We start from the raw sequence: 116,948 nt of genomic DNA, 5'->3' as shown, positions 1-116,948 counted from the left end.
ATGTATCAATTTAAATATTCAAAGTTAAACCAGCATGTATAAGCAATGTAATTGGTACACTAGACAACCGACTAGTTAATAAGTAATCATCCATGATTTTGTGCATGATGCCCATAGACCCGCTTGAACCTTATTAGTGTAGTATATTGTTAAATAATATAAAATAGAACTAAATGTATTTTTATTATTAAGAGTTTTTCTGAAAGTGTAAATTAAATTGAATAGAATGCTTCCTGCATGTTTAGATTAGGAATATTTGTATGAGTATACATGATAGATGGTCTATGCATTAAAAAGGCAACTCTAGTGACCTTGGACTCTACAACTGAGAAATGAAGTAAGTGTGCATGGTGGTTGTATGTGTTACTTTTTGATATCTCTGGTATACAGTGTCATGTAACACAGAGAATAGTAGTAGTTAAAATGCTTATATAATAGATAAAATAAAATAATAATTCAATTACTATTAATAAGTGATATTGATGCATTTCTTTTCAGGTTAATATGGGTAGGATGATGTGGTTCATTTATATTTGTGTATCTTTTTCTGTAGAGTTTAGAGAAGATTTCTGTACATTTCATTTACTAATGGTTTATCTAATTAGTTTTCATGATTCGATTTGTGTGTTTATTTCGTGATTATAGGTCATGCCACTGTTGGATGTTACTGAGGTTGAAAGTGAAGAGATGGATCTTGGTTACGAAATTTGAATTCTAGTTTTATCCTGTATTCTGATGTTTGGGACAATAACCATCCTCCCGTGTATATTGAATTATCCGAGAAGTCAAAATACTCCATACTTCTAAAATTAAAGCAACTAGTTTAAATTGTTTTATGATCAAAGGATAAAAGAGAAGTTGTTTATAATTTACTAAATTGGGGTGAATAGGTGGCGTGACTTCATGAGCATGTGTACATGTACTGTACTTCCTGGAATCTTAAATAGGACTTAGATAATGTGTTTCATTGCTGAACAACAATAAAAAAAGGAAACAGGCCCGAGGAATTAAAAATTATATTTGTCTTGCCTTTTTGTGATGTTTAGTAAGGGTCTATTTACATGATATTTACTAAGGGTTTCTCCAATTAGGTTTTCTGTTAGGAAAAAAATAATGCTGTGATTTTTTCACGGTCCAATTGGATGTTCATTTATGTATGAATTTAGATGTTCACTTTTCTCATATAATTGAATGTTCACAATCACAGTACAAGAGATTGTTAGGTTTCAGATTCATCCCCAAGTTCACTGTTGCATCTGTTCAAAACGAATCACATTAACTTGGCACAAGGTCAAATTTCAAGAGGGCAATGCTTAACCAATTCAAGTCATTCATCCTTGGAAAACAAAAAATATATATCCTTGAATAAAGACATAATTAAACAAATGTTTGTAGTAGTGAACTGGATGTTCATTTCTATATGACTTTTGATGTTCACTTTTCACATATAATTGGATGTTCATAATCACAGTACAAGACATTGTTAGGTTGCAGATTTATCCCCAAGTTCACTGATGCATCTGTTCAAAAAGAATCTCATTAACTTGGCACAAGGTCAAATTTCATGAGGGCAATGCTTGACGAATTCAAGTCATTCATCCTTGGAAAACAAAAAATACATATCCTTGAATAAAGACATAATTAAAAATTGGTTGTTTCTAACTCAGATCAGAATCAAGGTTGCGCCTCATACAAGAGTGTGTTGACTTAACAAAATCAACCAAAAAAAAAAAAGATCAAACATCAACCGATTCAATGAAGCCTTCAACCTAATAACATCAAACTGTCATTCACGTTCATCAAAACCAATCCTCCAATTGTCCCTATAGTAAGCACATTTAATTAGGAGGAAAACTATATTCAAACAACAGCGACACGAATAGATATTAAACTAGCTACCAATTTCAGTTAAAATCGGTTCTTAGTAACTCGGATCAGAACCCAATTTTCCCATCATACATGCATTTGTTTACCAAACAAAAAAGAAAACATATGGAAATAAAAAAAAACCAACAGACATCAACCGATTCAATCCTCCATTTGCCCATACAGTACGCATCTTTAATTAAAAGAAAAACTATCGTTGAGTTAAGAAATTAACTAAATTAATTAGTGATGACAAACATTCTTTTTGAGCAAAATAAATAATTAGTGTTGATTAATTATAATTTACTTATTAACTAATTGTTTATTGTTGCAGGCCAAATGTTAATAGCCCAAATGGAATAAAAGGCATTCAGCAAAGAATATTGGGCTGAAAGCAAAATAAAGAGCCCAAGCAAAAGCAAAGAAAGAAACCAAAGAAATTAAATCGGGCCAAGCATACCAATACCCGATCCAAGCCCGATCTGATTTCAGAAATGCAAATCCCTCTCTTTTGCTTAACCAAAAGCAATGTCCTTTTCCTCTCTAATCAAGTCACATCAAGACTTCAGTAAAGTAAGAAAGAGAAAGAGAAGAAAAGCTTCCTCCATAAGCCAGTAACCAAAGAAGCAAGAAAGAGAAAATTGAAGCTTGAGGCACAGAAGCAAAGAACAGAAAATCCAAACCAAATCAAGCTTAAGAAAGGTAATCCATCTCATCTTGCATGAATCAGATCTTCATCCCTTCTTCCCAACTCTCTGCTATATCCGAAAATGGCATTCAAGGGAAAGTGGTTCTCTGCCCTATTCTGCTCCACATATACGGTCACAAGTGATACTTGGAGACCAAGTTGGTTTTCAAGGGCTCAGATCAAGTTGACCTTGGAAGATTTCTATTGTTACTGCTTTGAGGCTTTCGGTCAAGTTGGAGAAGTCAGAAGCAAAGGTTCTACTTTGATGCTTGAGAAGAAAAAGTAAGCTTGCGGGTTGGTGAAGCTCAAGGCTCAATGTGTTGACCTTGGAAGAAGAACCAAGCAACATGCAAGGAGATAAAAGAAGCTTGCTGTTAATTCAGAAAGCAAGGAGAGAAAACCAGTGAATAGAAGTTTTGTTCTGAGAGAGCTCTTTGAAGAAGTTCAACTAACTGGACAGTGTAACCTAATCAAAGGTGCATTCCGCCAGTATGAAGAACTGAATCAGAGGCTTGCTAATCTGGTTTTTCGCATAGCACAGAGGCTGTTGATGAAGTCAATCTCCTTCATGTTTTACAGATTGTAATATACTTTTCTATGTTTATCTTTCTGTAATTTCTTGTGAGAAAAGGCATTGTGAGAAAGCTCAAGTAAAAGCCATGAGTGGAAAAAGGCTGAGTGATACACTTGAGAGAAAAGCCTAGAGTTATTTTCAGATTTCTTTAGGTGTGTTTATGTCTTGTATCTTGTACCTGTGAGGTATCCCTTTCTTAGTTGGGTTAGCACTAAGAGTGGATAGTTAGGTATTAGCATAGTCAATGTCAAGTTAGGTTAGAACTTGAGTGAGAAAGGATTGGGTCAATCCTGAGTTATTGGTGTATGTAATACTGTTAACTATAGTGAAATTCTTCCATAGTTGTGGAGGAGACTGGATGTAGGTTGCATAGCACAAGGCAACCGAACCAGGATATATGCTGGTGTTAGCTTTTCTCTTCTCTGCTGTGTTCTGTTTTCTGATATTCATGAGACAAAAATAAATTGTCTCATAATTTTCCGCTGCTAAGATAAAACAGAATCAGAATTGCAAATCTGTTTTAAAAAGGGTAACAACAGCAACTAAAAGGAAGGCATAAATTCAACCCCTCTTCTCTAAGCCTACCACAACCTTCAACTATAATTAAGAAAGCACTCATTCGACTGTGAAAACCAACCATCCGAATACTTACTCAAGTAATCCACCAATTAAACTGGCAAAAATATCTATCATGAAGACCAACCATCCAATAAGTGTATAACACCCATAAACAAAAAGGATTCCATCAGCATTAGTTTAATTGGTCCAATATACCGGGTCAATCAGTTACAAACAAAGCAATCATCAAGTTAAAATATTCTCATACGATGCAACAACATGGCAACCTCATAAATCAATGTTTACAGCCAGAAACAGTGACGCAAATAGATATTAAATTAGCCACCAATTTCAGTTAAAATCGGTATTTGGTATCTCATATCAGAAGCTAGTTTTCGTATCATACATGCATTTGTTTACTTAATAAAAACAAACCATGTAAGAAAAAAAAAAAAAACAACAACCGATTCAATCATTCACTTGACCATATAGTAAGCATCTTTAAATAAAAGAAAAACTATAATCAAGCAAGGATCATGCGACTATGAAAACCAACAATCTGATTACCTACTGAAGTGTCCATCCAATTAAAGCAGCAAAAAGATCTATCATGAACACCAACCATCCAATACCCTACTAAAGTAACCATCCAATGATGATCAACAATAAGAAGCCAGTGGTCAGCTGGTTTATGTTACATTGCATCCAAAGGTCCACACGGGACAGGAAAAAAACTGCTATTTAAACTAGATTAACAAACTTATTTAACCCTTTTCGCGTAAAAGTTATATCAATTGGAACGATCTCAAACAACAACTAATTTCTCATGCTCCAATATACTAAAATTCTATCTATTGTATTTTCACCATGTAAAATTAAGCAAATAAGCAATATATACTCTCTACGGAACAATAAGCAAGTTGAATGATGTATCATGAAAGGAAGAAACTAACCCACTTAACGTGGATGCTCGATGTTGGTTCCGGTAAATAGTTCACGTCATGCGTCGAAACTGTTAAATCAATTGCAACAATCTCAAGCAACATCTAATTTCTCATACTCCAAAATAACAAAAATTCATTTATTGCATTTTCACCATGTAGAATAAAAAAACTAAACATCATAAACACTCTATAAAACAATAAGCAACTGCAATGAGGAACCATGAAAAGAAGAAACTAACGCACTCACTGTGGATGGTCGACGAGGTTCTGAAACACGTCAGCCAGCGAATCAAGGATCAGATCTGCAGCCGCAAACCGTGCGCCGGCGATGCTTCCAGCAACGGCGAACAAGCTCGGCGCTTGGGCGCAGCTACTCGGGTTGGAAGTGAGGACCGTCGGTGCGATCTTGACGCTGCCAGCGACAGAGTTTGCTCGCAAACAGGGGCTCTCCAAAGCAGATGTTCGCGGAGTTGCTGCAGGTTGCAATTTAGACAGCTACGCGGCGGGGTGGGGTTGGTGAACAGCGAGGAGGAGGTGTTTTGGTGGTAGGGTAACACGGTCAAAATGGGTCAATTGGGGATAATTTCATTTAGGGATTGTAATTATGTTAATTGAGGGTTTATTATTATTTTTAAATAAAATTGGACTAGATAAAAAGTCCATTGTACATATTGTATACAAATATCATTGTCTCCCTAGCGGGACTCAGTTTTTTTTAACAATGTAATTAACTAAGACCACTACTACCACTATTTTTTTTTATCTTTATTATTATTACTTCTACTTTTATTATTTTTATTGTGTAATCATATTTTATCATTATCGTTATCTCTTCTACTGTTATCATCACCAATATCATTAATATTAATATTCTCTTCTTTTATTTTTTATTCAATGTTATGTTTTTCTTTAAAAGATACTCGTACTGCAATTATTTTTTTTGGGGTATTATTTTCATTATGGTCTTTCTTTAATTAACCACCTGAAAGAATTTTTAAAAAACAAATTTATTAATAATTTGTGAAAGTTTAAAATTCCACAAAATACAAATAAAATATCTACAAAATTAATTTTTAATATTATTTAACGGATTTTTTAATAGAAAAATCATATTATCTCAAAATAAAAAAGTTGAGGGTCAAAATGTCTTTTTTTTAGACAAAGATAACTTTTATCCTTTATAAAAATAGACAAAGATCAAATTAAATATTTACTCACCGTTAATAAATAACAATTCTCTCTCTAACCAAACTAATATGATATCAACTTGGAAATATGAGGGCTAAACAAATACTTCTGCGTTAAAATAAGCGTCTAATTTAAAATGTTAATTTTTTATAATTTAGTAACTAGCTAAGGAATTAATATAATATTACATTTTTCTGCCACACCTATTATTAGAGAAAAAATTGGATAAAAAAATTTATTTTTAATTTTTTGTAACTAACACATTCCAATAATTCTTTCCTTAATACAAGTGAACATTTAAAAGTAGATATTTAAAAACAGAGAGAATATTATAACTACAACAAATAAATAATAAAAAAAATAATATACACAAAAAATTAATTATCAAATCAGTTATTTATATAAAATATATATTAAAATATAAAATATATATTAAAAATAAATTAAATATTATGTATTTATACATAAATACACAATGAGTAATTTGATAGTTGATTTTTAGTGTGTACATAATAATTTTTAAAAAATTAGGTAATTAATAATATTTTAATCAATAGGTATAAGTAATTTTATTTTCACTCTTTCTTATTCATAAAAAGAAAAAGAGTAAAGTATCGTTTTTGTCTCTAACGTTTGAGGTAAGTTCTGTTTGTGTCCCTAACGTTTAAATCGTTTTATTTGTATCCTTAACGTTTATAAAAGTGATTCAATGTTATCCTACTATCAATTATACTAACAAATCAGATTATATTTTTCAATTATTTTCATTTGGATGTATTCATTCTCAATTAGGTCTCACTTGGATGTGTTCGATTTTAATATTATACCCACTATTTGTGTTTAAATTCAATTTTGTCCCTAGAAAAGTGAATTATGTAAATGTTGTAGGAATTAATTTCAACATTTGATGAGCTATTTTTCAGAGTAGATTATCGATTCTATCCCAGACATTTGTATTCTAATTTCAAGAAAAAAATTTTAAAACTCAAACTAAAGCGCTCATGATGTGTAATTGACAGCAGGATAACATTGAATCACTTTTACAAACGTTAGGGATACAAATAGGACGATTTAAACGTTAGGGACATAAATAGAATTTACCCAAAACATTGAGACACAAACGATACTTTACTCGAAGATAAAAGAAAAAGAGAGAAGACATATTTGATTAGTTAAATTTCTTATATTGACTTATATATTATCATATGACATGACTAATGAAACAATCCTTTGATAAATTCCACTTTAAGAAAGGAAGAAGATTGAAGAATTGCTACATTGGTAGCTAAGTTGTAAAAGTGTTCCACCTAATAATAATCTGGAGTTTTCGTCAAAACAAACGCTGTTAAGTGGTGAGTCCAGAAGTGCAGATCCCACCCACCACATGCCACATGCCTCTTAACCATCGCTATACTCCAATCTTCTTTTGCTTTATTTTTTTTACATTTTCTTTTTGTTCGTTTCTTATTTTGAAAAAGATTAAAACACCACTCTCCACTGTTAGGTTATCTGCAATTTAGAGTTTACTATACTGATGGGTGATGGTTGGTGAAAAATATTATTATGATTGAAGGAGGAGAAGAAGCTAAGTAAACTAGGATAGTGTTATGAGAAAAATATTACTATATCCAAGTATTACCATAAGCTAAGTGCCAAAAGCAGGTAAGAGAATACTACCTATATTCTTGACTAAAATTAATTCAAAATGTTCATAAAACAAGAGTTATTTATTTTTTATGCTTTAATTATTTTAAAATAATTAATTTCATACAATATCAATACTATGATTTAATTGTATAGTTTTGTTTTTAGATTTTTAAGATGCAATTGAAAAATTGGATAGTTTATTAATACGATAATACATAAATTATTGTTATATGTTGAAACTATATTGAGTAAATTAAATATTTTTTGGTAGAAATTAAATATTTGATCGGAAAATTGATTAAAAAAAGAACAATATATCATAAATGATGAACTTTAAGAGACTGTGAATTTAAATAGGAGGACAAAACATTTATGATTTTTTTCAATTGATAAGGAATGCGATGCGTTTGAATCTGTCCCTAAATTAAGAAGTGATATAATTTGGGACTATATTTAAACAAAATAGATAGACTTGAATTTAAGAATTTCAAATTCAACTTCTTAATCAATGAATATTTTGAATCTAATCTAATTATATAAAAGGATAAAGTACGTATGCGTTGATTCGTACGGTTGAGCTAAATTTTAATTTAGTTTTTAATATTTTTAAATATTTTATTTTTGTTTCAAACAATTTTAAATGAATTTAAATTTAATTTGGTAAAGTTTTTTAGAGAGGTGTTTACGCTTTTAAAAAATATAAGCATTTCGTTTTTGTATTTGGTAAATAAAAAACTCATGTTTATGTTTATAGTTTTTAAAAATTATGAGTACTTTTAAAAGTATCTAAGAAAGAGTTGTTTAAAGTTGGCTTATACTTATCAAAATTAAAAAGTCTAATATAACCTCGTACATTAATTAATATTCAAATTTAATTCTTATATTAATATCTATTATAGTATTTTTAAAATTTAAAAGTTATTTTACCAAATGTACTTGCCTTGTTATTGCTTATGTTTATTAAAAGTCATTTTTAATTTAATTTATCAAACACAGATGTTACAACTTTTAAAAAGTAAAAATTTTACCAAACTAAAACTTAATATTATCGTACCATTATATTTGACATGAATAGTTAACTGAGCAAGTGACATAAATGACCTAAATATTAATAACTTTATTAGTTAACTCATATTTTCTTCAATGTAACAGAGAAACGTAACAAAAACTGTTAAAGTAGTAAGTTCTGGAAGGTGAAAGAGCGACTTCACGAAACTCAGAGAAGGGAGAGTATGTTTCTTATTCACATCTCAATCACCATTCTACTTGAAAATGGGAATGCAAAAACTAATTATACAAAAGAGTACTGTTAATATATATAGTCACTAACTACTCTACTGCTAACTGATTTTTCTCTCTTGTACAAGGTAACTAAGTCACTAATGAGTTTTGTAACCAACACTATACACATAAGCCCACTACACTAACTAACTAGTAGATGTGTTAAGTCATGTAACACCCCCTCTCAAGCCAGAATCAGTTACATCCATCATTCTGAGCTTGTCATAACAGTCTTGAAACATCTTTGGAGTTAAGGCTTTAGTCAATATATCTGCAGTTTGATTAACAGTTGAAATAGGAAGCAATTTTCTCACTTGTTCTTACCATTTGTCTCGAACAACATGACAATCTATCTCTATATGCTTAGTCTGGATTGGCCGCAACATGCAAGGCCGATTGACTATCACAATATATTGCAATTGGCTTACTCAATTCATCTTCAAGTCTCCAAGTATATTAGTGATCCACTGCGCTTCTTTGGTGGCCATTGCAAGGGCTATATATTCTGTCTCACATGAAGAACTGGCCACTGTGTTTTGTTTCTTGCTTTTCTAGAATATAATAGATGTTCCTATGAAGAAGTAATACCCTGAAATTGATCTCCTTGTGTCTGAGCAAGCTCCCCAATCACTGTCTGAAAAATCAGTTGGTTCCAAGTCAGTTTGGGATGAGAACATTAGACCCAGGGCAGGTTTGGCCTTGAGGTATCTTAATACTCTGATGGCTGCTTCAAAGTGTTTGTCAGTAGCACAGTCCAAGAATTGGCTTAATTTTTCTACTGCATATTTGATACTAGGTCGAGTATTGGTCAAATAGAGTAATCTTCCTACTAATTTTCTGTATTCAAATGCTGAATTGAGTAAACTCCCTGAATCTTTTGCCAATTTTACTGTGTAATCCATTGGTGTAGTTGCTGCCTTTGCGTCCATTAATCCATACTCCTTCAATAGGTCGATGCAATATTTTCGTTGACATACTGCAATGCCCCTCTTGCTTCGAGCTATTTCAAGGCCTAGAAAAAAGTTTAAGTCACCCAAATCTTTGATCTTAAACAAATCATGCAAGTGCTTCTTGACGGACCCAATTTCATCTATGTTATTTTCAGCAAGGATTAAGTCATCTATATATATCAAAATGGCTGTGAATTGTGAACTATGATATTTTGTGAAGAGACTATAATCATTTCGAGATTGAGTGTAGCCAAAATCGATCAAAGTGGTTGATAATTTGGTGTTCCATTGTCTACTGGCCTGCTTTAAACCATACAAGGATCTGTCTAATCTACAAACTAAGTCTGGTGAAGGCAATGTTAAACCTGGAGGGGGGTCGCATGTATACTTCCTCAGCTAAATCTCCATGTAAAAAAGCAGTGTTGACATCTAATTGGTGTACAAACCAATTCTTTACGGCTGCTATTGACAAAATTATCCTCAATGTGCTCATTTTTACCACGGGACTGTAGGTTTCAAAGTAATTCACCCCTGCTGTTTGGGTGAAGCCTTGAGCTACAAGTCTTGCCTTGTATCTCTCCATAGATCCATCAGGATTCAATTTCAACCTGAACACCCATTTGCACCCTACTATCTTTTTAACATGAGAAAGCTTGGTAAGAGTCCAAGTCTGATTTTCCTTTAGAGCAATTAATTCTGCATTGATAGCTTCTTGTCAGTTCGGATCACAAACTGCCTTAGCATAACTTTTTGGTTCTTTGTATTTGGCCTGGTTGATTTTTTGTGTGATTGACTCAGCTGATAAAGGAAGGAGAGGAACTGGGGACTCAGACTCAAAGAAAATAATGGAAGACTTGTCAAAAAATTGATCTGCCTGATTTAGTAACATATTTGTGTAATTTTCAAAAAATTCTTGAGAAGAACACGATGAATTGTGTGAAATGTTAGAAAAATCATTTGCTGATGTATTCATGCTATTGCAGTGATAATCATTGAGGTATGTGGGACGTCTTCTTTCTCTTAAGGGTCTTCTAGGTTGTGATGCTATGTCAGGATATGGATGCATGTTTGAGTTAGTGTGGTGATGTGGTGATGCATGTAGATTGTTATTGGGATTGGTTTGAGTATTTGTGAGGTAGGATCTAAATGAGATTATAGATGCATGGTATCTAACCAACCTTGGAAAAATGAAGGTTCATCCTGATCTAGAAATGGATCCTCAAATAAAGATGCATGATGCAATTTTGGGACAGTTTGCATTTGTCTATTATTTTCATTATTGCTTGAAAATTCCTGTAATGCAAATGGAAAATTTTTTTTCATAGAATTGAACATTTCTAGAAATGAAAATGTTTCTACTCTTAACGTTGTAAAGAATGTGTCATTTAACTACATATTTGACCCCCAAGTATACACACTTGAGAGCTCTTTGATCTAGTTTTGTTCTATGTGCTATTAATGTTGATGCATATCCGAGATATCCAAACACCTTGAGGTATGATATATCAGGTAATTTTTGTTTCAAAATGTAGTAGGGTGACTGGTTTTGCAATAGAGTACTAGGAATTCTGTTTATTAGATGCACTGAATGTTCTACTGCAAAGTTCCAGAACCTTTTAGGCATGTTTGAGTGAAACATCAATGCTCTTGTAATTTCCAAAATGTGTTGATGTTTCCTCTCTACTATGCCATTTTATTGAGGAGTCTCAACACATGTAGTTTGATGTATTATACCCTTAGATTCATAGAAATTTGACAGCTTAAATTCATTTCCATTATCTGTTCTAACCTTTTTAATTACCATACCAAACTGAGTTTCAACCATTTTAACATAATTTTTGACCAAATCAGCAGCTTCTCCTTTTGATTTCATAAAATATAGCCATGTAAATCTACTTTTGTCGTCAACCACACTTAAAAAATACTTGAAACCAGAAATTGAAGCTGTATTTATAGGTCCCCAAATGTCCATATGGACAATGTCAAATTTATTTTCACCCTTTGAAACTCTAGTTGCATATGGTATTCTTTTTTGTTTTGCATAGTAACATGAGTCACAAGGATGATTACAAGCAGAAAAATTCAAGTTATTGTATTCTTTTTTCATTACAACAATCCTATCATGAGGTATGTGTCCTAATCTGAGGTGTCAGAGCTCAGAGTTGTCTAATTGTGCAGGCTGAATAGCCAGTGCAGATGCAGATAAAAGAACAGATGAAGATGCAGATTGTGCAGGTTGAATAGCCAGTACAGATGTAGATGGAAGAACAGATGAAGATGCAGCTTGAATAGGTGTGAGGTTTTCAAAAGCATACAAGCCTCTTCTCTGTTCAGCTACACCAATTGTCTTCATGGTAATCTTTTTCTGAGTTTCACAACCAAATTCATCAAATGTAAGTTTTAATTTTGAATCGACAGTCAATTTAGACACAGATATTAGATTAAATTTGAATGTTGGAATGAAAAACACATGAAACAATTTAAACTAGTCCGAGAATACTATGGTTCCTGCATGTTGGGTTATTGTACTGGTACCATCAGGCATATTAATAAGAACACATTTTATTTGATATAGACACTGAAAAAATGACTTTGAATAGGCAACATGATTTGTAGCACCTGAGTCAATGACCTAGGATTTTGGACTGAAAATGGACATTGACATTATGTAAGAGATACCTTGGTTTGACAGAAGTGTGGTGGCAACAATTTGATTTATGCTATGCTTTGGTTGTGCATCTTGCTGGTTCAAGAGAGCTAATAATGCTTCCTTTTTCTCTAAAATAAAGCCAAGCTCAGAATTGTCGAATGCTTCTTAAGATTGATTGTTGTTATCATCACTTTCTTCAGCAACCAAATTGTTGATAGAGGCACCACCATTCTTGAAATGAGGAGAGAATCCATGCTTTTTATAGCATGTGTCTACTAGATGGCCATTTTTGCCACAATAACTGCACTGTTTTGAACCTCTTTCAGTCTTGTGATAATTGCCATGGCCTCCCCAATCTCCTTTGCCTCTACCCCTTCCTCTAACAATTCCACCATCAGTTCTTGCATTGGTTATCAATGCTTTCCCTTCAACCATTTCATTCATGTTAAACTGCCTTTCTTGTTGAAGCAGATTAGAAAAAACTGCATCTACCTTAGGCAATGGTTTCATCAGCATGATTTGAGATCGTACAGTAGAATATTGATCATTCAATCCACGCAAGAGTCTTACAACACTTGATTCTTCCTTATAACCTCTCAATATATTCAATTCACAGGTGCAGTTTTCAGAACATCTTGAACAGATCGAGATCGGGGCGCAAGTTATCTAATTCTTCCCAAATCTCTTTCAATTTTGTTTAGTAAGCAGTAATTGTTAACTCTCCTTGACTTGTAGCAAATAGATCTTCCTCTAGTTCTGCAATTCTATATATGTCTCCGTGACAATACCTATGCTTTAATTCTTTCCTCAATTCCTTAGCAGAATTTATCAAACTACACTCTTAGCTATCTTAGGGCTTAAAGATTGATTAATCAAAGAAACTACATATGTGTTAGATCGTTCCCATGCTTCAAACAACGCAGTTCCTCTTTCAAGTTTTATAATTGATCCATCTACGAATCCTAGTTTATTCTTTAATGTAAGTGCTCTCCACATAGCTTTCTCCCAAATTTGGTAATTGTTTCCTACTAATGGAGTCAAAAGTAAAGAAGAACTTGAATTTTCTCCGGGATGCAGAAAATAGGAACTCACTGGATCCAATGCAAGATTTGATTGCGTTCTTGTTGCATTCGATTGCATAAGATTGATCTGGTTAACCAAACTTGCAAGAGCCTGGATGTCTATAGAAGAGAACGGTGGATTGTTATCTGACACCATTTCTTTAACTTCTTGTTCTGGATTCAATTTTTAAAGAAAATTTCAAGAACTGATGGATTTGTAGAATTTTCACCCGAGAACTCACTGATCGGATCACTATTTGTCTGGACTAGTTTTGTGCAGAACAAAGTAGTTCTCATCAGTCTCTATTGTGTGAGTTTAAGGGAGAAGGAAGAAGAAGAAGAAACGGAGAAGAAGATGAAATCGAAGAGGAAAGAAAGAAGGAGAAGAAGATGAAATTGAAGTTGCAAGAAGAAGGAATTGAAACTGCATGCAGGTCAATTGAATCAACAGGGAGACGAAATCGAAGTTGCATTCAAGTTTCTTTTGAATTTCTCAACCCTTCCATCTACGCTCACCGCACCATGTTAAAGTGGTGAGTTCTAGAAGGTGAAAGAGCGACTTCACAAAACTCAGAGAAGGGAGAGTGTGTTTCTTATGCATATCTCAATCACCATTCTACTTGAAAATGGGAATGCAAAAACTAACTATACAAAAGAGTACTGTTGATATATATAGTCACTAACTACTCTACTGCTAACTGGTTTTTCTCTCTTGTACAAGGTAACTAAGTCACTAATGAATTTTGTAACCAACACTATACACATAAGCCCACTACACTAACTAACTAGTAGAAGTGTTAAGTCATGTAACAAAAACCTTCTTATAACACTTCTTTTCTTTAATTTTCTTCTTGTACAAAATTTTAGATTCTAATAATCAATCATCAACACTCTAAGATAAAAGAAAAAAAATTTACATTGGTAATTGTTAATGGGTTAATTTTACTTAAATACTGAAATCGAACATTATTAACTCTTCAATATGTAAATTGTTTATGTCAAATTTAACAACAAAATAATATTAAACTCGTTTAAAATTTTTTTGGAATTGAAATATGATCTTTAAAAATTTTTAGGATTGAAATAGAACGTTTGAAACAGTGAAAACCAAGTTAAAATTCAATCTAAACGTTGAAGATTAAAATAATACTTTATTTTAAATATTCTATTATAATTGATGATTTAATAATATTATAATTAATTAGTTGTGGATAAAATAAAAATAAAAAATTAATGATAAAAAGAAAAATATGCATTAATAAATTAAATAAAATTTTGACAAGTATTATATTTATAGGATTAGAATGAAGAATAATTAAACTTTGTCGGTCTTTCCAATCATGTGGTAGTGGGAATAAATTGGTATGCATGTCTTGAAGAGAATCAGACAATAATTAAATTAAACTAAACCATGTAAACTTACTCTATATTATCACCGTCCGAGCCATTATAGTTTAGCTGTCAAATTTCTTGTATATCTTTTTTAAAATGGAGCATTTTGTTCATAATTTCAATGATTTCTTTCAAAAAAAAATTTCTTTGAGTAATTCTTCACTTGATTTTCAAAATACTCATAATAATAAAAAATCAAATAGCATATATTTATGCATATTTATAGTAAAAGAATTATTTATTAAAAAATCAAATTTATTATGTAAAAAATAAAACCTTTCTAAAACAATCTAATCAAATTATATATATATATATATATATATATATATATATATATATATAGACACCTACACACAAGAAGCGGGTATAATTGCTTCCAATATTTATTTAATAAAAAATATTATGTATATATAAAATTAAATATTAAATTAATTATTATATATTTATATATATAAATATATATTATTTAACTATTTTAATATATATTTTAATAACTGATTTTTAATATATTATATACGGGTATGGTTGAAAATTTAATTTCATTCTTGAAGGTAAATCATAGTAAGGAATCAGTTAGTTATTAGTGTCCCCGCTATTAGTGCTCTCCTATAGCTAGTTATTAATGCTCTTCTAATAGGGTTTCTAACGTGTTCAGTTAGGGTTTTTAGAGCGCTTTATTAGGGTTTTGTTTTTCTTTCTTTCTTTTTGTAACATCTTACCACACAAAATCTTATACTTAAGTAATAAGACTGAGGTGGTGAGGTATTACCACTTCTAAAAGTAAAATTATATATATAGTATTAGTGAAAAAGAATTTTAACTAGAAACCTGTAAAAAAAAGTTAAGTAAAGCGTTAAACAGAAAATTGCATCACTCGCGTAAGAGACACATATAAGAGAAGAATTCCAAAACAAGGCTTCTGACTCGACTCGCGAAGCTAGAACCGAATAGAGCATATAACAATATCTACATATATACACGAGAATCCCAAGATGACTCAAAGCAGAAAAACGACGACCTGTTTCTCCGAGTCAATCTCTAAGAGGGACAAACATAATAATACAAGGTGGAGAATCTCCATACATATATAAATATAAACAAAAATACGTCCCTGAGCCCCAAGAGTTCTTCGCTTCATCTGAGTCTCCAGAATACAAAGTGATGCTTCTCAACCTGCATCTGAAAAATAACAATATTGTATGGAATGAGAACCGAGGGTTCTCAGTATGGTTAAGGTGCCCACATATATAATAAATAAGGTCCCAGGAAAGCCAGAGGCAATCCTAGAACACCGACACTCAGATTATAATACTTAAATGATTTAAGGATGAAAGCCATAATCAGGGTGGTCCATTAAGGTTCTTCATTCTAACTTAACTCTAACTAAAACCCTCAAATATTCCCCCTTCCTTTACCATCTTCCAAAACACCAGAAGATCCACACAGACAAACAAAGCAACCAAAACAAACACAAGTAGAATACAGATACATCAAACAGAACATATAGCAGTTAAGTATGAAATAACAAGTAGGCAATCCCAAGAAATCAAACCAAAGTAAACAGACAAATGCATATGATGCATGCCTTTTCTACTGGCCATGAGCTCACGTGTCGGTTACTTTGTAAGAGCCCGACACATCCAGTAGCTAACCCGGATATCGTCCTTTTGAAAACCAGTGGGCGGTACACCACCACGAACCCCACATAACATTCTCTTTCAAAAACACGTGGGCGGTACACCACCACGAACCCCACATACGTCTCAACCATTTCGGCCTCACACAGTCATCCACAATCTCATCATTAACATCTCAATTCAGTTACTCTAGACCATCCTTCACTTCCAAGTTGTCTCACCTTCCTAGCTCAAATCCTCTTAACTATCCTTACAACTCAGTTCTAGGGTCATAGGGTGCAAAATAGAGGTTTAGAGGTTCAAAAGCATGTTAAAATCACAAAAATCTCATTTGCTGAAAACCGGGGTCACACGTACGCGTGGGAGTACAACTTTCTATTCTCGCGTACGCAAGCATCTTGCTTGCGTACGCGAGATACCCAACTCAAAAAGGTTGGTCGCGTCGCGTGTAGGTGGTCGCGTACGCGAGTTATGCAGAACAGCAAAAATGTTGAATGTTGTAGAATGTTCAACATTGCACTCCAAACTTTCGATACGCATAACTTTTTCGTTTTAAATCATTTTTCCTCTATTCTTTAAACGACGTAAACTTCACGGACCCAATTTTCTTATGGAACAAATTTGAAACCATTTGGGGGTTTGGAAGTTGAGTTATGACTCGCCAAAATTCAGCCAAAAACCAAGTTTTCACCAAAGACTTCTAAACCTCTATTTCACCAATTTTCTTTACCAAAACCAAAATTCTACATTTCAAAAATGACTCTAAACTTACCCAACACAGCTCCATATTCAATCACAACTAATCTTGCCTCAATTTGAGCCACTTCACTCCACAAATCCTCAAATATACAACCACAATTGTCAATTTATCAACATCCATATGTTCACATTTATAATCCTCATTCATTAACATCAAAATCATCATTCATCAATCAATGTTACCCACACCAACTACATTCACATCAATAAATCATCAATCTAGCAATACCTCATCATTTTAACATATACAGACAACTAAAATCATTAAACATGCCCCAAGCACATATTCAACTTATCCTATAGTCATCTAACCTAAGTTTTCACGAAACATTATATATTAAATACGAGAAACCAAAATCATACCTTGACTGATTTCCTCGTATAACCCAAAGGCAACTCAATTAGGCAAGGTCCAAATCTCCACCGCTACAATTCAGCACCCAAAGCTCCCACTCAAGCTTCCACCCTTTTCAATTGTGTTCCAAATCTATTTATAAACTACCTAACACATAATACCACATCCATACACAAACTCGATTCTTAATTACAATCAATTAAGAGATTCACTAGGGATTGAGGATCCTTACCTTAACCGTGCCTCAAGCTAACAAAAACCCACTAATTTCTCAAGCTAATCAGATTCTATAACATCAAAATTTAAAGGTCTTAATACCTCACAACATGCAAATTTTTGAAATTAGAGGAGAATAAATTGTAAACAAAAATGAAACGTGGCTTTCTTACCAAATTTTTTACTGGGCTTTGTAGAGCTCGACGCTGCGGTTGCGTGACCGCAAACGGTGCAGCAATTGGAACTCCAGATCAAAAGTTATTGGAATTTGAAACTAGAACAAGAGTTTACACCCTTCTCCTCCCCCATGGCTGTGTTCTTTAGAGTTTGCATGAAGAAGAAAGAGGAATGAGCTGAAGCTCATTTATATCAAGAGATTGGGTTGGGCCTTGGGCCCAATACGGGCTTGGTTCGTCAGGTTCAACCTATTCGGTCCAATCTTGGGCTAAATTCTTTAAAATTAGTGTCAAAATTCTTGTTTTAATTAGTTCTACCTCACTAAATCATAAAACTTTATTTTCTAATTTATTTTATTAATAATTAATTTATTAGCTAATTATTCACTAATTACTCAGGATTTACACTTCTAATCAATCTCACCCAGCATATATCACTTTTTTCCTTTCTTTCACCCCATTCACCCTAATCTAAATCTATTATCTTATCTATATTCTAATTTCATACAAAGTCTTTGTGTTTTTACCATGAGCGCTCAAAATATGAAAAAAATTTGTCTTAAGGAGTACTCTAATGATGCTGTGATGGTGGAGGGTGCCATCCTTCAAATGGCACCCATGGAGCCATGAAGCTACTAGTTTGGAATTGTTGGAGTTTGGAGAGACCCCCTGACAATCCACAATTTAAAAGGGATTTGTAAATCTCACTCTCTCGATGTTGTTTTTCTCTGTGAAACCAAAAACCAACCTCGACAAGTGGAAGCAAAGCTTAAATCTTGCGGTTTCAAAGATTGGTTCATTGCGGATCCATCAGGAGTTGCCGGTGACCTTGCTTTGGCATGGAAGGAGAGATGCAATGTTCAGATTATTAGTTCTGACAACTTTTACATTGTGGCCTTGATGGTGAAAGTTGGCACTAATGTTTCTTGAAGTATTATTGGAGTTCATTTGACCTCTCATGATCAAAGTAGGCGGGTACAGTATGAGGCTCTTCAACCTATTATTTAAGCATTTCAAGGACGAGTGATAATCATGGGAGATTTTAATGCTATTTCTAACCAAAATGAAAAGGTGGGTGGGAGAGTGAAGTCAGCAGCTTCTATCGAAGCCTTTAATTCGTTTATTGACGACAACTGTCTAATGGATATTGGAATGGTAGGTAGACCATTTACATGGTCAAATTGGAGGTATGGTCCATATTTAATTCAGGAACGGCTTGACCGTATGCTGGTTGGTTCTGAGTGGCAGCAACTATTTTTCAATACTACTATTCTTCGGCTTTCTGAATTAGGTTCTGATCATACTCCTCTTCTCACTGATTTAAGCCCGAGAACAGAGAGAACTAAATGGTGATTCAAATTCCAAGGACGGTGGTGTTCTAATGATGAGGTAAGATATATTATGAATGAGATATGGAGGGAGAGAATAGAAGGAAGCTCTATGTTTATTTTATTTCAAAAATTGAAGAAGTATCGACATAATCTTATCTTATGGCAGCAGTCTAATAGAACGAACTCTAAAGAGAAAATTGATTCTCTTCAATCTCAATTAGAGGAGCTTCGGGCAACAAGGGTCCATGGAGGTAATATCATCTCAGATTTAGAAAGCAAACTAGAAAAGACTCTCCATAATGAAGAATTATATTGGAAGGAGAAGTCTAGGGTCAGATGGCTTTAGGCGGGAGATCAAAATACTAGTTACTTTTACCAGAAGTTTCGTAACCGTACTCGTCGGAATAAAATCTGGCACTTGATCGGAAACCGTGGCGAATTACTTTCTTCAAATGCTGATATAGCGGCAGTGGCGGAATCTTATTTTAGAGATATTTTTTCCTCCTCTTGTCACAATGATCCAAGCCCACTATTCCCTGACTTCGAGCCTAAGGTTACAACTTCCATAAACCAAAGGCTTAGACGTCCGGTTACTATAGAGGAAGTCAAACTGGCTACTTTCAGTGTTCACCCTCAGAGTGCCCCAGGAGATGATGGGATAACAGCTAAATTCTTTCAACATTACTGGAATATCGTTAGTGATGATGTGTTTTGGGTAGTTAACGGGTTCTTTACAGGAGGTCACATATTGAAAAGTTTCAACCACACACAAATTTGTCTGATCCCAAAAGTCCCAGATGCTAAAGATATGTCCCAAGTGAGACCAATTAACATTTCTTTTTTAGTTTATAAAATTATTTCTAAAGTCATAGTTCACAGACTTCAAGGAATGATGCATAAACTTATCATCCCTTCTCAGAGTGCTTTTATTAAAGGCCAACTGATCTCTGATAATATCTTAATTGCCCATGAATATATGCATTACCTGAAGAACAAAAAACAAGGTCTGGAACATGATATGACCCTCAAATTGGATATGAGTAAGGCCTACGACAGAGTAGAGTGGAACTTTTTGTCGTTTATGTTGGAGAAAATAGGATTTGATCCCCTTTGGATTATTTGGATTCATGAATTAGTGACGACAGTTTCTTATTCTGTGATTGTGGAAGGACAACCGTATGGTTTTTTCAAACCACAAAGAGGTCTCTGCCAAGGAGATCCTCTTTCTCCCTATCTTTTCTTATTTTGTGTAGAAGGTCTTTCTTTCTTGCTACACAAAGTAGAACAAAACAGTCTCACTGAGGGCATTCAGATTAACAGGCGTTGTCCTAAGGTCAATCATCTTCTATTTGCAGACGACTCTATTCTTTTTTGTAAGGCTAATTCAACTGTTTGTGAAAATATCCTTGATTTATTAACTACGAACGAGTGCTTCAGGGGGTCAGAAAGTTAATATTGGCAAGTCTGCAATTCTTTTCAGTCATAACACTCCTTTTGACTCTCGTACTTGTCTGGCTACCTCCTTAAACATTTCACACATAGGAGCTCAAGATAAATATCTTGGGCTTCCATCTGTTGTTAATAGATCAAAGAGATCCAGTTTTAACATGGTTAAGAAGAAGATATAGAAAAGAATTCAAGGTTGGAAGCGTAATCTATTGTCTTCTGGGGAAGATTAGTTTTATTAAAGGCAATTGGAGAGGCCATCCCGATTTACACTCTCTCCTGCTTCAGATTACGAGACAGTCTAATATTCGATATTCACTCCTTACTGACTTAGTTCTGGTGGAAATGAAAGGCAACTGGCCTGGATCAGTTGAGACACTATGACTCGCCCAAGAAAGGAAGGAGGTCTTGGTTTTAAAGACCTTAAGGCTCAAAATCTTGCTCTGTTAGACAAACAGTATTAGAGAATAGCAACACATTCTAATTCTCTATTGGCCAAAATTTACAGAGGTAAATATTTCAGAATCAAAAATATTCTAAATGCAGAACCTGAAACACTCCCTTCTTGAAGATGGAGAAGTGTTTTGCAAGGTATAAATGTGGTGGAGAAGGGACTTACCTGGAGAATAGGTAACAGTATAAACATTCATACGTTTGATGACCTATGACTGCCTCCCCCATATCCATTCACTGTGCCAATAAATATTCAACACTTGGCCATTGTTGCTCTCAGAGTACAAGACCTGATTATTGAAGAAAGAATTTGGAATCAGTCGTTAATTACAGAGGTCTTTTCAAGTAATATTTCAACTAGAATTCTATCTTTAAAAATTGAAGGTGGAGATGACACACTCCAATGTGCACTCAACAAACAAAAGAAGTATGATACAATATCAGGCTATAGAGTGGCGTACCTATTCTTACACCCTCCACTTGAACTCTGTCCAACCCATATGTAGCAAAAAGCCCCTGGATCAACCTTTGGAAGATGAAGCTCCCTCACAAAATCAAATTGTTTATTTGGAAGTGCCTCAATGGTTGGCTTCCGGTTCTAGCCCAGATTCACTGGAGATTTCCTGCAACACTGGCACTATGTCTCCGTTGCCAAAAAGATGATGAAACATTCCCTCACTGTCTTATGCAATGTCCAGCTATAAGAGATGCTTGGTCCAATAGTTCTTTGAGTTTATGCCTCCCTACCCATCCAATTACTGAATTTTGGTCTTGTGGAACACCACGACGGAGCAGATTCGTTCAATGGGTGGTGACGATCGGAACCAACAACTGCTTGCTATTCTATGTTGGAAAGCTAGGAATCTCGTTGTCTTTGAAGGAACCAACACTGCCCCAATTTCTATTTTCGATACTTCTAGTAAATTCCTTCGAGAGATTCAACGCCTCCATGTAGCTTCTCATTGAGTTAGTTCACAAGTCCTATTCTCTGGAAAGAAATCTACTTTCATTTTTTGCAATTTTCTTTTCTATTTTTTACTATTAGATTTTTTTCTAAGTGTGGTTTATTTGAGAGATCTCCATCATTCATTGTTTTTGTCCTGACATAAACTCTATATTTTATTTACTAAATTTAATAAAATATATTTTTATTTCTAGAAAAAGAAAATAATAAGAAATCAGTTTGAATAACAGCTAGTCACAAAAAAAATAGAGTCACCAAAAAAAATTGAATAACAATTTTTTTTTGTTGACTTAGCTTAAAATTGAATGGAAGGAAAGCAAATCAGATAAATTTTTCTCGCTCCTTCTTTGGCGGAAACCATAAAAGGTTAGTGTGTAATAATAGTCCACAATGTGTATTAAAATTAAAATTAAAATTAATTGTGACTCAATCTAAATTTTTTTTAGAATACTTAAAGCTAAAGATAAATCTTTAGATTTAATTCTATCCTTACAGCAGAAATAGGAAACTTATCTTTTTGGGATCGACAAAATATTCTTGAAGAGAGGCGAATTATAAAGACATTAGTTGAAAAGTAAATTTTGGTAATATCCGAATTTTTAGTGAACCATGGTTCCTTCCTCTTTACTCCTTTATTGTTCCACCATCTGCGGTGCTACTATCAGATAGTTACTATCTATTATAAGGGAAAGACCTGTTTTGTCAAATAAACAGTGGAACCAAATATTAATCTCAAATCTTTTCTCTCTAGAAATTGCTCAACGAATCATCTCCATAACCTCAAAAGAAGGTGAAGACACAATTCAATGGATAATGAATAGAGAAAAAACATATGATGTTGTATCAGGATACAGAATTGTTTATCAATTTTACCATATCTCTATTGAATTTTGTCCGAACTTCATGCAACAGAGGCCAGTTTGGAGCCATTTATAAAAGCTGAAAATTTCACAAGATTTTGCTTTTTGCGTGAAAATCCTCCATGGTAAGCTTCCTGTTTTGCTTCTCATCCACCAACGATTCCTATTCACTCCGACAACTTGTTCAATCTGCAAGTCAGCTCCAGAATCACTCATGCACATTCTATTTTTCTGTGGAAACACTAATCTAATGTGAAAAAAGAGTCATTTGGCTTACCTCATTTTTGATCATAAATATTCCTTGTTCTTCGATTGGTGGAGGAATTCAGTGTTACAAACTGGGCTTCAAAGAACAAACCCTCAAGAGCTCGACTGATTTTGATTATAGTTTGGAATATCTGAAAGGAGAGGTGCCGGCGAGTCTTCGACCATGTCCAGTAGCTTCCAAAAAAAGTGCTAGCAACATTGTTTAAATTGAATCAAGAGCTATCTATTTTGCCTTATGCATAGTGCCCTAAGAATTTTTTCCTACCTATTATTTTTTTATATGTCTTTCTTCTTACAATTTCATCTATTGGTGAATATTTGAACATCTTCTTTTTCTATTTTTTTTATCTTAACTTTTGGACATTATATTTATTTTTCTATTGAATAAAATATCACTATTATCTATGAAAAAAATTAATTACTAATATAAATATATATTAAAATATAAAATATATATTAAAAATAAATTAAATAACACATAACTAATTTTAATATACAAATAATATTTTTTAATAACCATTCATCAAATTCATACACAAAATATTGCTACCATAAGCGGTATGCCATTTTATCAGTACACAATTAAAAATATGAAAGAATTTATATTTTCCCAACTCATGTCACACAAACACAAAATACACCTAGTGTATATCATAGCTTTGATATATTCAAATTTGAAGCCTATTATTTATATCCCTTTTTGTGTATATCTCTTTTATACACTTTTTAATTTTGGTATTAAAAGTAATTGAAAAGAAGCGCAAAAACAAAAACTAATTTATGTTAATTAAATAGTCAATTCACTCATCTGCTCAAGAAAATATCGAAATTTAAATTTTGTAGAACACTAAAAAAACACATAAATAAAAGTATTTGTCTTTCACACTATGTGTATAAAAAAATATATTACAAATATAAAATATCATTCTTCTAAAAGTATAAATACTTTTAACAAAAGTAGTATATATATAAAAGAATAGTTTAGTGCACAATCATTCTACATGCAGGATTTGAGGAAGAGTCGCACTCAAAGAAATTATATATATTTTACAAAAGATAAAATACAAAACTTTAGATAATGTTGGGATATAATTATGGCAAATTTTATAGTGTCTATAATTTTGGTGTCGAAATTGCCGAACTTACCTTATATGGTTAATTTTAAATATTAAAAAATTATTTATTTTTATATTTTTTAATTTAAATATTAATTTTTATCTTCTTTTAGTAAGTTAGACAAATATAAATAGGCACCATAGAATACACCTATAATTATATATATGTTATAATTTTTTTTGACTTTACAAAAACCAAAATTTCTCTTTATTCTATCTTTTAGAACCGTATGCTTATTTGGACCATGAATATTTTTTTTTCCAGAGGGGCTAGCTACAAACTATTCAATCTGCCATGATTATGCTTGAAATAATTTGATGATGGGACTGAATCATGGAATATAATGGAAGTGATGCACGCATGAGGAAGAGATGGAGTAATTTGTAGAATTACTCACCATATTATATTACAATTATATATAGCCCATCATCACCAATTTGTACAAGTGCAGTTACCGAATCCAATTCCATATGTATGCACTTTGCTTTCTTTGAATATATTAAAGTGTTACAAGTTAAACTGAAATTGAAAGGCTGCGCTTTGTTACGAATCTTTGAATTATGACAAAAAAGTATTGGATTCTCCATCTTTTGATCACTTTCAGATATTTCTTTCCTTTCCTTAATTCTCCTCTTTAATCTCTATATTAAAGGGAGATATACAAGAACTAGATTCAGTTTTATCTACCATGCATTATAGAATAATCTTGATTATCATTATTAATGTCTTTAATGATCAACAATCAGTCACGTGCATATATAAAACTATAAATAAGGCGTATCTGAAACACAATTAAGAACATTGCTTGATAACACAAGAATGGCATACCACCATAACCACAAACACCATAATAGGAACCATTATGGTTCATCGTGGAACGTTGAACCCTACAACGAAAACGTAGAGCAACCAGTGCACCATCATTACAAGGGTTTCAGCACCATCTATGAGCATCCCATAGAAGAAGCATACCCAACAAGAAGGGTTCGTGAGCCAAAGAAGAATGATGAGGACAACTTCATAGAGAGGTACCAACGTCCCAGGTTTGAAGATAGTAATTCCTTTGAGAGCGTTGACCAAGAAGCTGATGCCTTCATTCAATATGAGCACAAGAGAATGGAACTGGCCAAGCTCATATCAATGGGTGCTTTTAATTAATAATTGTGTATTATTGTAAGTAAGGGTTTCTTTATGTGCATATTGTCTTTTTTTTGTGTACCATCTTAAAAATGGATACAAGATTTTGGGATGTATATGAATAAGTTTTGTGAAAAAAACTCATCCCTCAATCTTTATGCTCCATTTTTAAGATGTATATCAAATTGGCTCATGCCCATGTTTTAGCTAGAATAAAGTATATAATGACCTTTTTTTTTCCACTTAAATAATAATGCATCATAAAAGCCCTCATTCTCTTGTATATATGGTTTGCTGTAATTTGCGCAGTTTCAAGTTTGTTATGAATAATATTGTTTAGAAATCATGAATTAGCCAATAAGTGATTATATAACTATATAAGTCCCTATGAAATTTGTGGACTTCCTTATATGTGTATTCTGTTCTTGGAGAAACCCTTAACGACATGAAAGAAGTAACTTAAAAATCTTATCTAATCAAATAGAAACTGTCAAATAGAAACTGTGCATTATATCATTATTCTTTTTATTTGAGAAACCTCTCATGTAGATTAGCCATATCAGAACTAACAGAGTCGCTCTTATTGACTCTGCTGTCCAAATATGTTGTTGTAGATTGTAATGAAATCTCAAGTTTCAACTACACAAGGATGTATGTATGAAAGAATAACAATTAAATGTAAAAATTGTTGATACGATCCCCCTAATTATGAACGAGCAAATTTGTATAATTAATTCCCTTGGATTTGTAATATGACCTCTCTGCATTTGTCAACCGGCCCTGGAACATCCTCCATTCCATCCCACACCTTTCCTTCACCTGCCCAAACTCCATAAAAATATCATCATCATTAATTAAGCCTCTTGATCAGTTAAGTTAACCATTAATCATATATAAAACATACCGCTCGCCATGCAGTTTTCCCAGCTTGTGCTTCTCCCTATCAAGCACACAAGTTTACTGAGTGTAAATTAAAGTGAAGTAGATTCATTCATGGGATCAAATTATTACCTGATTCCCTAATGAGGGAACACCTTGGTGAACAATCCACTGAGCATCAACAACTCCAATCTTCTCATGTGCAGGCTAATATATCATATCATATACACACCCTTTTAGTATTATCATGTTCAAAAATGCATCTAAATATGTGTATAAATGTATGTGTTGTTAAACTCATTTTTAATGTGTATTGGAATAATATATATACTGAATTGGTAGCTTATTTTTTGTGTATACCTAGTATGGTTGTATAATGTTATGTCAAATGAAGTAATATTATTATTATTAGGTAATTCACTTACCTCAACACATTTTCTAAAAGCAAAATCAAGACCCCAGCCATGCACAAATTCATTCTGCAAAACCCAGTCTCACTATGTTACACTCATAACTAATTATTGGAAGCAAGATACCAAAACTAATCAATGGAAACCACTGAACCTGAATCATATGCCACACACAGCGCCATGCAGCTCGCGAAAACACTGGAGCCATGATCTCTACAAATCTGCATGCATACATGGACAGCATCACATAATAATGAAAGGAAGAGAAACAGGAACAGACAACAACACTTGAAAATTCAAAATGTTCCTCTTACGCTGCACAAGGAGGCAAAAGAGGATACTTGCACTTTCCTGGTTTCTCCTGAGCTTCTCTAATACAAGAAATTAAGGAAACAGAAAACAATTACTCAAAAGACATACTTGTTGGACAAGAAATTCCGTGAGGAGTTCCCCATTGTTCTTACTTGTGAACTTCATGACCTTCTCTTCTCTTTGTCATATTCCAACATGGCGCTCCTTTACTTTGTTCCAAACCAGGCTGTGAAATCTCCAACTTATGCTTCCTCACAAGTTTTATGTATCTGCATTTGGATTTTGGAATTAGAATGACAGCATATGAAACTTCCTTAATAGAACCAAAACTAAAACTTTCATAAGACTCACTCCTCTGCATTAAAATGTTCAACACCTAAGTCTTCATCCCACATGAAAATATACTCATATGGTGCCACAATATCTGGATGCAGAAATCGCTTCGCATACCACCTAGCAGGGTAAACAATAGGCCAATTTTACCTTGAAAAACAGCTTTAACAGCATAGGCTATACTTATAACAAAGGAGCTTTACTTTACCATTTGGTTTGTTTGTGAACACTGATATGAATGGCCCGTTTGGACCATTCAAACTCATCCCATTCAGTTGTTCGGCCATCATAATGGAATAGAACAATTGTGAAGTTCTCTGAAAGCTGTTGAATAAACATAGATATATAGTTCAAGGGCACATAGAAGACACAAGCCTGTGTAGTGTTAACTTGAAAAGAAAGAAGGGAAGACCTTTTTCACTGCTGCATCAATATTCATTCTCTGCTCATACCCAACAGTGAAGGTCATAAGGTATTTAGGCTTTGAGGTGAAATCCTAAAAGTGGCAACAAAATGGTTAAATTCTCTGGGTATAGCTGCCTTGAACAGTGAGCACAAGATACACACCTCACTGGGAAGACCCCATAATTTGCGCAGAAAGAAATCCGATTCTGCTTTGACAATCCCAGGAGCTAATCTTTCTGCACCTCTTGGATTTGTTGGAACCCAAATCTGATAAAAGTTCATTTTAACTCTCTTCAAATCACTGTAGAGAAAGCAACTTCTAAGTTCTAAGTTCTATGCATGAAGGATGCATACCTTGGATGGATCATTTAGGAACTTGTCTTGTGATGATATGGTTTCTGTAAATTTTTGCTGAATGCACGAGAGATTAATGGATGGAAGATTGAACTGCACAAATAGTCCAAGAATACAAAATGGTCAACATGAATTCACTCAAGCATAAAAAAGAACAACATGATGAAATTCAGCACCTTTGTTATTGACAGTGTTGGCAATGATACTCCAACAATTAAGCCTAGAGCAGTTCCAACGAAAAAGATCACAATAATCCTCATACTGTCGCTTGGTTTTCTCTTGGCACAACTGCAGCAAAACAATATGCACATGTCACTTGAAAGGGAGTTGCTGAAAAATCAGAATATATATCAAACTCCAAAGATTGGACCTGTGAGTGCGAGTAATGATCCCCATTATATAAAAGTTTTTCTGACTTTTTCATCCATATAAGAAAGAAAAGAAGACAGAAGTATAAGATATGGAAAGGGAGTATTACTATATCTTTGATTGAGTAGTATTCCACAACCAAAGTGGCATATTGAATAACGTTGTTGTTTGATGAATTCTATGTTCACTTTTAGTGCGGTCTAAGCAGCAGTATGATCATGTGCTTTGTGCTTCTTCCCCCAATATCCCTCCGCAAGTTATTATCTTTTAACAAAAAAATGATACGCAATGCTAATCACATGATATCTCTACCACGTGACACTTTCTCCTCATTACAATTCAAAACACAAAAATATTCCTGGTCAACTTTCTTTCAGGTAAATGAAAAACCCAACAAATTTGTTAAAATTAGTTAATAAGCCACTTGTGGCCTAAAAATGACCCCTTCTTTTTTGGTGCAGATACAATTCATCTTCTCTTTGTTGAAATCGTACAATGGAAGTAAGCTTTTTGCTGCAGCAGCAACCTTGTATTATACGTATCAAGTCAACGTGCCATTGGAAACCCAGTCTCCGTAATTTGGTCAAATCTAGTGTATCGTTGACCAAAAGTTTACTTATATAATTCTACAAACTCGGCCGCGTCATCGTCCAAGATCAATTTTTTTGTACCAATGAAGAATTATTACCCTAAAAGGATGGCATATATAAATTCCTCTAAAATTAAGCAGCTTTTTATTTTTAGGACTGAAACTAGAACTAAAAACTGAGTCTGAGTACTGTATTTGGTGATTAGAGATTAGAGATTAAAATTAAAATTTTAGTCTTTTCACTACTTTTAGAAATTAAGAACACAGAGATTGAAATTTTGAAAGACAGAGTAAAATTTTATTAATATTTTTTTAAAAATATTTTTATGTAATTTTTTTAATTTTAAATTTATTTTTTAATTTCTATATGTATTTTCTTCAATTACACATGCTACTGAAACATAACACAGTCATGTAAATTTTAATCATGTAACTTTTACACAAAACATAATATAAAAACTTAATTTAATCTTTGTCTCTCAATTTTCTATCTCCCAATCTATTGTCTCTCTTCCAAATACAGTCCTAAAATTTAGGCGATATTACATTAAATCCAATTAAAAATAACATATTACATTGACGACACATTGTTCCAATGAAAGGTTTGATGAAATTAGTGGTTAACGTACGATTCCAACTATCGTAGTGCCCGTCATTGTCCACCACAACGTTTGTGATTATATTAGTTTGATTTTGGACCAATTCAATTTCGACCAAAGTTAAGCATATATTATTTCCAAGTGCCCCACGCGCAGATATTGAAAAGAACTTTATAAGAGTTAATCGAAAGCATAACTATTATTTACCTTCATGTATTCCTCTCGCTTTTAGCATTAGAACTCTACATTGAATTGGTTCATCCTTAGCTAGACTATAATCTATAAATTCTGATCCCAAGCATCTAGTGCCAAAAACTTAAAAACCAATTATATGAGAAGTGTTCAAAAATTAAAATAAAAATAAGAATGATATGATGATAATCGAAGTTGAATGGGGGCGATATACATTATAGTGTCCACTAGGCTTATGGAGTGGTGGAATTACTAAACATATCAACCCCAACAGCCTTGAAGTATTCGCTTTCTGCATTCGCCAACCGACTTTGGAACATCGTCCATTCCTTTTTACACCTGTCCCTCACCTGCCACCAACAAAACACATTAACTAACTAGGCTGATGTTATAGTATCAAAATCCATCCATTTTATGAAACATGAGTGACATACCCCCATCCATGGTGCTTTCCCATCTTTTGATTCTCCCTACCAACCAAACACAAACCAGAAAACAAATGAGCATCTTACAGCTGCAATTTGAAGAATTAAGATGAGCTTTATGACAAGAATCATGGAAAGGCACTTACTTGATTCCCTAGTGAGGGAACACTTTGATGTATAATCCACTGAGAATCAACAACTCCAATCTTCTCATGGGCAGGCTATATATCATATGGCCAGGATCTTAGTACATTAGTAATATATCAAAAGATTATTCAATGAGTTTCAGTAATGGGAGGATGGACTCACCTCAACACATCTTCTAAGGGCAAAATCGAGACCCCACCCATGGACCAAGTCATTCTGCATTGTAAAGATTTGGAATTATGCGCTATCAAGTGTTTAAAACAAATATTGAATAGCTTAGAAACAGAGTGAACATTCCTACCTGAATCATATGCCACACACAGCGCCATGCATCCCGTGAAAACACTGGAGCCATAATCTCAACAAACCTGCACGCATCAAACAATGAGGTACAGCTTGGAGGGAGCAGACAGCAGAGTGCGCGACAATAATACTTACGCTGCACAAGGAGGCAGATGAGGATCACTGCACCATCCTGGTTTCTCCTCTGTTTCTCTAATATAAATCAAATAAATAAACAGTTAAGACACATTCATATCTTTTTTACTTAGACACCCAAAGAAATGGCACAGGATTCTCATCATTACTTGTGAACTTCACGATCACCTCTTCTTTTCGTCATTTGCCATGTCAACCCTTTATTAGGTTCCAAACCAGGCTGTGATATCTCCAACCCGTGTTTTTTCACCAGTCTTATGTATCTGCGGTTAAATTGAAGATGCATATCAAACTTCATCAGTAAATCAAAATAAAAGTCACTCTCACTGTGTGTGTGTGTGTGAGAGAGAGAGAGAGAGAGAGATAAATCATAATACTCACTCTTCTGCATTAAAATGCTCAACGCCCAAGTCTTCATCCCATATAAAAATGTAATCATATGGTGCTACAATATCAGGATGCAGAAACCGCTTGGCATACCACCTAGGAGGGAAAACAGTATTAACGTTAAAAATCACAATGAAGAAAACTAAACCAAAACTTACAAGTAATGGGTTCTAAGTTATTTATCTTACCATTTGGTTTGCTTGCGGGCACTAACATGAATAGCTTTCTTTGACCATTCAAATTCATCCCATTCAGTTGTTCGACCATCATAATGAAATAGAAGTATCGTAAAATCATCTGAAAACTGTTCAAAGTGACAGATCTAGTTTAAAGACAAATTACACAAATATCTGCAGTGAGAGGACAGAAGAAAGGAAACAAGAGATAACCTTTTTAACAGCTGCATTAATATTCCATTTCTGATCATAACCAACAGTGAAGGTCACAAGGTACTTTGGCTTAGAAGTTAAATCCTGCAATTGGCAACTTAATCAGATCCGCTGTATAACCCATCACCAAGAAAACACAAAAGGCCCCAGCATTCGAAGACAATATTAGCCTAACAATATAAGAAGAAAACAGAACTAGAAGAAAAGTGCAAAATGGAAGCCACATAAGTTAATATGAAATTGGATTTGGTGTTTTAGAGCAAGTTTCCCTTATAAAAGTCAAGCAAATAATCTGGTGAAAGAACTTTACTACACATTATTTCCATGATAACAAAAATTAATATGTATCGCTTGGTTCACTTTTATACACACCTCACTGGGCAGACCCCACAATCTGCGGAAATACAAGTCTGACTCAGCCTCGATAATTGAAGGAGGTAATCTTTCAGCACCTCTGGGATTTGATGGAACCCAAATCTGCAGAGAAAGATGAAAATGAAAATATGCAACAATGATTATTTAACCTTGGAAAACAATTCTCCCCCAATATGAAAAAAAAAATACATGATCATGCTCAAAAGCATTAAAAAAAAGGAAGAAACACACTGAAGTCTGAAGATATAGATTGAAGGAAAACCTGCCATTTTTATCCATTATTCTGCTACATCATTTCCGATTACTTAATCTAGGATCCTACGTGCTACAACTCTTTTAGGCAAACTTCTAAAAACCATAAGGATTTTCATGCATAAATTAACTCTAATCAAGGGTTACTGCATTTCTTGGATCATTGCAAACCCAGTACCTTTAACATTCTTTCCAAATCTGATAAGGTGAGATGTGTACCTTCATTGTATCATTTAATAACTGATATTGTGATTTATTGTGATTACTCTTCATAAAAGACCGCACATTGCCACCTGTGTTCTCTTCAGCAAAAGGAACATCGATGGAGGGGAGCAAGCTTGATGGGAGATTCAACTGCAAGCGTTAAGCATTGTTAGTCCGAAAAGTCGTAATACATCAAATTATCAATAAAATTCACTCAGATACAATGTTTCTCAAAAAGACGAAGATACTCAATCTGCACCTTAGTTGACAATGCTGTAAATGATACTCCTATAAAGAAGCCAATAAATGTTCCAACAAAAGTTGTCACAATGAGTCTCATGCCTTCACTTGGTTTTCTATTTGTAGAACTGCAGTCAATAGTACGCAAATGTCATGTATAGATTTTTGACATTAGATACAAAAAATCCTTTAAAAAAAAGGAAGGGAAAGAAAAAAAAGACAAAATAGCAAAGTTAGTTATCTTCAAAGAAGAGACCTGCGAGAAGTGATCCCCATTATATCCAAGCTTTTCTGACTGTTTGCTTGTAAGAACTGAACATCTATCAAGTGGATTTATCCCCAGAAGAAGAAGCAAAGATGTGTTAAACAAAAAAAGCCCTGCAGAATGTACAAGGAAGTGCTAAACGTGTTAATAAGTGCAACCCACTATGGTTTAAAAGAACTAAAGGAGAAAATACACCAGTATGTGGGAAAAAGACCAAAAACAATACTCTCTGAATATCCCAGTTGGAAAACTACGACACCTTGGTGCACTAGAAGTCTAGAACACAGTGGTAATATTAGTAATCTGACTAGGTTGGGCTTCTAATATTTGTATTACACTAATACTTGACCTAGATTAGAAGTAGAAATAGGAATTAGTGCTTTGTAACCAACACATCATATCAATCAAACATCAATTAAGGAGCTTCTCATTTCCTCATTACTGTCTGAACCATAACTACAACATGTAATCACTGCACTGCCACTGCCATGCCACGGCCTGCCCTGCTACTATTATGCTGCAAGTTCCCAAAAGTTCCCTTAACTGTACTCCACTACCTTAGTGTCTGTCATGTGGTTCTTGTTTCCTCTTGGATGTTACAACTTCATCCACTGCAACAACTTACTTTCCTGCTACTTGTGGCTCTAAGGAGAAGTTTTTTCTCAACCCTCACATGAATTTGATCCAGCCACAACCAATCCCACCATCCACCTCGGATCATCCAGATGCCAATTTCTTACTCACTAGAGATTCCATGCACCCATTGATGGAAATCTTTGTAGCTGCTCCTTAGATTTTATCATCACCCATCCACCAGAATAGCATTTTAACTAAATTCCTAACTCAACATAGCTAAAGCCATCGGCAACTTCTTTTCTATATATCCCCATAATTCCAACTCAACTTAATCTCCTTAAAAGCTTCTATTATGAAAATATCCCGCTTCCACAGCCCAAATTATTGATACAAATAAACCACTACCAACTAAAAGCATGCGTCTTCTCCCCAGAACAGAATCACCCAGTAACTTACGCAACCATGTGGCACTTCCCTTAATTAAAGGAATCGTCATTGAAAGATTCAAATAAAATTAAAGATTAAACAAAGATTAAAAAAAAACTCAAATCCCCATAAACCTAGGAAACAAAAAACAAATTCCCACTTCCAACTAAAAAAAACGGCAAAAGTCAAGTTAGATTCAATCATTATAAGGTATAACAGATAACAATCCTAATATCTCGTAGAAAGAACCTTCGAGAACCTCTGGCCACAAAAAACAACACCCATACCGACCCTGCATATACTTCACCTTTGCAAAAAAAAAAAAACCGTTCTTGCAATGAGCAAAAATCAGAAACTGAATATCGAAGCATCTTCAACGAAAACAAGGATCAAACAGTTCATCTCAGTAAAATCAATCCAAAGAAGTGGTTATACCTGGGAATGAACGAGCCCTACAAGCACAGGAAGCAAGATCTGGCAGAATAAAGACGTTAACTTGTTTTAGTTGCTGCGTATGAGCAGAAAAAGAAAGAGCTGTGGGTACTGACAATGGAGGAACGAACGTGAAAGACAACGAATTAAAGAGGGAATTTACAGCTGAGGACACAGAAAAAATAAAGTAATTGAAGGGATTGGTGTCTTCTTGTCTATCACTCTCAGGTTTGGGTTTATATATATCACTGCCAAACGCATAAAACAGTTTAAAAATGAATCAGGGATTTTGTGTTGCGTTTTAAGATGCTGGATCACAATCCCTTTCTTCTAATTGTCACTAGTATAAAATAATAATGATAATTAATCATATAACTATCAAGTTATGCTCTGAAAAGGTTCCTTTTTTTTTGTTTTATAGGCAAAAGAATTTGAATTTGAATTTATAATTAAATTACCTGTTACTAATGTTGCAGCAGGTATTATTTTTAATGGAAAAGTCTCGTGAAGTAAGAAGATAATTTTTAGTTTAATTGATTTTCTTTTTATTAAGTAAAAGAGATTATTAAATATTTTTTATATTATTTAAAAGTGTATGGAAATAAAAAAGATTAGATAGGATGAGGTTGAGGTGGTTTTTCGTGTAATTGTCAAAGCAGGGATTTAGGTGGGAATGAATGTTAGCTGACTTCTCAATCTCAACCAATTCCTAATCCCTTTCTTCTTTTTTACGGCTCATCTTATGGTAGTGAAGTAAGTGCAGTTATATTAATATGGAAATAAATAATAATAGGAGAAACCCAAAAAAGAAAGGAAAAAGGAATCCTAGTTAACGGCATATTCTAACATTACATCAGTATTTAACCAGCATAGTAATTTGTTCATGATGAATGGTACTTGGTAAATTAATTATTTAGGACAAATAAGTTGTAGAAAATATGGGAAACCTGGTAGCGAGGTGCTTAAAATCAACGAGGTTTGTCACTTTGTCTAATATTAGGCGGCTAATCCATGAGTACCATGGACTGAAAATTGGTTGAAAAGTCGAATATTTTAAATGCCGACACTTCTTTCAAACATGACTATAATTACTTCGAATCGGAAAATACTTGGAAAAAAAATTATATAAAAAAACTTAATAGGAAAGAAATGTTTAGATTCAACTCAACTCATTCAAAATCAAGAAAGGAATTCTGTTTTTTTTTTTTTTTCTGGGAAAAGTCTGATCAAGATTAAAAGAGGATGTTGGACTATGAATCCACTAGTTATAATAATAATAACCATAACAAAATGTTAATTAGTTTAACCATAACTAGTATATTAAATGCTATTAAATGCACAATTAATAATTTATTTATTTTTCATATTATAACCTACATGAACTGATATATATGTGTGTACTAAAAAATTGAAAAGCAAACTTTTATATATCCACGGAAAATCATTATTTCATTTAATTATTAGCTAATTTCTCTTGAACACAGGAGGGCTGCTGTCAAATTCCTCATCATTCTTCAGACAAGTTCATCTATTCTTTAAATCCGATACAAATGCTGAAGCGTTAGGCGCATGGTCTCAAACCACAATCAGTGTTTTTTTTTTCTATTATGCAATACATTGTTTATTGTGTACATGGCTAACAGTAAAGTCACAACGAACTGAACTATGTACCACAACGATGTTTACGAGCTATACACAGGACCAAATACACATCACTGATTCATTTAAGAACTATCAATATATATGTACCACCCCTTATTTTCTTACTGTCATTCATTCCACTTTGTGAAGCATGATCCTGATGCTGAATCTTTTCGAATGCATTCTGTGGAACTTCAGATAGAGGCTATACCTCTTGGGATGCAAGGCTCAAATCAGAGCTTTCAATTGCAGAGGGAAGCCAGAGTTCTACACGAGTTCCACCAGCACCAAGAGGAGCATCTTTGGTCCGAGGTGATATAACACGCACCACACATCCATAGCTCTCTAGTATCTCACGGGCAACACTCAGCCCAGCAACAAAGTTCCATGTCATGTTGTCTTCAATCATGTCTTCGGCCATGAGTTCTTGTCCATACGGTGTGAGTGAGCGCCTTTGTGTCTACAGAAAAGAGATCGCAACCAACAAGAAATGTTTGAATAGAACTAGAAGCCAGTATAAATGGACTCAAAATGAAGAGATTCAGTAGTTTACCATGTAGTGCATATCAGGCCCATCATCATCAATGAATACAAGGGCACCTCCTGCCGGTGCAGCAGTAGACACGATTTCAACCTTTCCCCCGACATGTGTGCGTAATAAAGCACCTTCGATAAGATTGCTGAAAGCCTGGCGTAAAGCAGGTTCTTCTACAGCAGCTAGCAAATGTGATGAGAGCTCATTTAGTTCTACTACACGTTTTTGATTCTGGGCTAGAGGTTTCACAGCATCAACCAGGTCTGCCAATACTTCAGAAACACTGCATGGTCTTCCTGACATAACAGAAAACCGTAAGCAAAAGAAAAACAGAAACCAATTGTAAAAAGGAGAGAAATAAATATCTAAAGGCCAAAAACAGAATACCAAAAGAAATAAGGAAGTTAAATTAAATATACAAGATATTATTGATGGGTTTTATTTCCATCTTGAAGGGGATATACACCAAATGGACCAAAAAGAAAAAATTATACACAGGAAGAGAACATAACATCATCAAAAGAAGTGAAGAACCACGTGCATTATTAAATTAATAATCAACCAACTAAACCTACCTGATTCCTGGTTGTAATGGAGCTAGAGCCAAAGGTGGAAGGGGCATCTCTATATCATGGGCAGTAGCTAAAGAATGCGACTCATTATTCATTTTATTTGTAGACCCATCCCTTGGAAAACTATTTAATAATTGAGATTTTGACGACTCAGCAAGTATGTGAGTTGAACCATTCATTTTCTTGATTGCTTCTTCATTGTATCGAACTATATTAGCCTGCAAATTGGACAAAAATCTTCATTCAGCACAATATATACATATAAAGAAATTCCAAATAAGGAAAGAATCATTTTAAAGGGCATACATGATCAAACTCTAAGTCAAAATCTCAATCTAGGGGAAGGCTCGTGTTCTTGTAGATCAATTGAGCATTAAATTATGTTTAACCAGTCTTGGATCCTTTGTTGTGAGAAATAATACAAGAAAGCATAAGGCTTTGATAAAAGATAGAGGAAGAGACAGTAAAATTGTCAAGTTTGAAGATATCCCAAGCTAAATTAACAGGTTATCAGCATATAGAAATTACAGAGAGAAGTACCTTTGTCAAATAGACAGCTTCTTGGAGTTGCTCCAAAACATCTCTTAGTCGATCACCTTGCACCAGGATATCCTCAACAATGTCATATGAAATCTGCCAAATTACTGATTTAAAAGATAGTTTTCTTTCATAGAACAGATTTCAGCATACTATTGGCATCCTATAACCATGCTTAGATAGGACGTGTAACGTTTCCATCAACTATAATTAGAGAAAGTACAAACCTGACTTTTCTTTGTTTGAGTAGACAGGATTTTACTTAAGGTTTGAATGCTCAATAGAGGACCACGAATCTGTTTAGAAATTTAGTGGAAGAAATGTTAGTACAGGCCAAAATAGGAAGAAAATAATGATAAAGTAACAATCAATAATAACTCATACTTGCTCGACCAGGTCACCCATCCTAACATTATTTTGCCATGTTGATTGCTGAAGTAACATTGCTTTCTGTAAAAGGAACAAAAAGTTGTACAGTAATGCAGAAATCAATCAGAGGCAGTTACACTGCATGCCTAACGCTAAGAGTCAGTCTCACTCAATAAAGTAATTGATGAACGATTTTAAACTTAATTAAAAAATCGTATTTTCAAGTAGCATATGTTTAGCGAATTGGAATAAGGTAACTCCAGCAGTGTACAAGCAATTTAAGAACATCCTAGCATTTCATATTCAAATAGTAATGAGCTAGAGTCATGTTCAAAAGAGCAAGATACAGTATGCAAACCTGATCCATTACATACGCCATGGCCAGAGATTGTGAAATGTTGATGGCATTCGATCGTTGTTCGGGAGTGAAGTTGTACATACCAACCGGCTCATCCTGGACTCGAAGAGTTTGAATTTCCCACGACTTCTTGTCTATATCCAAAAAAGGAGGCAAAGAATAAGCTTCCTCAACAGACATTCGGCTATCGCGAGCACCACTCTGAGGCTGATCACTCCTTTCCACCTCCAACACAGGAAGCTCGGCAACCAAGAAACCAACAACAAACGGATGTTTCACCATGGGAAGAACCACAGCATTACATTCCGGAACAAATTTAACCTACAATTAAATAACATTCACGCACATACAACAATGAAGAGCACCCTAATAATAATAATGAATAGAAGCAGAGTGAATGATAATGAGTATAAGGCAAGAAACCTGCAAGTTGGAAAGTGCAGCCTCGGTGGCGCGCAAGCCGGCAGGGATGTTGAAATGACCAACAAGAATGACAACGGCGCCGTCTTCCTCAGGCTGAGGATCTCCAGGGTAGAGAGCAACCCTCCGTAGCTCCAACTGATCCATCACATAACTTCCAGCTGGCCTTACATAAACCTAAACAAACGCATTATCATTCAGCAATCTCTTCCAACATTGAATCCGAAAGTGAATATAGCAAATGGGAGAACGAACCGAGAGAACAGCTTCGGGGACGATCCTGCGGAAGAGGTGGAGCTGCTGAAGGCAGAGCCTCTGGAAGTCGGGGCTGGGGAGGAGGAGTCCGCTTCGGTTGTCCTTGTCGAGTCGCTGAGCGAACTCAACGGGCGAGGTGGAAGCCTTGCGGATAGCGGCGGAGATGGCGGCGGCGGAAGCAACGGTGGCGGGGGAGTCATGGGAGTCGTGGACGTCATGGCGGAGGAGGTGGCGGAGAGAGTTGTCGGAGTCGGAATTAGGGTTAGTGGTGTTGGGATTAAGAGTGGTATGGAGGAAGCAGCAGGAGGGTTTAGCGAGGGAAGTGGAGGAAGGAAAGAACACAGAATTGCGAAATAATCGGCTACGGTTACTGTTACTGTTATTGCAGTTACAGTTACAGAGGGAGGATAGCGTGGTAGTTAAAGAAGATGTGGCTATGGCAGAGACTGGCATTTGGATTTTGATTAGGGTGCTCCTTGCTACTTCTCCTAAGCTTTTTTGTGTTTTGCAGATGCAGTTTCCGTTGCTGATTGTTATAACCACACAACACTTGATATTATTTATGGTTCTAGATAAGCAAGCAAAATAAACTTCATTTATGAGCCACTTGTGGCCACAAAAGTTACAATTTGGTACGGTTTGTCAGCACTTGCCAATTCTTATCGAAGTTTCTCCTTTTAACATATCATATCATCCCATGAAAGCTACGTCCATGGTAATGATTAGTACACAATAATAAGATCAAAATTCACAAGCCATATTTAAAGGCAGGGGTGGATCTGAAAAGGATCCATTGGCAATTTGTTGGAAGATCCAGTAATTGGCAGCTTCAGTGTAATGGATCCCATCCCAAATAATTCTGACACTTGGATCTTTGCAGGACTTGGCGATCAGCACCTTCTTTCCATTCTCGACCTTGGTGGCGCCACATCTTGCAGCGTTATTGTAGTTGTACTTCCCTCCCTGCCCACAGCATGCTATCACCCCATCCTTGAAACCGTATTTTTGGGCATTGCTTATGAGACTGTACTTCACTCTGTACACGTCAACATAGGTGATTGCTGCCTCGGGCAGCTGCTTCCTCAGCTGCATAACCGTGTCTTTCAATTTGCGGTTAAAATACTGTGCAACCTGGTTGAAGGGTTTGGCGCATCCAGATTTGTCTATTTGATCTGAACTCATTGGATAGCGATCGAGCATGTAAGGTAGGCATCCGAGTGGGCCTGTGTTGTGGATCCAAAACGACCTTCCACCTTCCTCATACACATTCCTTATGACATTGGAGAACTGGGTCAAAACATCAGGTACATATGCCTTCACTTGCTCTGAGGTCATATTTAGCTTGTAGCCAGCAGTGATATCATTTTGGCCAATGTCAAAGGTGTATAAAGCCTCAGAAAAGTACTCCTCCTTGGGCAACAATTCCCTAAACACGCTTCCTATATTTATTGCATAACATGAGTCAGATTACAATACATGGTTCCCTTAATAAACTAACCACTTTAATGTTTGCAAATCACCTCGCTTGCGAGCCAGTTTGGATCTTGCTTTGAAATCAGAGAGCTGCACAGACTGAACATCAAGGGAGATGGGGCTATATCCACTCTGAAACAACGTGGTATTCTGATGTCTGACAGTGGATCCGGCGGTTGCGAAATTCACTCCGTGAGTGAAGTTTGAGCCGACAGAGTCCAGGTAAGCACTCAGATAAGGCAAATCAAAGCTTTGAGCTGGAGAAATATGGAATAAAACAGCACAGATTCTGATTAACATGGTCGTACATAAACAAACAAAAGATAAGATTGTCAGATCTAGATCAGACAACTGTAATCTAGTAAAACATCCATATCCTCTTATTATTTCACAGAGGCAACACAAATAAGAGAAAAAAGGAAAAAGAAAAGAAAACATCACTGATTAGTGTAATTAATGAGAATGGTAGTTACCTATGAAATCAATGATGAGGCGACCGTCGGAGAAGCGTCCGGCAGGGGAGTGGAAAAAAGTGATTCCATTGGGGGGCGGAGCAGGCCCAAAAGCTGCTGTGAGGCCACCCGTGTCTGAATTGGAGTCCCCTAAGTTGAATATGGCCGGAAAACTGCACTCTCTACCATCCACAACTGCAATAACGAGCGTCGTTGATATTGCAATCCATGACAAAATATCTCCCCATTTCTTCTCTCCCACTGGATCCATATCATAACGGTGAGCTCCAATTTCAAATGTAAAAACTACAATTATTCACACACTGGGCTGTGTTGACTTCATCAATTATTTAGTCAAACAAAAACACACACACAGAGGTCCATACCCTTGATTGTCTTCACATGTTTGATCATTAAAACATATTCCCGACGGTCATTGGAACATTTATTTATCATCTGCTCTTTTTTTTTTTTTTTAATATAAAAAACAGTTGGCACCATATGAATTGGATCTTTCATCTTGGGCTCTTGGCAACAAGTTAGAAAATGGATTAATGCAACTGATCTTCCAGTAAGTGGCTGTATAGCTACGACTCAGGGCATCAGGGAGAATTAAGTCGTTAAGAATTTTGTTCTATAACCCTGGGAAACACAATTCCCCTTTCAGTGAAAAATTGATTTTCTTTCTTAAACAAATAATTCAAAACATTCTTTTTCTTTTTAGTATTTTACAAGATAATTTTTTCAAAAAAGCGGTAACAGCTCTGCACCAACTTGTTCGTAAGTTTAGTAAACATACCAATTAGGTAACTTGGCCTCGTCATTTCCTAGTGTACGAACTGGAGTTGGTACTTGCACAAACACTCCAATACCTAAATGAGCAGAGGGATATCTATTTGGTGACGTCTGTGGTGAAGGTATGCGACTCGTGGCTAAAGATGGCCAAGGCGCAGTAGCCACTCCCAGCGAATGACGGGAAATTTTGTTTGGGGTATGGTAAATTTTTTTCCATTGCTAAACCAAACTAATTAAGAAGTTGGGTAAATCAGTCATTTTTAGCTAGTGCGTGGTCAGATTGAAAGTGTTAGTGATATATCCCTTTTTAGCCCTTCTGTTGTTCCGTTTTTCTCAGAAGATGTCTTCTTCAGGACTGGATAGTGACGGGGATAACTCCTCTGAATTTGATGGGTGGACTAGTGATTCACAGGATGAGGAGGACTCAACCGGATCGGAGTAGATGGGACAACTATGAGATTTACAACAAATGGTGGAGATTGTTTAGCGTCGTTGACAAAATAGAGAGCAACAATCGGACTCCAAAATCGCTGATGAACCTCGAAGGAGAAGGCGTCGAGCTTCTGTCTTGACGCTCCCAGCAAGTCGAGATCGAGTGGGTGATTCAGGCGGAACAGAGGCATCGCCGGTGAAGATCTAGGAGAAGGCGTCGATGCAGGCGACGGCGGGAAGATCGGCGACGGTGAGGAAGCAGACAGCGGAAGGCAGCAGGTGGATTGAAACCGGCGAGAGGCTCGGTCGCATAGTGGAGATGGAGGCGTTCAGCGTTCTTCGTTCGCCGGGTCGGGTCTTAGGGTTAGCGATCCGGCTCCTGCGATTTGGGCTTGTCTGTGGGCCTAGACCCTGACAAAAAAACGCAATAAATGGTGGAGACAAAAACTGAAATTTAATTTAAAAAAAAAAAATCGGCTAAAATACGGGTTTAAGAATTGAATAACCCTGTATAGGGGTGTTCGCGGTGCGGTTTGGTTCGGTTTTAAGGGAAAAAGTCATCCGATCCGAATGCTTAATTTATGTGCGATGCGGTTTAGATTGGATGAAATTTTTTTGGAAATCCGATCTGATCCGATCCGATTACAAGCGGTTTGGATCGGTTTGGATTTGCGGTTTTTTAAATAAAAAATTAAATACATATAACAAGTTTCAACATCAAATTTTAAATAATCAACAATGGCATAACAAGTCTTAACAATATTTTAAAAAACTAACGATAACATAACAATAGAAATAAAATTATAGGTTAGTTAAAATAAATAAATAAATAACATTTTCAACATAAAATATTTATTAAATAATAATAATACATGAATAATAGAAAAATGTATAACAAATTGAACATGTTATAAGTATAATTGTAAATATAATAATAAAATAATAATATTATAGCACATTATGCAGTTTAGATTGGATTGGATCGGTTATGAAAAGTAGATCCGAAATCCGATCCAATCCAGCGGTTTGCAAAAAATAGAATCCAATCAAATCCGAATTAGTGCGGTTTTAATCGGTTTTCGGTTTGGATCGGATTGGATGAGCGGTTTAATTTGGATCGGTTTGGATTTGAACACCCCTAACCCTGTACATCTAAGTCTTTTTATAAATCAAATTTAACTAAGTTAAACAATAAAATTTGGAATAATACTAGTTATAAATAATTTTTGTTAAGTTAGACTAATCTGTTTAACAAAAAAATTTTAAATGTGTAGTATTATGCAATACTAAATTTTTTTTTTACTATAATATTTGTATAATAATTAGTAGATAAAAAAAGACTATGATACATATCAAATTTTGTTAATGTTTAAATTAAATAAATTTTATTTTTAACTCCAAAACAAATTTTTATTTTATTTTGTGATAATATCATTCTTTTACAATAGATAATTATATAATTATTTCTTTAATCACATTTAAGTGAATTATTCATAATTATTCTTAAAATTATTAATAAATTATCTAATATAATTTAGATACGTTAATTTATAATTTAAAATTATACGCTATTTTATTTAAATTAATAGGTTCTAAATATAAATATTAAAATTTAAAAATTATTTATTCGATCTACATCTAACTATTACATTTAAGATAAATCTAAACAGATCTAAAAATAGTAATTAATCATTGTTGTATTTTTAGATTGAAATTTTTTATTTATTAGAATTAAATTATAATTTTTTTTAAATAGATCATTTTTTTACACAAAAGATAGCTGACTTCAGTAAATAGAGAATATATTTTGTTTTACAAATCCATAATCACTTATATTGGACTAGATTAGGAAAAATAAAAACCATAATGTTTTATTAAAATTTGTTAAAGTTTGTCTACTTACTTGCAAAACCCAAACGTAAAAAATATTTTTTGGGCAACATAATTACAAGTTTATTTTGCAATAAATTCCTGCAAATTATTGTGCTCCACACCAGCCTAATAGACTCATTAACACTAAGTCACTAACCATGAGTCAAAGCAGCAACCATTGTATCACCTCCGTCTTCATCCCATAAACTAGTCAACTCTTGACCATTTTTATCCACCACTTTCCATGTCACCATAGAACTTTTCTATTTAGTAATGATTAATAAACAGTGTACCTCCTTTTTTGTGTCTGGGGCTCTGTTTAAAGGATCAATATCTAGATAACGGCTTTGTGCCTTCATTAGTTTGTTAATGGAATGCAAATTTCTACGGTTTCACGAATAACCATTTTAATGAATTTATACATTTTCCTTTAATTGCCTTGATTCGTGTAACTTTCTCAAGATCTCTTGATTTACAAAATATGAACCTTAAGACTTGATGTCTTCGGCTTACGTAAGTCGTTTATTCTTTTGGTGGACTTAGACTCGGTATAGAACACAACTATTGGCATGAACAATTTTAAGATGGCGGTTGATAGAAGTCCACGCCTGTTTGATAAACTTTTGAGGTGGAAATTATGTGGGTATAGATGTATTTCACCGGACCACGTGTTGCACTCTCTAAATTCTATTTCAGAATCAGCATCATCAGCGAAAGACAATTTCTAAATCTTCATATTAGTCATCACCTTTTAAGATATCATACTTCAAAGTTCAAAATCCTATTTGTGATACCACCACCACGACATCCATGTACAGGAACTCACGGATAAACAATGGTAACTCATTAGTGTATAGACAGACGGTGCTGTGGCGAGTACTATTGGCATTGAGATGCAATTATCATGCTTCCATGGTTGAACCAGACGCGGGAGATTGTACCACGCTGTAGAATAAAAAAGACTTCTCGCAAATACTAAGTGACGTCAAGACCGGTTGGGACAAACCAATTTTGCAAAAACTGAATGAATGGGAGGGAAAAAAGGGGAAGAGAGAGAGAGAAGGGGGGGGGGGTGTTAATGTGCTTCCAGTGTAGTAATATCAAAACATCAAATAAGAAGATATAAGAAGAGGGAAAAGAAAGTGGAATATCAGAACAAAATCACGTTAACTAGCAAGTTTCATAATCTTCAATAAAATGAAGTCCTAATAAAATTACAGGCTATCTGCCTTCAACCAGACACCCAAAAAATTACCAGAAGGGGGGCAAAATCAAATTTACAACGTTTTAAGATGTAACAATAGACAAGGCAAAAGTTTCAGTGCCAGTACTCAATGATTGTTGCTCCAACTCCTGGAGTAATGAACAAAACGATTAGAAAGGCAAGTAAAAGGACAAAATAGTATCAGCTTCTGGTGATCAAAAGTTGAAGATAACTCTTAATCCACACAAAACTGCTGTTCACCATCTCTCTCTTGACCTTGACCTGTAAGATGGCAAATATCAGCACTTCTTGGGCCCAGAGCAAAAATGTACAAGGTATATATGTATAAATAATGAAAGTCACGGACAAAATATGCAAAATTCAAACAGGAGTGGCAGGACTGAATTCTGAAAATGTGTACTTGTGTCTTGAGAGAGAGAGAGAGAGAGAGAGAGAGAGAGAGAGAGCAATGCAGCTGTGTATTCTCACCTATTCATGTCTCTGCTACTCAAAAACCCTCTCCTGTCCTTGCTTCCTCGATATGATCTTTGGTCATCATTAGGACCCGCCCACGTATCACTTGTGCCACGGGATCGAGGTCTGTCTGCAGACTCACCTCTAGAATCCTCAATTGAGATTGAGCTTGATCGAGAATGTGGCCTATCAGAATAAACAACAGACCTTCCTGCCGATGAACCTGGCCTTTCAACAGCTTTCTGCCCAAAACGAACTTTGTCATCCAAATCACGTATAAGATGTTCAAGCTCCCTCTCTTTCTGCAATAATATTTCCTGTGTACTGCTTTGTTCTGCATCAGTCTCATTTGAAGATTCTTTATTTGAATTCATGGTAGACTCTTTCTCAGCTTCCTTCCTCAAACAATCAATTTCTTCTTTTAATAATTTTTCTTCCTCTGTCTCAGGCCTGAAATGTTCCTCAAGAAGTCAAGGATGTAACATAACATGTATATTTGATAGATCAATAAGTTGCAAATAAAGCACGATCTAATTCATTATACCCAACTTCGCAGCAGTTTTATGCATGGCAATATGGATAACCAACAGTGAGAACAGTATAGAAGATTGAAAACTAAAATTATTAGTAATTTGTGGAATTATAGAGTTATGGCAAAAAAGAACGAGTGAATGATGACTTAACAATGCACCAAATACTCATATATAAAGGTGATTAAATAACATAATACAATACTTCTATATTTATTCCAATAATTAGGCAGTGTTACCGCTGCTACAAGGTCAACCCCACTACCAGTAGCACTGAATGACCTTAACATACTCTGACCAAAGAAATGCCTTAAATCCCAATATTTTCTTTCAAGCTTAACCATACTAGTTATTACACATCTTAAAGCTTGTTACAAATATAACAAGCAAAAAATAACAGAACCCACCAAAAAGAAGTCACATGACCTTTGTTTTCCCCAAATCTTAGTCTTTCACATAAAGCATAATGATCCAAATTGTTTATAAACAAGACAAAAAGAGTATTAAACATAAGGTCATTTTCAGAACAATAAAAAAACAAACATTGCTTCATTAATGGCAATTTGGTGTTTTAAAATTGAATTTATTTTTCGGAACCACAAAAACACAAACATTGTCTCATTAATGCCAATTTGATATATCATGAATCATGTTTATTGTTTAAACTATTAAATTTTAGGTCTCTTTTAATCGCTTCAGCTGTGTTTCTCAAGGTCTCCCACTATCTGATTTACACTCTTACGTGGACTTCTATGATTCTTCTCCATGCAAGAGTTAGGGTTCTTTAACCACACGCTGCTAAAAGCTGTTGCTGGATTATCCTTGATATTCCAAAATCTCTAATCCCTAATCTCTCATTCGACCAAAAGAAATCCACCTGAAGTGAAACACTACTATCTTCCCAACAATTTTCTGTGTATCCATAATTCCATACCACTAAACATGACAATTTAAATTCCTTAGAGCCTGTCAAAAAGTTTATCATTATCACTAATAAAGCAAAAGCTGAAAAGGCTAGCAACTATTACAAACTTACACTACAATTTTGAATGAAAACATGGAAAAGACAGAAAAACATAAATAAAATATGAAAAGGCACAAAAGATGGAACAACCTGTCCACAGTTCTAGAAAATGAAACCATTACCGCATCACCAGTGCCAGTGTTGAAATGCACACTCAATCAACATTACTAACGAAAATCATAGCATGAAGATCACTGGGAAACAAGATATAAAGAAGGGAAATGCAGCACAAACCTGTCAACAGCGCGATGCTCCAAATCAAGATCAACCTTCCGCCAATCAATACCTCGCTCCCTCAGCAAAAGCTCCCTGGGTTTGGCATCCCCAAAAGGATTCACCTTGGGTTTGGGCTTCGCCACAGCTTCAGCAGGCCCGACACTTTCAGAGCGGTTGGATTGGGCGCTGGAAGGCCTGCTGGAGTGTGCACTCGAAGGCCGACTAGTAGACTTCTTCGCATCCAAATCTGTTTCCAGCTTCTTCCAATCCACTCCCTTCTCTGCCAAAACTTCCTCCCTCGGCCTCGCCGCACCGAAAGGGTTCGGCTTATTACTTTTCACCACCGGTACTTCATTGGCAGAAGCATCGCCTCTCGGTGGTTCCAACACCAACTTCGGCCGCTCCTCGCGCACTGGTCCCCTCGACCAGCGATCCGACTGCTCCCCCCGCGGTGGTCCCCTCGTCCAGCGATCTTGCTCCCCGCCAGAATCGCGAAAACCGGAACCAAAAGTTGAAGATCTGGCGGGAACAGGCTTCTTTCCAAATGTCCAATTATCTACCTCGTCAGCTCTAGAGCTACCACCAAATCCACTACCTCCGCCTCCGCCACCAATGCCACCACCGCCTCCGCCGCTGCCAAGAGAACTATATCTATTCTGCCGGCCGGAATCGAAAGACGACGGCAATTTCTTCCCCGAAGCCCAGTTATCCACCTCGTCAGCCCTGGAAGGTTGGTCGATATCTGAAACCCTAGGACTCGGACCCCTGCGCTCATCTTCCAATCCGCCGAACGATCTCCTCCCTCCGCCCCAGGAACCCTCGCCGTTCCCTTCGCGGTCCCTGGAGCGACCCATCGAAGACCCACCGGAGCGACCGTAGGATGAGAACCCGCCGCCGAGCCGGTTGTACTGCATTTCGTCTGCGGACCGCTCCTTCGGCCCCGTCGGGAGACTGAGCATCTCGTCCTGCGTCAAGCGTTTGGACTCCAACGCACCACCGCCACCGGAAGTGTAGCCTGCGAACTCCGATAGCGTCATCTTCTTCTTCTTAGGCTTCGCGTTAACGGCCTCCTTGAGGCTTGGGAAGGCCTGCGGGTTGGCGGCGGCAGCGGCGGCGGCCTCCCGCTCCTCCGCTTCGGCCCGTTCAGCTTCCGCCGCCCAGTTTCCGATATTGCCCCAAGGTTTGGACATGTTGGGTGAATATCTCTCGCGATCTGATAAAAGAAAAATTAAAGAAAAGATAGAGAGTGTGTGTTATTTGTCTTAATTAAAGTTTCTTGGGTTAAGATGTGAAGCGGGGCTCCGTTAGTTGGAGCCGGTGCTCCGAGAACATGCGGAGAAGATGGGAGATGAGAGAACGAACCAAAAAGATGATTCGATGAAATGAAAACAAATGAGAAAATGGAGGGTGCGCGAGTTGAGTTCTATGTGCCTCAAATGAAGTGACGTCACGCGCGGATCAGGTAATGGAGTCACAAACGCAGTTCCTTTTATTTAGGAAAAAGAAAAACACCATTTTACGGGCCTAAACAGTTAAACGTTAATTAAAGATCCTCCTACCGACCTTATGAAAGACGTTATTATTGATATTGATCTACCGGTAATTTTCTCCCACAGTTTTATGTTTGCTTCTTTTTGTTTCTTGATATTTTGTGATACTGTGCGTTTAACGCTCTGGCGCCTTTAGCAACCGTGCTAATTAAAATGCTAACTACTTTTGGTGAGCATAAAAGGCTAAGTAGCGTAAATGAATGGGTGAAATGGAAGTGAATACTAGCATTAGATTTTGATTATTGGAGTGGATTGCATGATAAATGTTGCCCTAGGTCCCTTTTTATTAATTCATGATGATGACCTTAGGCTTTTAATATTATTAAGTCACAGTTTTTTATATCATAGTGCTTGGCCTTCATTAGTAAAATTAACACCCTAAATTAGCACAGGGATATTTACTTGCATTTAGAGCTAACAAATTCTCTAATATACCGTCAATCGTCAAATAAATTATTTTGTTTAATGGATTAATAAATAGCTTTCTTCCATTGGTTTTCTTGTTTGACCGATGGACGACAATTTGCAGCAACATGAAATACTATATGAATATATAAAATTTTATGCGTCCTTAAAAAATTAGTTATTAAATTAATTATTATATATTTATATATAAATATATATTATTTAATTTATTTTTAATATATATTTTATATTTTAATATATATTTTATATAATTTAATTGATGAATATATAGAGAAATAATTTCAAAGTAAGTCTATTTTGGGAAATGCTAATTTGATTATTAAAAAAAAGGCCAACAATCAACACTTATAATGAGAGAGAGGGGGAGGGGGGGGGGGAGTAAACATTGTTACAATAACAACATGAGAAAAGAAGAATGGTGAGACAATTCAAACCTTTTTTCTTATAATTATTAATTTTTGGCTCCCTTGTAATGTCAAATTACTAACATTTTTACTTTTAAAACACCCCCCTTCCCCCAAAAAAATTGTAAATTTGGTCTTGAAGTGGGTGAATTTAAAGTTAACAATCATGATATATGTATATCAATACATGTTAAAGTATAAGAAATAACATATTAACAATGACTTAAATAACCTAACGAGTAACTCAAATAACATAATCTTCCCATACTCATCTATGAGGTCGCAGTCGCAGGTTCGAATTTCTCTATCTTTGGTAAAAAAAAATAAATTAAATAATATTTATATTTATATATAAATAAATAATAATTAATTTAGTGATTAATTTTTTTGTACATATAACATTTTTATAAGTCTAAACTATCTCCTTCATTGCCTCTTTTATGTCGGAAAAACTTTGCTCCGTTATTATTGGTCACCAAACTTGCGGTCTCTTTAATTAGCAAATGATTAGTACTCATCATCAAACCGATGATTTTCCAGTTTGCTAATAGTACTCAATTATAGTTTATTACCTGTCACAATATTTACCTGCTGAGGATTGGTTGCAAAGCCTCTCAACTAATTCCAACGTAATGCCTCAACAACAAGATTATAACATTCACCAGGAGATTCTCAAGTACTCCACAAAAAAGTTACAGTAGTGTAAATTCTTGTAGATAAAAAAAGGACAATACTTTAACGTGAGAAAGGTTACACTAGCATTAGGATTTCGATATGCTTTAAAAATAAATTTCTTGCTTAATAACTTATTGGGCATTGATCATACTGGACATTATTATTTGTTTGAAAACTTCACATACCTCCCCCACCCCCGTTCCTTCCCCTTTTCTCTCCTCGTCTTTAGTGTATGTGATGATTCAACCCAAGTTGGTTGAAAACTTGAAATCCAGCTTGCAAGAAATCAATAGCATATTCGTTGGGAATATTCTTGGGGTAGAATCAGGTCGAGTTTTATGAAAAGAAAGCAAGGTGACAAACCGACCAATACGTCAGATTGCTTTTGTTAGATTCTGCAATTGTTCTTACCCAAAAACAGGACATCAAGGCGAATGAGAGTAATAGAGAGCGAAGTAACCGCTACACAGCAAATCTACTGAAACTTCCTTTAGTCACTTGAACCATAACCTTCTGAATCTGATCTGGTTTTGTTCAAGTTACTTGATTTGGCAAAAAGATTATCATCAGTGAGGCAGGTGATACAAAGGAGATAGTGGTCATAAAAATTTCATGGCAATGGATAGTTGGCTCTACCCTTCAAACTTTCAAATATCTCCCTTGTTTCCTCAGGCTGGGCTCTCTTGGTGAAAATATACATCCAATCTCTTTGCCTTCAACCATTTGGTGACATACACCATTGAAAATAATACGGAGCATAAAAAAAAGTCACCCACATTAATAGTGAGTGGCAATTTGCGAAAAAGTTTGGATTGATGTCAACCAAACATTACTCCATTACATCACACGCTAACTTAATTATATATTTTACGAAGATCCGTACTACATTCTTCCTTTTTGTTTATTTCCAATCATATTGGCAAATACATTTGCCACGTAAAACAAAATACATGGAGGGTCATATCAAGAAAAGAGAATAATATAAACTATCAAATTTTATAAACATACTTCTGAATAATGAATGTAGTAAAGAGCAAGTATTTTCTATGGTCTAGAGATCTTAAAAAACAATCAATTCTTACAGTGATTGTTCAATGATGATATGCAAATGAACAAAAATACATACAAAAGACTGAAAGAGTATATAATATAGACAAAAGTACACTCAAATGATTATAAATAGTCCAACATACCCTAAATATTATTTTCACAAGTCAAAACTTCCCTTCGAGTGGTGTATTAGACTTTGTAATCCCTCAAATCACTATACGAAAGCTCAAAAAATATTATATTTCCAGTTGGTGTATTGGACTATTTTCTAATCTTTTAGATGTACTTTTGTCTTTTCTACACTCTTTCGTGTGTATTTTTATCTATTCACTCTTAAGACATATTTTTCTTAGGGAAATCACATCAATATAGTTCAGGAGAATACTAAAATGTAGAAGGCGGCATCAGCACGAATCACAAAATTTCAAGTTTCCAGTGCGCAATGGTAAAAAGCACAGTTAATCATTTTGAGTAAAGAACATCAATAAAGCACAACAAAATTGTTGGGATCACAGCAAAAATATTTGATCGAAGTGTATCAAAATCTGTTGCAAGCCAATACACAAAAAATGGTACTACGATAACACAATTAATAGCATTGAAGATTAAAGACCTTTTTGTGAGCTAAATTCAGGTAAAACGAGAATTCTTTAATCAAAGAGTGACATTCCAAAATCTTCATCTTCCTCTTCCTCGACCTTCTCTTCTTTCTTCTCGGCAGCAGGGGCAGCGGCGCTCTCTGCGGCAGCACCACCAGCAGGAGCAGCAGCAACAGCACCACCTCCAACGAAGACTGCACCACCCACAACCACCTGGAGAGAAACAACACAGGTACCAAGAATTTCACAAAAGCATCACACTCTATTAGTCAACACAACTCTCAAAAGAGAATGAAAACCACACTATAGAACCAAAGAATTAAAGATCAAGCATACTAGAGTGTAATCTATGTAAATATATGAGTAGGATCTAACAAATGACATGCACATTAATCATCAAGTATAAGTCACTGCATTATAATTCTAAGATTGCAAGGAACACAAATATAAACCCTAGCTTTTCGCTTCCGATGAAGGTGTATACCTGGAAGACAGCAGAGGAGGGAGAAACGAAAGAGAAAGAGGACTGAACGGCGCCGGAGGAATCAGCGGCGCGAGCGGCATTGACGAGCTTGCGTTGGAGGTCGTAGGTGGAGGAGGCGGAGTCCTCGATGTCGCCGGAGTGCTGCTTCGCAGTCCACTCGGCGCCGGATTTGCGGAGAACGAATGTGAATACTCCCATGGCTGATGGCTTCTCTGTGTGTTCGAAATAATCAAAACCCTAATTGGAGATTTTCCCAGTGAACGGCACTCTCACAGTCTCACTTGAATACATGGGTTATTTATCGGATTTTGGAACCCTCATTCCGGTTTTACCTGAAAAGACCATTTCGTCCCTCAAGAGCTTCTTCTTCCATTGCTAGCCCTAAACCTGTTCCTCAAATCCGATTGATTAATGAACAAATCGAGTCAGACCCAATAATTAGCTGTAAAGAATAAAGGTCAAAAACACAGATTATTTTGTGCCCAATTCATTTTTTTTTCTTTCTTTTTTTTGGGTCATTGGCCAAGTGGGCTTTGTTGTGTAGAGCACACAAGAAGTTTTTTGCACATACACAAAAGAGCTTGGCACGAGTCAAAAAATAAAATTACAAGTTTAACAATAAATCCGTAAATTTAAAATTAGGGGTTTACATTAAAAAAAAAGTAAAATGTGGTTAACCGATTAAAAAATTATAATCACATTTTGGTTAACCAATTTAATAAAATAATTTTAAAATTATATCTATATATTTTAAAATTGGTTAACCAAAACCAAATTCAAAAAAATTGATTTTTAACCAATCAACCAAAACCAAAATCGAATTTTAAAAAAAAATTTGAAAAAACGGTTTTTTTTATCCAAAAACCGATTTTATTTTTCTAAAAATCAATTTTTTTTCAAAAATTATTTTTTTAATCTATTTTTTTATTTTATAATCGATTAATAACTAATTTTATTATATAAAATTAATTTAATTAATTAACTAAAATTAAATTTTTAATTAACAAAAAAATATATATAATTTTTAGATTAACTAAACCATATACAATTCTATTTAAAACCCAAATCCGTAATAAAACATGCTTGGGTTTCAGGCTTTTTTTTTTGTTATTGGAAGCATGTATGTGATGTGCTGTCTTACCGGAGCATAGTGGTGCTAGACTAATTTGTGGGGGCAGTCTTTTCTGACTTGTGCTATAGACAAGTCGGACCATGCAAGTTATGTTTAAAAGAAAATATCATGGACAAATTATAAGGGGAAAATTTTGAAATTTGGAAAAAGTAAATCAAACCGTCCGTATTGTATGAATTTTTTTTTTAATAAAACGAAAATCAAATCGAATGGTCCTTATTGATTTTTATATTTTTTTTTTAAATCGGACTGTCCGATTTGTCTGAGAACACTCGCACCATTCAATTAGTAGCTCTCAAACACCATACGTCTGTAAAGCATGCTACTTTTTCATATCACTGTCCTACACCATTACATTCTCCATAATAAAATTAAAAAGCATCGGTTTCATTTATATTTCGACTTATTGCACACAATGGTATGATTTTGTAAGGTGAACAAAAACATAAACTAATATTAGATTTCAATTTCTCTATTTAAGTGAAACTTGCTAGAATACACAACTAAAATAACATGATTTTATTTTCTTTCATTTTTATTTCATTTTCTTGCCTTCTATTCTAATTTAAAGTGCTTAGTATTTTCATTTTAAGAAATACTATAAAAAAAATTTATTTTTTTTATTTCTTACATTATCTTTCAATCTTAACAACTCAACGACTAATTTATTATAAAATATTTAAAAATTTATTACTTATCAAAGAGTTATTGTATACATAAAATATAATTTGATTATTTTGTTCTTATTAACATAAGGTTTGTTAAGCCAATGAGCTATAACTCAAATGACATAATCTCTTCGTACTCATTTAGAAATCGCATATTCGAGTCTCCTGTCTCCCTATCTTTGAAAAAAAAAACGTAAGGTTTGTTAAATTTCATTAACTAATATACCAAAGATGTTTTAGTAGTTTTCAACTTAAAAAATTAAATGTTTACAAAATTTGACTGCCTTTTAAAAATATTTCTTTACGTATGATTTACGAAAAAAAGAAATTTATCATTTTCATTTGTATTCTTTTAAAAGCTTAAAATATGTTGCACCAAAATTTTTTTTATTCTATATATAATTTATCTAATGGTTAAGTACTGTTTTTGTCTCTAATATTTTGGGTCAAAATCAAAATCGTTCTCGACCTTTTTTCGTTATTAAAATCATCCTCAACGTTTAAAAACGCTTTAAAATCATCCTTTCCCGAATTCTTGGACCAAAATACCCTCATCATCATCATTCTCCTCTTCACCTTCCTCACCCCACCACCTCCACTGCCACCAACATTGCCGGTAAGGCTTCACCGGAGAAAAATGACGCAGCGACAACATTGCCACTGGGTTGCCATTGCCGCTACAAGGTCATCGTTGGATCACCGCTGGTTCATTGGAGAAGAGAAAGAGAGAAAAGCGATGCGAAGAAAGGAGAGATGAGTTGCTGCTGTAGGGCCGCCGTTGTTGCTGCAGAGTTGTCGCTGCTGCCGCTTGTTCATTGCAGGAGAGAGAGAGAGAGAGAGAGAGGCGAAGCGAAGGAGGCGCTACCGCCACTGGTTTATTGGAGAAGAGAGAGAAGCGATGCGAAGAAAGGGAGGGACGGGTTGCTGCTACCGCTGGGTCGCTGGTTCATCGGAGGAGAGAGAGAGAGAGAAAAGCGATGTGAAGGAGGTGCTGCTGCCGCTGGTTCATCGGAGAAGAAAGAGAGAGAAGCGATGCGAAGGAGGAAGGGGTTGCGGGTTGCCACTGCTGTCGTTGCGTTGTTTTTCGCCGGCGAAGCCTTCTTCTTCTTCTCGCCAGCAATGTTGGTGGCAATGGAAGTGGTGGGGCGAGGAAGATGAAGAGGAGAATAATGATGATGAGGGTATTTTGGTCCAAGAATTCGGGAAATGATGATTTTAAAGCGTTTTTAAACGTTGAGGATGATTTTAATAACAAAAAAATGTTGGGAACGATTTTGATTTTGACCCAAGACGTTAGGGACGAAAACAGTATTTAACCCTTTATCTAATTTAATAAACAATCAACTTACAGGTACACATATAGATAATTAATCAACTATTAACATATAAGTGAAATAAAATATTGGATAATGTTTAAAAAAAATTAAGTACGATTTTAGTTTATATAATTTAACCTGAAAATTAAATTCGTCCCAAAAAAATCTTTGTTGGAATTTGTCCCTAGAATTTAATTTAATTTAAAAATCGTCCTTCTTTTAATGTTTGTTGACAAAAATGTCCATCCCTCCAATCAACAGTTCAACACACACCGACACACCTCCAGGAAGAAAGGACAGAACAAAGGGAGAGAGGTAGGAAAGGAAAAGAGAAAATGAAGGGGAAGGTGGCATTGGCGAATCAAGGTGTTGCTGCCGTCGTCGTTGTTGAAGAAAGAAGCAAGGAGATAGGTTGAGAAAGAGAAGGGACCTAAAGCAGTGAAGAATCAAAAAGGAGGGAAGAGAGAGGGACACCATGCAGAGAGGGGTTGACGGAGGCATCTTGTTGTCGCCAACCTATCTCACGCTGCTGCTACTGCGGTTGTTGTGCCCCTGATTGCCGAAAAACGCGTCGGAGCTTCCAAACTCATCGGCAGCACGGCGCTTTGAGAGAGTTGAGTTAGCCAAGTGGAGTTAGCTAGTGCTGTTAGTAAACACAATTAGTTAGGCATTACTGTTAGAGTTAGCTTTTGTAATTGCAGCACGTGTTAGAAGTTAGTTATGACAGCTGGATTTACCCTTGTATATATATAGTTAAGTCTCAAGCCAAAATGCTGAGCTAGATGATTTACACTTCACAAAACCAAATCAATACAGATTCAGTTTTTCTCTCCTTCTCTCTGCTTTTTCTGTTTCTGCACTCTCAATCTTCCCTCTCCCTTTCCTCTTCTTCTTGATTGAGTCTGGTACCTCTACATGGTATCAGAGCTCAGATCTGTTATCGCAATGGCAGAAGAAAACCTAGTAACCGAGCATTCAACAAATTTGTCGCATGCAGCTCCAAATTTCACCTCCTCACTGATTTTCATGAAACTTGATGATGATAACTTCCTACAATGGAAAGATCAAGCTGAGTCTACAATTGAAGGCAACGATCTGCTTCACCACATTACAGGTGAAAGAATACCGACAAGATTCGATGGATCTGGAAGAGTAACTCAAGAATTTGCAGCTTGGAAGAGGCAAGATGCTCTATTGAAGTCCTGGCTTCTTGCTTCAATGACAAAACCGTTTACAACTCGCATGGTGGGATGCATCTACTCGTACGAAATTTGGAAAAGGTTAGAAGACCACTTCTCCTCTCAAATTAGAGCTAAGATAATGCAGCTGAAAAACAAGTTGAGTACAATTAAAATAGGCAGTTCTGTTAATGAGTATGTGTTAGCGATTAAAGGAACAATTGACGCCTTGGCCTCAGTAGGAGAACCTATGCGGGAAAGTGATTATGTCAATGCCATCTTGAATGGTTTAACTGAGGAATACAGCACAATTATCACGTCAGTGGTAGCAAGACCAGTAAGTATCACAGTTGGAGAACTAGAGGCACTCTTATTGACTCATGAAAGTATGCTGGAAAGGTTCAGAAAGTCAGACTCATTCATACAAGCAAATGTGGCCGAAGGTGGAGGATATTCCCAAGGCTACAACACAAGAGGAGGATTCAGAAATGACTATAGAGGCAGAGGGGGCAGATTAGCCAGAGGAACTCATGGAAGCAGCAATAATTTCAGATATGACAGGGGCTATTATAACGGACAAGGACAGTTCAGGTCCAACAATCACAACTACAGGTCTGATAGGAGTGACCACAATTACAAATCTGATGCTCAATTCCATGATGATGTGAGGTTTGGCAACGGTTCAAGATTTGGGAATGGCTATGATCCCAGGTTCACTAATGCTGAAGAATCAAGATTTGTGAGAGAAAGACCAGTTTGCCAAGTTTGTGATAAACTTGGACATACAGCAAAGACGTGTTGGTATAGGTATGAGAGAAATGACAGTCCGAGAGGTCAAGGTGACAGGATAAGCTCCCAGCCACTCCAAGAACCACAAGCAAATTTGAGCAACGTACTGAACACACCAGCAACATTGCAAGACCAGAATTGGTATCCAGACTCAGGTGCAACGCACCACATGACTGCTGATCAACAAAACCTGATGCAAAAGGAGAATTATGAAGGGACAGACCAGGTGGTTGTAGGAAACAGATCAGGTTTGCACATTAACCTTGTTGGAAAATCTTATTTTAAAACTGATTTGAGTAATAAAGAGTTTTTGCTACACAAGTTACTTCATGTCTCTGACATCACCAAAAACTTACTCAGTGTATATCGATTCTGCTGCGATAACAATGTTTACTTTGAATTCCACTCTAATGGCTGTTGTGTAAAATCTCAGGGAACTAGAGAGGTTGTCATACATGGAAAAGTTGAAAGAGGGATGTACAAATTTCTGAACTTCACCCCATCAAATAAGACAGCTGCCTTTATCTCAGCTGTGTCCACACCTAATCCCTTTCTTCTATGGCATAATCGATTGGGTCATGCCTCTAATAATGTCGTCTCTTCTGTTTTGAAATCATGTAATATTGTTGCTCATTCAAATAATAAAAATCTGTGTGATTCTTGTTGCATTGGCAAATCTCATGCTCTTCCTTATCCTCCTTCAACTACTGCCTATACTGCTCCTTTACAGCTAGTTTATTCAGATATTTGGGGTCCTGCACCCATTCCTGACTTGAATGGAAATTTTTACTTTGTCAATTTTGTTGATGCTTACAGCAAATTTACTTGGTTATATCTTATTAAAACTCGCTCTCAACTCAAATCTATTTTCAAGTATTTCCAACAAATGGTTGAACTGCAATTAAACTCTAAAATCAAAATATTTCAATCTGACAATGCGGTTGAATATGTGAGCCTAGCTAAAGATTTACAGGTGCAAGGGATCATGCACAGGTTCTCCTGTCCACACGAACATCAGCAGAATGGCAGTGCAGAGAGGAAACATAGGCATGTTGTGGAGAAAGCCTTAGCTATCCTGGCTGGAGCTGGCATGCCAATGCAGTATTGGGGGGAGGCCTTTGTCATGGCAATACACCTAATAAACAGGTTGCCTACTCCAGTCTTGAAAGATCAGTCACCCTTTGAGAAACTATTTGGAAAGAAGTGTGACTACTCCAGGTTGAAAACCTTTGGCTGTTTATGCTTTCCGCATTTGTGACCCTACAACAGACACAAACTTGAGTTTAGATCAGCAGCCTGTGTGTTTTTAGGCTACAGTGCAGTTCACAAGGGCTACAGATGCCTTACTCTACAAGGCAAAATAATTGTTTCCAGCAATGTAATTTTTGATGAGTCTCAATTTCCCTTCAAAACTGGAACCTTCATATCCTCCCCTAACCCAGAAAAAGCTCCATCCCATATTCATTTGTCTCCAACCATTCCACTTATCAAAAGATGTCTAACCCAGCTCCCACAACCTTCCTTGTCAAATACCTCAAACCAACTCAATCAGTCACAAACATCAGCAGCTATACAGCCTCAATTATCCTCACACTCTTTACCTACACAAGCAGCCTCAGCAACACCCTCTATCTCTAATACCTCTAGTCATTCTGCTTCCACCTTCCCTGCACCCTCAGCTCCCTCTAACACACCAATCCCAGTCCCTATTTCTGACCTAGAAGTTGTATCTGACAATCATCCAGATCTTCAAACCCTACCTCTAAACACTCACCCAATGATCACAAGGAGTAAAAATGGGGTGTTCAAACCCAAAGCTCTCCTAGCTGCTATTGAACCTAGGACAGTAAAAGATGCCTTGTCTCACCCAGCCTGGAAGGCTACTATGGATGCAGAGTATGATGCTCTAATGAAAAACCACACATGGAAGTTAGTCACTTTACCTGAAGGCAGAGAAGCTGTTGGGAGTAAATGGGTGTTTCGAGCCAAGTACAATGCAGATGGCTCCCTGCAAAAATACAAAGCTCGATTGGTAGCTCAGGGCTTTTCTCAAAGGCCTGGCTTTGACTTCACTGAGACCTACAGCCCTGTGGTAAAGCCTACCTCAATCAGAATTGTGCTCACACTAGCTCTATCCAAAAGCTGGAAAATTAGGCAACTTGATGTAAATAATGCCTTTCTGCATGGTGACTTAGCCGAGGATGTCTACATGAAACAGCCAAAGGGATATGAAGTTGGTGATGGCAGCTTAGTATGCAAGCTCACAAAGGCTCTCTATGGCTTAAAGCAGGCACCAAGGGCCTGGTATCACAAGCTGTCCACAGCCTTGCAACACTTGGGGTTTAATGCCACAAAATCTGATGTCTCTGTCTTCATCAATCTTAGGCATAACTCAGTGGTAATTGTATTGGTATATGTAGATGATATACTCATCACAGGGGACTCTGATGAAGCAGTTTCTCAAGTAATTCAGCAGTTGAACAATCGGTTTGCACTAAAGGACATGGGTGAACTGCATTATTTTCTAGGTGTTCAAGTCACTAAAACTGCTGGGGGTGGTCTAATACTCTCACAAGAGAAGTATGTCAAAGACCTACTCAAGAAGGCGGATATGGAAAATTGCAAACCATGTCAGACTCCTTTGCCTTCTTCAGTAAAGTTCTCTGCATTTGGTGGTTCAGTATTCAAAAACCCAAAGCTATACAAATCAGTGGTGGGTAGCCTGCAGTACCTAACCATCACTCGACCATAATTAGCCTATAGTGTTGGCAAGGTGTCTCAGTTCATGCAAACACCTTTAGATGAGCATTGGAAGCTAGTAAAAAGGATGCTTAGATATGTAAGTGGTACAGCAAGTTTTGGGTTACACTTGCATAAAACTACCATTCACAACATTAGAGCATACAGTGACTCTGATTGGGGAGGAGATCCGGATGACAGAAAATCCACTGGAGGCTTCTGTGTTTTTCTTGGAGAAAATCTAATTTCCTGGAGCTCAAAGAAGCAAGGTGCTGTTGCCAGGTCCAGCACTGAAGCTGAATATAGAGCTATGGCTGATCTTGTGGCTGAATTAATCTGGATTAAGGGTCTCATGATTGAGCTTCGTGCCAAACTCTCAACACCCCCTTCAATGTTCTGTGATAATCTAAGTGCTGTATTGCTTGCTGCCAATCCAATTCTGCACTCAAAGTCTAAGCACTTTGAAACTGATTTGCACTTTGTTCGAGACTATGTGTCTAAACAGGTGGTTCAAGTTAGTCATGTCCCTGGTACAGTACAACTAGCTGATGTGTTGACAAAGTCCTTGCCAAGTGCTGCGTTTCTAGAATTCAGATCTAAGCTAATGGTGGAAGACTTGAAGAAGCTCAATGTTGCTGGACTCAAACAAGAAGAGTCAAGGGAGGAAGCAGTCAAGGAGCATCCTGAAAACTCAAAAAGGAATAATGAAGCAACAGCAGAGAGACCAATCAGTAGGGGTCATGGTGGAGTTGTTCAGTTAACAAGTCTGAAGCAACAACCGAAAGGCCAATCAGCAGGGGTGATGAGAGAGTTGAGTTAGCCAAGTGGAGTTAGCTAATGCTGTTAGTAAACACAATTAGTTAGGCATTACTGTTAGAGTTAGCTTTTGTAATTGCAGCACGTGTTAGAAGTTAGTTATGACAGCTGGATTTACCCTTGTATATATAGTTAAGTCTCAAGCCAAAATGCTGAGCTAGATGATTTACAGTTCACAAAACCAAATCAATACAGATTCAGTTTTTCTCTCCTTCTCTCTGCTTTCTCTGTTTCTGCACTCTCAATCTTCCCTCTCCCTTTCCTCTTCTTCTTGATTGAGTCTGGTACCTCTACACGCTTGTCCTTGTTCTGGTCCGATATTCCATTCTGTTTCCATGTTAACTCTGTATCCAATAATCATTTTCTGTCTTTCCATTTGTTTTACTTCATTGTGAGAGGCGTTCAATTGGATGTGAGGATGTTTGGATCTGTTGGAGGAGTGTTTTTTATTGGTTGATGATGTTTGAATCTAAGATTGTCTGAGATTGTTTTGTTTTGTTGACGCTGCTGTTTTGCTTCATCTATTTTCTATAGTGTGTACAAAAATGGTGGATCTATGGAAAGAATGCAAGAAAGTGTGTTTCTGTGAAAGGGTATTTTTTTGCAAAATTTAAAAGAGTGACTACTTTAAAATCAAATTGTACCTTCGGGACCAATTCAAACGCAAAAAACTTTAGTTAAACCATAGGGATCTAAGTTTAGTGCCAGCAATTTTATTAAATTCTGGCCAGCATGTAATAAGTAAAAGAAAAGTGAGTAGTCTCATACCATTGGATGAAATCTTACACCATTAAAAACATCATTAATAGTTATTTGATGGTTACACATCTAAATCTTGGTTAACCTCTAAAAAAAACCACCCCTATCCGTTTTATTGTGATCCCTTTATGCAATGTAAGATTAAAAATAAGGGAACATCTCATGTATAAAAATGACTTTGTTGAAGTTAATACTCAAAATGGTCCTGAAATTTGACTTTCGAGGCAATTTAGCCCTTAAATTTTCAATTGACTCAAATTATACCCTGCAATTTTGAGAAATCGTATTATAAGAAGAGAAAACACGTTGAGACGGAGGAAGTTCCATTTGAAAGTTCTAAGGAAAAGAAGCCATCGAGTGAATTTGATGGTTTGGGTTTGGTGCGGCCTATTCCGGCTAAAGGGGCAACCTTCCAATCTAGTGATAACAAAGTTCCATTGGAGATTAAGAAATTGAGCCAACAGCAAAGTAATGCAGGGAGTGTCAATAAAAATATTCTGAAAAAGCCAATAAAGGTAAAGTGGACTTGTCTGTGTAAGTTGCACTACAGGAGAAGTCGCAAAGATATGTGAAATTACCATTATAATTGTATATTTTTGACAATCTTATTTCGTTGTCTTATTAAAGCAACGAGAAGCGGAAGTACCTTGTTTAACCTTTTCTTTTTTGGTGTGTGTGCATGCGTGTATCTTGAAGGGGAGTCTGCACTAATTCATCAATCAGAATTATCATGGGATGCCACTTTGAACTCAGCATCATACTTCAAAATTGGTGAGACTACTACGATTTGGGGGAATTGGGATTGCGCTAGATTTTATGTTCAAATTATGTGGAGTTAAATTGATGTCTTGAAAATTTTGGCCATGTCATCTAACCGTTACGGTGCCACTTGTCATTTAAAATTGTCAAGTCAGCTTTTCAGTGACGAAAAACGTCGGAAGAGTCAAATTGAAGCACGAGTCAAGATTTCAGAATATAATTTGAATAAATTAAAAGTTTAAGGACTAAATTACGTCGGGGTCAAATTTCAGGGCCATTTCGAGTATTAACTCGACTTTGTTGCTTCCTATTATGCCAGTATTTTAAATAAGAGGTGATATTTCACCGTAGCATCTGGCATTATAAAGTCTCGCAGAAAGGAAAAAAAAAAGTAACTCATTTTTCACCGAATAATACAACTACCGTACATATTGCCTACAATTTTTGTCTTACAAGATACCATCCAATATAGTAACTCATTGCACTGTATTATTATCATTCATATGATATAAATAGAACAAAAAATAATGCTTAGCAAAGATATTTCTCAATAATTGGGGGGTGGAGGTTGGTTTAAGGACAAATCCAAAAATTTTAACATGGGACCAAATTTTAGATGAATTTTTTAATTGTTATTTTTTATTATAATTTTCATTACATAAAAGTAATTTATATATATATATATATATATATATATATATTAAAAAATAACACCTACGATATACAATGTAATTACTAAAACATAACGATCTAAATCATTATTAATATTCTATATAATAATATAATATTAAATTTGTTAATATTTTAATATTATTTAAAAATAAATAAATTTTTTTAAAATAAATATAGAGATAAGTATATAAAAACTAATTTGAAAAGTATAAAAGTTTTGAGTTTATGATATTATATTGATTAATTAAAATTTATTAGTAAATGAAACAATTAGAGATCTAAACTCATCAGGTGGTTCTTTGAAATTCTAGGGTTCTTTTTCCAAACTAGTGGCAATTGAGAACAAATAAGGCACATCCGTGAAGTCCCACTTCAGCTGATAAAGTTCCCTGAGTTGTTATGACTTGCTTTCCACTCCAAACTTCCGTGCCGTGGCAGGAAGTGATGCTTGTTCTATCACCAAAAGCATTACCCAGAGACGATGTCTTTGTACTTATCACTGTCTTTTGTTCACTTAAATTGAAGAAAGCAACATACACTTCACCTAAACACGTATATAAAGTAAGGAATTAAGACTCTATTAAATGCTTGAATGATATATTGATTATTGAGATTCATCTAAAGTGTTGGTTGGCAATTCACCTCTTCTTCCTTTTGCAATCCAAGAGCGAATCCCACCAGGACTAATACCATCTGCATGAATGACCAATTAGAAAGTGGTATCCAATTGAGAAATGTTTATAATTTTACAGTTTTACCTTTGGCAGATTCTGCTATTGCACACAGACCGGAGTAACTGTTTACCATGGTCCCATTTGGATTCAGCTTCCACATCTGTTGGAACACTGGATAGATCAGCTTTCAATAGAATCTATACATATATCAATCAACAAAATACAAATTGGGGCAATGCAGGCTTCTATACTTATTTCTAGAGATTAAGGGCCACATGCAAATCTTGTATGTGAAATATGGAGTGAAGCATACCTGATTTGCATCCCATCTGCAAGGAGAAAATGTACCACTCTTGAACTCCTTAGAAGTAAGCTTTTGTTTTGGGGAAGCATCCAAGCAGAATTTCATTTCGTTGGTTGCAACCAAATGATGTTTACCCCGATAGTCCTCTTGATGCGTACTCTCGCCATCTCTGTATCGGTAATATAACAAGCTATATTGTTAATGACGAAAAACAAATAATAGAATAAGTAGTATATGGAACAGAGAAGGATAAAGTATGATTACAATTTGAACTGAAATTCTCTCTTGTGTACACAGAAAGGAGGCTGAAGCTGGTTTTCTAAACTTCTTTTCCAACAGATTCTTTCAAGATCTTCATTGAGACTTTCAACAGACCAACCCCTTGCCTTTGTTTCACTGCAGCCAATGAGACTTAATGCATGTGTATATGATGGTTTCCCTCCTCTCTTGGATCTTCTTTTCTTCACTCTAAGATGATGGTCTTTATGATTCAAGTTCTCCGAACTTGTGATGCCAGGAAACTGTTATTGGAATAAAAGGGATATGAATCATTATAAGCTCTTATTATGCCAAACATGCCTATTAATGCAACATAGAACTAAGATGGCTCACATGCCTCCCTGTTACTTGAGCTGAAAGAATTAATTTCCAGCAGGATAGGATTCGTGATAAGACTATATGTGACAATATCAATACTCCGCAGATCTCCACCATACATGAGGGGCGACTTGGCCATGGACCACAATGTCATCTGTGAGAGAAGAATACATTCATTATAATCTATGAATACACATTAAATAGGTCTATGAATTTATTTGAAGTGATTCAGTTGTCCATTTTAGTTTTATATAAACCTGTGTCCTCTTCTCTTCTAGATTGAGTTTACTAAACCTGTGTGGACCTTGATTGGAACCTACAAGAAAATAGAGGGGGAAGTAAATTTTTAATTCACATTCCAATAAGCCTTAAATACAGAAATCTCTTGGCAATTCATTCACAGTATGAGGGTCATCATATTCATTCTGCACAGAGAAAGTAGCAGCCTAGTACTGTTACCTGGATCAGTTAGCCATCCGAATGGTAGCATGTCCAAATCAGGCCATGAATTCCCATTTAAACCTTTTGCTCCTATCATACTAGCTGCAGCTAAATCCCTGATTCAAAATTAAGTGAACTCGAGTTACATAATATGGTGATGGCTAACAGAACCCAGTAAGAGAAGCTGCATAATTGCAAAACATTCTGAATACCAAAACAAATATATATTGAACAGAAATAAATGCTAAAAACTTAATCACCTTGATATATCAAAATGAGATTTGACATCATCCCAGTTATCCCAGTCATCTCCTGTTATACGATACATGTTTACTAGCCCACTGACATCCTTGGCCAATGCTGGTGTCACACTAGTTCCAGGAGATAGAGAATATACAATGGGATGGTTAAGCTCCCGGAGAACCTGGCATGACGGGTCATATGTAAGTTTGCCAACAAATCTTTGTCAAAATATTCGAAATCTCAGAGATGAGTAGGAGGAAGAAAGCACAGTAAGTGTGGAGCGGAAACTTCTTATACCCCTGATACATAGGTTATTTCATTTAAATCCAAGTCAGCACCAAACACACAATCATGTTTCACTGCAAGGAAATCAGAAAATCTATCAAAATTGCAGCCAGAGGATAGGTAAAAAATGCTCAGAAGCTAAAATAAATAATGCAACATATATCGCCTTTTTTTCACTATTATTTTAAGTATGAGCAAGAATTAATGTGTGAATAAATAATCATTCAATTCGTGACAGCTACACTTATTTGTAAAAGTATAGAAGGAATTGAAAAGAAACAAAGCTGTCAGCTAAGTTTGGAGTGTTGCCCAAGGAAGTATATGTGTGGATTTCATCTCAACTTGCATTGCTAATTGGCAATTAGTAAAATACAATTACTGCCTCTACATTCCTAAGTTTTAAGGGGTAAAAAAGGTACTATTTCTTCTCTTATGCAAACTAAGGTGAAGATAGTGTTGCAAATTATAAATTATTTAAAATAATAGTGATTGTTGTCTATGAATGCATGTTGTGGTAATTAGATCTTAGTAAGCAGGATATGAAAAGTAGTCTAAGTACCAAAATCAACACCCCATGCAGCATACTGCTCATAAAGGGATCTCAAAAAGGCCCTCCCAGCCCCCAACTGTGTATTCACACTCATGAAACCATGAGACATCCATGCACAAGCCCTTCCCGGCAATGCTATGTCTTTTGCATGCCATACTCGACCAGACTCTTGATAAGCACCCCCCTAAGCAGTTGCAAGAGGAAAGAAACAGCAAGAAAATTTAGATTATGATGTAAAGTAGCCCCATATTCTGCCTGTAATGTTGTATTTTTTATAACGAAATAAAGAGATCTTCAAGTTTTCGCAGAAATACAAAGCAATACCTTTGTTGTGTCTAGGATAGGGGTGTTTGCATTGACTGCTTGTGTGCTTATCCCTCTCATAACATGAATTCCGAACATCAAACCCATGTTATGTACTTTATTGGCTACTTCACTGAATCCCTTCCCACCTGTGGACGAAGGCCACCTTCCGGGGTCAGGGATCATCCTCCCCCACTCATCAATCACATCAAATCCAAGAGAATTCGAATTAGCACCTTGGACATTCTTCCTATACCAGAGGTAATCCACAACAACATACTACAAGGATTGCGATAAATTAAAGAAGTAAGCCTATATCCAATGAAAGTACTAGTAACATGGCTAACAACTAACATGTTCAAATTATGCATAAGATCAGTTAAATAGGTCCTTGCAGTATCCATACCTTGTATCCATGAGCTTTGAGGCTCCGAGAAACTATTCCAGCATTCTGTAAGAATTCTTCTTCAGAAACTGTCCAGCCAAAGGAATCGTATGAATTCCAACCTCTTGGTGGGAAGCTAGCTTTCTGTAGGTAAGTTTCAGACACATTTCGAGATGACACACTGAAATCACACATTCAGAAACATTATGTTGCACCTTGGATATGATTGAACAACATAAGCTTCAATCTGATATAGTTACCATTCTTTTCAGATTAATAAATTCTACATCCAAACTAACATTAAGTGAATTCAGTTGGTATAAGTTGAATGAACAATGAAGTGTCATTGCTATACTCTAACTTGATCTGAATTCTGGGCACAGATCCAGAAACCAATGTGAACCAGCCCCAGTGCAGGAAATGGCAATGTTCAGAAAGAGCAAAAAACACTTGGAAAAAAAAAGAAAAAGAAAATGGAACTCAGGCTTATGTTTCCAATGTCCAAAATGTAGCATCAAGAACCACACAAGTAAAACTCAGAATCAACTAAAGAATAGCAAGAGAAAAAGAAGACAAAGAAGATTCCATGGTTATATACCTCTGAGCACAGAGAGCAAGGAGGAGAGGGCAGAGAGAGACGAGTGACACTAAGAAACAGTTCATGATTGCTGGTACTGCTGTTCCACCAAACAAGAGTTCCCACACAGTTAAATACTAATAAAATCTCCAACTTTATTGTACACTAGTGAATAACGAAATAGGCATATCAGGTAAAATATAATAATGAGGCCTAGTTGAGTTGTCAACCACACAAACACACAACACAAAAGAACAACAGCACAAGATAATGAGAGAATTGGAGAATTCAAATATCAATTACCAATAACCAAATTGCTAGAAGATTATAAACATTTTAATATGATAACTCATATTAAGTATTTAAGATAAGTGCAAATCAAATTCATCAATGCTAATAAGAGTAAAAAGATTATAGAAGATTATAAAAATGACTAATTTTTTTCAGATATAGAAAGAATGGGTAGATAATGCATAATTATTAGAAGGATTGATATTTCTCTTTAATATTGAGTTAATTTTTTTTATTATTAAATAAATCAAACGGTCAGATTTTTATTAAGGAAAGAAGAGAAAAATGAATTATGAGAGTCCAATTTGGATGAGGATCAGATTTATGGCATTATAAAAACTTTAAAAGTTCAAGAACACAAATTTGACTCTTAGATTTATGTTTTAAATAGCAAATCTATTAGTTCAATTTATGTCTTTGATAAACATCTTATACTCCAACAAGGCAACAACATTGCAAAACATCATTATCTCTTCAATATCAAAATTAAAAAGTGTATAAAAATTATACCAAATTTAACATTAAATTACAAAAAAAAAATAATTATTATTTGAGGCTAGAGTTCATCATAATTATATCATTATATGTTGGTATGTTTATTAAGTACTAAAATAAGTTGCAAATTTACCAGACTAAAATCTTGTAGAGATATTAATTAGAGTTGATTAGAAAGTAATTAGGAAAATTAACATATTCAAAGCATTATATGCAATAGTATCAAGTGAAGTTTATGAGAAATATGAACTTAGATAATCATTGTAGTATTGTTCTTCTTTCTAATATATGGCTATTTTATCGTTATTAAAATTGTTGTTGAAGTGTTTGAGTGAGTAAGGAATTGTTGGACCAATCGATAGTTGGGTTAATAATTCCTTACAGATAAGGGTGACGCTTATCTTGTATTTTACCTGAACACAGTTGTGGGGTTGTTCCTAGTGGCAGTGGTGTTGCACATTGTTGTCCCTTTGTCGTTACGCTCGCTCCTTGAAATTCACCGATCACCACCACTTCACCGCACGACACTTGTTTGCGTTACGAAGTTGTAAATTGTAATTGAAACAAGAGTAAACGTACACGTTCCGCTCCCACTTTGACTTCTACGATTAACTCACCCCATTAATCATTCGTATACGAACAAACGAATCTTCAGAATTTGGATAAACTGCATGTAGAGGGAAACAACCAATGCGCACGTGTGTCAGTTGGCATCCACCACTATGGTTCATACATCACTAACTAGTAACTAGTTATGGGCATTTTGGACTTGGACCGAAAGAAATTCACTTTTTGTTCTTGATCTGTGGTGGCTTAGAGAGAAGAGGGGAAAGAGCGATAGATGGGAAAAAATGTTACTATAGATAGTTGTTGGAGACTGTCGGTTTCTGAGAGGGATTCTTCTTGAACAGATTGCATACGATGGACTCTTTCTTACCATACAAATGTACATTATTTTTATGTATACTATTTAAAAGTTTAAATTCTTGGTGTTTTTTTTTTTAAATTATAGAGACTAATAATTTTTAGTATTTTTTATTATTAAATTATTTTTAATATTAATATAAATTATATTAATTTATGTGTATACATTTTATGAAAATATATGTAAATTATATTTTTTTTATGTAAAATTTTTATAAATATATATAAATTATTATTGAATAATATTTATTAAATATGTAATATTATTTTTTTTAATTTACAATAATATTATAAAAAAATTTTAAATATATTTAATATATTAATATTTTAATAATTTTAACTATTAATTTTAATTAATATATATTATATATAATTTTTTAGTTAAAATTAATAATTAAAATTATTACAACACTGTTTGTATTTGATACACTTAAAATTTTTTTAATATTGTATTTTAATTAATAAAAAATAATAAAAATTAATCCATGACAAGATTTTGCTTCACACGAGAGGATTCTGACATGTGGATTTGTGAGATGAGGTGTTTGAATGAACATGACATCATGTGCTTCATCCCTAGCAGGTACATGTCAGATTCCTAGATATACGAGTAAATCTTAAACTATTATTTCTGACGCTTTTTACTTTTAATATTGCAAAAAGACACCACTTATATAAAGATATAAAGATGGTAAAAATAAATTTTGTTAAATTATTTATTTAATCATAATTAAAAAATATGTTTTAAAAAAAATTAATAATAAAAATATAAATTATGAATAATATTAAATTAATTAATAAATTAAAAATTTTAAGAGAAGAAATAATTAAATTATTTAAATTAATATACCAAAATTAATTATTCTAATTAACATCAATTTAAATTATCCTAAATTTTTTAAATTGATACAAAATATTTTTTAAAAGAATCTCAAATTTACAATAAATTTTATTTTAAAAATTCAAAAATAAATAAAAATTGTTACACAAAAATAAAATAATTAACAATAAAAAATCATAAATTAAATATAGATCTACAAAAATAAAATAAAAATTATTAAAAGAAATATAAAAAATGTAAATAAAAATTTAACTGGTAAAACAATTTTTTAATAAAATTTTGGGTTAAGTACGATTTTGGTCTCTAAGGTATAGACCAATAATTCTTTTTTGCATACAAAATATTCTCTAAAATTTAACTTAGTTTTAAAATTGTCTACCTTAGGAACCAAAATCGTACTTAACCCTAAAATTTTTATTACAAATTTAAATTTTAAACAAATTAAAAAATTGGTATCAAAGCTAAAATAACAATTTCAAGAATATACAACAACACTTTTTAATAATGACAACATTTTTAATCTATGTCACGTATAAAAAATCCAATACATAATAATCTAGTCAATAGACGAGATCAAATGTTCTTATTTAAAGGCGTTTTAAACATTTTTACCTAAATCTCCACCATAAAAAAAACTGTGTCTTGTCGTATTATTAAATGAAGGATGTATTACGAAATGATAAAAAAAATAATTAAAAAAATTTGAGAGTTAAATTTATGTTTATAATTTTTTATTTTTTAAAATTAAAAATTTAAGCATCAAATTTGTATTTATAATTTTTTATTATTTTAAAATTCAAAATTTGACCTCTCAATTTATATATCTATAAAATTTTATCATAAGATATGACCTCCTAGATTTTTTATCTCCATATTAAAAAAAAAAAAACACTTAACCTACCTATATCAATAGATAATACACCATGTTGGTCCATTTCTAAAACCTAATTTTGCAGGTAAACCTTTAAAATGTTGACATATTTATTATTACAAATAAACGAAATTAACTCTATATCAAAATTGTTATTTTTATCACACACAAATCATCTTTAACTCGAGTTTGACAAAGTGTTTTGGAAAAGTATTTATATTTTTTAAAATTATAAATGCTTTATTTCATATTTAATAAATAAAGAGATAAGTATGGTTTTGGTTCCAAAAATTTTGCGCTAGAATCGAATTCGTCTCTCTTCTAATTTTTGATTTAGAATCGTCCTTAATGTTTTTTTTTTGTATTAAAATCGTCCTTTTAATTTTTTTGGACTAAAATACCTTCACCACTACCAACACAATTACCTCTTCCACCACCACCACCAACACTACCGCCACAACCACCGCCACAACCAGCACCACCAACACCACCAACACAACCACCACCACCACCAACACAAACACCACCACCAACCAACACCACCACTAAATTCAGAAATCAACAAAACCAACAATTCAGAAATCAAATCAGATTCAACAAGAACAAAACCAACAATGATTCAACAAATCAAATCAGATTCAACAAATCAAGAAGCAGAAGAAGCAGAAGGCGAAGTAGAAACAGAGATCCAAGAAGCAGAGGCGGCGAAGAGCAGCAAAGCGGAAGCCGACGACGACGAGGAGGTCACGGCGGCGACGACGAGGAGGGCGAGGCGCGAGGGCACGGCGACGACGCGAGGGCGAGGCGGTGACGACGAGGGCGAGGAGCGGCATCGGCGAGGAGCGGGGCGGCGACGACCCCTTCTCTCCCCCTCCTCCCTGTTTCTCGGCCCCCCTTTCTTTCTCTCCCCACCCCCCGCTTCTCTGTATCCCTTTCTCTCCTTTCTTTCGGTGACGGTGACGGTGACGGCGACGACAGCTCCAAGCTTCGTCGGCGCCGGCGCCGTCCCCTCCCCCTCTTCCCTCCCCTCCCCTCCCCTCGTATACCCCCCCCCCCAAAAATGCGTTTTCTTCCCCCCGCCCCCTTCCAACATGCGTTACACGCGGTTTTTTTTATTTTATAATTTTTATTATTAAAATAGGAATAGGGGTAGTTTAGAAATAATATAAAAAATTTTATTAAAAATGATGATTTTAATACGAAAAAAAACATTAAGAACGATTCTAAATCGAAAATTAGAAGAGGGACGAATTCAATTCTAGCGCAAAACTTTTGAGACCAAAACCATACTTATCCCATAAATAAAAAAAGTTATGGACTTCAAAAATTTAAAAGTACTAAAAGAAATACTTTCTAAAGAAATCAAAAGATTTTATTTATTTTCATTATGATCATTTTAAATTTTAAAAAGTATTTTATTAAATAAAATTATTGTTAGATCACCGAAAAAACTATAATTATTGTTGTTTGTATTTATTTATTTAAAACTACTTTTAATATGATTTATTAAACATAAGCGTTACAAATTTTAAAAAAGTTATTTTTTAGAAAACCAATTTAATAAATTACTAATAAAAAATAAAATTTGTATCAAAGCAAATTTTAATGGATAGAAATTAATTTTTTATTCATAGATGAATTTATTAACCTTCTCAATTTTTATTAATAAGCATAATAATTTAATCTCAAAATTAGATAGTGTTTATTACTGTTCTACTCCAAATATGTACCTCTCTTTGTTTTTGTTTTTGTTAAGCTCCCAATTAAGATTGTTTGATTTTAAAGAAAAGGCAAATACTATAGTCTAGAAGGAAAATTTTTTCTACACATATAAAAGACACGTGTAAAAAAATGAGGTTGTTATAGTAGTACAGTTGTCTAATAAAAAATTATAGAATGTGATGTGTGACTTCATTTAAAAAGGACAAACACTGTGTGTATTGCAGGAGTGGAATATATGAATAGTGATGATTAGTAAAAGGGAGATTCTATTATGCTGAATCCATTTCCTTTCTTTACATGCTGATGACAAATGGAGTGGCTACCGCAATGACACGCGTTGAGAGAGACTGCCCAGGAAAGCTAGCTTTCTGCTTTGCAACAGAGTATGGGTCCCACACACTTTTATTTGTCGGTTACTTTTCAGGTGTTTATGTTTCTAACTTTGGATTAAGTAAGGTGTTAATTATTTTTGTAATTAAGGTTAGTAGTTGTTGCAAAAATGTGATGGGTTATTTTACAAAAAAAGGGGTTTGAGTTTAGCCAAAAAAGGCCTTTGTCTTATTACTAATAATGGATGAACGGCGGACTAAGCACGGCAATACCTGGAACACTCAACTCAACGACGGTGACGGTGCAGGCCTCCACGGCAGACCGTGAAATCCTCAGGCGACCAGAGTGGGATCACCGTCGGGGTCAGCACATGGGCGACGCGCGACAAACAGCCGTTTGACACGTTCCGGCGGTGGACGAAGAAGGCTTCTTCAGGTTCGGCAGCGTGGAAGATGTGAGGACCTAGTCACTACCTGACAAATGACACCTCCGTAGAAGCTAGGGTTTTCTTTGTCATTTAGGATATCCCTTTCTTGACCCTCTACTAAGATTTCGTTTTCTATTTCTTAGTATTGTTGCCTCCTCCTTTTTTTTTTTTTTTTTAAAAAAATCCACTTCAACAAAATTAGAGAAATTACAATCAACATTCTGATATCCTTTGTTTTTGTTATAGGCCATACTATGTATAGCAATAATTTTTACTGATTATTTAATTTTATGATTATTTATTTTCATAGCCTTCGTATTTTTATTCTAATTTATTTTTATAATATTTTTTTTATTTTTTTCCCCCTCATATTTATGTTTTTTATTTTTATTTGTATTTTCATTCACTTATTTATGTTAATTGAAATTATTAATAATTTAGAAAAAATAAAAATTATAAATGTAGTAATAAGAAAACCGAGTAATAAAATAACCGGAAGTACCGTACTCTCTACGATACAAATAAATAAAGGTGATTGTTATTGACAATTTATTTTTAAAAAATGCTCTTTAATTTTGTAAAAAAAAAAAATTAACACTTCATTTTCAATTCAAAAATTATATTATCACTATCTTTTATCTTGCCAATAAATATAGTCACAATTTTAATTATTAAATTATACATTATTATAGACTTTTTATTTATGATATTTTTATTTAAGACTTTTCAGCAAAACAAAAAATTTTGTAACATGATAAATATACCTCTTTTTTTTTTTGAGTCAATCTAATCCAATCTTTTTTTTGGTGGTCTTACAATCCACTATTAGTAATAAGACAAAGGCTTTTTTTTTTGCTAAACCCAAACTCTTTTTTTGTAAAATAACCCATCACATTTTTGCAACAACTACCAACCTTAATTACAAAAAAAATTAACACCTTACCTAATCCAACGTTAGAAACATAAACACCTGAAAAGTAACCGATAAATAAAAGTGTGTGAGACCCATATTCTGTTGCAAAGCAGAAAACTAGCTTTCCTGGGCAGTCTCTCTCAACGCGTGTCATTGCAGCAGCCACTCCATTTATCATCAGCATGTAAAGAAGGGAAATGGGTTCAGCATAGTAGAATCTCCCTTAGTAAAATCATTTTGCTGTGTAAGTAAAAATAATTAAATTAGGATTATTATGTTAATATAAGGGATAAGTATTATTTTGGTCTCTAACGTTGAGGGTCAGAATCGAAATTGTCCCTGGTATAATTTTGAATTTAAAATCATTTTTAATGTTACATTTCATTTTAAAATCGTCTTTCTTAATAATTTTTTTTTAAATGACAAAAATACCCCCTTTTTTTTCACCATTTCATTCTTCTTCTTTTTCCAGAATAACAAATTCTTTTTCCGTTAACAAATTCTTGTTGCCATTAACACACTCAAGATTCAGCCATTCAACCTTCTTCCTCTTGGTATCTCACTTCATTCATTCATTTTGTTTCAATCACACTCATATTCATTATTGGTATCTCACTTTTACTCTGCAATCTGCATGTTCTAAATTAAAGGACTCCATAATTCAGAAATCAAAAACAATAACAAAATAAAAAACAACAAAAAGCAATAGCAATTCAGAAATCAAAACAATAACAAAACCAACAATAAAAATTAGGAAATTATGGATTAAGATGAACAAATTCACCATTCAAATCCAGATTCAACAAATCAAAATCAGATTCAACAAATCAAAACACAATAATGATAAAATCAGAAAATAACAAATTAAAATCAGAAGATGCAGACCCATAAGCAGAAGATGCAGAAGCAGAAGCAAAAAGTAGAAAACGAAGTAGAAGATGCAGAAGCAGAAGCACTCAAGCAGATCCAAAAGAAGCAGGAGACGAAACAGAAACAGAGATCGAAGCAAGAAGCAGAAGCAGCCAGGCGGCGAGGAGCAGCGGTGCAGAAGCCGAGTCTTTCTCCCTGGCTCGCGACAGCGACGGTGACGGCAGCTCCAAGCTTCGCCGGCGCCGTCCCCCTCTCCCTTTCTCCTTTTCCTTTCTTCCTCCCCCACCCCCCGCGTCCTTTCCCCTTTCCTCCTCGTGTCTCCCCTCCCCTCTCGTGTCTTTTCTTTTCTTTTATTTTATATATTTTTATTTGAAAAAACTATTTATAAAAAAGGGTAGTTTTGTCATTTACAAAAAATATATTAGAAATGACGATTTTAAAATGAAAGGTAGCATTAAGGATGATTTTAAATCCAAAATTACACCAAAAACGATTTCAATTCTGACTCTCAATGTTAGGGACCAAAATAATACTTATCTTTTAATATAATGAGTCTATAATTAATGGTTGGATTTTTTACTTTGTAGGCCAAGTTTCATATATATTAGTACCAATGTGAGTTAAACATCCAAATGTCGAGGAAGTTGAAAATTTGTGTCATAGAGCGGACATACACGGACATAGGAAGTGGAATATAGGGTTGGGCCTTATAAGTGGTGAAGAAGTTGATTACATATTCTTTTTTGGGTGGGCCAGAAGTTAATGAATAGGGTTATATGTAAACAAATAAAACGAAGACTAGTAAACCAACTTGAGTTGGTCGGATGGTTAGTTCATTCATTTGTTTAAGTAAATGTCGGGAATTCAAATCTTACTTTGTGCATGTAGTAACCTATTGGCCAGCGGTAAACCCTTAAATGGAGTTCAGATCCGTAATGGATTAGTCTTTAACTTGTCGAGTTGGAGAATATAACCTATTAAAGTTTAATGGATTTGTGTTAGATTAGTTCGGATAATTGGATACTCATTTAAAAATAAAATTTATAAAAAATTTGAAACAAAATTAAAAAATATTCTAAATACTACAAATATGTAATAATAATAATACATTATCAATTTAAACTTAAATAACTATCATAATTTAGAATAATTTTGAATTAATAAATAAAAATGCATATATTATTAGATTTTATTTTTTAATTAATATTAAACTAATTAACTGTCTGCAATCCTAAAAATCTAAAACTAATACCCTAACCAATTAAGGTCGGATTTAATTGGATCTGAGTCGATTGCATCCGACTACCCATTAAATTTACAAATAATATAATCGAATTGGATTAATTTTAAATGGATAACTGGATTACCTGTATCCGTGAACATCCCTGACAACAAGTAAGATGACGAGAAATTTAAATATATTAAGGGCAAGTGATTAACAATTCTTTAGTTATCATGAACTTGCAAAACTATTAGTTGAAGGCATTTGATAATGTTTATAGTGTCTGATGATGATTTTTTTAATAGAAGAGAAGTAAGAGGTTAACTTAATGAGATATGTCTTCGTGGTTGAAAATTGAGATTGTGTTGTTAGGGTTTTGCTTTGTGTTTGATTATATATTTGTTAATAATATGTAGATAGTTTATGGTGTAAATTTTTTTCTAATCGATATGATTAAATTGTAATTGGATTAGTTAATTGGGATAAACATTATATTGGTCATATTTAATGATAGACATGAATAATAATTTTATTTTGGAGATATTATAGATTTGTTCAAATATATTTTATATTATGTAAAATTAAGAAAGGTGCAAAATAGAACAATAAATTATTAATTGAGTAATAAAATTTATCATTATCATTTCTAATATAAATGACGATTATAATTATGATTATGCTTATCATTATTATTAGTAATGATAATGATAAATTTTATTACTCAATTAATAATTTATTAATAATCATGATCATTATTATTTGTGACAAATTGCAAAATAATAATTTTGAATTTGAAATTCTATTTTTTAAAATAGAAAATCTAAATACATTGTTTAGAATTGAATTGAGCCTAAAGTGAAATTTGAATAAAATGATCATGACCCTCGTATCAGTAGAGAGATCATTCCTAGTTTTTTTTTTCTTTTTTTGTTAGATGACTTCCCCTAATTTTTTTAATAGGCTAAATCACTACTTGTGTTTATTGTAATAAAAGTCTAAGCTCAAAACATAATAACATTTTAAAAAAATATTAGTTAATCCTCTTCCAAAAATTTAGCAAATCATAATCTCTCTTTAATTATTATACTAACTATCTATTGATAATGTCTGTTAGCACTAAAGTAAAACGATATCATTACCTGCAACACTGTTATTCTAGATTGTATTGGGTCTTGTAGTTCTAATGATTGTCTCCCATCATGTCTCATACATAACATCATACCACTCTCATATCACGACAAGTGGCATCTACATGTGTAAAAAAAATATTTGTTCTACACCATAGCACTCGCCATTTTTTTAATCTCCTCTCTTCAATTTTAACATAATCAAAGGGTCACAAGAAGTTAGCGCATGAATTGAAATTGCATATTACATGATACAAGAGCTAAGTTATATATAGAAATATTACAAACTAACTTCATAAATATTTATCTACTAACTATTAACCACTACCAACTACTTATTATTACTCTAATATTCTTCTTCAAACTCAAGTGGTAACTTGAACTAGAAATTTATTTAAAACAATGACATAAAGAAAAACTGCAGAAAACAAACAAAACTGAGTGCAGACAAAACTGGTAGAAAGAAGCGCAGATAAAACTGTTGGAAGAAAATACAAATAAAACTACTAGAAGAGTACAAATAGAACCGTCAGAGGAGCATAAACAGAACTGTCGAAACAAAAAACGTAGACTAAACTACTAGAAAGAAGCACAAACGAACCTGCCAAAAGAGTAATGAACTACAGAAAAGATGAAAAACAGTTGTAGAGATGGAAAACTATCGGAAAAAGGTCGAAGAGATGACAAACTTAAAAATGTGAAAACAACAAGATCGAAGCAGAAATCGCAAAAACAAAAGACAAAATAAAAAAGAGAACACCAAAAAACCTTAGGAGAGGTCCTACAAAAGGCATCGCGTCAACAGTAAAGTAGCATTGCCACGTCAGTATCACTTGACACGTGGTAGCATCGTAATGGAGGAGAGAGCCACGTCATCATACTGATGTGCCCTAGTCAACGCATGGGTCAACGCAAAATTGGGTCGGGTGAATGCGCAAGCCGTTGAACGGGTTGGGTGTGGTCAACCGAATCAAGAGGATGGATTGTATCTGGACTATTGATCTTAGCATTCGAAACGAGCAGTCCAGATTGAATATGAAAAATTGAGGATGATTGATGGGCCGCGGGACATTGACCAGTGCGTGGAGGCACATCCGGCGGCCAATGGTGGTAGGACTTTGTTGGTTGAACTTGGCATGGTAAGATGAAGACCATATCAAGGATGGTGACTCAAATACAGTGTCAAAACATGAAAGAACAAGTCGGAAAAAGTCTCAGCTAAAACCAATCAATGGAGGTAGATAGGAACTTGTGACGGCATGTGACAACGCGTGACTTGGCTGACGGCGACAAGGTTTGATTTGTTGCACTCGCAACAGAGAGACGAATACAATGGTGGAGTTGGTTATGCATAATAACATCGGAAAGAGGGAAAAAAACTCGGATGAAAGGAAGGAGGATGAAGTTTGGCTCGTTCAACTCGGGACGATACAATGAAGAGGAAGGGCTAGACTTTGTGGTGAGAAAACATCAATACAGTAGCAAAAGAGAAGGAAAAGGAGGTGAAGCAAAAAAGGATTCGATGGTGAAGAAAAAATTGATATTTCACTAGAAAAGAGAAAATAACTTGAGCTCTTCAAAGAAGATACCATGACCCTGGTACCATGTTAGAACTCAAGAAAGGGGATTAAGGAAGTAGATTGTATATATTGAAGTTGCATGATACAAGAGCTAAGCTTTATATCGAGATATTACAAACTAACACAAGAGCTAAGTTATATATAGATATATTATAAATTAATCTCATAAATATTAATCTTCTGAGTAATTAACTGCTAATTATTTTTCATATGATAGGCGAAGTTGTGTAATACACTAATATGAGTATAAACTGATATATTCTGCAAGTGTGATGACAGTGAGTCAAGTAATACAAATCGTGGATATCAATTTGTATCTAAAAATTCGTGACTTATTGATGTAAGGTTAAAACTAATAAGAAACAAAGAAAATCAAATCATAAAACTAGCAAAAACTAGCAAACAAACCAAAAATCAAGCTATTCACAATATTAGTATATATACAATAACCAATAACAAGGCACACATTTGCAATTCTCTGACAACGGTGCCAAAAACTTAATGTAGGGTTAATGTCGGTTAAGAATTTTCACAAAATAATTCCGTTGATAGTATAGATCTAAACCGACAAACAACCCTCAACCAAAATTTAATTTGTTTGTCACTTAAGCCAAACCCAATAAAAACCAAGAGTATTTAAATTTCGGGTCGTCTCTCAAGAAATTGTAGAGAAGTGTGCATATTATTGGTTATGGGGTATATTTTGGGGTTTTGGGTTTGATAAACAAGAAATATAAATTGCAAGAAAATAAAGAAAACTCAAATGGTAAAAAAGTCTTGACAAGGGTTAATGGTTAAGGTTCATTATCCTTGTCACTAACCACAACATGATAATTACAAGGATCATTCCCACTTTGTCATTCCCAAAATTAGAGGAAAGTCAAGTGAGCTTAATTGATCCTAGTCCATAAGTCCTAGCCACTCACTAAGTAATTTAGTAACAACTAGAGTCAATAGAAACAAATTATCAATCACTTGGACATTAGTAACTCAAAGTTACCCAAGTTACCAACCCAAGTCAAGAACACAAAAATCTACTCTAAAATCTAACCAAGCATTTTATCAAATACTTGGAAGGCATAAAAGGAAAGCATAGTAAATTAACAAGAAATATAAAATCTACAACTACCCAATGTAAGAAAATAATAATAACAACTAGATTAAACAACAATAAACAAAGAAACATCAAATTGCATTAATAAAAATTAAAATTAACAAAGAGTTCATAAACATAAAAACAACAAAATAGAAGAAATAATAAGTAAAATTAAAGAATAAAGGTGTAAAAACAATAAATTGCAAGAAAATGTAAATGAAAACAAGAATTAAATCTAAATCTAAGAGGAACCTATCCTAATCTAACCTAATTCTAGAGAGAAGAGAGAGCTTCTCTCTCTAGAATATAACGTAAAGCATGTTCCTATTCTACTCCTAATTGCTCTTCCCTTGATCTTCCTTGAATTTGGCCTCTAATAGCTTCAGAAATGAGTTGGATTTGGGGATGGATGGCTCAGAAATTGCCCCCAACGTATTCATTTTAAGTTGGTCAAGTGCTGCCTGTCACGCGTACGTATGGGCCACATATACGCGTCACCTGGCAGATTTTCTTCATACGCGCACGCGTGGGCCACGTATGTAAACCCCGGTTAAATTAGTAGATAATTAGTCAATAAATTAGTTTTTAATAAGGAGGATTAGAAATGTGAATATTATATTACTTTAGGGTAGAGCTCATCGAAACAAGAATTTTGACACTAATTTCAAAGAAAACGGTCCAAAATTAGACCGAAAGGACCGAACCAGTTGAACCGGATCCAAACCAGACTGTCGGTCCAACCGGACCAGCCCTTTTAAGTGAACCCAAGCCCTTCGTCCCCTTCATTCCAACAGAAACGAAGCTTTCAGCTTCCAGGGGAGGGAAGAATGAAAACTTCACCGAAACCCTTATGTTACTTTCCAAATCCCATAACTTCTCCGTCCGAGCTCCGATTGCTGCACCGTTTGTGGCCACGCGTCCATCACGTCGAGCTCTACATTTCTACTGAAACAATTTTACTGGTAACTTGTTTAATCACTCTAAGCCCTCTTTTCCCCAAATTTTCGAATTTTAATGGGAAGGTTGAATTTCTTTGATTTCTGATGTTTTAGGATCCAATTAGCTTGAGAAAAACGTTCACTCTTGCTTATGTGAAGCTTGGGTAAGGTGAAGATACGATAATTCTATTTTATTTTCATTGAATTTGAGCTTTGAGTATTAAATTGGATATATATGTGTTATGAATGTGTATTAGGTTGTGAATAAATAATTGGAGCTTGAAAATGTGAATACTGAAACTTGGAGGAAGCGGATTAGTTGAGTTTTGAGGGGCTACCTTGGTTTTGAATAAATAGTTTTGGTCATTACGTGGAAATTGGCCAAGGTATGATTTAGGTTTCTTGCATTTAATATATAATGTTCTGTAAAAACTTAGGCTAGATGACCATAGGATAAGTTGGAATGCAGGTGTATGTTTAATGTTTAGTAATTTGTCGATGAATATATTTGGTTGAAGTTTATTGGATAATTAGTTATTAATTTTGGATGGTGAATGTTGTTATGTTAATTTGGAGAGAATTATGGTTGAATGTTATTGTTGATGAACATGGTTGGTTTGGTGCTTGTTGATTAACTAATGATTTGGTGAATTATTGATTTGAGGTATAACTATTGTGGAGGTTGTTGTGATAACGAGGTATTTTGTGTTAGAATCCTAGGATTAGTGAACTATGATCCTTAGTTGAATTTTGGTTGTTGGATTTGAATATTGTATGAGTATAATTGTTGATCTAAGGTAGATTTATTATGGTGACTGTTATGATGATGAGGAAGGGTATGTTGAATTGAAAAGAAAGCAGGTTTGGACCCGAAAAGGGTGGCAAAGTCCGAGTTTTAGAGGAGATGCTACCGAAATTTTATAAAAATTAGAGATTTTGTTTATATGATTATTTAAAAAGATTTATATTCAAAGGTTATATGGTTTGATTTAGAGTTATTAAGAAAATGAGCATGTTTTAAGTTTGATTCGTTTAGAAAAGAATGAATTATGTTTTGAATTGGAACTATTGATGGACAGAATGGGACGTATGATAATGAAGGATAAGGATTGAATATGATTCACGTATAATGATGAATGAGATGCGATTGAGAATGATGTGGATGTTGATGAATTATAATTGAATTATTTATATGGCTTATGAATTTGAATAATCTGAGATACGAGATTCCCTTGATCAAGTGCCGTGGCTTGCCACCACGTGTACCAGGTTGAAAACTCGATACTCTGTTGACCCTACGACGTAAGTGTGACCGGACACTATATAAATTCCCGAGAATGTTACCCCCATTGAGCAATATTGATTATTTGAGAAAAAGCTATGCATAGACTCTTGGAGATGCACGTCGGGGGACAGTCTAAGGACAATTCAGACTTGTCGGGTTGGCTGGATAACCGACAGATGAGCCTCATCAGCCATAGGACAGGCATGCATCATATACATATTACTTGAATTACTTGCTTGTGCTTTAATTGGGTATGCCTATATGTACTTGCCATGCTAAATGTATATTTGTTACCTATAATAACTGTAACCTTTTTGTGTTTGCCTTATCTGTCTATTTGTCTGTGAAAATGCATGAAGGAGTTGGAGGTACGGAGGAATGGCAGTATGGGACTTAGATTTAAGGTTAAGTTAAGTTAGGATTAAATATTTTTAGAAAAACACCTTTTATGGCTTCTGTTTAATATTTTATGCTCTATAATCTAAGTGTCGGCGTTCTAGGATTGCCTCTGGCATTCCCAAGACCTTATATATTATGTGTGTGGCACCTTTACCATACTGAGAACCTCTGGTTCTTATTCCATACTATGTTGTTGTTTTTCAGATGCAGGTCGAGAGGCATCTCGTTAGGCGTCTGGACCTTTAAAGCGGAGTGGTTACAGGGTTATTTTGTTATGCTATGATGTGTATATATGTACTTGGTTTTCTCTCCGCATAACTTGTTCTTTTGATCCTCCTAGAGGTTTATGGAGAGGCAAGATTGTGTATATGTACTTTTGGATTTTGGGATATGTATGTATATATGTGTAAATATTCTCCGGCCAGTTTTGACTTCACAGGCTGAGTTAGGAGCTTGTTATTTTGTTTCTTTGGCACTCTATTCCTACTTCTGTTATCTTATGTTTAATAATTATGATTTTCTTAGCACGTAAGTTAACTCGTACCTTGAGCGTTGCACTTTTATTTCGCGATTTTTGTTTCCTCTTTTCTTCAAGACTCCTAACATATTATAATTCTTCTGCTATTATATGTACTCATTTTATTTTAGAGGTCGTAATACCACACCACCTCTGTTTTACAGCTTAAGCGTAAAGCTTAGTGTGGTAGGGTGTTACAACGTACACGCGTCGCCATGAATTTTGCAAATCCTCATTTCTTCATGAGCTCTCCACTTTGCATACTTTTTTTTCCATTTCTTTCAGGCCATTATTGCCTTCAAAACCTTAAATCACTAAAACAAACATATCAAGGTATCAAATGGGAGAAAAGTGAATTAAATTTAGCACTTTAAAAGCTTAAAAAACATGTTTTCAATTATTAAGCACAAATTAAGAAGAATTACAAAACCATGCTATTTTAATGAATAAATATAAAAAAAGTTGATAAAATCCACCAAATTCAATACAAAATAAACCATAAAATTATGGTTTGTCACTTACTATTTTTATAAATTACAAATTTTTTTAAATTAAAAATTGAAATTATGACTCACAATTTCTAATTATCTTTTTCAGATTTTGTCCTATGACTCATGATTTATAGTTACTTTTTTTCAATTTTTTTGTCTTTTTTAAAATTATTATTCACAATTTTTTCTTATTTTTAATATCTCCACATCAAGTATTACACCAAATCATCATAACATCAATGAAATCACCAATAATAGTTCAATATAAAAAAAGAGAAATTCTCCACATACAAGTGTTTTTTCATACAAGTCATACAAGTCATTTATTTCTTCTTTTTCTTCTTCGTTTTTGAAGTGTTTCATCTTCATCGTCGTGTTTCTCCTCGTTCTTCTTGACTGCACGTTTTTCATCTTCTTCCTCCTCATCTTTTGCACCTTCTTCTTCTTCTTGCTGCACGTTCTTCTTCCTCTTTCTCTTCTTCTTCTTTTCTTTCGTTTCTTGCCTTCTCTTTCTCCTTCTTCATTTACGTGCTTTTCTCTCTGTTTTCTTTCTTCGTTATTCTCGATTTCCATTATTTTTTGACATCAAGCTCTGAAATCGTTTTTGAAGAAGAAGAAGCAGCAGAAGATGAGGAGGAGAAAGAGAAAGAGTTCTGAATTATGCATAAGGTGCACTTCAACAAATTTTGGGTGTATTTCTTAAATCCTTTGGGTGTATTTTCGTAATCCTTTGGGTGTATTTTTGTAATCCTTTGGGTGTATTCCTGTAACCGTTTGGGTGTATTTCTGTAATCGTTTGGGTGTATTTCTGAATTTTCATTATCTTCAAAACGATCTCAAAGCTTGATTTCTGAAACTATGAAAATCGAAAAAAAAAACGAAGCAAGATTACCAGTGATAAACGCAGATAAAACAACGAATAAAAAGGCAAAGAGAGAACGCACGAAGGAGATCAAATTTGACAAGAAACTCGTTTTCATGGAGGAAGAAGAAGAAGAGTAAGAGAAGAAGAAGGAGAAGAAGAAGAAGGAAGAGGAGGAGGAGAAGGAGGAACGCGAAGTACGCCATGGAAATCGTATATGAGTCGGCGTGTTTTTTGTTAAGTTTCTTCCAACTTGTATGACTTGTAAACCAAATGACCTGTATGTGTAGCACTCCTCATAAAAAAAATCAGCTACTATTAACTACTACTAACTCCTAACTACTTATTATTACTCTAACAAATCAAATTTATTGTGACCATATACGGTACAAAAGTTAAAATAGAATAAAATTTCAACAACTAATCAAACAGATCGTCTACAGATTCTTCAAACTTTTAAATTACTAATACGAATTTAGCATGCAAATAAGTTAATATTATAAGGTATGAAAATTAGATTAATTTAAGAAAAATGTTAGATAATTAATATTTTAAACTAATATTAGCCAAATTTTTATATTTAATAGTAATTATGTTTGGTATATACTAAAATCAGATACTAAAATTAGTGATTAATATAAAATATATATTAACATACAAAATACATATTAAAAATAAATTAAATTACACATATATTTATATAAACACATAATGACTAACTTTAATGCTTTATATATATATATATATATTAGAAGTCTTCATATAGTATGAAAATTAGAAGTCTTCATATATATGTTTAGCATATACTTGGCAATTGGTATGGTAGATTATCTGTCACTAAAGTGTGAACTGCATCGTATTTGTATATGGATATGGATAGTCAAAAGTCAAAACCACTAATAAGTTGTAAATAGCCATGATTTTCACAAAATTGTCTTATCCATGGCACGTGTTGTGACTATAAAAATGAAAACCAGGTATTAGTCAAGGCTCGTCTATGCAGGCAATGCAGGTCACTATCACCTTCTCCATGTTGCTATGATGAATGAAATTGCTCTAATCAGTAATCCTAATTTCATGAAAAAGTTTTAAGTTGTTTTGCTTGCATTTACATCTTATAAAAACTAGTCTAGTAATATACTTAATGCCTAACAAAGAATTTCATTGCAGTGAATTCATTATGACCTGGTGATGGTGGATTGGTGGTAAACCCTTCCATTCCTCAGCCTCAGAAGTACCACGATTTCGCTGACAAACGCACTTTCTTCGGTATTATTTTTATTTTCTACAATTCAACTTCACACCAACTTAATAAATTGAATGTCACCTTAACTAACTATATGGCCTGTTCAAATTTGCATCATGCATTGTCATACCTCTAATGGCTTATTTGTTGCCTCCAACCTACACTCATTCATCGTTTTGGCTCTTGGCTTCAGGTTTGGAATTCTGATGTAATAGTACAATCAATACTCGTTTACAAATATCATCTTCCAATTTTAATCTTTTGCATGATTTTATCCTCTAGCTATGGCTCAAGAGAGCACGGACAGGGCATATTGTGAGTGGTCACACGCTTATGCACTTGTCTGCTGCAATGGTTCCTGTCATCACAACATTCATGCTTGCAAAGAGGAGGCCTTTGCATGTATGTAACACTCAAATCCTTCATGTATAATGTTCAACGAATTTGAATTATGTATTGTACTTCCTTCTTTGATTGCTAAATATCTGATATGATCATCATTTTCATCATCTGAATTGCTATTTGCTAATTAATATTGAGTATAATAATTTGATTAATATGGCTGTGGCCATATGCAGGCAAAATCTGTTTAACGCATGCAGCATTTCCTGGACGATGTGGAGCGAAGCCATATTTTCTCTCTTGCAGAACTATAGCAACTAATAAAAGTTCATAGTAACATATTTATTAATGGAACCAATAAGTAAAGGATGATGCTAACATCCATGATAATGTAAATTATAACTGTTGCTTTGTTTCCTTCTTGTTGCCAAGATGACTTTTGCACCAATTTTTTATTATTTAGTGATTTATGGATTGATAGCTAGCTAGCCTCAACCACCTAAACCAGCAATGCATTTCATACTCATATGGTAGCTGGACCTAAATGAAGAAAAAAAAATGGCAGAAAAGGAGAAAAATAGAGTTCAATAATATTCACTTAAATTTAATGATGATTGTTATGTACTTTGAGCCTTCAGGTGCTATATTATTCCTCATCCTACACTACACCTTGCAACATTCAAATTCAAACAACCCCAGAGCAAAGTCACCTCCAAAAATAGAACATTTGGACTACACAAAACTCAAACTCAACTATTGTAATCAATCAAGTTAACTTAATCTTAAATCTCAAGGATAGCCATTATTTACATGAAGCAGGATCAGCTTGCTTGCAATCAACATCCTTTAACAAGTTATCATCCAATTCCGGCAAAGAAAATGACTTTGATCTTACATGAATCTTGCTCCTGTGAGGATGGGGTGACTCGGTGACTGAAGAAGGTAGCAACATGCGAGGTGGTGGATTACTACCTCTGCGCTCTGCAATGGAGGGTATAGACCCTTTCAATGGCAAAAAGAAGGTGGACCCTCCGGATGTTTGATCAGCCAAAAACACATCACCCTTCTTGTGAAACAGAGAGGAACTGTCCAATACAGAAGCATCTTTGGCATAAATAGTTTCGGTTGAATCCATGCTAGAAGTAGAAGGTGATGGCTGCTGAGAAGACAAATTTGTTGAGGAAGGTGAAAATGTAAATGAACTTGCATAATCAGAACTGGAGGGCGAGAGCGTTGGTGACTTGGAACTGCTGCTCGTGAAACAAGGAAGATAATCTGATGATGTTGGCAATGATGAATCCACATCCGTAATGGGAACAAAATGATCCAACACTTCAACATAACCTTTTTCCCTGCCTGAGCAATCATTGGGATCAACATTAACAGCAAAATCTTCCATGACAAGAGCAGCTTCTTCATTAGTAGAGTTCCTTTTGGATGAAGTGAACAATCCTTTGATGAAACCGCTGGCGAGTTTCCGGCGCAGTCTCCCCCAACCGCTTTCTCTGGCTGGAAGGCAGGTCTCTGAGCCTGCATTAGACACAGAGAAAGGTGGAACAACCCCACCAGCAAGTGCCTTTTGGAAAATCTCATAATCCAAATCATATTCATCAAGCTTCCTAGGACGAACAGCTTCCAAGCTTGTGTCCTCCTTCTCCTGCTGGTCACAATCAGCAGAGGCAAGAGCAATCCAAAACTCCGGTGGCTCGTCATACTCATGGATGGTAAGAACAGGAGCCGTAGCCCTCTCATAGCGAACAACCTGAGATGCGGCGCCTCTTGCATTAGAAGACATAACCGAATTGCAGTTGTTGCCTGTCCAAACATAAATAGCAGAAGGAACATGCACAATGAAAGCACCACGAGAATCAAGGGCCTGTGCAGAGGGGTGGTTGACAATCTTAGGAACCAAATGAAGAGGATCATAAGGTGAATGAGGAGCCATTCTATACATCCGAAGAATGGAATTAGGACTAGCGGGAGTAGCATGTACCCGTTTCTGACACTGCAATAACTGACACGCAAAACCCATGTTAGGATTGGTCACACCCCTCGCATTCTTCACGTACTGAAACGCATCCTCGAAGCTCTGCCCTTCCCTCCACATCAGATACGCGATCACCAGAGAGGTCGATCTCGAAACCCCTTGGCAGCAGTGAACCAACACGCGCCCGCCTTGCTCCCTAACCTCCTCAAAGTAATCGAAAACATCGTACAGGATGCTGGTGATGTCTTCTGTGGGACTGTCCTGCAACCACAGAGTCTTGTAAACAAAATCGCGCTTGAAATATTCAGGGCAAACGAAGCCAACACAGTTGAGCACGTGAGTGATGCCGTTCTGCCTCAGCAGCTCATGGTTCTTGGCCACCGTGTCACTCCCGAGGTACACGTGCTCCGCAATCCGAGAACACTCTTTGTCGTAGAAGGCCAGCTTCTCCCTCTTCAACTGGAACTCCGATGATGACCCCACCACAGACACAGACCCTCTTGGAGTCTCCGGGAGTGGCCACACGCCGAGATCGTCAGATCCGGCGCTCGGCCACTCCTCCGCGCCGCGCCTTCTGATGGCCAGAGGCTGAAGCGGCGGCAGCAGCGATCTCGGCTTGTTTCCCGACGGCGGCGGCCTTGGGGTAGCCGGAGAGCGATCACTCCAGGAAGCTGAGCGGGAATATGGCATACGAGGAGCGGCGGGAGCGGCAGAGCGGTCGGCGGTACCGTCTTGACCAAGCATGTTAGAATCTGAGTAATGAAAAAGAAATGAAGTTTAGTAGAAAGCCATAAAAGCGTAAATGTTGGTGGATGTTACGGTAGCTAGCTTAGTTAAGCTGACTAAAACCCTTGACCGTGTCAAAGGCTTCGGCAGAGGAAAATTCAAGAGTGTGACGTGTGGTGGATCTGAAGAGAGGTTGCTTTAAATGGTTGGAACTTGCAAGCTGAGAAAAAGGAAAGAATACCGAAACCTTAGCGGCACTGGCAACACACAAGAGCAGCAGGATAGACGCCTCCTCCTCGTCTACCACTTTGACCACACCATACCTTCTTTATTTTTTCGACTTTCTTTTAACTTGTTAAATACATACATACACTCCTCAAATTATTACGAATACAACTTTTTTATTTTTTAGAACAAAAAGTATATCCATATTCCGTCCTAACAATCTTAGGTTTCTTTTTTATTTTTTTAGGTAAATCCTTAAATTTGGTTTGACGACCAATGACCAAAATTTGCATTCACTAACGTTTTTCCTGGTCAATCATAATAAAGGAGAATACGTTACATTCAAATAAGTTTATGGATTATATCTGATGCGTCCCCCACATCCTCGGTCGCCCCGAAATACTCGGCACACAAATATCAGAGGCCGACGTCACGTTAAACAAGCTCGGAACAGAAGCAGATAAGCTCGGCCTCCTCCATTCGAATAAAAAGACACGTGCGTCATAAAACTCGGCCCCGCATCAGCCGTCTGAAAATCCCGGCACGTAATCTGGACCGAAACAGCATCACTCAGCTAAGAATAGGAAACGTGCTCAACTAGTTTGTAGCACCAAAACAGAATATCCCAACCAACCTATAAACTAGGACCTATCCACTAACGGGCAGATAACAACTTCTATAAAACCTAGTCAAAATAATCAGCTAGGTCTCAGGTTCTACCACTCTCATTCTTCTACTCTTTACTCTTAACTCTCTCATTGAGAATCATTACTGACTTGAGCGTCGGAGTATCTTGTGCAGGTATTCCCGCCGCGGTGTTCGTTCCAGGCCGACGTATAGCTCTCCCTCTCCGACAGACGCTTGCTCGGAATCGCTAAGCTCGGCCACCCTGTACCAGGACGAATCACTTGGCGCCCACCGTGGGGCCCGGAGTACATCTGACCCCCTTCTTTCCTTTGTTTAGTCTCTTACTTTGTTTTGCAGGATTCCCGATCCTCAGACATGGCTGACAAGGAAAACCCACAACTCTCACAGGATGACCTCCTAGCTCAGATCGCTGAGCTCCAGGCGGAGGTACGGAGGATAGCCGAGCTCTCAACACAAAACAATGGAGAGAACTCGAAAGGCTCGGCTCAAAGCGCGGCGGACCCTCTAAACATCGTCCCGCCGAAAGAGAAGCTCACCCTCGACAACCCTTTCTCTGAAGAGATCACAAATTACCAGATGCCGAAGAACTTCACACTGCCTACCGCGCTAGAACCCTACAAGGGGTTCGGCGACCCTCGAGCCCATGTGAAGAAATTCCAGTCAATGATGTTCTTCAACGGACCTAACAACGAGCCTGTCTTATGCCGAGCATTCCCTACCTACTTAGATGGTGCAGCGTTACTTTGGTTTTCTAAACTTTCTGCAGGTTCGATTTCTTCCTTCGAAGATCTCGCCAGATCATTCATTGACTATTTTGCTGCATCAAGAATCTACGTGCATGGATCGGACTACCTCGGCACCATCAAACAAGGTCTGCACGAAAGCCTGAAAGACTACATGACCAGATTCGCAGACGCCACTATTGAGATCCAAGACCTAGACCCGGCCGTTCACCTGCACGCCCTTAAGGCCGGCCTTAGGCCTGGCAAATTTCGGGAGACCATTGCCATAACAAAATCGAAGACCCTGGAGGAATTCCGAGAAAGGGCGGCAGGTTAAATGGAGATCGAAGAACTCCGAGAGGCCCAAAAATCAGACAAACAACCGCATCGGAGGAGCGAAGAAAGAACTTTCAGATCGCCAGGTAACAAAGACATTAAGAAACCTTCTAAGCCCGAGTCAAAATACAACACATACACCAGATTCAATACCAGGAGAGAAAACATCATCAGAGAGATCCTCAACGCCAAAATCATAAGGCCACCAGCCCGAGCAGGAAACTATCAGGATCAAAGGTTCGTGGACAAGACAAAGCACTGCGCTTTCCACCGGAAGTTCGGTCATACTACGGATGACTGCATTATGGCGAAGGACCTCCTGGAAAGACTAGCACGCCAGGGGCTCCTAGACAAATATATCGAGACCCGGAAGGGCAGAGGAGGAAACTCGAACAGGATAGAACATAAGCAAGCAACGGCAGATGACAAAAAAGAGGAGACGACTCCAGATCCACCAAGAGGAGTCATCAACCACATATCTGGGGGATTCGCTGGCGGAGGAGAAACAAGCTCGGCCAGGAAGCGAAGTTATAGAACAATGCTAGCAATCGAAGGAACCATACAACCAAAGAAGGACAAAGAACCAGACGTCACAATATCATTCAACCAATCAGACTTCAAGTCGGCAAGTCCTAACCTCGACGATCCCGTGGTAATTTCAATCCAGGCCGGGAAATTGTTGGTAAGAAAAACATTACTAGATCCAGGTAGTAGCGCTGATGTTTTATTTTACTCTACTTTTACAAAAATGAAACTATCAGAAAAATTGATACAACCCTCCTCCGGAGAGCTAATTGGGTTCTCTGGAGAGAGAGTCCCTATCATGGGACACATATGGCTAAAGACCACAATGGGAGAAATCCCTATGTCGAAGTCCATTGATATTCAATACCTAATAGTAAACTGTTACAGCCCTTATAATATTATACTCGGGAGACCCGCCCTGAATATATTTAGGGCAGTGGTATCCACATTACACTTGTGTGTCAAGTTTCCAGTGCAGGAAAACAAGATCGCTACGGTGTACGCCGACCATCAAGAAGCTCGGCAATGCTATAACGCTGGTCTAAAACCAGTACAAACAAAACAAGAAGCTCGGCCCCAGGTTCAAGCAATCCACACGTCTGCCAACACAGCAACACTAGCCGATCTTGACCCAAGGGAAGACATCGGCGAAAGACCTCGGCCAATGGACAATCTTCAACAAATAACACTGACATCAGATGACAAACAATGCACATATGTTGGAAAAGCCTTAGAAGGGGAAGACCGAGCAAAACTCATTCACATACTGCGTCAGAACGCCGACCTTTTTGCTTGGACGCCAGATGACATGCCTGGAATCAACCCAGAGGTCATCTGCCACAAGCTAGCAATCGACAGAACAGTCCGACCAGTCGCACAGAAGAAAAGAAACCTCGGAGAAGAGAAAAAACAGGCAGCACTCGAAGAAACCCAGAAGCTCCTCAATGCAGGTTTCATCAGAGAGATTCGCTTCACCACATGGTTGTCCAACGTGGTAATGGTAAGGAAAAGCTCAGGTAAATGGCGCATGTGCGTCGACTTTACAAACTTAAATAAAGCTTGCCCTAAAGATGCATATCCGTTGCCTTGCATTGATAAATTAGTTGATAATGCCTCTGGTTTCAAAGCTCTGAGTTTTATGGATGCATACTCTGGCTATAACCAGATCTTAATGCACCCAGAAGACCAAAGCAAAACAGCTTTTATAACAGAACACGGGAACTTTTGTTACAAGGTAATGCCCTTTGGCCTAAAGAATGCAGGTGCGACATATCAAAGACTAATGGACAAAGTATTCCAGCAGCAGATAGGCCGCAATATGGAGGTCTATGTAGACGACATGGTAGCAAAAACACCTATGCAGGGGTCACACTGTGACGACTTAGCAGAAATCTTCAGACAACTCCGAGCATATAACATGAGACTCAATCCAGACAAATGTGCGTTCGGAGTACAAGGAGGGAAGTTCCTAGGATTCATGTTAACATCCCGTGGCATCGAGGCCAACCCAGAAAAATGCAAGGCCGTACTGAACATGACAAGCCCAAAAACAATAAAGGAAGTCCAGCAACTTGCAGGACGAATAGCTGCCCTATCACGTTTCCTACCTGCAGTGGCAAACCGATCATACCACTTTTTCCAGACATTCTCTAAAGGAAGGAAGTTCAACTGGACAGACGAATGCGAAAAGGCTTTCGCTGAACTTAAGCAACATTTGACATCACCACCAATCCTCCAAAAACCAGAGACAGGTAGCCCACTGTACTTATATCTATCAGTATCTAACCATGCTATAAGCTCGGTCTTAGTAACAGAAACAGGAAGAAAGCAAAATCCAGTATACTTCATCAGTAGGGTGCTACAGCCAACTGAAACAAGGTACCCAAAGATAGAACAACTGGCGCTAGCACTAATTACCACAGCAAGAAGACTACGACACTATTTTCAGAGCCACACCATCATAGTACGAACAGACCAACCGCTAAGGCAGATATTAACCAGACCAGAGCTCGCCGGCAGATTGATAAAATGGTCGGTCGAGCTCTCCGAGTTCGACATCCAGTACGAATCAAGGAAAACACTAAAGTCACAGGTGCTAGCCGACTTTATATCAGAGATGACTAATGACACACATAATGCAGAAGTCAGGTGGAGCGTACATGTAGACGGAGCATCAAACAAAGAAGGCAGTGGAGCTGGGATACTACTCAAGGAAGGAAACAGAGTAGTGGCCGAGCAATCACTGCAGTTCTGCTTCAACGCAAGCAATAATCAGGCGGAGTACGAGGCCCTACTCGCTGGACTAAAGCTCGCCCTACAACTACAAATACCTCGGATAACAGCCTACTGCGACTCTTCATTAGTGGTACATCAAATAAAGGGCGAATTCCAGGTAAAAGATCCTTTGTTAGAAAAATATTGGCTCGTAACAAAGGATCTAATTTCAAAATTTAAAGAATTTGATATTATCCATGTAAACCGAGAACAAAACACCAGGGCCGATGTGCTATCTAAGTTAGCCACAACTCGGCAAGCCGAAAACACATCGGCACTGTCCCAGCTAACACTTGACAAACCAAGTTTTGAGCAGGATACAATTTTGAGTATTACACAGGTCCCAGATTGGCGAACACCTTTTCTCAATTTTATAAACACAGGCACTGTACCAAATAACGAACCAAACTTGCCGCTCTTCCGAAGAAAAGCAAGCTTCTATACAGTGCTCGGAAACACCCTATACAGGCGAGGACATTCACAACCACTACTCAAATGCATCAGCAAAGAGGAAGCCGAGAAGGTTTTAGCCGAAACGCATGAAGGAGTTTGTGGCAACCACATCGGCGGCCGGGCATTAGCAGCAAAGATCTTGCGAACAGGTTACTATTGGCCGACGATAAAACGGGACTGCATCACAAAAGTCAAAGCATGTGACAATTGTCAAAAGCACGCCACCCTCTCTGAGACCCCAGCCGAGGAGCTCCATACCATAGAGGTAAGCTGGCCTTTCGATAGGTGGGGATTGGATATCCTCGGACCCTTTCCGAAAGCGCCAGGCCAGGTAAAGTTCCTCTTAGTGTCAATTGACTATTTCTCTAAGTGGATAGAAGCACAACCACTAGCACACATAACAGCAGAAAAAGTGCGATCTTTTCTATGGAAAAATATTATATGCAGATTCGGTATCCCAAGAGAAATAGTCTCAGATAACGGAAGACAATTCACAGACCATAAGCTCGCCACTTTTCTGAGAAATTTTAACATTAAACATCACTTCAGCTCAGTAGAGCACCCACAAACTAACGGACAAGTTGAATCAGCTAACAGAATTATCTTGCAGGGACTAAAGAAAAAGCTCGGCGACGCTAAAGGAGAGTGGGCCGACCTTATCCCAGAAATCCTATGGGGTTACAACACCAGCATTCAATCTGCAACAGGGGAAACTCCCTTCAAATTGGTATATGGCGCAGAGGCGCTCATTCCAGTAGAGGTCAGCATCCCCACGATAAGGACCGACCTCTACAATCAACCAAACAATCAACAAGCTCGCTTAGCCGAATTGGATCTCGCAGAAGAAGAAAGAGACATCTCCGCCATAAAACAGCGAGCCAGAAAACGATACCTAGAGCAAAGACATCACAAAAGAGTAGTTCACAGGTTTTTCAACAATGGAGATCTCGTACTCAGACGCACAGAAGACGCTCGGAAGCCCTCATCACATGGCAAATTAGCGGCAAACTGGGAAGGGCCCTTCCGAGTCCTTCAAAACCTTGGAAAGGGGGCTTACAAATTAGAAACTCTTGGAGGAGAACAACTTCCCGGAACATGGAACGTCTCCTCTCTAAGGAAATATCAGTCATGACAGAATATGTATAATAGCGAATGATGGTACTCTTTTTCCCTCCGAAGGTTTTTTCCCAAAACACATGGGTTTTACTCGGAAAGGGTTTTAACGAGGCCAGACGCAACAAATCATTGTAACCATACAACTCATGTATAATCAAAACAATTCTCATTTTGACAGTTATCATACACTTCAAGTCAGTAAGGCACTTCATATTATCCGAGCATAATCCTCGGAATCCTATCACCACAAGCCGAGCTTATTCCTCGGCTAACATCCAACACAAAAACAAGTCAACAGACGAACAAACAAAATCCGAGCTTCATACTCGGAAACCTACAAACACATACCGAGTATAAATACTCGGACAAATGCAAACTAACATTTCTTACGATAGTTTCTACCATACATTTCAACAAACAAAATAAATTCGAGCTATATACTCGGAGAACGACACCTCTAACACAAAACTCGAAGGAAGACAAATGAAAAACACAAACAAAGTTATTTCGAAGCGAATCCTCTGAGGGATCATCAAAACAACAAAGCCTTTACGATCTCAATCTACGAATCAAACAAAGAGTAGCGTCAAAACAAACAGCCATTTTTCACATAGCAGCATACCACTATCTTAACAAAATGTACATAACACATTAATCAACAAAGGGCTGTAATTTTAAACCGAGCTATATACTCGGATCCCAAAATGTCATTGTCGAAACATTAGGAGAAAAGTTCAAAATACAAAACAGCAACAAGCTGCAAAGATGCTACAAGCACCAACAAAAGACAAACACTAGCAAACTACTCTATCTTGTCACCTATGCTAGATCCCTCACTATCACTTCCAGCAACATCTTCATCCTCCATAAGTTCCCCATTAACAACAACCTTCATAACATCAAGCTTTGAAGGATCAGCCTCGGGATACAGAACCTTGACCTGAGAAACAGCGCGGTCAAACCCCTGAGCAAAAGCCTCATAAACCCCACGTTCCAACTCTTTGATCCGAGCAGCCAACCGATCAACCTCAGACTTTGAATTCTTCAAAGAAGCCTCATGCAGTTTTCGCTCCTCAGCAAATTCAAGCTCCCGCTTCTCGATAGAGGAAGACAGCTCAACAATTTTATCATCCTTCTTCTGGATAATTTGAGACAGCTCCTCCAGATGCGTCGCTTCCTTTTTCTCCCGCTCTAAAGCGAGCTCCTGAGACCGACCAATGGCAACGACCCGAGCACCAATAACCTAGAAAAAACACAAATCAATAAACAAACAACAAAAAGAAACACTCAGCAAACACAAAGTCATACCTGAAGAAATCGGCTGACACCAGCACGGCCCACCTCATCAATCATTTTCATATCATCAGGAAAACAGCAAAGTTCATCAGCCATAACACCGAAAGGATAGAGCTTCGCCCATAGAGATTGGCCGTGCTCATTCTCGTCATACCCGTGAAGTCTCTTCTGCGACTCATAAGCAGACTCAACCTCCTGAAGTATCAACGATGATTCCCCTTTACCCTCCAAAACCTCGGCAAGACTACCCTTAGGTTGACCTCTTTTCCGTTTAGACCTCGGCCCGGGACCATATTGGGCTACTACAGCAGCAGGTCCTTTCCCCACATTAGAGGAAACTTCTTTCTCGCTCTTTTTTCGCTGATTGAAGAAAGACTTCAACCCGGCAGTGGTGATGGCAGGAGCTTTCTCGGCTACAAGTTAACAACAAATTAAGTGAAGACACAAACAGAATGGGCAAGTACACAAAACAAACATAACAAAACACACATTACCTATATGATTATAAACTGCTTGCCTATTGGTATCCCAGTTCAACATCTCAGCAACTGACAATAAACCCTTCGGGCCCAGAGATTTAAACAAAAAATCCATAATAATATCATCATCCGGCAACCTATCATCTACATCTAAGGCCTGGTAAGGCTCGGCACTCCAGAACAGGGGAAATCTCTCAACCAAATGTTCATTCAGGTAGAAAGGAAAATCCTCGGGAACACTTCTAACCTTAACAAACATTGACTTAAAGTCTTTAAACGAAGACTTGTATAATCCGAATACCGCCCGACGAGGATAGATACTAAGGTTAACCCACAAACCCCTATTCACACCCTTTGCTTGAAACAAAGAGAAAAACAACCTAAGGGACGGCGGACACTCTAACAGCTCCATCAAGACCTCAAAAGCTCGAACAAAACCCCAGGAGTTAGGATGTAATTGGGTGGGGGCACAGTTCAACCAGTACAAAACACCACACTCGAAATCGGTAAAGGGAAGTCTTACCCCCAGCTCTGTAAAAAGACAACTATACATGTAAAAATAGGACCAGTCATCTAACCGGTCACAGACGCGATCCTCCTCCCCACACGGCAACAACTCAATCCTAATATCACTACCAGGCCTAACCCAGACACCGGACCCTAATAGTTTCACAGAATCCTCATCATCAAACTGGGATTTGCGCTCTCTCACCCTAACATCAACCCACTCGTACGAAGCTCCCACATTACGGCTCTTCATCGAAGACAAAGAAGAAAAAAAGCAAGTAGATGAAGACGAAAAGAATTAACACTGACCTTGCTTGCTCATTTCTCAGACAAGAAGAAGAAAAAACCCTCTATCCCAGATTACAGCAGTTGCAAAGAGAAAGAAAAACGCAACATCACATAAAGACCCACAAAAGAAACGGTTGCTATGCTCTGTGCATTAAGTTCAGATTGGCAAAAAAGAGGGAAGCATTAAAACCACTACACAAACCAACGGACAGGGGTACCTAGAGAAGCGGAGCGGTTTCCTTCACATCAATCATTTCACACTGGCGCGAAAAACGAAGCCACTCATAACACTCTGATTTTCCAGACAAAACCAAGCCGAGCTTGGGGGCTACCAAGACCATACGCAATAAACAAAACTCGGCAACCGAGGATTACGAAATCTTTGGTCCGAAAGCTCGCCTTAGTCTTGTCCCAAATCAAGGCAAGCTTGGGGGCTATGATGCGTCCCCCACATCCTCGGTCGCCCCGAAATACTCGGCACACAAATATCAGAGGCCGACGTCACGTTAAACAAGCTCGGAACAGAAGCAGATAAGCTCGGCCTCCTCCATTCGAATAAAAAGACACGTGCGTCATAAAACTCGGCCCCGCATCAGCCGTCCGAAAATCCCGGCACGTAATCTGGACCGAAACAGCATCACTCAGCTAAGAATAGGAAACGTGCTCAACTAGTTTGTAGCACCAAAACAGAATATCCCAACCAACCTATAAACTAGGACCTATCCACTAACGGGCAGATAACAACTTCTATAAAACCTAGTCAAAATAATCAGCTAGGTCTCAGGTTCTACCACTCTCATTCTTCTACTCTTTACTCTTAACTCTCTCATTGAGAATCATTACTGACTTGAGCGTCGGAGTATCTTGTGCAGGTATTCCCGCCGCGGTGTTCGTTCCAGGCCGACGTATAGCTCTCCCTCTCCGACAGACGCTTGCTCGGAATCGCTAAACTCGGCCACCCTGTACCAGGACGAATCAATATCCATCCCCGAATGCTGGTCACATACCAGGAAAAAGGGAAATTTTTATAGAAAAAATTTATTTTTGTTTTATAGGTATTAAATCAAGTATATTTTATCTTTTAGGTTGTTTCATGATTAAACTACTTTAATGGTATCATTTGACTAAAGAAAATAAGGGAAATAATTATTATTCCTCCGATTTATATATAATACTTTCTTTTAAATGATTGCGCACGAACTAAGAGACCAAAATTAAGTGTTGCTGGTAAGATTATTGACCAGAATAATTGTATTTAATAATTTTGTTTTTTGTGATAACATTTTGATTTCTTATTGTATATGTTTTAACTGTGTGAAAGGTAAAATTTTAAAAGTTTAATAAATGTCACACACACATTATTAAAATACAAAAAATAACAAATATATCGAAATATTAAAGAAAAATATTGAACCCGAAAAAGGTTGTCCATTTTAATTGTAAATTTAATATATACTATGTGACAAAAATTCAATTAATATATGTGATATTTCTTAAAAATTTCTTTATACATATTCATTTACGGTTCGCAATTAATCAAGGGACTAGTCAATTTAAAGGATTTAGAACTTTGACACTATTTATCTCGCTCTATTTTACTTTATTTTATTTAGAATTCATCTTATTCTTATATGCGAGTTTTGAAAATCTATACTCCTTCTATTTTTATCCATTTTTTAAAATATATTTTATTATTATTATTTTGACATTATCTATCTTTATCTATTTTACTTTATCTTATTCATAATTCGTCTTATTTTTATTTACGAATTTTAAAGATCTATATCCATTCCATCGTCTTTATTTATCTTTTTTATTTGTGAATTTTAAAGATCTATACCCATATTATCTTTATTCATCTTTTTCAAACATATTTTTTTTATTATTTTTGACACTATCTTACTCTGATTATTTTATTTTATCTTATCTAAAACTCGTTTTATTTGTATTTGCGAATTTTGAAGATCTATATACATTTTATTCATATTCTTATTTAGGATTTTAACACTATCTGTTTCTATCTATTTTACTTTACTTTATCCAAAACTCATCTTATTCTTATTTTAGAATTTTGAAAATCTATACTTATTCCATCCTTATCCATCTTTCTCAAATATATCTTTATTATTATTATTTTGACATTATTCGATTATGCCCACTTTATTTTATCTTATCCAGAACTCGTCTTATTTCTCTTTGCGAATTTTAAAGATCTATACCTATTCCATTCTTATCCATCTTTCTCAAATGTATTTTCATTATTATTACTAGCGGCTCATCAGGCAATATCGTGCCTGTTGAGCCGCTTTTCTATTGAGTTTAAGAAATTAATTTTTTATTTTTATCTTAAAAATTATAAATTTAATAATAATTAAAAATAAATTATAAAAAAATAAAATATCTTAAATTATTTAATATGTAAAATATTAAAAAAACAAATTTAAATTAAAAAATAAGATTAAAAAAATATTGATGTGCTATTATGTGTAATAAAATTAATATAAAAATTTATTGATATTATTTAAAGATTAATTATTTATAAATATTATTAAATTTATTTATTTTTTCAATCCTATTTAATTAGAAGCAAATTTAAAAATTTATATCTAAAATATTTTTTATCTCCATCTATAATTCTAATAGATAAAAAATATATTTTTTTCAATTTAATATTAAAATAATAGTACTTTTATGTAACATTTAAGTAAAAATTATCTTTTGTAAATAACTAACATGTATTTTGGTTTATATATACTCTTTTTGAATCAGAATAATGTTATTATCATTATTTTTTGAATTATATTTTGGTTTATAGTAATTTTAATTTTAATAAAATATGATATAAATAAAGTCACATCAACATTAAAATAAAAAATACTTATCTAATAAATTTGAAGAATGAATGATATATTAACAAAAAAATAAAATTAATTTCTTAAAAATAATAAAAAAGCAGCTGAAAGTGTCTGTTCAGCCGCTTTTTATTGAGTTAAAAAAATATTTTTATTTTTTTATTTTTAAAATTATAAATTGGATATCAATAAATAAAAATTAATTATAAAAAAATAAAATATTTTAAATTATTTAAGATATGTAAAAAATATAAAATAATTAAATTTAAATTAAAAAGGTAAAAAGTTATATTATTATTATGTATACTAAAATTAAGATAAAGGTTTACAAATTAGTTATTTACATATTAAATTTATTTATTTTCTCAATCTTATTTAATTTAAAGCAAATTTAAAAATTTATATTCAAAACACTCTTTATCTTTATGTATAATTCGAATTGATAAAAAAATATTTTTTTAATCTTATATTAAACATTTTTAATTATTTTTAATTTTATTATTATTTTAAAATTATTAATTTTTATTTTGATTATATCATCTCATCATATTATACACTATCATTTTTTCTTATCATTCTTTTTACATGGATAACTATTATCGTCTCACCGTCACTATTATGTTGTTTTGTTTTATTTTTTTTTTGTTTTCTTCTTCTATTAATCACAACCACAATCAATTACTATAATACCATTATGGCCGCTCTCATTTTTGTTCATCACTTTGTATGTGAAAGACAGATTAAAAATATATAAGAATGAGTTAACAAAATAATTTATGAGAGTTCTTCAGTTCATTATTGATAGGTATATACATGTCAAAAAAATTAAAAAATAAATATCAAATAAAAAAATAATCATTTTTTTTAAATTAAATTGATGAGAGAAAACTTTGTATATGAAAGACGGATTAAAAATATATAACAATGAATACAGTTTGGTAAGTAAACTGAAGAGAAAGGAGAATGAAGGTGAAAGTTATGCGTGAAATTAATATCCGCAGTAAAATGGTATAAAATTTGCAATTGTAGTAAATGAAAGCGAGAAAAAGATGGAGGCGATACAATCACTATATAATATAGAAGAGTGCACCTAATGGTGAGAGGAAAAGCACTAAAAATTGAATAATAAGATCAAACTTGGTATAAAGTACTCACATAAAGAATATACCCAAAATAAAATGATAAGATCCATAAAAAATTATTTATCATCCCTAATTATTTTTTTCCTCCTTTCATACATGGCGTCGAAAATCAACATTTGGCATAGTCATTATCTAGTTCAGAAAATTACAAAAACTAATCCAAATAATTGTTACATACAGAGAAGCACATTCAGATTTGGAAAGAGAAGTAAGAAAAATTGAAAACGGATAAAATTAATTAAATGGATAAATTATTGGAACAGAGAATTGAAGAAGAGGTTACGGTTCCTACAACTATTAGTGAAATACAGAATAAAAATAAGATAGAAGAACATGTGTTGCTGTTAACGGTGAAAGTTCTTTTATTTAAAGTAACTGACGTATGGGAGAATCTCTATCATTAAGGGCAACATTAGAAAGTAAATTTGAATACGAGAACTCCGTATCCACATTATATATTGTTATAGATTTCTGTTACTTGTGCCTGTTCCATTGTCATGCGCTTCCATTACTGTATGTTTCAAAAGTAAAATATAATTATTAAAAACTAATTGAATTCATAACAAAGAAAATTAGTTATCGTGTTACCTGTGTCAAATTGATGATGGGTGGTAGCTCTGGTCATTTGTCTAATTGTAGTCAATTGGGTTACTCCTATGTTTGTAGTTAATCGAGTACCTCTACCTGCGTTTGGCATTGAAGTTGGAATTGGAGTCAGTTGATATGGCAACTTGTTTTCCTTGTCGAATCATCTCCCAATAAGTTGCACGTCTTCTAGCTAGGTGTTGCTGTCTTTGTTCTTCGATCATGTTGTCTTCTTCGCCTAGCATATTATGTTCAAGTGGGTTGACATTGACGTGATTGTTGATTTTGTGAAGTTTCCATTTCTATTTGTCAGAAAGATAGCAAGATGCAGAAAAAAAAAAAAAGGTTTGCAAGACCAAAATTAAAAGTGAAAAGTAAATCAGTTTTAAAATATGTCGTGGGTTGAAAATGAATTAATTTAATACTCTGTCGTGACATAAATTTTTTTTTATAAAAAAATAAAAAATTGAAGACGTGGTAACAATTTGTTATATTGAATTTAGTATGTAACAAAAATAAAAAAGAAATAGGGGTAAAATAGGGGGAAGGAATTGGATACCAAACTTTTTTATCCCATTATATATTGGTATAGATTATATATTGGTATAGATAAAAAAATAGTTATTATGACAAAAATAAAAAAATAGTAAATAGAAAATAATAGAAAAAATAGTTATTATAATAGAAATTAAAGTTGTCAATCATGCCATGGGACTATTTCAATTCGAAAAGAATAAAAAAAATTTAAATCTAAATTTATTTGATATTAAATAAAATAAAATTACATAAAACATTATTATTTACCGTATAAATTAAATAAAAAATTATCAATATTTTTAAATAAATATTTTATACAACAACTGTCAAGCAGAACTCACTGAATAAAAAAAATTGAACATTAAACTCCCATATTTTCTTTGTATATTGTTATTATGTTATAGTATAAATAATAGTTTTGGAATTATCTAAATATTTTAATATAAATTATTTAATATTATCAAAGCTAAAAAATTTAAGAGATAAAATTAATATTTCTTCTAATGATTATTTTTAAAATTATAAATACACAATAAAAAATTAGAGTACATTAAAATAGTACCATAATAAAAAATAATTCAAAAAATAAAATTAACAAACTAATGGAATATATATACACAACTAACCAATGTTATCATCATTCATAATATTATTTGGACAAATTCTAATACTTGAATATCTAAAAACAGATTTTTAACATATAAATAATATTTTTTGAATTTCGTAAATTTTTTAATATAAATGATTTAATATTGTCTGAAAAAAAAAATAAAAAATAAGATTAATATTTATTTTAAGAATGATTTTTATCAAAATTATAAATACATAATAAAAATTTTGAATACATTAAAATAGTACCATAATAAAAAAAATTCAAATATTAAATTAATAGTGTAAATTTTTTAAGTGAACAATTAACAACCATTATACACTGTATTATAGATATATGTAACATAGTATATTAGAAATAATTAAAAGTTTACTAAGTATGAATTAAAGCTTTTAAAAAATGATAATTTATACCCACTAATATTATTACCGTTCTATCTATTACTTAAATTGGACCAATTTTATTATTATTATGAATATCTGAATATTTAAAAGTAAATCTATTATTGGCATGAGTCTAATGTATTTTTAAAATTTATTAATGTATTCAATAATATTAATAAGAGATGAAATGAGAAGAGAAAAATGGGTAAGAGGTGACAGGTGAAAATTACGTCAAGTGGCCAAGTAGAGTAATGAAAGTTTTTCAGAGATAACTGACATTAAGTGGAGAAGTTGATTAGAAAGGGTAATACTGAAAAAAAATTTTAGACACCAAACCCATGTATTGCCATTATATATTGTTATAGATTTTGACATTATCTATCTCTGCCTATTTTACTTTATCTTATCCATAATTCGTCTTATATTTATTTACGAGTTTTGAGATCTTTATCCATTTTTTTATTTTCTCAAATGTATTTTTATTATTATTATTTTGACATTATCTATCTCTGTCTATTTTATTTTATCTAATCCAGAATTCTTTATTTTTATTTGCAAGTTTTGAAGATCTATACACACTCCATTTATATTCATCTTTTTCAAATGTATTATTATTATTATTATTTTGGTTTAGATTGTAAGAGGGAGAGATATAGAAAATGTAGTTGCTTGAAAGTAGAGAAACTGAATTGCATTAGAAACTAATGAGGAAGTAAAACCTTATTTACTTATGTTACAATGTATGAATGTACACATATATAGTCATAGATGAATAAAGGCTAACGGCTATGAGAGGAAAATCAATTACACAAACTAACAAACACTCATAGCACAATTCAAGAATTGGATAAGATATTCTTGTTTTTATAATCTAACCTAGATTATAAAATTTAGTATGTAATATTCAAATATGTATATGAATGAATAATGACAAAATGAATATATGTGACTAAAATTTTAATTTATAATTTTATATATTTTTATGTTTTTTTTATTTATACAGTGATAATTATTATTGTAATTATATATATTATTTAATTATATCTTTATCTTTATAGTAATACAAATAGAGAGTTCTTATGTTGACATTGTGCTCATATATTGAGTTTAAAAATTATTTGTTTAGGTGTCGTTACAAAAAATTTTTAAATACACTTATTTACTTAAGTTGTTACTTTCTAAAATTATAAAATTTTCTTGAAAGGGATGTCCAAATCTCACTTCCCCGAGCTTGGTTTCTTTTGCAAAACTAAGAACTAGGCTTGCTATGTGGAGCAAAAATTAAGGTGTAAGAACCGCGAATTAACTAATCGATTAATTAACGTAAAATAATAATAATTTAATTATTCAGAATAGGTCCAAAATTTTAGAATATTAATTAAAAAATATAAATATTATCTTTGAACTCAATAGATTTTTCTGAGTTGAAAAATATAATTTTTTTCGGAAAATTGCGTAAAAATACGTACCGGTAAATGAATCGGCAGTACTGGCTTAAATCGGTCTGGTACTGTGTGAGAATAATTAAAACCAGTAGAAAACCTTAGAAAAATATTTAGAATTAAAAATCGGACACTAATTTTAAAGGTTTGACCCGAAAATGGGTCAAACGGGCCAAAGATGCTAACGGATTGGATCGGGCCCAAGTTGGACCCAAGCCCAACATATTTAAAGCCACTTAAGTGACAATTGAGTCTCTTTCTCCCCACTACAGCAGCAGCAATGTGAGTTGAGAGAGAAGAGAGCAAGGATTCCAAAATTTACTATTCATTATCTTCTTCTTAGAGCCATATCTCACTCTCCGGAGCTCCGATTCACGTGCCGTCAGTTGTCACACGAAACTCTCGTCAAGCTCTTCGATTTTATCCTAACAAAGTGGTAAGAAAATTTCAATTTCTTGCCCAGTTCTTCTTTCTATAACATATTCGAATCTGGGTATGGTGTATGAGTGGTTCTTGTGATTTTGATCATTTAGGTATAATCTAGCACCGGGTACTTAGTGAGTTTTATCCTAATCAACTATGGATAAGGTAAACTTGCTCTTATCCCTTGTGTGTTTGTGTAATTAGGAACCCTAGGTATTGATTTATGATAAACTATGTATGTCTAGCTTGGAATTGTGATTATTAGAGCATTGATTCTTGAATTGGTGGCTTTTGGTGAGTTGAAGCTTGTTGGTGTAACACCCTGATGCTTTTAAAATGAGATTAACTTTATCTGAATTATATTTAGTAGGTGATATTCAAAACCTTGTGAAATTTTGTTTCTTTTTAAAACAAATATGAAATATTCATATAAAATAATTTATATATAAAAATATTAAATAATTAGTTTTTATTATAATGGTTACTAGTTGAAAAATATAAGTGAATTTGAAAATATTAACATGAAAAATCGGTGTGCTAAACTATGAAGGCACAACAATGACAAGTTTTACTCATACCAAATAAAAAAGGAAACATAATAGTTACAATTGCAATCAGTCAATAAGGATAAAACAAGACACATAGAAAATCCTAATTCTCTTAATTTGTTTAACTATGGCTAAAACAATCGCATATTCTTCCTTCTTAAGGTAAACTTTTAATGTTTTGTATCTACGTCCTCGATAGCTTGCTCCCACTAGTGCACCTGTCTTTTCACCTCAACTGTATTGCCTCGTACTGCATCGTTCCTGAAGATGGTACGGAGAGAGGGGTGAGAAATAAAAGTTTCTCAGTAGTTTATCTATATGGTGTCATCGTATCCATCCCCAGTCACTCCGAGTTTTAAAATAAAAACAGTGATGATGCAATGTTGTTCAATTATTCAAAAGTCTTGATTAGTCGGAGTGGTGTGACTTTTAGATGCTTCTCATTTATTTATGTTATAACATGTGTAATACATACAAAATGTCTATAGCGTTAAAACATATAAAGGTAACTCATAAACCTTAGTATGATGTTCTCATAAGCCATAAAGCAAGACGAAATAAATAATAAATAAGAGAAGAATAGTAACATTGTCATAGATAAGTTAAACAGAATAGATCTGAATAAAATAAAGATCTTAAACAATATCATACATCATACAAAAAGGAACTTTGAAAAAAGAAGGATCTTTGAATGCAATAATAAACATAATCATAAATAATAAAAAAAAAGATAAAAGAAGAACAATCATGATCACTCTTTTCATTGCACTTTTCATTACTTTTTCTCGTGGCTTTTATGGAAGGTATTGAGCTCAAACCGGTATAAAAGGTGGGAGTCCTCTTCCCTTACCGAAGGTTCTTATCCCAAATGTTTTGGCGATCACCTTCCCTTATCGAAGGATCATCTCGATTGATCACCTTCCCTTACCGAAGGATCACATCGATATCTTGTCTTTGGGGGTCACCTTCCCTTACCGAAGGATCATTCCCTCAGTTCAATTTACAATCAAGGTTATTTAGACATACACAAGAAGGAAGTCACGTCAACAAAGATATATTATTATATAAAATTGATGGGATAGTCCCCTTCCCTTACCGAAGGTTCTTATCCCAAACGTTTTGGCGATCACCTTCCCTTACCAAAAAATCATCTCGATCGATCACCTTCCCTTACCGAATGATCATATCGATATCTTATCTTTGGGGGTCACCTTCCCTTACCGAAGGATCATTCCCTAAGTTCTTTAATGCACATAAGATTGTTATTATAATGCATAATGCGTATGAAGAAAAGAAACATTATACCATGACATGCAAAGCTAACATCTATGCTCGAAAACATTTAAAACATGACATATAAAAATTAGCACAAAACCCCCTACCTCGAGTAAAGTTCCGCTAGGTATTCTGATGCAAATAGATTCGGTTTGTTAGTGAAGAGAGACTTGTTTCAGGGCTAGACTTTATGTATACTAGAATGTTTTGTATAGAAAAAGGGAATATAATGAGAAAGGAAGGATCAAATAGCTCTCAGGTATGTGCAGATTATGTTATGATGCATTTAGGTGAAATCTTCAATCTGGATCGTCACTTTGGAAGCCTTATAACTTTTTCTACGTTTGGAATTTGGAAATAGCTATTAGAGACAAATTTATAGATAATTGAATTATCTTTAAAACGAATTTTAAACAAAGTCAATCGGATAACCACAGCTTGAGATATTTCTGAAATACTGTTAGTATATTAAGCTGGCTAATAAGAGCACGATTTTCTACTCTAAACTCGTAACCGATTTATCTACCTAATTTAATTTGAATGTGATTTTATACTGAACTTAAGGAATAGAGATAGTATTCTTATCTTTTCATATAACAAAATATCATTCAAATCTAATAAATGTAGAATTAGTTATGACTATGTTTTAAAAGGTTGTTTACTGTCGGTTAGAGATTTACTACCACTAGTGCTTTCATATGTTTAAATTTTAAATTCAAATCTTAAATTATTACTATTTTAATTAATTAATTAGTTATTAAAAAAATGACTTAATTCAAAAAAGTTGGGATGTTACATTCTCACCCCCTTAAAAAAGGATTTTGTCCTCAAAATTCATGTCTCCTAAGAAGATACTAATTCAACCTTACTTATTCTAGTAGATTTTATCTACATTTTCTTTCTATAGGAATATATCATATATGATAGTTCCAACATAAGTAAGTTCAATCAAGAAAATACAAAGACATGCATGTACTCTCGGTAAAAAGACCTTAAAAAAAAACGAATTTGCATATGAAAACTTGTATGATAAACATATTGTATGCATGTAAAAGAAGGAAAGAAAGGAATAATGCTATAAAGATAACAGGACATCATACGACAACAACATAGATGATAAATAATAGAATAGAGCATGACGCATGCCAAACATATATAAAAAGGTAATAAAACATAATTTCCTACTATTTTTTTAAATATATATATTTTTTTGAGAATGTCTCATGTGCATTTTTCTATGTCTTTAAGTATGAGTAGGGTGTTCTTAGGCAATCCATATTTTGACCTTTAACACATGCACATTTTGATCAAATAGTTATGGCAATAAGGCTCAAACAAAAACTTTTAGGGGCACATTAACTTTGACTATTAGATGATTACATATCACATAGAAAATATTTCATTGTATAACACTAATTATAACTAAATGATAATAATTTAATCTAACAAACATAGAATATGGCCCTATGGGATCAAATGGCTCTGATACCAAAATTGTAACACCCTGATGCTTTTAAAATGAGATTAACTTTATCTGGATTATATTTAGTAGGTAATTTTCAAAACCTTGTGAAATTTTATTTCTTTTTAAAACAAATATGAAATATTCATATAAAATAATTTATATATAAAAATATTGAATAATTAGTTTTTATTATAATGGTTACTAGTTGAAAAATATAAGTGGATTTGAACATGAAAAATCGGTGTGCTAAACTATGAAGGCACAACAATGACAAGCTTTACTCATACCAAATAAAAAAGGAAACATAATAGTTACAATTGTAATCAGTCAATAAGGATAAAACAAGACACATAGGAAATCCTAATTCTCTTAATTTGTTTAACTATGGCTAAAACAATCGCATATTCTTCCTTCTTAAGGTAAACGTTTAATGTTTTGTATCTACGTCCTCGATAGCTTGCTCCCACTAGTGCACCTGTCTTTTCACCTCAATTGTATTGCCTCGTACTGTATCGTTCCTGAAGATGGTACGGAGAGAGGGGTGAGAAACAAAAGTTTCTCAATAGTTTATCTATATGGTGTCATCGTATCCATCCACAGCCACTCCGAGTTTTAAAATAAAAACAGTGATGATGCAATGTTGTTCAATTATTATTTTCAAAAGTCTTGATTAGTCGGAGTGGTGTGACTTTTAGATGCTTCTCATTTACTTATGTTATAACATGTGTAATGCATACAAAATGCCTATAGCGTTAAAACATATAAAGGTAACTCATAAACCTTGGTATGATGTTCTCATAGGCCATAAAGCAAGACGAAATAAATAATAAATAAGAGAAGAATAGTAACATTGTCATAGATAAGTCAAACAGAATAGATCTGAATAAAATAAAGATCTTAAACAATATCATACATCATACAAAAAGGAACTTTGAAAAAAGAAGGATATTTGAATGCAATAATAAACATAATCATAAATAAAAAAAAAAAGATAAAAGAAGAACAATCATGATCACTCTTTTCATTGCACTTTTCATTACTTTTTCTCGTGGATTTTATGGAAGGTATTGAGTTCAAACCGGTATAAAAGGTGGGAGTCTCCTTCCCTTACCGAAGGTTCTTATCCCAAACATTTTGGCGATCACCTTCCCTTACCGAAGGATCATCTCAATCGATCACCTTCCCTTACCGAAGGATCACATCGATATCTTGTCTTTAGGGGTCACCTTCCCTTATCGAAGGATCATTCCCTCAGTTCAATTTACAATCAAGGTTATTTAGACATACACAAGAAGGAAGTCACGTCAACAAAGATATATTATTATATAAAATTGATGGGATAGTCCCCTTCCCTTACCGAAGGTTCTTATCCCAAACGTTTTGGCGATCACCTTCTCTTACCGAAGGATCATCTCGATCGATCACCTTCCCTTACCGAAGGATCATATCGATATCTTGTCTTTGGGGGTCACCTTCCCTTACCGAAGGATCATTCTCTCAGTTCTTTAATGCACATAAGATTGTTATTATAATGCATAATGCGTATGAAGAAAAGAAACATTATACCATGACATGCAAAGCTAACATCTATGTTCAAAAACATTTAAAACATGACATATAAAAATTAGCACAAAACCCCCTACCTCAAGTAAAGTTCCGCTAGGTATTCCGATGCAAATAGATGCGGTTTGTTAGTGAAGAGAGACTTGTTTCAGGGCTATACTTTATATATACTAGAATATTTTATATAGAAAAAGGGAATAGAATGAGAAAGGAAGGATCAAATAGCTCTCAAGTATGTGCAGATTATGTTATGAGGCATTTACGTGAAATCTTCAATTTGGATCGTCACTTTGTGAGCCCTATAACTTTTTTTACGTTTGGAATTTGGAAATAGCTATTAGAGACAAATTTATAGAGAATTGAATTATCTTTAAAAAAAATCTTAAACAAAGTCAATCGGATAACCATAGCTTGAGATATTTCTGAAATACTGTTAGTATATCAGGCTGGCTGATAAGAGCGCGATTTTCTACTCTGAACTCGTAACTGATTTATCTACCTAATTTAATTTGAATGTGATTTTATACTGAACTTAAGGAATAGAGCTAGTATTCTTATCTTTTCATATAACAAAATATCATTCAAATCTAATAAATGTAGAATTAGTTATGACTATGTTTTAAAAGGTTGTTTACTGTCGGTTAGAGATTTACTACCACTAGTGCTTTCATATGTTTAAATTTTAAATTCAAATCTTAAATCATTACTATTTTAACTAATTAATTAGTTATTAAAAAAATGACTTAATTCAAAAGGTTAGGATGTTACAGTTGGAGTTCAAATTTGGTGTGTTGTGCATATTGAAAATCGGCTAAGGTATGGTTTCGGTTTCTTCTATGTAATATATAATATTTCTGGACACTTAAGCTAGTGTGACCTATAAGATAGGTTGGATTGAAATGGTTGTTGAGATTGTTGAAGGAGAATGTACGATGCTTTGATGAATTTGAATATATTTTAATAAATTGTGATGTTGAAGTTGATAAATGATATTTGAATTCTGAGATTGAAGTTGAATGAGTTTGATTATGATGATTGTTAGTGATATAATGGTGATTGATGATTGTGTTGAGTGAGAAATTGTTTGTGTGATACAATTGATCATTGGAGTTGAGAAATAGGTAATGTGAATGGAAACTTGGTAAAATTGGTAAAATAAGACATAAAAGGGTAAATTCTGAGGTAAATTGGAGTTTGGTGTGGTTTTGATTTTGTTTTGATTATGAATTTTAAGGATTTGAGAAATTAGTGAACTTTGGTAAAAATGGATTTTTGGTGAACTTTGACGGATCATATCTTGAGCTGCAGTTTTTTAAATTGAATGGATTTCATATCAAATTAAAGATAATTTAAAGAGCTTTAAAACGGTATAGATTTTTTAAAAATATGAATTTTGTAGAGGAAGATACGATCGTTGGAAGTTTGTGTCAGAAATCTGAATTCTGTGATGTTGTAGAATTTATGATTTCTGGTTTGTGTGCGCACGCACACTACTGTGCGCGTGCTCTGATCAGTGGCAATTTTTGACTTGTACGTACGCACAGCCTTATGCGCACGCACACCCTATGACATTTTGAAAACGTGTGTACGGACACTCTTGTGTGCATGCACACACAGGGAGGTGCCTACTGTTAGGAGCGCTAGCACACTCTGGTGCGCGCGCACACCCAGCGAAATTTGCAAGTTGTGCATACGCACAACCTCGTGCGCACGCACACACTAGGAGTCGCAGTCTATTCAGGGCGATCGCACGTATCTGTGCGCGTGTTTAAAATGAAAACTTTTACCTTCTGTGCGTACGCACACTTCTTTACGTACGCACACTTCTTGAAAATCCTTCTATGCGTGCGTAAGCACAACCCTATTTGTATGCACGCTGCCCTGTTTTTCAATTAAAAATCTTGTTTTTGTCTATTTTACCTTCCCAGCAAGTTTGTAAACTTTCGTAACACTTATCTAAGATCCTTTAGCTTGTTTTTAGGTGTCAAAATATGGGGGATGATTTGGGTAAGTTTAATTTGATATTTTTGTTGTAAAATATTTAGAAAACGGAGACTTAGGTTTCTGGAGTACTGAGGATGGATTTGGTTAAGTGAGAAGGCGGAGTATTGTGTTGATGATCACTGACTATGAATTGTGAAAATTATGAATTGATGGTGGTTGAGACGAGTCTGGTACTCAGAATGGAATGATGGATCACTGATATACTGAAAAATGATTTCTGAAAATCACTGAATTACTCTTTTATACTGAGATTGTTAAGACGCTATGCGCCTGGCAGGGACGGTAGGTTAATCCCGCCTGTCAAGGTCGCGTCGGCGGCATAAGGACGGTAGGTTAATCCCGCTTACGTTGAGATGTGAGGTCCGTGGCAAGAGTATCCCGCTCGCATCCTTTCGGAATCACTATAGTCTGCAGGCACTGACATCCTGGACCGTGATCCGGGCATGATATCTCGGAGGTTCCCAATATGAGACCGAAAGGAGACATATCCATGGAGATGTGTCGAGTTGGCAGTTGAACCGACAATGTGATATCACAGCTAATAGGTCAGGCATTCATCATGTGCATCTTCTATTTGTTTGTTTGCTTTGCCAACTTGAAATTGTTTGCCTAATTGAATAACATGATTAATTGCTTCTTAACTTTCTTGATATACATGCTATACTTGTGCTTTACTTGCATTGTTATTACTTGTATTTTCTACTAGGATTGAGGAGGATCGGAAGGCGGTGGCGATGGGATCACATGGCGGTTAGGCTGGTGAAGGCTGTGGGACAGCGGTGAACTGGTAGTTAGAAATCCCTTAAGTTAGTTTACCCCTTTTCATTATGGTTTAAGTTATGGTTTTAAATTTTAGTTATGCCTTAAGTTGAATCTTATGTTGATATGAAACTCTAGGATTGCCTCTGGCGTCCCGGGATCTTATATCTTACATTACTGGGCACTGTTACCATACTGAGAACCTTCGATTCTCATTCTATACTGTTATCTAAATATTTTAATATAAATTATTTAATATTGTCAGAACTAAAAAAAATTAAGAAATAAATTTAATATTTATTATAAGAATTATTATTTTTAAATTATAAATACACAATAAAAAATTAGAGTACATTAGAATGTTACCATAATAAAAAATAATTCAAAAGATAAAATTAACAAACTAATGAAATATATATACACAACTAATCAATGTTATCATCATTCAGTATATTATTTAGACTAATTTTAATACTTGAATATCTAAAAAATAGATTATTAACATATAAATAATATTTTTTGAATGATCTAAATCTTTTAATATAAATGATTTAATATTGTCTGAACCAAAAAAAATTAAGAAATAAGATTAATATTTCTTTTCAGAATAATTTTCATCAAAATTATAAATACATAATAAAAATCTAGAGTACATTAAAATAGTATCATAATAAAAAAATTCAAATATAAAATTAATAGTATAAATTTTTTAAGTGAACAATTATCAATCATAATACACTGTATTATAAATATACGTAACATATTATATTAGAAATAATTAAAAATTTACTAATTATGAATTAAAGCTTTTAAAAAATGATAATTTATACCCACTAATGTTATTACTGTTCTATCTATTACTTGAATTTGGATCAATTTTATTGTTATTTTCTATCTGAAGGTTTAAAAAGTAAATATATTATTGATATAAGATTAATATATTTTTAAATTTTACCAAAAATAAAGTAATTTTTTATATAAATCATAGCTACTAAGAGTAAAAAAAAAAAAGTATAATAGTAATAATCAAAACATAGATCTAAATGAAAAAATTATTATTTATAATTTATAATAATTAATTTAAATACAGTACCTCAAGTAAAATACTGAAAGACAATAATTTTGGGCATGTGTCTATTTTTATTTGTGATATCTTTAAAAAAAATAAATTAGATTAAAAACAAATTAAATAAAAAAATTTCTATTTGTATTTAATAATAATAATAAGAGATAAGATGAGAAGAGAGAAACATATGAGAGCTGAAAGATAACGGATAAAAGTTATGTCAAAGTGGCCAAGTAGTGGAAAAGCTAATAGAAAGGGTAACACTGGAAAGAAATTTTGGACACCAAACCCATATATTGTCATTATATATTGTTATAGATATTTTAATATAAATTATTTAATATTGTCATAACTAAAAAAATTAAGAAATAAAATTAATATTTCTTCTAAGAATGATTATTTTTAAAATTATAAATACACAATAAAAAATTAGAGTACATTAGAATGTTACCATAATAAAAAAATAATTCAAAAGATAAAATTAATAAATTAATGGAATATATATACACAACTAACCAATGTTATCATCATTCAATATATTATTTAGACTAATTTTAATACTTGAATATCTAAAAAACAGATTATTAACATATAAATAATATTTTTTGAATTATCTAAATCTTTTAATATAAATAATTTAATATTATCTAGACCAAAAAATTTAAGAAATAAGATTAATATTTCTTTTAAGAATAATTTTTATCAAAATTATAAATACTTAATAAAAATCTAGAGTACATTAAAATAGTACCATAATAAAAAATTCAAATATGAAATTAATAGTGTAAATTTTTTAAGTGAACAATTATCAATCATAATATACTGTATTATATGTAACATATTATATTAAAATTAATTAAAAATTTACTAATTATGAATTAAAGTTTTTAAAAAATGTATATCTACTAATATTATTACTGTTCCATCTATTACTTGAATTTGGACCAATTTTACTATTATTTTCAGTATCTGAATGTTTAAAAAATAAATATATTATTGATATGAGATTAATGTATTTTTAAATTTTACCAAAAATAAAGTAATTTTTTATATAAATCATAGCTACAAAGAATAAAAAAAAAGGATAAGAGTAATAATCAAAACCTAGATCTAAACGAAAAAATTATTATTTATAATTTATAATAGTAATAATTATGGACATGTGTCTATTTTCTGTTTGTGATATCTTTAGAAAAAAAGATAAATTGGATTAAAAGCAAATTAAGTAAAAAAATTTCTATTTGTATTTAATAATACTAATAAGAGATAAGATGAGAAGAGATAAATGGATGAGAGGTGAAAGATAACGGATAAAAATTATGTTAAAATGGTCAAGTAGTGGAGAAATTAATAGAAAGAGTAATAAGAAATTTTGGACATCAAACCCATATATTGCTGTTCATACCCTGACCCAACACTAAGGCCCAGGTTTAGACGAAAGGCCAATCCAAAGGATTGAGCCTTACCCTACACCGACCTTCATCCTACGAAGTCAGTCCTTACCACGGCTTGCTCTAAAGAAGTCGGGAACGATGATTAGCTGGCAGATAAACACTCATTCAAATGGGTAACTGCCCTTAAAATCTCTCAACCCACTTCCAGGAGCCATATCCCAACTCCCCTAAGATAAAGGGACGGTTATCCACCTTAAAAGGTGGAAATGCTTCAACGGTGGTTATTGGTTCACCACTATAAGTACACTGACACCCCTCAGGTATCTCTAAGTCCCAATACTCTCTAGACCTGCTCACACCCTTGCTGACTTAGGCATCGAAGTGTCTTTGCAGGTACCACCCCCCATTCGTTCACACTCACAAGTCGGGCGGATGCCCCCAAGACGCGAACCCGCTTGAAGGCTTCCTTCCTCAGGCGATT

At 34.6% G+C, this 116,948-nt stretch overlaps 7 protein-coding genes, 5 long non-coding RNA genes and 1 pseudogene across 21 annotated transcripts; 5 read left to right on the top strand and 8 right to left on the bottom strand.

Annotated features, from left to right (window-relative positions):
- Positions 1 to 25,186: 25,186 nt before the first annotated feature.
- Positions 25,187 to 29,081, bottom strand: LOC112734356 (uncharacterized). Of its 2 annotated transcripts, none has more exons than XM_025783626.3 (14): positions 28,688 to 29,081; positions 28,386 to 28,497; positions 28,210 to 28,302; positions 28,018 to 28,122; positions 27,863 to 27,946; positions 27,659 to 27,774; positions 27,469 to 27,570; positions 27,270 to 27,386; positions 27,120 to 27,176; positions 26,960 to 27,026; positions 26,821 to 26,874; positions 26,528 to 26,602; positions 26,421 to 26,456; positions 25,187 to 26,335 (listed from the first exon to the last, which is right to left on the bottom strand). In XM_025783626.3, exons 1-14 carry the CDS (start codon positions 28,726 to 28,728, stop codon positions 26,219 to 26,221), a joined length of 1,176 nt encoding a protein of 391 aa, XP_025639411.1. In that variant the 5' UTR covers positions 28,729 to 29,081; the 3' UTR covers positions 25,187 to 26,218. The 2 variants fall into 2 exon arrangements, with proteins under 2 accessions (XP_025639411.1, XP_025639412.1); XM_025783627.3 differs by having other exon boundaries at positions 28,580 to 28,728.
- An 865-nt stretch (positions 29,082 to 29,946) lies between these two features.
- LOC112734355 (uncharacterized) lies at positions 29,947 to 34,901 on the bottom strand. Its single transcript, XM_025783625.3, has 15 exons — positions 34,518 to 34,901; positions 33,072 to 33,193; positions 32,835 to 32,943; positions 32,591 to 32,725; positions 32,117 to 32,221; positions 31,745 to 31,828; positions 31,544 to 31,659; positions 31,350 to 31,451; positions 31,118 to 31,231; positions 30,969 to 31,025; positions 30,832 to 30,898; positions 30,693 to 30,746; positions 30,530 to 30,604; positions 30,393 to 30,428; positions 29,947 to 30,308 (listed from the first exon to the last, which is right to left on the bottom strand). Exons 2-15 carry the CDS (start codon positions 33,089 to 33,091, stop codon positions 30,192 to 30,194), a joined length of 1,191 nt encoding a protein of 396 aa, XP_025639410.1. The 5' UTR covers positions 33,092 to 33,193; positions 34,518 to 34,901; the 3' UTR covers positions 29,947 to 30,191.
- Positions 34,902 to 36,004: 1,103 nt separating this feature from the next.
- LOC112734351 (chloroplast sensor kinase, chloroplastic-like) lies at positions 36,005 to 39,859 on the bottom strand (annotated as a pseudogene).
- LOC112734353 (GDSL esterase/lipase At3g26430) lies at positions 39,775 to 42,278 on the bottom strand. The gene is made up of 4 exons (XM_025783623.3): positions 41,926 to 42,278; positions 41,148 to 41,387; positions 40,722 to 40,931; positions 39,775 to 40,640 (listed from the first exon to the last, which is right to left on the bottom strand). Exons 1-4 carry the CDS (start codon positions 41,948 to 41,950, stop codon positions 39,943 to 39,945), a joined length of 1,173 nt encoding a protein of 390 aa, XP_025639408.1. The 5' UTR covers positions 41,951 to 42,278; the 3' UTR covers positions 39,775 to 39,942.
- LOC140182319 (uncharacterized) lies at positions 40,371 to 41,628 on the top strand. The gene is made up of 2 exons (XR_011877969.1): positions 40,371 to 40,505; positions 40,738 to 41,628. It is a non-coding gene; the product is annotated as an uncharacterized lncRNA (long non-coding RNA).
- LOC140182321 (uncharacterized) lies at positions 41,980 to 43,085 on the top strand. The gene is made up of 2 exons (XR_011877970.1): positions 41,980 to 42,117; positions 42,275 to 43,085. It is a non-coding gene; the product is annotated as an uncharacterized lncRNA (long non-coding RNA).
- Positions 43,086 to 45,373: 2,288 nt separating this feature from the next.
- Positions 45,374 to 49,262, bottom strand: LOC112734352 (eukaryotic translation initiation factor 4B2). The gene is made up of 3 exons (XM_025783620.3): positions 47,692 to 49,262; positions 45,919 to 46,353; positions 45,374 to 45,711 (listed from the first exon to the last, which is right to left on the bottom strand). The coding sequence occupies exons 1-3, from the start codon at positions 48,861 to 48,863 to the stop codon at positions 45,687 to 45,689; spliced, it is 1,632 nt and encodes a 543-aa protein (XP_025639405.1). The 5' UTR covers positions 48,864 to 49,262; the 3' UTR covers positions 45,374 to 45,686.
- Positions 49,263 to 52,243: 2,981 nt separating this feature from the next.
- On the bottom strand, positions 52,244 to 53,284 carry LOC112734350 (large ribosomal subunit protein P3z). Its single transcript, XM_025783619.3, has 2 exons — positions 52,862 to 53,284; positions 52,244 to 52,590 (listed from the first exon to the last, which is right to left on the bottom strand). The coding sequence occupies exons 1-2, from the start codon at positions 53,057 to 53,059 to the stop codon at positions 52,429 to 52,431; spliced, it is 360 nt and encodes a 119-aa protein (XP_025639404.1). The 5' UTR covers positions 53,060 to 53,284; the 3' UTR covers positions 52,244 to 52,428.
- Positions 53,285 to 63,887: 10,603 nt separating this feature from the next.
- On the bottom strand, positions 63,888 to 69,769 carry LOC112734349 (uncharacterized). Of its 2 annotated transcripts, none has more exons than XM_025783618.3 (15): positions 69,248 to 69,769; positions 68,070 to 68,148; positions 67,493 to 67,652; positions 67,108 to 67,365; positions 66,793 to 66,967; positions 66,246 to 66,307; positions 65,966 to 66,129; positions 65,724 to 65,821; positions 65,522 to 65,580; positions 65,284 to 65,418; positions 64,932 to 65,188; positions 64,677 to 64,836; positions 64,448 to 64,523; positions 64,332 to 64,382; positions 63,888 to 64,233 (listed from the first exon to the last, which is right to left on the bottom strand). In XM_025783618.3, the coding sequence occupies exons 2-15, from the start codon at positions 68,132 to 68,134 to the stop codon at positions 64,016 to 64,018; spliced, it is 1,938 nt and encodes a 645-aa protein (XP_025639403.1). In that variant the 5' UTR covers positions 68,135 to 68,148; positions 69,248 to 69,769; the 3' UTR covers positions 63,888 to 64,015. The 2 variants fall into 2 exon arrangements, with proteins under 2 accessions (XP_025639403.1, XP_072084576.1); XM_072228475.1 differs by having other exon boundaries at positions 68,070 to 68,145; positions 69,248 to 69,695.
- Positions 69,770 to 81,540: 11,771 nt separating this feature from the next.
- LOC140183900 (uncharacterized) lies at positions 81,541 to 83,911 on the top strand. 2 transcript variants are annotated; one of them, XR_011880430.1, is made up of 4 exons: positions 81,541 to 81,719; positions 81,810 to 81,859; positions 81,953 to 82,081; positions 83,584 to 83,911. It is a non-coding gene; the product is annotated as an uncharacterized lncRNA (long non-coding RNA). The 2 variants fall into 2 exon arrangements; XR_011880431.1 differs by having other exon boundaries at positions 81,810 to 81,864.
- Positions 83,912 to 86,251: 2,340 nt separating this feature from the next.
- Positions 86,252 to 87,270, top strand: LOC140183899 (uncharacterized). Of its 6 annotated transcripts, XR_011880427.1 has the most exons (4): positions 86,252 to 86,312; positions 86,420 to 86,518; positions 86,778 to 86,897; positions 87,074 to 87,270. It is a non-coding gene; the product is annotated as an uncharacterized lncRNA (long non-coding RNA). The 6 variants fall into 6 exon arrangements; XR_011880425.1 differs by having other exon boundaries at positions 86,420 to 86,897; XR_011880424.1 differs by lacking the exon at positions 86,252 to 86,312 and having other exon boundaries at positions 86,328 to 86,518.
- A 145-nt stretch (positions 87,271 to 87,415) lies between these two features.
- LOC112734348 (protein-tyrosine-phosphatase MKP1) lies at positions 87,416 to 90,110 on the bottom strand. Of its 2 annotated transcripts, none has more exons than XM_025783615.3 (2): positions 89,798 to 90,110; positions 87,416 to 89,576 (listed from the first exon to the last, which is right to left on the bottom strand). In XM_025783615.3, the coding sequence occupies exon 2, from the start codon at positions 89,566 to 89,568 to the stop codon at positions 87,640 to 87,642; it is 1,929 nt and encodes a 642-aa protein (XP_025639400.1). In that variant the 5' UTR covers positions 89,569 to 89,576; positions 89,798 to 90,110; the 3' UTR covers positions 87,416 to 87,639. The 2 variants fall into 2 exon arrangements, with proteins under 2 accessions (XP_025639400.1, XP_025639401.1); XM_025783616.3 differs by having other exon boundaries at positions 89,792 to 89,944.
- A 16,146-nt stretch (positions 90,111 to 106,256) lies between these two features.
- Positions 106,257 to 114,183, top strand: LOC140182840 (uncharacterized). The gene is made up of 3 exons (XR_011879037.1): positions 106,257 to 106,406; positions 106,504 to 106,558; positions 113,955 to 114,183. It is a non-coding gene; the product is annotated as an uncharacterized lncRNA (long non-coding RNA).
- Positions 114,184 to 116,948: the final 2,765 nt, after the last annotated feature.

The sequence above is a fragment of the Arachis hypogaea genome, chromosome 3 (assembly GCF_003086295.3).
Source record: "Arachis hypogaea cultivar Tifrunner chromosome 3, arahy.Tifrunner.gnm2.J5K5, whole genome shotgun sequence".
Classification (NCBI taxonomy): domain Eukaryota; kingdom Viridiplantae; phylum Streptophyta; class Magnoliopsida; order Fabales; family Fabaceae; genus Arachis; species Arachis hypogaea.
Note: the sequence above shows the minus strand (reverse complement) of the source record. Positions and strands in the feature narration are given on the sequence as shown.

Coding starts and splice junctions, on each gene's coding strand:
- LOC112734349 (XM_025783618.3), bottom strand. CDS start 68,134: ATGAACTGTTTCTTAGTGTCACTCGTCTCTCTCTGCCCTCTCCTCCTT. Junction 65,822..65,965: donor TCTCATTTTGATATATCAAG/GTGATTAAGTTT, acceptor ATTTTGAATCAG/GGATTTAGCTGCAGCTAGTA. Junction 65,581..65,723: donor CGGATGGCTAACTGATCCAG/GTAACAGTACTA, acceptor ATTTTCTTGTAG/GTTCCAATCAAGGTCCACAC.
- LOC112734353 (XM_025783623.3), bottom strand. CDS start 41,950: ATGACGAGGCCAAGTTACCTAATTG. Junction 41,388..41,925: donor GAGGCCAAGTTACCTAATTG/GTATGTTTACTA, acceptor ATATGGATCCAG/TGGGAGAGAAGAAATGGGGA. Junction 40,932..41,147: donor CCTCATCATTGATTTCATAG/GTAACTACCATT, acceptor ATATTTCTCCAG/CTCAAAGCTTTGATTTGCCT.
- LOC112734348 (XM_025783615.3), bottom strand. CDS start 89,568: ATGCTTGGTCAAGACGGTACCGCCGACCGCTCTGCCGCTCCCGCCGCT.
- LOC112734350 (XM_025783619.3), bottom strand. CDS start 53,059: ATGGGAGTATTCACATTCGTTCTCCGCAAATCCGGCGCCGAGTGGACT. Junction 52,591..52,861: donor CCTCCTCTGCTGTCTTCCAG/GTATACACCTTC, acceptor GTTTCTCTCCAG/GTGGTTGTGGGTGGTGCAGT.
- LOC112734352 (XM_025783620.3), bottom strand. CDS start 48,863: ATGTCCAAACCTTGGGGCAATATCGGAAACTGGGCGGCGGAAGCTGAA. Junction 46,354..47,691: donor GAGCATCGCGCTGTTGACAG/GTTTGTGCTGCA, acceptor GGAACATTTCAG/GCCTGAGACAGAGGAAGAAA. Junction 45,712..45,918: donor AGTAGCAGAGACATGAATAG/GTGAGAATACAC, acceptor GCCATCTTACAG/GTCAAGGTCAAGAGAGAGAT.
- LOC112734355 (XM_025783625.3), bottom strand. CDS start 33,091: ATGGGGATCACTTCTCGCAG. Junction 31,452..31,543: donor GCCCGCAAGCAAACCAAATG/GTAAGATAAATA, acceptor TTTCCCTCCTAG/GTGGTATGCCAAGCGGTTTC. Junction 30,605..30,692: donor CCCTTAGAAGATGTGTTGAG/GTGAGTCCATCC, acceptor TATGATATATAG/CCTGCCCATGAGAAGATTGG.
- LOC112734356 (XM_025783626.3), bottom strand. CDS start 28,728: ATGCCACTTTGGTTGTGGAATACTACTCAATCAAAGATATA. Junction 27,571..27,658: donor GTTCACAAACAAACCAAATG/GTAAAGTAAAGC, acceptor TTACCCTGCTAG/GTGGTATGCGAAGCGATTTC. Junction 26,875..26,959: donor GTGTGTGGCATATGATTCAG/GTTCAGTGGTTT, acceptor TGGGTTTTGCAG/AATGAATTTGTGCATGGCTG.